Source organism: Manacus vitellinus, unplaced genomic scaffold (genome assembly GCF_001715985.3).
Source record: "Manacus vitellinus isolate BGI_N305 unplaced genomic scaffold, ASM171598v3 scaffold_6_pilon, whole genome shotgun sequence".
Lineage (NCBI taxonomy): Eukaryota > Metazoa > Chordata > Aves > Passeriformes > Pipridae > Manacus > Manacus vitellinus.
In genome coordinates, this window is record NW_021940750.1 from 30,639,595 (window position 1) to 30,763,224 (window position 123,630).

At 41.2% G+C, this 123,630-nt stretch overlaps 1 protein-coding gene across 1 annotated transcript; it reads right to left on the reverse strand.

Moving 5' to 3' along the window:
- Positions 1–32,852: 32,852 nt before the first annotated feature.
- On the reverse strand, positions 32,853–120,681 carry BCL11B (BAF chromatin remodeling complex subunit BCL11B). Its single transcript, XM_029964143.1, has 5 exons — positions 120,575–120,681; positions 120,246–120,379; positions 111,665–112,033; positions 83,328–83,543; positions 32,853–36,628 (listed from the first exon to the last, which is right to left on the reverse strand). The coding sequence occupies exons 1-5, from the start codon at positions 120,679–120,681 to the stop codon at positions 34,617–34,619; spliced, it is 2,838 nt and encodes a 945-aa protein (XP_029820003.1). The 3' UTR covers positions 32,853–34,616.
- Between the last annotated feature and the right edge of the window lie 2,949 nt (positions 120,682–123,630).

The following is a 123,630-nucleotide window of genomic DNA, read 5'->3' on the forward strand; positions in this document are numbered from 1 at the left end:
TTTCAGGCTTTTGTCAGAGAACCTCTCTGCCTCCCTTCTATTGCTGTCTGAAGCCCTACAGATAGCGCCACAGACTGTAAACTTGGGCAGCTCTGGGGGAGAGAAAAACAAGTTAAACAAGCTCAGACTCTCCTTCCCTGAACCCTCATCTTTAAACGTTTAACTCTTTCTATAAAACTAAAACATGAGAGCAGCACTCTGTACCCAACAAAGGGGTTTGCTCCACTCACTTCCCAACTGGGATTTGCCACCATGGCAGGGGCCAAGAAAGTTCCAAGCCTGCCAGAGACAGTGGTACCCACTTTGCTTTGAGCACACCAGTGTTCTCAGAAAAGACACCTGGTAAATGCTCCTTGGGATTAGAGTCAGGACAAGATCAGAGCTGCCAAATTTGGCAGCAACTTGGAGTGCCATTTTTTTCCCTTTAATTTAAAAAGGGCTGCCAAGAAAAGTTAATGAGTGTTTACCTGGGCATGATGTCCGTATTTTCCTGCAATTGAATTAAGGAGCTGTCACTCAGGGATAATGCAAGTCATCAGTAAAAATATTACAGTACCAACAGTTTCTGTTTTCCTTCTTTCTTTAAAAAAAAAGGAAATTAACAGTCAAAAAAAAAAAATCCAGTCATAGGGGTTTTTCAAAAACATATACGCATGGTCTCTTTTAAAACACTTTTCAAATGTAATTGTATATTTTAGACTCAATTCCTGTCTCAGACTTTTCTGTGTGATGTTACAGCTTTAAGTACCTCGTAGCTATCCCTTCAGGGCCATGTGCATGGCTGACTTGCAGCAGTCTGATGTCTTTAAGAGACTGCAGGCATGCTCTTTCTACTGTACAACTCTGCACTGAACTCCCATGACCTGGTACAGAAGATACACTCTCTTGGTGATCTACTGCTGAAGCTGCAGGTAGGCCTTTTCTGGAAAAACAAGGGATTATTTCCACAACTTCAACTGCCATTTGCCCTAAGGAATGGGCAAACTAAAAGGATGAGACAGGTTTTTTCTTCCTTTTTTTTTTCCCCCCAACAGCAGGTCTGATTCATCTCTTCTCCAAAGCACATTAAACACAATCTAATTTATGAAGGGTGGGCCAAATGTATTCAGGGCATAATACTTCTGAATGTTACACTAGGAGTTAATCTGACCCATAATTTTCCAGCTTGGTAAATTTTCCCATCTTGCAACAGTGATGCCAGTTAAATGACTCACTGTGATGAGATAATGTAGTGACTTAATTACCATTGTGAACAATGAAGTTACCGTGCCGTTTGTGCACCTTAAAATGGCTCTCAAGCCAGTAAAGGTAATTCCTGGCTTTACTATGTACCAAGCAGCTTATTAGAGGGAATAATAGACTGATACCTCTCTTTCTTTGTGAGTAGGGTTCAGAGCTTCTGCAATATTTTTTCATGGCACCATATATTTTCAAACCTTGCCTCTGAACTCATTAGCTTTTTCCCATGCAAGCAGCTCCCTGTGAAAAGGGAGCTAAGGCATGTTTGCAAACTTCAGGCAGAAACACAGATCTGTAATGCAGTCTGCACAATCATTGTGGCATGCAAAGAAAATCACTCGTGCAAAGGAAGCTTTGACGTCTCTGAGATGTGTTTTGTCTCGTAGACAACATTAGCTTGAGTAGAAATCACTCTGTTTCTATGTGCTGACAGTGCAGTTGACATATACAGGTGATCCCAGTATAGGTTTCGTTTATCTATTCCAAGTATAAACAGCAATGAGTATCCAGCACCCCAGGCTTTTAGCCCAGGCAAGGTAAAGCCTCTCCTCAAGTTGCCCTGTTCAAGATGATACCCAAAGGCAGACTACCTCTAAGCACAGAAGAGACAAAGCAAGCTCTTCTAATCCTTGTAGAAAGATACAACGTGCTGTTGTTGTCCCTTCCTCACAAAAAATTGCCATCAGTTGGGCAACAGCCATTCCTGGCCTCATGTGACTATTGATATAAAAAAACTGAGCTCTTGGTCACATCGCTGTATTTACCCTATTTGCCATCTGTTTTTGTTGGCGTTGTCACTTTCAACCCCATGGAGCACAGTCAGCAGACCTTCCAGCTCTTCACCTTCACCCTGGCCTCACCAAGTCTAGAGACCAACACCTGACCTCAGTACAAAGCACACCTGGTGCCTCTCACAGGACTGAAAGCGCTTCCTCTGCAGACTCCAGCCAGCCTGGGATCAGAAGGATGACTTAAATACATAACTTCAAATATAGTCAAAGTTTCAGTAGGCTACTTGGTTGGTTTCCACACCCCACATGCCAAATACATCCTCTAAATTACTTCCTTATTTGTCATTTATGTACTTTTGAATTTTAATGAATAGTTCTCTCGTTCTTTGCCAAACTCCTATATTCATAGAAAGCTGGCATTTCACAAATATCAAAGAGTGCTGCTAAGTGAACCAACCTCAGAGAAACTCAGGAATCATAATTCAAATTCTTGTTAAAACAAGAAAACAGTTAAATGACATTTATCTGTTAAAATACAAATAATATTTCTGCTTATTCCTTCAACGTTCCTGCACAGCCTTAGAATGCCTCCTGAAGTGTCTGGGCTGCAATTTTGTTATGATGCTTTGAGCTCAGGCTTCAAAATCTGCAGCAGTATGAATCAGATTGGGGTTTCAGTTTTCTGCTGTTCTTTTTAATAGGAAGGCTCATAAAGAAATTGACCCCTCTTTTTTTTGGCAGGCATTTGACAGTAGATCATCTTTCTTTTAGTAACCCACATCACTGTCTCCGCAGTAATACTGCAGTATTTCCACAGTAACACTGCAGAGTAAGGACATTAGCATATTGATAACTACAACAATGTGAAATATTTGTTTCATATTCATCTAGTTTTATTCTATTTATTTATTTATTTAGAAGGAAGGGGCTTTTTTTTTCTGATAAGCAATCTCCAACTTAAGGAACAGCTATACTTTTGTTTAGGGAAGATGAAAGACCTCCTCAGAGATCAAGGAAAAGAAAGAGGGAAAGAAACAAAGCTGAAATCAACGCAGGTGATTTTTTTCACAGAGCCTTCCAAAGAAAAGAAAAGATAGGTATGAGACACAGATCACTATATTCTCCTGCAGCACAGAGAAAAATATTTTAGAATCAAAGAGCATTCGTCTATCTTCTGTGATAAGAGATGTCTGCTTTGTTTAGATGGTCTCCACTGAAACAGAGAGAGCGACAACTTCTCAGGTACAAAATTGTCTTATTATGTGGGCTTTAAAATAATATGAATGAAGAAGCTTTTACTTAATGCAAAGAATCAAGTGTGTGCTTTTAACACACAAAGACAGAAGTTGAGGATCTAAAATCGAAGATGAATAGTAAGAGTACTAAAGTCATAAAGTGGCTTTATGTGAATGGAAATTCTGTATGGGAAACAAGCAAGAAGAACTAGAAGTATCACTAAATAATGGAAAATATGAGTGCAAGTGAAACCTTGTAAAATGATTCTCATAACCAGAATATCAGTACGGACAGGTTCAATTTATATAGAAGAGATGCAACGGGAAGAGACAGACGAGGGGTGGTTTTGTATGTGAAAAACATCTCCAATGCCAGCAGATGACAATATGAAAATGGAGAATAGGGTAGTGAAGTTCTTGGACAAAGACAAAAGGAATGAAAATCAAAGGGGAATCTACAGGAGGTAAACGCTATAGATCACCGAGACTGGAGAAAAGGAAGAATAATAATTCTTGGACCAACTCTCAAGATACTTGTAACCACAGGATACCCTCCCCACTGGAGAGTATAATTTCCCAGATATTTACTGTGCAGCTAGAGTGAGATACAGGTTACATCAAAGAGATTTTTAAATTGTGTGGGAGACAGCTTCATAATCCTGACAGGAGAGATTCCAACCAGTGGAAAAGTCAACCTGGAAGTAATTCTTCCTCAGAGGCTTGAAATAATCATGTAGAAGCGACCAGTAAAGAAAGTTAGAATGAGTTAACTACCATTTTCTTGCCCTGAGAGGAAGAGATTCATGGCAAAGTATATATTTTAAGAAGCCATATTCTGGGTAGAAATGTTAGTTTAAATCCAATTCTTCTGCCTTCAAATCAGTGACAAAGCAACCATTGATTTTGTTCTTTGATGCTGGCTTCATCTTCATCTTGAAGTCAATTCACATTGAGATGAGAATTTGCAGCACACCAGCAATTCTGCACAAAGGGGAAGGATTATGAGAAGTTACAGAGACACTGTCTGAGACACCAAACCCAGGTGCTGAATGCTACTGCCTAGTCAAGAGAGAGACATCTCCCCGGGGTGTTCCAACCCACCTAAGATCTGATTGCCCTCTGGATACGAGTAGGCTTCTATGTGAAACACCCTAGGCACCTAGAGTTAGGAAGAATTAATCCCCTGTTCAATCCTCATACGGATGCTGTTATGCTCCCACTAAGAATATTTTTATGTGAAGCAGCTTACTCTGACGGTATCCATATGGAGAGTGGATAGGAAATAGTTTCAGTGTTGCATACTGTATCCTACTTTTCCTATCTAAAGAAGACTGACGGATATATTAAAATTCATCTGTGAGAAAGAAAGCTGTGAAATCTCAAAGTACATAGGAAGCAATTGTTTTTAGGGTCTACATGTAATTCTCAACCATTCTCATAGAATGGTGGTCTGGGATATGTTTTTTCCATTTTTGCTTATGAAGATAGAAATAAAGCTCTCAGGTAGGAGGGCTGAGGCAGGACATTAGCTTCTCTTATTGAGATCTTTCCACCTCTTTTTCTGAGACAGATTGGTTCCCTGTCTTCTTCCCAGTAGATCCAGGTATACATTTTCCCCCCATTTGAATTAATCTTGACTCAATAAGCTTGAACAATTGCACTGTACACCCTATTCCAGAGATTATTTTTATACCATATGTAGTATTATTCATATTTTGCTGTTTCTACTAGGTCTATCTTACCTGGGATTCCATCTGCCCTTTTTACAGCCACATCATTGCCAATGGCTTAGGCACATCTCTATGTATTAGTTTGCAATGGCTGAGATGCAGGCATTTATCTTCTGTCTGAACATGTCGCCTTTCCTCTAGCAGAAGTTCTTGTTAGTGTTTCCTAAGTACTTTGCACTTTGTACTGCTAAATTTAAACCAATTTCCAGTACTAATATTCTCCAGATCATTTGTATTTCTCCTTCTCCCAGCTTTTGGAAGGATAGAGCCAGTTACACAGTGATGATGGAAACTCTCATGGTTTCTTGTAGCATGAAATCTGGGGCTAGCAGCAAAGCCCAGAACACAGAGAAAAATCTTCAGACTGTGTAAATCAGCAAAGCTCCTTCGATTCAGTTTTCACAAGGATGTGGCTCTAATCTCTAGCATGTGTTCAAAAAATGTAGTCCAGTTAATGTGGAAGAAAATCCAAGTGCTATTGTTCTTTTGAAGACTGAAGATTATTATTCATGAAATGCACTGGGACAAGAGAAATCTCATAAAGAAAAAGCAAACTGAGAAAAAACAAATATGTTACATTTAAAATTAACTTGAAGATTTTTATCTCAGTATGGAAAATAATTTTTCTACCATAGATTTGAGATGTTAATAAGTTTTCCCATATGCAGACCAACTTGAAAAGAATACAAATGTCATAATCTGGATTAAAATCATTCCTAGTCTATTTGAGATATACATCTCGTAATCAAGAATATCCAGGTCCCCCTTTCACAGGCACTGCTATATTCCCCAGGGGTTTTCCATGCTGAAGTTAACTTATGCAGGTAGAAAATTTAGACAGAGTGAGACTTGGAGCAGTGCGGGAATTTATATACCTGAAAAAAATGGATGAACTCATTTAAAAACTGATTTTGCTAGATGCACACTGTCTCTTAAGGGTTGTCTGTTGCCTCTCCTGGGTTCTCAGAGCTCCCTGTGAGTTCAGAGTTGCAGCTCTTTACTGGATAATCACCAAGGCAGCTTGTGATAAGTATCACGCACAGTGATGGAAGCAGTTCAGAGTTTGTGAAGGTAAGGTAAATAGGCTTCCATTAATTGGGAAGAGCACTCTTTAATTACTTTTCTAGCCTGGACTAGCCTATTCTAATATATATCATAATTCAGAATACAGTATACTAACTAATGTCTACAGAATTTTCATTACAAAGGGTGAAGAGATAACTTTTTTGAAACCAAAGGTAGTTATGCCATTGATTTTAACAAGGTCAAGAACTCAGCAGATAGATAATGTTCCTGACTAGCACTCTGTGCTCGTGTGAGCAAGAGTAAGTCAATTCTTCAGACTCCTGTGGTCAGGCAGCAATCTGCCCAGCCTGTCCCCCATGATGGATGTTTGAGGAAGTAGCAGAAGTGGAGCTCCAGGCTGAGCCTAGTCTCCAGTTTACCTGCCAAGCTTCCCTTAATCAGTTCTAAAGATCCATGAAGCAGAGTTTATTTCTGAAACATATGATTTAATAACAACCACTGGACTTCAATGAATATGTTTAATTCTTTTTGTAACTCATTTTTGCTTTTCATTTCCACTATGTCCTATTCTCCATTTTGATTATGTACTGCACAAGAAGAAGGAAGACTTTGTTGTATTAAACCTAATAATTTCCCTGAATTGTGAAAAACAGAGATTAATCTTTCCCTAATGACATTCTCTGTCATATTAATTATATACCCTCAGAAGTTCCTTTCCAAGCTAAAAGTCCAACTCTTTCCAGTCCACAGTGCATGGAAGGCATCTGGTAAAACACATCACATTTCTCCGTAATGCTTTCAGGTTATCTTTGCCTCTTTTGAGATAGGATAACCATAATTGCATTCAGTATTTAAGATACAGATATGTCATGAACATGCATAAGAACATAATGATGTTTTTTATTTTTCCCATTGTTCTTTACCTCATCACACCTAATCTTCCTTTTGCCTTTCTTGAGATGAACCTTCTGAACAACTCTGAAATGATTTAAACTTCTCTGGGCTGCTCTACCATCCTGTCCATAGATATATACAGATATGCACAGACAAGGATTTTAGGGAAGATTCCTCCCTCTGTATAACTATTTTGCAGTTACCGTCACTGAATTTCATTTGCTATTTAAAAACACAGCCTTTCTGGATCATGAGATACTTCAATCAAAACTAAATGAATGCTAGTCAAAAGTCAATTGTGGTAGATAACACTCTTAATAATTTTTTTAATAATTGATCCTATTGTATCCAACTCAATGCCAAATTATTCAGGATTCTGACGAGGCTGGGCAGTCTCACTGGAGCTCCCATTGTAAATGGGAAGCAATATTGATGGCACAATAGATCACACTAATGCAATCTTATAGGAGCAGACAGCATACAAGAAGACACAGTTGATGCTCCATGTGGCAATTACAGAATTTAGCTGTAGCACTTCGGTTGAATACTTGTAGCATCTCCTAATTAAATTATTCCACTTCACAGGACTGCCATATAGTCCTCTGATTGAGTAAATAAAGGACTATACAAACTTCCACTATGTTAGCAAAGTTTTTTTTCCTTTTCTTCTTTTCCTTTTGGTCTTAGATGATCCCTTTGCTTTCATACCTATCATAAGGTAGGATATATAAGAATGGAAAACAATTCCAAAGAATAAATAAAATAAGATGTTATGGAACTCAGCATCCCTGGGACACAAATATTTTCAAAAAGACAACCCCAGAGATCCTTAGTTTATTATATGCTAAATTTCTCCTTATTTTCCTTAAAGAAAGCTTCCATTCTTTTCCAAAAATTAAGTTATTCTATATAAATAATATCTAGGATAACTGCAGAGAGTATTCTCCCATTGCTGAGCCAAGGGGGGAATCATTTAGTAAGAAACGGCAGGAGCCTGATGCCATCCCTTTACTGCACAGGCTATCAGCCAAAGAGCACCACACAGCTGCAGTTTTACAGAAGGACTTTTGGAGTTCTGTGACATTACTAAAAAACCCCCTTGTTTTCCACTTGTATTCTCATGACAGCAAAAGCTTTTCAGGCCATTTATTATATTTATAAATAAATATTCTAAATTAACATCGTTTTTTTACAAATACAGATATAATAATATACATATGAATTATATGCTTGTGCTTTTGTAGATAAGAATAAGGATATAGGTATTCTATAGGGCCTATATAAACTGTAGGGAAATTATCTATTGTAATGTCAGAGATTAAAGGAGTTGTGCCCGTGATCTCCTGTTACTTAATATTTCATATGGAACACATCAGATATACAGCTAGTGAAAAAGTATGAAGGGATCATAGTTCTTAACTTATTTGGAAACTATCAACATATTTGACATCCCATCACTCTTAGGTTGTTACTTTATCCTGAAAAAAGGGTGAGCCAAATTCACCTCTTCTAGAACATCCCTGAATTGGATAATGAGTTAATTGCCACAGCTTTTCGTATGCTTACACATCACACAAGGCTCATAGCTTACTGGCAATTTTATTTTAAAACAAGCCTCAAGTTGAATTTAGGATGCATCAATAATTGCAACTTTTAGTACATAGCCTGGAACTGGCTTTTACAAATTTTCAAATTTACCTCGTAAATCTGGAGAAGCCCAAAATTAGGTTCTCATCCTCTGTTTAGAGATGAGAAATGACACGTAGTTTACAAAATGTTTCCCCAGAAGGAGAGCACTAAACATCTGAGTAATGCATGAGATTTACAAACTAGAGCCTACGAAAGTTATTTTCCAGGAGTAGCAATGATTAACACGACCCATCAGAGCTTTATTTATTAGCTGGGTTCTCTGTGCCAGCTCCAACCACAGGGCTGGAGGCATGAGCATGTGTGCACTCACACACACATGTGCACACGCACACACAATGCACTTGTTGTTGCAACATGCTATTAAGATATTTCCTTCCTTTCATTTAGAAAGCATTACAAAGGATTAAGCAGCTCTCCCTTTCTTCCCAGCACACTGTGATTCTCCAAACTCGGAATTCGTATAATTCTGAAATTCAAACTGGAGGAGGTTTTCCTCATTCTGCGCAGATCAAAGGCAAACAGGAAAAAAACAAAATTATGCCTCATATACAATGCAAGGGCCTCTTTATTTCTAAGTTATGCAGATGACCCCTCCGCAAAAATAACAATCTCTAGGAACTTGGAAGAAGAAACTGTAGTCCCAGTTGCTTTGACCTAAATAAAGTGTCTGTGTAATTATCTTCAACAGGGCTTGCCAAAACATCATTTTATACTGTTCAAATGCATATTCTAAGAGGGGATGGAAATTTGAGGGACAGGATGGCAAGCAAAGTACATTTTATTTCTCTGAACAATTAGAAAGATTATAATAATACAGCAAATACTGTGCATCCTGCCACTATGTGCCATCTTCCATCCCAAAGGATCTCAAAGGGACTTGTCACTAATTCCATTTTTCTCGTTCCAAAAAATAACATGTCAACCTTTAACTATTTTGTTCCATGCAGTACAATACATACTTAAATTTCCTATTACCTTTTTCATTCTTGTGAGACTGCCAATGTGCACTTGTTCTGGGTTTTTTCCAGTGTCTTAGGATTCCATACAGTCTTGATAAACAGGCACCTTCGCTCAAATACAAGCCAAATTTTGCTCATAAATCATACCCTACTTCTTCATTGCAGGCATTTTGCAAACCTTTTACTCAAATATTGGGAATGATTGGGCAATCCTAGTTATGCAATAAGAAAACTGATAAAATCTTATTTTGAAAGGATTTGCATGGAAACAAAATCTCAGTTCAGTCAGTGAAAACTGAAGAAATGAGAAGTGAGAATTTTCTTTGTTTGATGAATAATTCTAAAAAAAAATGAACTTTTGAACAAAATGTCCTTAAACAAACAATCCAGCAAAACTATTTAAAATTGATAATTCATTATACTGGAAAACATTATTTACAGGATGATGTAAGAGTTCAATAGCATAACATCTTTTTCATGATAGAAGTACGGATTGATTTGTGAGATACACACCCCAACAGCTGCCTGAAACAGAGGATATGTCAAAAAATAGGAGAAATTTATTCACCATTTGAAAATGTTCTGCAGATTTTTAATAAAAACTGAAGTTCAATTTCCTCAAAATTTAGAAAAATGGGGAAAAGGAATAAACAACTCAGGCTTTTTCCTCATTATTTTAAGCTGACATTTCCTTAACCTGACAAGTTAAATTCAAGAGTCTTTAAGACTTGACTGTTTGTAGCTTTGAGAGGGATTTTTATAGACAGAAAATTATTCCCTGAGTTGGAGTCTGGCCAGGGCACTGCAGAGAGCAGCATCTTGAGAAAAAGCTATCTGGTCAAAACAAGGGATATGCTCATGCTAAACTGTTTATAGAAAACCCTCCTCCTGGCACCAAGACAAACTGTCAGACACTACCACAGTGACCATCCCAAACAAAGTAATAAAGCATTTCATCACGAATGTTATCCCACACTGTGCAATTTCAGATAATAGACACTAGTTTGTTAGCAATGAGTTTGAGCAATTTACCAGGAAATGTGAAAGCTGGTCAAGTAGAGAAAGGAAAATTTTACAGCCTATTACAGAAAAGTTCAACAAGAAACAAAACAGAGGATCTCTCATACACATGATCTTGCTAGGTTGATATCTAGATGTTTGCCAATAGTCCTTGTGTTGTTAGAGCTTTATTAGAGCCAACAGTGAAAGGATAGGTAAGAAAAAAATTGAGACTTCCAGAGTCCAAAACATACAACAGGTGATGAACTAGCAACATTTCAAAACTACCATCAGGAGACCCTGTTGGGATCAAATGCAACCTCATGAGATACAATATATTTGTGAGGAAGATATGTGTGTTGAACAGATAAAGCTTCAATCACATAACACAGCAGTGGCTGGATATATTATTCACAAATATCACAGATACACACTTATTACAAACTCAGGACATTAACTTGAAGGTGGCACTGAGACTCAATCAGCAGGATGTGGAAAGGAACATTGCAGAAAAACACCCAGTAAACATCAGAACAGACTTTCAAAACACCCTGCTAACAGAAGAACCAAGTACAAGCCAGTCTCTTATCATCACAAGAATAGATTGCGTTGGCACCAACATCAAGATGCCTGCAAGGTAAATACAAGTCTTTGTACAATACTGGCATGAAAAAGTAACTCTCTTAAACCCAGAAGAAAACACGTTAATTCTCCAAGCGAATTGGAAGCTCACAAAAACTATCAAACAGAGAACTTGGTGTGAAACGGTATTAAGTTATATAATTGAGAAGAATTATAAGTTCTACTAACCACATTTAATGTTGTTATTTTAAGCACAACAAAAATCACATTAGGAAAGGTAGCTTCCCAAGAAGGGATACTGTGTTTTGATAGGCTGCTTATGTGATACATTTATGTCAAATATCTTTAAAAACTCTTCTGTCAAGAAGTGCCTTATGGGAGAGGACACTATATGTATAGGAAGGACTAAAACCTGAACTATGAACCACTTTGCCTCTCTCTCTTTTTGTGCTTGAACATCCAACACCAAGGACATCACTTCATGTAGTTCACCTTTTTAGCTTACTGGATAACCCTTAACACATCCTTTCAGGGAAGTATAGCTTCTCAATGCTGTCTCTTCTCCTTTCTTCCCATGAGTGCAGTAAAGATGAAGCTACTAATGTCCTTCAAATGAAGTGACAACAACTGTAAAGAGAAGACATTGTCTAGGGTTCTGAAGAGACATGTTACTTGTCACCTTCTCTGTTACCTGTTAGTGCTGTGCTGACTTACTGCTTTTTTTTCTCTTTAAAGTGGATTTCACATTTGTCTCTAGCAGCTCCTTTGGCTTCTGTTGGCCTTTGTTTTGTTGTTTATTGGGTTTTTATTTGCAGGAACAATGCATGCTGGTTTTCCCAGTGATTTGTATACTGTGACCCAAAATTTAACACTTCATTTCTTATTTTCTACAACAGAAATTTCCAATATTTTGAATAACTTTTCCATTGAGATCAACCTCTGCTGAGCATAGGAACAGTCACATAGCAGTCTTTACGCTATACTGTGGGTAGAAATGAATGATCTACCAGTGTCCTAAGCCAACCACACTCCACTAAACCACAGTTAAGAAAGTATTAAACATCACATAAGTCCAGCCGATAATGAACTCAAATATGCTGATGTCAAGAAGGCAGATGACTATCCCACTGTTTATGATGTTCCATTTTTTGCAGCTCAGCAGGGTTATGTCCTCCTACTTGTCAAATGAGTGTTCAGCTTACACTCTTATCAAGGCACCCACCTACGAGAGGAAGTCAAGCCAATGGATCCATTTCGTATATCTAAAGGCACTAAATATTTGCAGTATGTGAAAACACATTCAGATTACAGCTTTCCCCTACTAAGGCTCATGTTTAAATAATTTTCATCCTCCTTTTTAACTATGTGCTTTAGAGTCTGCTTTCCAGATTGAATCTGTACTCTAGACAGACTGGATCCGTACTAGAAGACCATGTCCTGTTCCAGTAAGTATCTGGTAAGAGATGTCACCCAGAAAGCTGACTGTCTTCTGCAGGGCAGGATGAAATGCAAGAGAACAAATGTGAGGGGCTGAGGACTCCAGTACAAGCAAACACAGTGAGCAGATTAGGATATGCATGGCGTGCCTGCAGAGCAGCAGGTTGCCACAGGTGAGAAGAGTCTCTGATTCTCAGCCCCAGTCATCAAGGACAGCTTGAAATGGGAGGGCAACTAGAGACAGTTCAGCCTTTTGAGGCCAGAATTTGCCCCATCTCAGCTCAAATTCAGAAAGACAAATATGGAAGCTGCTGCAAATGTCCTGAATTGTTGGCCTGTCTTTTTAGGAAAATATAAGTCATGTGAGAGGGATCCAGCTGAGGAAGTGAAGGAGGCAGACTGACAGACAGACCCTGTGCTAGCCAGTAACCTCATCAGGCCTTCCCATTACACATCTCCCCACCAAGACAACATTCAGAGGGACAAAGAAATGCATTAACTGTTTTCCTGACTAAGTCACACACATCTCTTATCCAGTGAACCACTCTCCTGTACACCCTGAAAAATCACTTTTTATCATTCTACGATTCTATGATCAGAACTTGTAAAAAGCATCACATTCAACAATCTCTACAATACAACAATAGCTGAAGATTGAATACAATATGTCTGATGGTTATGGGCAGCAAATTCCAAAACCCCTTTATCATTTCAGTTCTCCCTGTGTGATTTGCATGAGACTCTTTTTAAAAGGTGACTGTTGGTTGTCCAAGGGTTAATTTCCAGAAGGATTGTCTTCAAAGCTCCACTTCCAAAAACCAAGATTTTTTTTCCCCACTGTAAAGTCCTCCTGATTTTTGGAGGTATTGGAATTGTTTATTATTAAACCTTCTGTGTGAAAATTATCTCCCACAGGCAAGCAGTCACAGCAGGTACCAACAATATGCACCTACAGACTTCCAGTTACTCAATGTGGGAGCAGAACTGAAGAATTTCTTCCTGTGGTCACAATTATTTTTTTCCTCTGCCTATCTATAGCTTTCTCTGTAAAAAAAGTGTTATTTGCTGTCATAGCTTCAGTCTCACTATGTAAGTTAAAAACATGTCCTGTCTCCATTACATGATTACAGGCAGACTTTCAACTCTGATAGTCTATGAGCTAAAGTTGAGGAACGTGAGCCAGCCTGTTACAAAACAGTTTTCCTGGAAAATAGCCACCGGACCAGCAGTCAAACTAGGACATTCTACATACAAGGAAGAATAAAATATTAAAAAAAAAAAAAGCACAGCAGTGGAACACATGATTTTAATAAAGTCAGGAATGCCATGAAATGTCCAGAAGAAAACATGTCTATGCTAACTACTAAATTTGATGATCCATGAACATTCACTGCAAGAGTAACATGGCACTGAAACACTCACCCCAGCATCTACACTTTCCATTAAAGTCTTCTGCAGAAATTCAGGTGTCTTTCTGTCCTATTGAAACTTGGATACTTGCTCATCTGAGTATGTGAAGACATCACAATATGTGATGTGTCTCACATCCATCACATGTTCTTTGTTCTCTCATCATCTCCCCATGGAGGAAGAGTGTGTGGTGCCAGGCCTCTTGTTTTCCTAGGGTTTGTTGGGTTTTTTTCTGTTTTTGTCTGCACATGTTTTTGCATACTGGATAAAGCAAGGTCACAAAGCATGTCTCACACTTGGAGTGGAAGACTGTAAGGCTTGTGATACTCCTTAGCTTCTTAGACTTTTGTTTTAATTAATGGAGAGCTTCACTAGGGTTGTGTTTCCCTCACAGACAAGATTTATCCAAATGGAAGAGTGTTCTCTTGAGCCAGAAAAGCAAAATTATCAGTGTCCACCACTAGAATGCCATTTATGTAGCTTTCTAGAAACTTCAGTGAATAAGTCCCATGTGTCCCCTAGAGAATTCAAGTGAGGGGTTGTGGCTTGGGCCCACTTCTGATCAGAAATGGTTAAGCCTAATGATTCTCACACTACAAACCCCAACAATAAGAGAAAATATAGGTACTGTGGCTTTATTTAACACCCAAAACAACCTCTGCAACAACCTTTCACTCTATTTAACTTCAGGAGAGAGCTTTGGTGATGAAAACTGAACTCCTTTGTGTTCGTAGGCTGGGGATTCAGAGCTAAGAGCCTACTCGTCCCCCAGATGTCCAGGCTCTTGTGCCAGTTTCCTCATGCCAACACAAGCACAGATCACACCGACACTAATCACAGACCTACACACAAATAAGAATGAACTTAAAGACTTACAGACCATAATATTATGTAAAATTCAGGAGAAGCACTCGCAAGATGTGACAACACCACATAGCCATGATTGCTGGCATATATCATAAGAGGAAGGAGGATGTTTAGTCAGCTTGTCTAGGATGTAGTGAGAGCTGTTGGCAGCCAGAAAGGACAGTTTTGGGCAGCCAGGGAAACCACAGGTGGATTAAACATTCTGGAGGGTCTGGGTGTCTCAGTTGCAGGAGACTGAGCAGCTGAGAGGACAAGGGGTCTGTGAACACTCTCATCATGGTTGGGAAGTGCTTCTCTGAGACTGTCTCCAGGTGACCCTGCGAATTCTGATGGCAAAGCAAAGCCATTCCGACATGCAGAACTGACAGTGCAGAAACCAAGGCACACAGGAGGGCATTGCTGCTTGTTTGGGTTTGGCATTTTAGTGATTCTGTTGCAAATTGCCCAGAGGAACTGCTGTACCCAGTGGCTGAAGTTCACAGTGTGCAACCGAAAACCCAAGTCAAAGAAAAGGGAGAGTGTATGTGTGTGTAAATACATGTGTTAGCTATCCTGAAGATTCAAAACAAAATTAATTTTTCTAGAAGCAAGAAAGGTTACATTTAAGACAATAAATACAATGTCATGCCACCAAGAAAAAAAAGAGAATTGCAGGTTTAGCATATGCATAACAAGGTTTTTAATGTTGTCAAAGGGGAAGTTCTTTCAAGAAATGTAAAGTATCCTGATTTAGCTTTAGTATAAGCATCCCCTTAGAAATGCTAATTAGTTAGGAAAAAAATCTACAGAAGAATATTTTGTACAGATCTTTTGTTCTAGATATGAGCAAAACAGGAATAATTTCACTAAGATATGACTACTATGTTCCCCAAATAGGGCTCAGTGTAGCATCAGCTCTAAGTCAACCTTCATCCATGAAAGCATCCCTTTCATAATTTTGTTTCATTAATACAGGAGTGAGCATTTTACTGTGCATTGAAAGAATCACTTCAAGGCATAATATTCCTGTTGTGCTTCTAAACATCCACAGATGTGTTTGGACAGGGCGATAAGGGTTAATTGTAACTTTACCAGTTATATATTGCAAACAAAGCACTGACAATAAAACATGAGACAAAAAATCAATATGGTTACAGACAAATTAATTATCAATGGTATATGGAGTTAAAAATAATGGAATGAGATCATCCACTTAGTTATTTTCAATGGTCTGCCTCTCTGTGATCCTCTTTCGAGTTTAGAAAATTCACCATAGGTCTGCAAAACCAGAATAATTGCCTATTCAATCAAGCTTTCTTCTGCTGCTTCTGCAGTGTAAACTCAAATACACTTCGCCAGCCCCACTTGCAGCCCTTTGCCTCAGATCATACCAGTTCCTGCCTGGCTTGGACCTCTTGGTGTTCTCATGCCTTATTATCCCAAATGAAATGAGTACTTCCAATTTCCAGATCTTTCCCCCTTTTCCCACTTTCTGCTCAGGTGCCCAGCAGTGAAACCTCCCTAATCTTCTGCTGACTCTCACCTCCCACAAGGCCCTGCTCTTTCTCACTGCCTTCCTATTGCTTCCCTGGCTTGGATTTCACTCCCATGCATTCCTTGTTCTCTCCTCACTTCTTTTGGTCCATTTCCAGTTTTGCATCTTCCACATCACCCAGGCTTCCTGAACCTTTTCTTCAAACCTGTTTGAAGGGCTTCCATAGCTCTATCCCACCTGCAGCTCCCATAATCTCTTCTGCTTCATGCCTTTAGGTCAGGTTTCCAACTTGAATGATACAGTTACAGACTATGCCTTTCCCAAGACGAAAGCAAATGTCTTTGGGCCAAATCCGGATCTGATATGCATCAGCTTGGCTCCCCTGATTGCAGGGGAAGGCTGCAGGCTCCCAGCAGCTGAGCAGCTCACAGGCAGCTTTGCCCAAGGGGATGACTACAGCAGATCACACTGAGAGCTGAGTTCTCATTACCCCAGTAATGGCTACAGCTAGTTCTGCCTAAAGGCCAAAGACAGGAGCTAGTATATTGTGTTTTTACAGTTGTGGGTCATTCACAGTTCTGTCAGATACATAATAATCACAACAGACTTTGTTTGGCTGTTTTCAAAAACTTGGAATTGCTTGAGGGAAAGGGGTGAAAAGCAACAAAAGGACTTAATTAAAGTGTATTCACTGAGGTCACCAAGTTATGACACATACATTTGGTTAAAAAATTACATTTTTGTTCATTGTCACAAAAACTGGCAATTCCGATTTACAAGGCCAGTTTCCGTCTGCTGACTCCACTGTTCAGTCTGGAGTCTCTCTTAGTGCCAGCATGTGACAGCAGTGGCCTCCCATAACCAACATTTACGTAGGACAAAATGTGATTTTCCAGGTCCTCCTCCCTCCTGGATTACCAAACTTTAATTAACAGGACTCAGAGGTCAGTAACTCAGACTTTCCGCAGTAAGAGATCCTTTCATCAACAAATTATGGCTCTGATCGTGCCTCAGGCACAGCCTTGGGACAGCAGTGGGTGATGATGGCAAGTCAGCCCAGGAGCAGCCCTGGGAGGCTGAGCTGCTCAGAGACGGCCGGCAGCATAGTCCCCACTCCTGCCCCTTCCTGGGGCAGAAAGCTCTATCTACCACGAGCACCTTCCAGCAGCTGCCTCCAGCCCTCCCCGTGACAGCCCAGCCGTCCCTCTGAGCCACGGCCCAGCAGCCGTGGGAGCGGGAATAGCTGAGGAGCTCCACCCGCACACCTGGGCACAACATCCGCACTCCTCTGCACGGACACACAGATCTGCCCCAACAGGTTTCTCTCCCCACCTGCAAAATGACTGAAATGTTCTACAGATGATAGGTCTCTGAGCAAGATGAATTAATCAAGAGCCAGGGCCAAGCCCTCAGCTGTGGAGATTTAGAGCCACGCTGATTTTATGCAATATGGAGATTTGCTCGTTTCCCCCTTGCGCTACCCCCTTATATTTCCCTGTAAACAAAAACTGTTGTCTAGAAGCAGTAAACTTTGACTAGAGATTATTCTGTCGCTTTGGCCACCCTTCTTTCTTACTCTCCTTTTTACACATTTTAACCTGATAGCTTTTAAATAAAAAAATCAGTGCTTACATAACTTCCAATGTGCCATCCTGACTAATGAAAGCCAGCAAATCTCAAAGTAAAATCCGCCTGAACAATGGTGCTACAAATAAAGAAAGAAGACACTTAGCAGAAAGTTGCCAAGAGAGGCTGTGAGATGCCAGATAAAAGCCAGGGTTGTATCTGAGGAAACAAGGCAACTGCAAGAGATAAGAAGGCAGATATAGAGATTTAAGCTCAAGAAATAAAGGAGTTTTTTGTAAATCAGAACAATGATATAAAGACAAAGATGAGAGAGAAAACCAGGAAGAACAATATGGAATTTATCAAGACAACACTGAACAAACAAAACAAAACTTGAAAGTATGGTAGTAGAAAGAAAGCACAAGAGAGGGAAGTAACATTTTATTGCAGTGCTGGGAAAAAAGACAGAACTCTGTAAGTGACAGGGCACAAATCATTAAAAGAACTGAAGTATTCTACAGAGACTTGGAGTCTGCGTTTAGAGCAACTAGTCAAGAAAAGAGTTTTTGCCTTCAAAAAGCACCTCTGAATTCACAAATGAATGAAATGCGTGGCCTGACCAAAGCATACAGTAGGTCAAGGCACTGGCAGACAGTTGCCTTTGATAATCCATGCAACAGCCTGTCAGACAGCAGTGTGCCCTTTCTGATGTCTTTTTGGTGTCCTGTATAAGAAAGAGCTGCTGGTTCCCCTTGCAGGAGATATTTGTCTCTTTCACAAAGAATACCAGGGCAGTTGGCACAACTGATCGTCTGAGCAGAGCTGCTGAGATCTGACTGGACATAGAGAATTTTTTTTAAATAATAATATGGACCACAGACATAGAGATATTCTGAATGAACAAATACAGCATCATGGTTACAAACATACAGCATGGCCCTGACTAGGAAGGCCACTGAAGATCGTTTCAGAAAATTTTAGCAAGCTGCCATGAAGTGCATACACCAGCCTATAACACCAGCTTTTACAGATCTGACTATCAGCCCCCAAGTATAGCCTTGGCAGCAGTGTGTGGGATCAGAACAAAGGTCTGCAATTTTCTCCAGCAATGCCCAAATACAGGAGCATATGAAGCACCTAAGATCAAGGCAATGCATAAAACATTTCTCTAAATAGTCTTCCAGTCTCCAGCCTTTTGTGACTCAGCAACTTCCTAGGCCAAAGATGGTTTCTGTGTATTCAGGAATCTTCAGAAGGTTTCCTTTCTGCAAGCTTGCAAAACCTTCCTTTTATGGCATGTAAACCCTCATAAAGATGTATCAAGGAGTGCTCCAGCTTACCTGCATACAGAGTGAAAAATTGCTTCTGACCTTCCCCAGCCAGCAGCATTCCTATCAAACAACATGATTTTACAAACCTCAGATATCTCTTTCATGGTCTCAAGCAATCCTTTCCTAATTGTTCTCTTTCCACATGTTGGATCTTCCCTGTGGACCTTCTCTGAACAAGAACCATGGTGAACCTCTTGAAAAAGCAAGCACCCTCAATGGTCTTTGTACCTGCTCTATGTACCCCTGGAAGGCAGTTTCCTATCAGCATTAGTGTGTGTGTTGGGGGGGTGTTAATGAAGAAGGAATCAGAATAGAAAACATAATTTCTTTCAGAAAAAGAAGACAGGGGAAATTTGAGAGTACATTGAAATTAACTTACTTGGGCCTGACATATATGTAGGCATGCATTGCAGGTGCAACAGAGCATTTCTGTAATAGAAGTGTCCTGTACAAACAGAAGAGCTTTCCTTGACTCTTTTGAAGCTAGATGACCCTGAAGCAACCCAGCAGAAGGTGCCAGATCTTCAACCAACCCATCTTGCCTACTGTCTTATCACACTGGTTCAGGTTGCCACTGCACCAAAAGTCAAAACCCCTTAGCAGATAGCAGGAAGATATGCCTTCCTCTGAGCTACCTGGGCAGCTTCATTCCCCCTTGCTCTATCTCGGAGGAGGTGATTTCTCACTGCCCTTATCTTAACCTCCATTAAACAATCTTTAACTCCACAGTGCCCCTTAATTTTAGTAAGATTAATCACAGATTGAGACACTCTTCAGTGCAGGAGTGACCCTACCCTCCAATTTTGCCTTTAAGAATCAAAGCTGGGGAAGTATTTCACAGCTGATATCTGTTACCTTCCCCTCCCAGATATTTAAGGGACCAATCTATTTGTTTATAGTATTCATTTATCTTAGCTTAAGCAGTCAAGTGCTGTCCTTCCTAGGGAGAACCCCAACAGTGGCAAAGTGCTAATGGACAAACAGGAAGAAAAACAAGAGAAAACCAAGACAAAACACTTGCAAATCCTTAAATCTTCTTCCTACAACCCTCTGCCACCAACTCCACAGTAATGGATAACATTGGGGCTCCAATTAGGCAAGCTGCAGAGGGTAAACTCCTGAGCTAGATCTTGGAGCTTCTGCAATTTTTTACCACCTACAGATCTGGCCTGGGATCTGCTGTTTTCCTGCGACAAAGGCGAGAAAGAGTATGTCTTATGCATCCTGTTAGCATTCGAGCAGACATCGTGTTTAATATTAGAAGCCGGTATGCATGTGGTTGCTTAGGAATGAGAAACATCCCTTTGCTATGCCCTCCGATATGCACAGGGTTGCTGTGGGATGTTTTTGTGCATTCTACTTGAGCAGTTACCAGGGTCTAGAGTCCACGGGAACATGACATTGTAATCTTGGTCATGTTTTATTTATGGAGAGTAGCGCAGCAGATAGGGTGTGTTAACAAACAAAGATGATTGCTTCAGGGGCACTCTCTCGTCCTGAGGTAATTAAGACAAAGTAGTTTCACTGGTTGGGGGATTCATGCTGCAGACAACCTTTCCCTTGCTAAAATGATCTGCAGCAACCAGGCCAAAAAGGCTAAATCAGAAGCAACGTGGGTAGTGTTTTATCTTTGGTTAAAGGTGCGTCATTAAACAGCACTGACATAAATTATACTTCTTAAAAATCCATATAACATTAAAAGCTACTAAGAAGAAAATGTCAGACTCGGAGATGTGCAGATTTTCAGCTGGAGAAATATTCAAAGAATTACTGCTGCAGCCCAGTGCCTCTTTCACATCTTGAACTGAAAACAGTGACTGTCACCAAGGCCACCCTAACCACAAACCCTGAGAGATGCTGGACTGACAAAACATGTAAACTCAGAGTCAGGCTCAGCTGTCAAAGAATCTCAGCATCACAAGGGAAATCTATTCCACCATCAAAGGTCACAACTCAGAGACTTATGGCTGCTCACATTTGTTGGTTATTTGCAAACTGTACAGCTGTGATCACAGCCCTGCAGTACTTGCTTCACAGGAACTGACAGAAACACACACAAAGCACAGCACAGGTTTCACCAGGAATGTACAAAAAGATCCTCCTCTTTGTCCATCGCTTCTTCTCCCTTACTTTGTCTCTAGTTGCATCCTTTCCACTGCAACATGTCCAGTAAGAAAACTCTTCCCATCTCCTTCTCACTCTCCATAGCAGGTCAGTTTCTCCGGGTTATGGGCGGGTGTGTTGTCTGGTTGAGGTCAGGCTCATCCCATGAGGTCTAACGCAGTCATGCTGTGCTCACACCAAAGGTGGAGGATAGCCCTGCCCCTTGAAGCTTTTAGCTGGCCTTTTCAAACCAATGGGATATTTTTCACTGATTTAAACAAGCTGTGGTGAAGCTACTATGGGAAAACCTAATTTCTTACACCTTCAGATGACACTTGCCATAACATGTCTACCAAAGGATGCATGTTCATTTAGGACTAAGGAATAAGATCAAAACACACCAGAGCTGGACTCAGGAGATCTCCACAAAACTTCTGGTTATTTCACAGCATTTTTTGTATGACTTTCAACAAATAAGTTAATCTTCCTGTACTTCAGATCCCAATTCATAGAGCTATTATAATAACATTTTTTTCTTTTACTCTTTGTAGGTGCTGCCCAAAGATACTGAGTCTTTCACAAAGGCAGGGGTATCAAGCCCCAGTGCTGCTTTTCTGAGACAGTTATAGGCATATGGGACATTTCAGAGGCATCAACAAGAAAGTATTTCATTTTCAGGATTCCCCATCTTTCACTAATAGGCTACATTTCCTGTGTAGAATGCTTAGAGCAGTGCTTCTGTCTTCTGTCACCATTAACCCAGAAGAGTGGTCTGCTCAAAGCAGAGACAATTTGAAAGGAAAGAATAAATACCATTAATGAAACCTGACAGGTACCTTTCACACCTTCCCAGGGAAAGACATTAATTGCCCCCTTTGCTTTTAACTGTCCTACGTTGATATTTTAAAATAGATCAATATAGTACAAAACCAGTATCTTGATTGCTTGAACTGTATGTTTAATTAGGCTAATTTGCATTTTTCTCTGAGTTAAATTAAGGGCTAAATTCTGGTCTGGTGGAAGAAGGAGGAACTCTTTCAAAGGTTATGTTGTACTAGCTTACACCAGATCTGAATTTTGTCCACAAGTCTCTACTGCAACTTGATGAAGACTAGGTGAAGGCAAGGTTGCCATTGAACTGTCTTGTTTAGTAACATTAAAAAAAACCCCTATCTTTCCTCTTTTAAAGTGCCATTCAAGGGAGCCATGTCCACTGATTTGTAAGGAAAGGAAAGGTTTGCCAATGAAAGGATCTGAGAGTTGCATAAGGTGAAATTCCTTGTGAAGGTGTTGTGTATTTGTTTCTTCTTCCAGATACCATCATATGAATCATGTGAATCATATGAAACCACAGAGTGGGAGAGCATCTTTATAACATTAATTTCCCTACTTGAGAAGAGTTATCTTCCTCCTTCACTTTGATTCCTTCTTCTCATATTTGGATAAACAATCCAAATAATTTCACTATTTTCCCATCAAACCTACACAGTAGTCTTCTGATCATTTCCTTTGCTCCCTTTAGGACAACCCTCAAACTGGCCTAAATTCTTCTTGATTTGTAAGAACTCAACCCACAGATGAATGTCCGAAGTCCTCACCAATGCTAGCCAGAGTGGACGGAGTACATCATGCCATATACAGGATATTCTCATTGATATATCCTATGGTGGTATCTGCCTTTTTTTGCAACACCATATTACTGTCTCCCTGTCACTTATGATTCTTCATACTCCTTTTTTTCCTGGCCAGCAGCTGTTTAGTAAATTGGTCAGATATTAAGATCAATTTGAAAACCACCATTAACCTTCAACACAGTGTTGATCTTTCACAGCCTGGTTTGGTGAGCAAATATAATAAACATTGTCTTTAGTCCATCACCTTAGATTTTAATGAAGAATTGAACAGAACTTCTCCCAGTACTGACCCCTCAAAACCTGCTTTGTTTGGAGTGACTCGTCCAAGATGGCTCTCTTCCCCTCAAGCTGTATATCTCTTTCTCTTCCTGAGCAGAAAAGGTTCCCTGAAGGGAAAATTGGGAGCATCTAGTAATACAAATAAACTGAGATATGATGTTTGGCTGGTAGAAACAGAGGCAAACCAAACAACACTTTACTTGTAGGCATGCAGGTTGTTCCTTGTCCTTTGTGCTCAGAGGATCTGAATTCATTTTTGTTTAAACTGCTATTTCGCTTAAGCAACTGTCATGTGGGAGAACTGCAGAAGGAGATCACCAGACCTCTGGGCCAGGCGTGCTCCACAGAAACCAAGACACTCCCCTTGAGGCACAATTACCTGTACAAATTACTTCACATTAACAGTTTAGGGAGAAGTCAATGTCCAGTCTTGCTGGAACAGAGGAAGAATGACTGAAACCTCATCTGTGAGAAAACAGGATGGTGAAGATAAATGTACTGGTTTTACATTGAGGAATCATTCATCACCAGGGTTAAAGTGGTAATATGAAATCACTTTTGAATAACAGCTAACAAAGAAGCAGTCTCTGAGTATGGAAAATATTGTGAACTCTGTGACCAGAGTTTTTGCATATCAAGACAAGTACATACTTCTGGGAAAAACTGCTTGAAAAATTACATCAGATTGCAATGACAAAGAAGTTACTTAATTCTGCTGGCTAGTCATTCACATACATCACAGAAGTGCCTATCGACATGCACAGTACACTTACCTTACCAAGAGTTACTGCTTTCTGCTACTCTTTGTAAGGATTGACTTATTGGGAAGTCACACTCAGTATCACAAAGCAATCAAGTAATTTGGTTCAAAACATCTCTTGCTTTAAAAAGTCTGAGGAACATCTTAGTCTTCATGAAAAATATATCAGATATTAAAACCATTTACCTAGCTGGGGTGAATAGCACAGATTGGAAAATAACTCTCAATTGATGTTACTTTCACACAATGGAACAATGCTGATTTACATCAGGATATATCCCACTTTAGTTTGCTCCCCACAACGTAGAATTAGATAATTCATTTCTCTAACTAGCTACTTTAAAATAAAGAAAAAAAAATCTGCTTTCAGATCCACATCTGGGAAGATTGTTGAAGTATTTTCCTTTTCTTCAATTAGCGTGATCTGTCAGCAAAGAACTGATTAATCTACCCAACTTTACATTAAAGTGGACAAAGAGCACCTATGAGAGCTGCCCTGCAACTCTTATAGAAAGGATAAACTATAGCAGAGCAGTAAACTGCAAATATTTCACTTACCGAACTTCAAAAGTAGCACATACATACTAATATTTTCTTCAGTGAACATTTTTCATGCAGAGACATGATTTTTTGACTAAAAATATGTTTTCCTCAACAACAAAGTTCACGTTATTGGTTGTTTGCAGTTTAGTAATTTTAAATAGCCATGATTTCATACTACTGCTTCAAGAGTCTTTGCAATAAGCGAAATTGCAGATCTAAATTTGAACCTCCTGCAAGTAGAGAGAGTTATCCAGCAGGTTGTCATTCCAAGAGTTTCATAGGACTCCTGGAACACTTATGAGCCATATTGATCTGAAGATGTTTCTGGAGCCTTTCATATCTAGTGAAATGGCTAAAACACTGTCTGGCCATGTGCTGCTTACCCTGAAATTATGTTATCTGTTAGGTACAATGATGGGTTTCTTCACCTGACATACAGGGAGTCAGGAGTTATGTTTCCCTTTAGTAAACATGAGATTAAGTCACAAACTGAAACAGAATGAGTCTGGCTTTACAAGTTTTCTATGTTCAAAAATGTTCAGACATTAAAAGCAATAATTTAAGCCATTGGAATATGAGCACAATAATATCTATGACAAGAATTTTTCTTCTAAAATAACTGGACCACTGACTTATTTTCAATAGTCATTTGGAAAGGCAAAGCTTGTTAAAAATCAGTGGGTCTTAGAACTCAAGTTATCTCTAAAATGCAATTTAAACTCCGATTTCACTTAGGTATTTTGAAATGTCTAACAGTCTTGATGCATCAGTGATCCTCCAACACATTCCTTCCATCTGAACATTATTACCATGTGAAACATGATTTTCTCCCTTGTTTTTGTCTCTTAACATCTCTTTACCTCTCCTCTTCTAATTCTGTAATTGTGTCATTTTATTCTGTCAGTCATTTTGTGGGTATTTTGCTAGAATAGAGCTTTGCTCAGTGAAGCTGCATTATGTTACATCATTGCTAAGAATTCAAAGTATTCTGTGATAAGTGCCTGGTTTCTGACTAGATTGCTGCAGCCCACATCCCGCATAGAAACTACTATTGCTATCAATCTCTATTTTCCTTGGGTTTGCTGCTGATTCACATTGGAAATATATCATATGAAGACTCAACTCTTTTGGCCTTCTTCCTCATTCCAGAAATTCTTCTCATCATCACATCATAGAGAGTTAAAGGAGGAGTGCTTGTCCTGTGTTCTTTGTTCTGTGTTTCCATGTCTACCTGGCTTTTCTAAGTTATCTTAGTGTCACTTCTCTTTCTACATCTCACACCACTGGGAAGACCCATGCACCATGATGAGTGAAGCCCCCACATGCCCCAAATACGCAGGTAGTGATATCCATGTCTACATACAAACTAATAAATCTAGTGAGGAAAAGAATTATCAGCGTACCTGCTAGTTGTACTTTGGTACTCCGGAAATTTCACATGTACCAGATTAGCCTGGCTAGTCACTGAACTTTGCTTTATGATCTATTAGTTTCTACTGAAAAACAGCATTTTAGAGATTTTAGTAGTGTCTGGTAGAATGTTATATAGACATTGCCCACATGCAATGGGTACTTCAATTGTTATTTTCAGAGGTGAAGTAAGGAGTCTTCATTTATCATGGTAATACCCATTTTAAATCAGCTTTGCTAAAGTAACTGGCAATCTTAAGGATATAGTGCTGTGGACTAAAATGAGCTCAATTACACTCGTCTGTTAATTAGGAGAAATTCAAAGTTCTAGCTTTGTACAGGTACACTTATATCCAAGTTACGCACACAGAGATGTATACACAGTTTTTGCACACACACATATATCTAACTTGTTAGTCATTGGGCATCTATTATTTATGCTTCAAACATTATTGAAAAGTGATGTGTATTTTTTTGCATTATTGCAATTCCTAGTCAGTTTATAGGAATCATTGAAACATCATTTTCCTTCACGTTCTTGTTAGCTTTTATGTTCTCTGATGATACCTGTGACTTCCGCCATAATCAGCACTGCCACTTGCCAACTCTATACGAAAACATGTAACAGTACTTCCATTGCACAGGAACTTTATTACAGGTATCCTGACAGAATAAGAAATAATTTAAAAGATACACGTAAAAGGAAACCTACAACTATTTTTGTGTGCAGAAAAAGTTATCTGTAAATCAATACCTTGTCTGCATAATGCAATGGTCTCCTAATTAGTACCAGAAATAGACAAATCTGAACAACTTTTGGAACTAGCCTCACCCTCAAACTGTGGTCCAAATAAGCCCTAAGTGTATGTCTGCTCTCAATAAATTTAGAACAATATTGTCATATGCTGTGATCAAAGCCATGGGAAAACGGACAGTGACAAACCTGGGTGAAGAATCTCTCCTTACCAACCAATTTTTTTTCAATGTGTAGGTGTAAAATTATATTTGATCCTGTTCTATATAATATCCTGTTTAGGAAACGTACTGAAAGAAATAGTCCTGCATTGGTGGTGTATTGGAGTGAATAGGTCTTTTCCATCTCTAACACATGTGATCCCAGAGAACGGTCTGTCATTTGTCAGACAGTGAAATCCATGTTGTCATTGAGTAGCTAAAGGTCAGTGTTTAGCTGAGCTAGGAGAATAATTCAGAGCAAATCAACTATTAGGCAAATGTTGCTTCTTTTTTGCTTACAAGTTGTCTGCAAATAGATCACAATTTTCTCAAATATATTCATTATTCAGAATTATTTCCTGAATGATTTTGGTGTATAATTATTGGTCTGTTCACAAGCCTTTCATTTTGAATGCTCAGTTTTCAAGCCATTTTAATTGGATGTATAGATCACATGGTATCTTTCTGTCCTTTGGTAGGGTAAATGCAACTCTTGATCTCCACATTTTGGTGGAAAAATCTCAATTGTGGTCTTACAGTTCAATGGCCAATGCTATTCCGTTATACGTTCTTACAATTTATGTAAGTTTTATGTATGTAAAGCCACTAAGCCAGATTCAAGTCCATGGAATGCTTATGTAAATCAGTAGTAAATGTATTGAATCCAAAGAAGCAATGTAGTGTACAATCAGTGTGAAGAATAAGGACCTTGAGAAATCAAATCACCTTTAAAGTAGTTTTTCATTATAATAATTATAATGCTGAGTTAAAGTGTCTCTTCTTTCATACCAAAGTTTGAATTCCACTGGTTTCACTTGGATTTCACAAAGATTTTTCTAAGTCCTTTTCCTTTACTAATTATAATGGAGTTCTTGGATTACATAGGCATGTGTGAAACAGGAATATCCAACCCAAGGATGTTGCAAAGAGACTCATTTGGATTTAGTTGTTTGCAGCTTTATTTGTGTGATTTCTCACATTTTCTCTGTAAAAAGGGCCTAATTCTACTTTTTCCGTCATGCCAACATGTGTGAGTAATCAGAGCTCTGACAGACAAGCTCTAACAGATCCAATAGTGATGAGTGAAGGCATTACAACTTCCAGGAGGTCCATGCTTCTCCTTGCTGGGCAGATACCACCTCCCCTAGCACAGGCAACAGACAGAGAGTCTGTCCCCTTGTATCTCCAAGCCTTTCCAGCCACAAGCCACAATGCACAGTAGAGGCTGCTGCTGCTAAACCTTCGAACACCACATCAACATCTGCAAGGCCTGCAGCGCCTTTACAGCTGACAAAACGACACAGTGGTGTAAAGCTCAGCTAGAGTGAAGTCATGTTTATGGGGTGTCAAAAACACCCCATTCAAATGCAAACTGTACAAAATTTAGAAGTAAAATGTAACAGCCTTTACAGCTCACTGCAGAAGGCATCCAAAACGAACATGGCATTTGGGAAATTATAGCGTGAACTATTGCCCAATATAATTGTCAGCGTCGGGTTCTGATTTCATTTTCACTGGTTTTTCATGAGTGCAACTTTTCAAAGCCTGTAACTTTTATATCACTCTGAAGCCTTGATCCAGCAAAGCACTTACACACATACCTAAATTTAGATTGTAGATTCAGGGAGCCTGAGATCAGGAAGAGACCATCTGTAGGAGCTCTTCTGTAGCACAAAACACTTAGCTTCCCCTCCTGACTTCTGAGTTGAGCCAAATACTTTTAAGTCCAGGAGCAGTTCCTTTGAAATGAATTTCAATTACCCGCCTGCTTTGAATCACAAGCCTGTTACATGGTTTGTTGGACCAGGGCCTCCAGGAAATCAGAATCTGGTCTCTGACACTACAAATCTTTCCTATGCTGTCCAATAATCGTTTGAATAACAATTCTCTTATTTAAAATTTCCATGCATTAGCTAACAGGTTGGCTTGATAAAGAACATCAGGATAGTGAACTGTCTGTAGCTGTCAGCTGTTATCCTCAAACTGTGCAAAATTATCCTCAAATTGTGCAAAATTCTGCCTTTCACTGTGCACGCCTTTGTGCCTAGCTGAGGAGGACGAGGAGCACGTTTAGCTGCAGTTATATTTTGGCGCTTCCCGCATAATACAGTTTGTGGCCCAAATTGAGGTCCTGATTGAATTGGTAAGTGTTCTCCCTCTTTGCATTGGCATCCAAGAAGCAGAACACATTAACAAACTTAAGTGCACAGACCATAGAGTTAAGTTTGTGTGGAGGGATGGAAAGAAACACAAGAGCAAAGCAGGTCTCACCTGCTTTTAGAAAATTGAGGTAATGGCCCCAAATATAACACAATTTCATATGAGAAATGTGACTGCTTCAAGCATTATTCTACCATTTTGTCTCAAGACCCCTACTCAGGAAATACCTTATATCATATTTAAGTCGAAGGGATGTAATCAGGACTTGAGCATCTACTTAGCATCATGCAGGTTCTCACATGTCCTCCCCAAACAAGAATTCTCTCCTGGCTGACTCCCATGAGAAGTGACAGAAAATACAGCATAAGCTCTATCATCTGTACTGAAGCTTCAACTCCTCACTCCTTTCTTTTTTTCCCTTCCCATCCCTCAATTTCAAAGAACCAGGAAAGACAAGATTTGGAGATCAAGTCAAATGTCCAATTTATTTTTATAACTTGAAACTGGAACAAACGTTGTTTTGAACGAGCGTACAAATGAAATGGTAGACACATGCTGAACTCAACATTGTGACAATAAGGGGAAAAAAAAGAGGCCAAAAATCTTGTACAGAGAATAAAAGGAACAATAAATATTTCACTAAGCCATATTGAAATGACCTCCAGCCATCTCAACATTTTATCCATAATAAAAAAAAAAGTGCTCTCGTTTTTTAAACAGAGCACAAATACCAAGCAATAATAAATAGTTCCAAACTTGTAGTAAAAGACAAAACCTCCAAGTAAACAACAAAAGCTCATACAATAAGTAATAGAAAAAGGTAATAAAAATATTTTGCCTTGCCGGTACAAATGCAAACAACTTAAATCAACGTTACTTTGCTTTGCAGTTCTAAAATACAAAGAGCACCATAAAAATGAGTTTGCCTGTGATAAACAAAACCTTGGACTGTCTTTTACATAGGACTGGGATGAAATGCTGATTTTTTGACCCTTTCCTTAAAAATTGGTATTTTTCTTTCTAAAACCAGGTTCCCGGACCTGTCCTGCTGCCAAGGGAGTTGACCGGAGTTTTGCTCTGGACTGCAAAGGCAGCAGGACTAGAAACAATGAAAGTAATAAATTCAACCTCAAAAAAGTAATGAAAAACTACCTTAAGTGTGAAAAGAACTGTGGCAGCATTCTAGCTATGTCCATGTTATATTGTGCTTATGGCCTAGTAAACTACAGCTCTTCTAAGCTAGAAGATAAGGAGGGCCATTTCAGTATCACTACAGTCTGCAGAAACACAACCCTTGTGCTTTTGGGTGACTTACTGTTAGTTTCAGTGATCTAAGTCACAAAATTAGACAACTGCTGGTGTTTGCTATTCTGGATCATTAAAAACAACAGGGAGACTGGAGCTCCTAAGCAACTTACACTAAAATGAAAGGTGAAATTATTTCTTAAATTAATGAAATGTGGACTGAAAATGTGCAGTTAACTTCTGATCTTCATTGCATTGATACAAGTCCGAGATTCTTCTGAGTTCGGTGACATGACTCTGGATTTATGCGAAACTCCAGAGATCTGAATTTTCACCAAAAAGTGAAAATGTGCCTTTAAGGGACCACATTCCAACCTCTGTTATGTTGGAGTAATTCAGGACTAAGAGTTATGAATAATTCCTGATTTATATCAGTTTAATTGAGATCCAGAATTTCTCCAGAAGTCTTAAGGGTACATCATTCAAGTCTGGAAGGCATACATCTATCTGTTAGGTAGCTGGACCAAATTCTCCCTGTCACACCCATGCCTCTCCAATTGTTCCAGTGTTTCTGCACTAATGAAAGCAGCAGAAGAATTTGGCATGGCAAATTTTTTTTTTCTTTTTGTTTTAAGTTTTACCACCGTTTCATGTGAGAGCACTGAGTATTTTCCCCTTCTCCCCTTCGCTGAAGCACTAGTGCCTCTTCTTCCACCTCTCTTTCCCCTCGACCCAAAAGGGAAAGAGTGTGAGAGAGAGAGAGAAAAAGGACGGCAAAGAAGAGAGAAATCAAAAGGTACAGGATTTCATCCCAATCCCTCAAACATTCAGAAATTTATGGAATGTACAATTAGAAGTGAACAGCAGCAAAGCAGCTAATAACATGGACTGGCAAGACCTGTACACGGAGTCGGTCCTGTTCTGACAGGGAAGAGGAGGGCTGTGCCTGGACTAATTTTTCTTCAACCCGATTACAGCTGTACCAACAGCAGACCATTTTATGTCAAAGTGGATGCAACAGCTCTCACTTTTTGCTATAAAAAGACTTTCTTCCAGAGGGTGGTGGCAGGGTGTGAGGAGCAGTGAGTGGGGGTTGGCCACGAGAGGGAAGATGGATTGGACATCTTCTTGTTTGGAAGGAGGGGAAGAAATCTCCTCTCTCTCTCTCTCTCATATCTGCAGGGAAGCTGTGGGATGTCACCCCAGACACCTTTCCGGGAACAGAATTTCATTTCACACAAACAGGAAATAACCATCCAGCCTGGTTCAACCATACCTGGTAAAACCTTGATGCAAGGGGTCCAGGCAGCTTTGAAGTTATTTAGAGCCCTGTAGGAACAGCACTTTTTTGTAGGCCATTTCTGACAAAAAAAATATATATACAACTAAAATTATTCGTGAACAACAACAACAAAAAAATTTAAAATAAAAAAGCAATTATTTTGTTTTGTTTCTTTTACTGAAAGGTCGTCTAACAACCCCCTTTTTTCCTGTACAATAAGGACTTCACATACAAATTTTTTTTTATTTTTGCAATATTTTATCCTGCCAAATTAAAAAAATATATTATGGCAGCCTGTTTGTTTGTTTTTATTTTTATTTCCAAATTCACTAACAAAAAGGTACATTAAATCCCTTTAAAAGGACAAGCGTACAGTTAAAAAATTACAAGCTTCAGTAAAAATACAGCAAGTGCCTACATCATATGAATCAACCAATATCAATATCCATTCCAGAAGGGGAAGGAAGGGGGGCAAAGGGGAGAAAAAAAGAGAAAAATAGGTACAGGTCAGAAACGTGATTTTTTTTTTTTTTTCTGCAAAGCAATAACAATATTAAGCACTTTTTTCTACATACTTTTTCTACGTGGTGTAGCAATCACCTTTTAATCCCCGAATACAAGATTCTATACATTTTTTGAAATAAAAATTCAACACCCAAGGCAGAAAAAAATTTACTAAAACTCAAGACTTTACAGTTACAGTGACAAGAACAAATTTATAGACCCACCATTTAAATTTTACTGCAACATTTTCAAGGAAAAAAGAAAATTTTTTTTTTCTTTCTGGTTTTGTAAAATGCCCAGGCATTCTCCATTATTACAAATACTGGTCCACTTTTACAGTAATCAAGAAATTTTAATATATATAATATATACTAAAACCCCGTCACCAAAAGAAAACAATATACACATGGCCATTATGGCATTTTTTTTTAATAACCTATTAAGCAAACTTTGAAAAAAAAAAAAGATTGCTCAAACACACATACACACAATTTCTTTTTTACCCTTGTATGTATTCAATACTGTAAACGTATTTTAAGACAGAGTGCACTAAATTTAACTTTTAAAAAAAAATTAGCCGTTGTTCCTGAATTGTTTTTTTTCATTCAATGATAGCAACTTGTAATTTGTGTCATTTGAGTTTTAATTCAGCAGTAAATCATTTCCATTCCATTTCCTAAGCAGCGTTGTCCTGAAAAAAAAAAAAAGCTGAGAATAATTCAGCTAATGTATGTCCGAAGTTGTGCTGGGTATACATCTTCATTTGATTGGGTCTTATGGCATTTTCATGTCCACTATCTTCAACCAGTAATTTTTTTAAGTAAATGTGGCTCTTTTTTTTTTTTCTAAAGAATGTACTTTTCTTGTTTTACTTTTTTTTTAAAAGTCTTTCCATTTCACAAAAACATTTTGCATTTGTCTCAAGAGACTCAAATAGGAAGATCAGTTTTCAAGGCACTCACGTCAAATTGAATGGCAGTAGAAAAACTGTCCAATAAATTATTTTATTTATTTTTCTTTATAGTGCCAGTATTGTGAATGCCATGCTTAGCAACACTGACACTTAATCTCAGCTGTTCCCTTACAGTTTAACCCACCTTTGGGCCAAGTAGGATATGATGTAATTTCTTGTTGAGAAGCCATTTTTCTCTTAACCACAAACAAAAGCTTTAAAGTGCGGGTCAACATAATTAAAATCTCTAACCATAATTGTCTACTGTTTGCTAATATTAGTTCTAAAAGGCTTTAAAATATTTGGAATTTAAAAGTAGAACAGGTGCGTTTTCCTTTGCTTTACTTTTTGTCTGTTGTAATGCTTTTTTCTGAATACAATTCCATTCTGTTCCTAATTAAGTCAAGGGAAAAACTCTTACCGACTTCAGTAGGAGCAGAATCTTGCCAAGACAGGTAAATCAACCAGGATTTATTTTTCTCTTCCTTACAATAACATCACTGTACATCATATAATATTCCTACTCATAAACCAAATGCCTATGAGTTGAGGCTTTTCATTGAGAAAATCACACTTTTCCATCTTCTAACATTAAACCACAGCAAATACAGACTGAAGTAGATGTCCTGAATTCAAATTTTATGATTTTGTGGTTTAAAAAGAAAAAAAAATTAAGAAAAAAGATGGCATTTGGCTCCTCTGAGGTTTGAAAATAATATTACAATGCTCTAAATGTTCATTTATTGTCTCTAGGAAGAGTCACAGGAGGGGAAGAGGGAGGGAAAAACACTGCAAAAAGTGACAAACTGGCACCCTTATGTTGCCATAGCTTTTAACAAGAAGAAACTATCAGATTGTAATGTACAATTAAGAATGTTTCTGGGTTTTGAATGTAGCTGCCTTCTGCACCTTTGTCTTTTTTGCTGTCATAGCTTTAGTGCTACAATCCATCTACAAAAGGCCTCTATCATCAGTGACATTGTCAGTGCTATGTATTTGATCCAATTTTGAAAGAAAGTGCTAATTTTAAAGATTGTTATCCGCTGTACAGTTTTGTTTTCCCTAATCCTCAAGGTTATTTAAAGAAGGGGAAAGAAAAATTTAAAAAAAGAAAGAAAGAAAGAAAGAAAAAAGAAAGAAAAAAAGATTTCGTTTCTCATGCTGGCTTCTTCACAAGAAATTACACACACTTAGCTTAAATTTCAACAAAGCAGCGGCCCAAAAATTATAATTTTAAAAGATATGTTTCTCCCCTACAATGCAAGTAATCTCAGGCTACGACTGGGTAAAATTAAAAAGGGATACCCAACAAAATTTTAAAAGAAATTTAAACAGAAAGAATAAAAAAAAGTACCTGCACATGCCAAAAAATTACAAAAACCCAATAAATACAGAAATTATTGCACAGTTAAAAGGCTCCACAATTTTTACTGCCTTAATCAACCCTCGGGTTTAATAGAACTTTGTAGACACAGGTTATATTTAAGTGCCAAAGTCTGGCACCTACCATAGTTATGCTAAGTTATGTTTACGGAGGCAAGTTAGGTCATCTTTTCTCAGTTGGCAATAGTTAAACTGTACAAATAAAATGTTACCTAGACCCCTGAAATTTAACCTAGTGGAGGTGGGGGCGGGGAGGGGCAGGAGGGAGGGGGGGGCCTTAGCTTCTTTCTGCCTGCTCAATTTTGACGTCATTTGTCAGCAAATGTTCTCCATGCCACTTTTTCATGTGTTTCTCCAGGGTGCTGTAAACACTGAAGGGCATCTGGCAAATGTCGCAGCGGTAGACCTCCTTCCCTATCTGGCCATGCGTTTTCATATGGCGCGTCAGCTTACTGCTCTGGGCACATGCATAGTTGCAGAGCTCGCATTTGTAAGGCCGCTCTCCAGTGTGGCTCCGACGGTGTACCGTCAAATTGCTGCAGTTCTTAAAGACCTTGCCACAGTACTCACATGTATCGCTCCTGCGCCCTTCCTTCGAGCTGGGTCGCCCGGGGCCGGGTCCGCTGATGTGGGGGGTGCTGCCTCCGCTCGCCGTTCCGCTGCGCCCTGAGAGCCCCCCGTCCAGCATGTCCCCCGGCGGAGTGGAGAAACGCAGGCTCCCATTCTCCGACGAGTGCTCGGAAGAGGTCGCGAAGGGGGATTGTCGGGAGTCTGTGAATCCGAGGAACGGATCCTTCATGAAGTGCCGCGATGCTGCATACCCTACCAGCCACTGGGAGTAAACGTTTTCGGAAGGTATTATCGTTGCTGGTGGCAAGTCCAAATCTTTCTCTACCTTTATTCTTTTAGAAGAATTGTTTAAACTGGGGCTCGTGATAGGTGTTGGCTTACGGGGGAACAAGTTTGGGAAGGGTTCACCCGGGCCAAAGTTTCTTCCATTGACCGCACCTTCCTCAGTGCGGTCCAGCTCTCCTACCACTGAGTCTTCATCGCCCGGATCTCTCTGACAGAGATCTCGAGGACACAAGTCTCGCTGATCAGAGGACCTTTTCATGAAGCTACTCCTCTTCTGTTTTTCAGCTAACATGTCGTTATATTGCTGAATGGCACCTAGACTTACATTCTCGATGACTTTTCCCAGGACGAGGGATTTCTCGTCTGGCAGCGACTTGGAGCCGTTTTCTCGGTTACGACTCAGCTCTGAGTCCATACTGAAGCTTGACTCTGGCCGGCTCTCATTTTCAAGTTCCTCTTCCTCCTCCTCCTCCTCTTCCTCTTCTTCATTGTCATGGCCCAGAGAAGGATCGCTCTCGTTCCTGAAATCTGCCTCACTGGATTTCAGTCCCTCTCCAGTGAGCTCACTTGTGCCTGGCTCAGGGGAACTAGTGGTGGACAGTCCATCATCTGACCTGCCTGTCATGGAGCCAGCTTTATGCATATGTGTTTTCATGTGGCGTTTTAGCTTGCTGGCCTGGGAGCAAGCATGGTCACAGAGCTGACACTTGTAGGGCTTTTCTCCTGTGTGACTGCGCCGGTGCACAATAAGGTTACTCTGGAATTTGAATGTTTTCCCACAAAATTCACAGGACTTGCTCTTGGCCTGAGGCTGGGGAGGCGTAGTGCTGCTGGGGGGCATGGGGGGCAGTGGCGGGGTGCTCAAAAAAGGTGATTTAGGACTTGGCTGGAAAGGATTCAGCAGGCGATGCATAGGGTTGGTGCGACTGGGTGAGACTGGCGGAGGGGTGGAACTGTTTCCTGCCAGCTCTCGAAGCCTTCTGGAGAAATCCATCGCTGGGGACTCAATTGCCATGGGGTTTAAACGCATAACTCTGTCAAAGGCACTGGGATGCTGGGCAACTAACCCCATTTCTTCGGCACTAAGGCGATGTGGATCCAGATGATGACGAGGTGGTGGGCTGAACAGCGGAGGTGTGTTTGGGAGCCGACCCTCACCAAAGCCAGGGTGTTCACGCAAGATGGGTCCTGTCATCCGCAAAAGATTAAAAGGGTTGCTGTCTCCAAGAAAATTCATCAGCGGGGACTGTGCAACAGTCTCCGGTCCCAGAGGAGGAGGGATGGTGATGCGTGGAGTAAGGGAACTGTTTGAAGGGCTTGTTTCCAGGTAGATGCGGAATCCATGTGTGTTCTGGGCATGCTGAAGCAAGAACCAAGCGCTATTAAAAGGCTGCTTGCATGTTGTGCAAATATAGCTTGAAGGCTCATCTTTACCTATAAAAGAAAAAGCAGAAAGAACACTTAAAAAATAATACAGAGGAGAACATTTAAATACAGTTGGCATGCACTTTATTTTGCTAACACATTTCCTTCTTGGCATTTCTGAAAGAAGGATTTAATTGCGACGTATTGACTGATATAAATTGTTGAACAGCACATTTACTCACCACACTTATTCACTTAACATGTATGACAAATATCACACGTACTCATTTCTGCTATATACATTTACATCCTCTAACTCGCAAATAAAACCTTCCTTCATGACGTGTAAGGATCCTAATCCTTTCATGTGTTTATTCCACAAAAAGAAATTTGTTTCAAGGGATTTATGACTACGTACGAAAACCAAGGAAAATGCAGCGTGGTAGGTTTTACAAGGCACCTGCAAGGAGCTTCAGTGTCATTTTCATTCTTTCATTTTATATACTTCATGCAGCAGTCCCCTGAGATCTTGCTGAATTTAATTTATACATGCTTCAGTCATGCCAGCACTTCCATTTTTAAAATACTATGTAGGTATTTAGCCACACAAGTCCTATTCAAGTCAACAGGAGCTTGGAAAACATACCCTTGCATAAACCACTTTGACATTCTTTTTGCCAAAACACCAAGCCACTCAAATGAAACATCCGGTAATCAAAGCTGACAGCACAGTTGCAATTAACAGTAACAAATGTCGGGCCGTGCTTGAACTGGGTCCCAAAAATTTCTGAGCCTGAGCCTGCCCTCCAATGCAGAAATGCTCACCAGAGCCAAAAACATTGTTCTGTTTGCTTTTCTAGCCTCTTTGAACGGCTGCATAAAGGTGGAAAGCATTCCTTTAACCTTGATTCAGCTTTACATAAAGGACAGGTGTGGACAAGTCTGCACCACAGTCATAATTTTGCTAGCTAGAAAATTCCAGTCCTGGGCACAATATAAACTGTGTCCTATCTTCAAAAAGCACTTTTCTCCCACTCCCCTCCTTTCTTCAATGTCTCTGCAAGACTCTGATAAATTCATAAATATGTGTCAACTTGAAATTCACGGTCCAGGATTTGTTTTGTTATTTGTTATTAAATGAGGGGAAGCTTTCCTGAAAAAACAACTGCACATTTTGGAAAACCTAAAATTAATTTCTTGCCTGTTTGTTTGTTTATGAAAGCACATATTTTGGCTAGCGATGGCCCCACTGCACCTAAAGGTACTAAACTTCCTGATAGTTCAGTACCTGAACCAAGCTTCCTGCCTGACCCATGACGGTGCAAGGACCTAAGCAATGCCTGATCCAGACGCTCCACAGGTGCTCAGATCCAAAGCTGAACCATACAGACCCTTTTCTAGACAGGGTGGTTGCCATTCACAAAAGCCTGATGCATGAGCTTGAAAATGAAAGAGTTTATAAGGTGAGCAGAACCGCATTATCGAAACTACCTTGTAAAGGGGAATGACTCATAGCAGACAAAGAAAAAAAACTCGGGCACATCAGGAGAAGTGGGATTGCTGCTGACTGAATTCCCCTCTTCTGGCTGTTGCAGGAACGGCTGCTGCTAACAAAACCTACAAAACCTTAGACAAGGAGGCTAGAAGATTATCTACCTACCTATCAGCCTGTCAGTTTATCTAATCTTATCACCCGACATACATCCATAACAGCATAAAGGAAAAAGTATGTATCAGATTGAGACTTATTTACAAAGGTAGGTGATAAACGTGATGCAACTCCTCACGCTTCTGTTGATTTAGTAAGGCTATTGCTGTGGACAGCAGCTTCAAATCTCGATTTCAGGGAAGCCACCTCTTCACAGCCAAGAAAAAATGTATACAATACGACGGGCATTTGTGCCTGGCTGACATGGCCCCTGTGCCCCAGCCCCGCATGCTGTGTCTGTACGAGACAGATGCAGTTGCTTTGATTAATCTCTAACAATCGCTGTTCGAAAAAAACACAAGTTTGAGAACTGCACTCGGCTTGGAAAAAGTGCCCATAACTGCTATTGACATTAATGAAAGCCACATACAAACATGGAAAGGAACTGATACATTATCCCTTAAAAATCTACTCAGCACTGAGGCAGTTAGGAAGTTTTATGTCAGCTTTGCAGCCAAAGGAACAGTAAATGCCCCCATTATTACTTCAAATATTTAAATTTCTGTTTCTTACAGAAATATGATGAAAATGTCTAGACCTTTAACTTTTCTTGCACAGCAACATGTGTAGTATAAAAAGTGACAGAAATCACTGAAGCAGACTAAAGTATATAACATACTCTGTCAAAAGCTTTTTTAAACAATATGTTTTACCTCAGCTCACCCTGGAATAGATTTTAATAAAGCCCCTTCCAAAGTGTGATCTAATAGCAAATGAAGTGCAGCATCTTACAAGGTCATATATCTTCAAATTAAAGAGTGCTCTGCACCCTTCACCTTCACTTTATCCACTCTAATTAATCGATTTATTACCCACAGCTGTTCGATTATTTAATTTTTAAAGTCACAGCATGCATTCTTTTTTGTTGTGGAGCTTTTTTTCTTTAAAAAATTAAAGTGTGTGAGTGTCTGTGTGTGTGCATGCATTCTCTTTGCTTAGCTCAAGAACTGACAGGAGGAAGAAAGCAGCTGTGTATTAGACGACAACAACAGCAACACATTTACTTGAGCAAAGGCACATACGTAAGAAGAAAAATTCCTGAGCAGGCTGAGGATCAAGGCCAATCTAAAACTGAAATGGCTGATTAAAAAAATTACCCTCAAAATGGCAGCTGGCTGGATGCTTGCTATTACATGTTACATGGAATTAAGATGTTTTAGTTTGTTTTGTTCTCCAAAATTTCACCTCCATGAAATTCAAGAGAGGAAAGTAAATCCCTTCCTTTTTAGTTTTCTTTCAAACAGCAAATTAGTGCTATTAGTGATCTAAGATTTACAAGCTAGCAATCATAAGTCTTCTCTTCCTTTCTGTTGTTTAGCTTTTATGCTCCTTAAGACTCCTCTTCAGGAGACCCCAACACAACAAAATTGACTGCAGGCTATCTGGCTATCAGTCTCTGACTGCTTCATGAGTGTTTGTGTGTACATGCCTGCATATATAGATACATTTTATTTTTTTAAAACTTTCACAACCCTCAAAGACTGTCCCCAGACTCCTTGTTTAAAAATAAATAAATAAATAAATAAATAAATGAAATGTTAATTTCCTTACTATCACTTCATGGTTTTCTTGCCTAAAAGTTGCCCTGAGCAGTATAGATGCTCACTTTTAAGAACAGAACAATGTCAGAAATCTTTGAAGATCCACTCCAAACATTTTTATATTCAAAAACTTGTTAAATATTTTAAACATGCCCAGAAAGAGCCACATATTGCTCAAGAATGATCCTTATATTTAATAATGCAGTGCACCTATACTATAAAACTCTTTGTTATAAGGCTACTTTTGATATATGACTATCTTAATCCCTTGCCACCTGCACTGAAGTCTGTCTAAATACCTTCTTTATGACAACTAGCTATATAGTCTTTGCCATATGCAGTCTTTATCACTTTAGCATGTGCTTGACTTTGAGCATGTGAGTAATCAACATCAGTGAAACTTAAGCATAGGCTGAAGTGCTCTGTTGGATAGTGATGAAATTATTCATGTGCTTAGAGTTAAACACAAGCCAAGACTTCATTATTACTGTTCGATGAATTGCACGTGGTTTCAATGCTACAGTCTGTAACAAGGCACAAATTTCAGGGCTGATAGTTCAAGTATAATTCTTTATCTTTACAGTAGTTGGTAGATATGGTGTATCTACCACACAGACATGAGACATCCAGGTCACAACTCCTGAGCAACCAATTGTAGTTTCACAGTTGCAGTAAAGCCAAACAAACACTACCACACTACCACATTCAGACAATGATAGAGAGGTTTGTAGGTCTGAATCCTACTGAGACACAGGTGTATAGATTTAGAAAAACTGTTTCAAAGGTTAGGAAGGATTGTGAAATTAAAGAATGAGAGGACTAGGATAAACCTTAAGGTTTGGCTTGTCCAGTTCCTGACCCAAGGGATCATAGAATCATAGAATGGTATGGCTTGGAAGAAACCTTAAAGATCATCTTGTTCCAACTCCCCTGCCATAGGCAGGGACACCTTCTACTAGACCAGGTTGCTCAAAGCCCCATCCAGCCTTATCTAGAACACTTCCAGGGATAGGGCATTCACAACTCCTCTGGGTAACTTGTTTCAATGCCTCATTACCCTCACAGTAAAGAATTTTTTCCTAATATCTAACCTATACTTACTCTCAGTTTGAACCCATTTCCTCCTAACCTGTCACTAAGCTCCGTTTCTATGCATCTGTTCATATCTATGGAAGATGCTCCACTATCCCACTTCAGAGGTCATCAAATGGAGATTCTACAGTCTTTCCAAAGTCTACCTCATTCCTTCTCTCCTTTATAATCATGAAGGTTCCCCAAGTGCCTAATCTTTCTTCCTGCAATTTAAGATCATAATATATTGTCCTGCCTAGATGCACATGCAAAACATAGGAAACAATTTAGTCGGCTCCTCACATACAGACATCATCCAACCCAGGGATTTGCAGTTGAACTACTTCGTGTCTTTTAGCATCTCCTTCTCCCATTTTGATTTGGAAATGTTGAGTGAGAGAGAATTCACTTTGTTTTGGAGTAGTCGGTGGCCATGGTTGGCTATTTTCAGTATTAAAAAACCCCTTCTCTTATTTCCAGTTGAAATTGCCGAGTTCAACTCTCAACCATTAGATCATATAATATTTTTATCTGGGAAATTAAAAATCTCTCTAGTATCTTCTCCTAAAGCAGGTAATTATAAACTATGAACTTATTGAACACTCTTGCCTTTTCTGCATATTATGACAAAAGATGGTCTTTTCCAGAAATATTAAAATGTGTTCCCTCCATTACTGCATGACAGATTATGTTCCATTCAAAATGTCAAAGCAATAATGAGCTTTTTTTCTCTTTCATGAATAGCACAAAACAAAGCTAAATTCAGACACTGCCTCTCAGATTCTGCCCTTAGAGGGGGTAGTGAGAAAAGACAGGTCAGTTTGCCCTCCCCAGAACAAGAGTAGCCTGCGTCTGCGGGCATCCACCCTACTGCACCAGGCAGCCTGAATCCCCGACTTATCTGTCCTCTGCAGTCTGACTTGTATCATTTAGTGATACACAGATCTTCCTCGCCCAGTTGGTACATGACTTTCTATATACCCTGAATGCTGAGAGTCTTTGCCCTGGAGATAAAAATTTCCCTCAAAATATCCTCAGTTATTCTGGATACCATCAAACAATAATCAGTGTGAGATAAGAACTGTTGAGAATTCATTATTTTCTGCTGAGCTACAGTGACATCCAGTGCCTTATGAATCCTCCCCTCAGCATGCCTGAATAATTCCATTAGCTGTAACAGAGAATGAACTCCCCCTCTTTTTAATCACCCACCCATAACCCCTGCCAGGACTGTGGTGAGGACCTGCAGTCAGGTCCATATAACCACGGCCGTTCCTTACCTCTAGCAAGACTTTCCAGATAATATTTCTTGTTCCCTTTTACAAAGTTACAACAGTAGCAATAAAAACGTTAAGGAATTTTAATGCTGGTTTACTGCACCTTTAGAAGTTCAGAAAAAGTAGAAACTTGCAAGCTTTAAAGAAAGGACACCTTTTATTGTAGCACTCAGGAACAGACATGTATCAGGTTCCTACAATCTTTCAGCCAATATTATTCTCTTCTCCACCACTTGATTTTTAATGAATATTTAAATAATTGCTCCTTGTTATTATGATGGTTACTCTAATAATACCAATAAAGGTAGCATGGATGCTCCATAAAAAACACACCTTTAATTGAATTATTATTAAATTAAAATGCCATAATTGAGAACACGAGTTTACAAGTCTTCTTATAAGACCAGCTGACATTAAAGAGAAGGGCATTAAATACTGGAAAGATTTAGTGTTGCATAGTGGAAAAAAAAGTGTATCGTTATATGTAGTTTGACAGATCACCCAGACAAGGGCCAAATGTTTCACAGGTGTCTGCAGTGTGGATCTGCCGTGTGAACTATATCGGTTCATACTCGGTGCAAAAATATCTCAAATACAGGTATTTCTGCTGAAGAGGTTTTATAAGCCACATTATCACTTTAAATTATCCAAGTTAGCAAGAACATTTACTTGCATATGTTTATAATATAACAAACATGTGCTGAACACACACGATATTGAGAGTTTTACCCTTCCTGAACTCCCTGGGCTGTTTGGAAGTGCTGCTACCTCCATTTCAGAAGGACTGACAGTCTCAATAAAAAAGACAGAAATGTGAAGCAGGGTCCAAGTCTGGATGTGGATCACCACTGCCAGTCCAATGACAGTCACTAGTTTTAAACACCAAACCCAAAGGAACCATATCTCTTTACACCTCTCTTCACCTTAATTTTGTTTTGATGGCAGCAAGCACTGAAGATAAAAAACAAGCACAACTCCTCTATCCATCCCCAGAGCTAATGCAGTGCATCCATCCCCACACTGCCTCATCTAAAGAAAGGGCTCAAGAGAGTCTTGCAGCACATCCTGCTAAGGGTGATGGGGACTATCACCAACAGTTCATAAAGTTAGCATCAACTGGTAGCTAAAGTTGGTGTTTTACGACTTAACAAGTCGCCTGCAGTCTCACAACCTATGCACCTCCAATTCTACACTCAGATAAACAGCTGTTGTCTCTTGTAAAGCTCAGCCAACCTGAAGTGCATCTCAGTCAAGAAGAGATGGAGATTTAGATGAAAGAATCCAACATGAGGGGTCACACAGCCTGTCATCATCTGGAAATGAGGAATCTCAGGATGAGGTCAGTGAATGAAAGAATGTGACAGGGAAACAAAAATTAAATATTTTTAAGAGGTAGATGGAAAAATAAGGGTGTCTGAAGGAAGAACTGAGAGATGTTACTTCTCAGTAACAGAATCCTGTTTCCTCCCATACAAGACCCTGTTCTCCTTTTCTACCTTGCCTCTTGATAGCCTATCTCTTCTAGTGCCATCATCAAATCACGACTTCATGCAATATTCTTCTCCCACACACTGCCTGTATGTTTTACAGTTTTTCCCATCCTTTTTCTACCTTGACTAGTGAGACTGCAAGCTCTCTACAGAGATTATACAAGAAGCTTTAGGCCAAGAGAACCTACACACCCAAGACCCTCTCATTCCCAGAACCGATTTTGATTAGCAATGCAAACATTTTTGAGAGCATTTTCTACCTGTTGGAAAATATCTACAGTAACACTCATTGGCACCGATATTAAAATATATTAATATTACACTACTATTAGCAATATACTACTAATTCTTTCTGTGCTAAAGCCAACTGTCAAACTCCAGTTTTGGTGGATTAAGTGCTGCCCCATTTTTTGGGAGACTATTTTATTTTCTGAAAGCATTTCAGCAGTGTTCCTTTTCTACTAGGCAGAACTGCAAATCATCTGTTTATCATTCTTGTAATAATAAATACCTGTTTTGTTGAATGAACTATTTTATTAAATGAGTGGAAAACCAAACAGATTAATTACCGATCACATGGCTGAGAAGTTAGACTGCCATGTTGTCTGTCTATAGCCAATCCTTTCAGAATTCCAAGAACAAAGAGCATAAATCCTTCAAAGTCTTAGAGATATCAACCTGATAAACCTCGTCAAACTCTGATTTGAATTACTCTGCTATGAATTCAAAGTAGCTGTGGCAGTCACCAGTGCAGAATTTTTCCAGATAAACTATACCAGGTTGTCACTAACAAGGACCTTAACTAGACTTACATGAATATAGCAAGTTGTGACTTGTTCTTTTTTCATTAAACTTTCCCCAGAAGCATATTATATGTCCTCTCTGGCATTTACAGTTACAAAAAAGAAGGAGGCTGCAGGCAGACTACAGCCATGCATAACACAAACAGATGCTTCCTACTTCTTAATGGACACGGGCGACCTTTGGCTGAAGACGCAGTTCGTGTTCAATGGTCCCATTTTCTGTGAGACTTAATCATACCTCAGATCTGTACTGCCAGATTCACATAAATGGCCAAATGCACAGCTCAGTTTAATTTCTAGTGCATTATAAAATGGCAATATTATATTTTTAGGTATAAAATGTCAATAGGTATTTTGGGCAACTTCGTTCTGGATGTCCAATTTCTTGTTCCTTAAAAGAGCTTCTGGCTTCCTGGAAGTTCAGACTACAGAAGTATAAGAAATGCTTTTACTTAGTGCAAAAAAGGAAAGAAAATACATAGGAAAAGTTGGAACTCATGACACAGGGATTTTGACCTAGAAGCACTATTTCAATGGAAGATAAAAAACGTGTTTGTCATCTCTGAACACCTTCTCCTAATTGGTGTTAAATCTAAAATACAAAGGCAATTTATAAAGCAGGGAAAGGGAGAAGTGTGAAAAGTGAGGAGCAAACAGGAAAATCAATATTAAAAGATCAATAGTGAATGAGTTAACTTTTAAATCAGCCCTTTGTGATACAACAGTTTCAACTGACTCCACCTTTAGCATCTAAACAGCTTTGTGTCTTTTAGACAGTTTCTCTGAACCTAAGGCATCAGCTAGCAGACTGAAATGATGCTTTACAAACCTGGTGTATAAAATAGTGAAAACTATCAGAGAAAATGGGGAATGCAATACAGGGGTGAGATTAAAAGACCACAGGACTACCCATGGCTGGTGGCTTAATGTATAGGATCACATTTACAGCACTCATGAAAAACCGTTGTACTGCTAAAGGACATTTCTAGGCCTTTTCTTAGCATTAGGTATTCAAATGCATTTGAAATAATGTCAATCTTTTCTACAACATATGAAATATGCCAGCAGCTTCCCTTTAAATCGGTTTCCTGTAACCAGCTTTGTTTGAAAACTGGCAAGTGCTGGGATATTTTTTTTCCCACAGACTTTTCTAAGGTGCCATTTTTTCATCTTACAATCAAGAATTCTCAGTAATCTGAATAGGAACTAAAAGAAGGATACATAAAGAAAATTGTCCATGTCATATAATGGAAAAATAAAGAGTAAATTAGGAAACAATAAAAGAAGCCAAAGGGTGAAACAAATTTTCCTGTCTTTTTTTCCTCAGGAGTACTTCAGTTTGTTTTACTGCAACTATTTCTTAGGATATTAGGTGCCTATTCATATTTAGTAAATGAAATAGCATTTTTGTTTTAATTCATTGCTTCTTTAACAAATGCTAACTCCCATCTCTGCTTCTTTAAATCCACAAAATCTCCATGTTCAACCCTAAGAAGTATTGTAAAGGCTGTAAATCTTGTTTTAATGGAATGTACATTTAGCTATGAGGAGATAATTGACGTTATGGAGGGCCTAGATGCTGAATTATATAGGTTATCTAATACAAAGGGGACTCATTACCGAAGCACTACAAACAAGTAGTAATATATGTATATTGTTCTGAGTGGCGTTATAGCAAAAGTGTTCAGGTCTGCGGGGATTTATAAAACACAAGAAAACAGCAGACATGCACTTGTAAATTTGTCTCATTTGTCTCTGAAGTTAAAGGTTATTCCCTTGATCTGAATTTGTAATAAAAACATGCTAGACTAAGGTTTGTAGAGAATGTTTGAATATGTAAATTGTGTATAATGATAGGCAATTATAGGGTAAAAACTGGACCTTATGAATGTTACAGAATTGCATGGAGCATCAAAGTATTTTCCTTCAGATGAAATATTTATCTTTTATGCATGTTATAAGCACTTTTTCAAAGGTATTCAGCAACCTATTTGAGAGGAGAGTTGACAAAAATCAAACCATTACAACTGACTAAGACCGTGGGCTTAGGCACAGGAGAAGCCACAGCTTTTTACAGAATATACATAATAAATCTCTTGAACTAATGGTTCCGGAGATGGATCCTCAAGGACAAGTTCCACTGATTTTCACTCCCTTAGATGAAAGCTGGTCAGATGTTTCTGGATTTTTTTTAAGACGATATGGGGGTGGAAGTGTGGGGAGGGAGACTGGGGAGAATAAGTAGGTAAGAATGTGAATTTTCTTGGACTGATTAAATGAAGCCCCATTTTCCCTCCAGTTCATTGGCTGCTGTTTTCAGGGAATAATAAAAAACAATAAAAAAAAAAATGCTGCATCGAGATAGAAAGTAGCAAAGCCTGGAGATGATACTATAGTTTATGCTACTGAAGATAAGGTTTTCTCCTTCTCTGAGCACGACAGTCTGTTCAGGTTAACCAACTGCAGTGTTAGAATAACTCCAGCCGACTTGTCACAGAGTACAAAAGTCATCAGCAACTGAATGTTCTTTTCTGCACCGCAATTAAGACGAATCAATACGACGTGCCACAAATGGTATTTTACTCTCAATAAGAACTCGGGCTGAGTTTATTCAGAATATTTTAGCGCTTCCCCAGGGGATTTTGGTCCGACGCAGATGGCAAATAAAGTACTCAGCCTAGGGCTAGAGCACATTATGCTAATTCTAATGTCAGATGTACTTTAATATACAGCTCTATTTAATCACCCCATTATTTCACATTTCCATATGAAAAACCTGCGGCACTTCTGCAGAGCTTTCACTCTGCGACAATGCCAGCTTCCTTCAACTAGCTCACTGCGAAAGAGAAAAGAAGACTGGTCATTCTCGCCAGTCAAAATGTTACAGTTTCAAAGTTTCAGTATTCCTGAATTTAAAGTGGGTCTTCCAGTGCAATTAGCAAATCGCTCGGCTAGAATGCTGATATGTACAAAATGCTAAGGAGGTGTGATTGAAAAAAATAAAAATAACAGCCCTCCCTCTCTGGCTCATCCATTCACGCATGCAGACATAGGCAGGCACGTATCTCAAATCCGCTTGCAGAACAGTAATAATAAAAATAATGAAAATATTTTCATAGTGCAATTCAACCAATATTCTCAACACTTGTCACCAAACCGTTGCTATTCCCGGCTTTGTGGCTTCCGTTACTTAGAGGAACAGAGATGGCTGGCACAGCTGCCAACCTACAGATGTCTCTGAATAAAACCTTCCTTGTGTATCAATAATTTTTGCCTGCAACAAACTACACCTCTAATTAGGTTTATAAGCCACACACCTTCAGTATGGCCCACTACCCAAATTATCTGCAGTTTATCTTGATGACCCATCTCTGGTGACCACAGAATTTGAACCTACAGACTTGAAGGTAAAATGATTCAAAACTGGATTTACGTTGAAAGGAATGAAGGAAAAGACTTCGCTTTGGAGTTGTTTTTCAAGCCATGTAGGCTCTTGAAGTGCAGACATGGAAAGCAGAAGCAGTCCTTGGAGGACCTCTTCAGCATCCAAGCTTTCGCTTCAGAGTAATTCTGTGAAGGATCTTTAATTCACCATTTATGTACAATCACCAGTGAAATGAGTTTCATGGTCTCAACAAAATCTTCCCCAGTTTGGCATAACTGGGGCTCCATGACAACTAAGACTGCTCATCAGGGGGAGGCAGGTCAGGCCTAGATTATACAGAGCTGTTATTAGAGGAATATATGAAGCTTAAGTCAATAATTTTTTTTAATCATTTCATTAAACCTAAAATATATTTCACCAAGAAAAAAAAAAGGATCTCCTTAGAAAAAAGACATCCTTTTTCCTCTTCCAACTACCCAATCTGCATCCTTTAAAAATTGTTCAACAATGCATGCAACAGCCGGCACCTGGGGCCATATCTCACCTGGTTTCACTGTTATGCATCAACATTTAAAGATACAGAACTGCACTGCTGTGCCCTGACACAACATATGCAACAACTTCCATGTCCTAATTTGAACAGAGGATGACATCCCTTACAGTCAAGGCAGAAATTTTCAAGCTTTCCTTTATTTTTATATATATACATATATACAAATGTGCATGTGCAGATACACCTACACACACATATATAAGTAGTATATATGTATGTTTATATATGTATAAATACATGATTTGATCTCTGTTAGAATGGCTATGAATACAGTTTTGCCTGAATGGCAAATACAGTACAAGTCAATTTAGTAAATTAGGGAAACTTTAGGATTTGTTCTCACTCTGAAAATGAGTAGCTAAATTTAAAAAATAAATAAATAAAAAAGAAGATTAAATGAGTGTTTAATATCCCAATGCAAAGCCCACCAAAGTCAATATGAATCTTTCCACTGGCTTCAATGGGCTCTGGATGCGGGTCTTCTTCCACATTGGGATTTGTTAGTCTCAAGACACTATCTTCAATGTAGGGATAAATCTGGTTTGTGGTGGTGTAGTTAAAAGAAGATAACTGAGTTCACAGCAGCTAGAAGCCTAAAGAACTCAGCTGTAAATATTTTAGAGGAATAAATGGAGACACAGCTAGTAAAGTATCTTTTGTATCTTTAGTTAAAAAGAAAAACTGTTGAAATAGAAGAAATACACACACTGAAATCAATCTTTAACAATTCTGTTGCTTTTTCTTCTGCTGATATTATGTTGGTTTTTGGAAATTAAAAAAAAGCATAATAGCAATTCTCCCTAGATCTATCCAGCTTCTTTAGCTCATTTTAGATAAGCTCACTGCATTCTTAAACTCCATTACTAAGAATTCTTTGGAAAAAAAATCGAAGCTGAGACTAGCAAAACAATTTTTAATAACATATTTATTCTTCACAATATGCAAATTTGTGGAATCCCATTCAATTTCCATCATTATGGAAATTTTTTGAATGCCAGAATGTCGGCAGATACATCTATACTAAAAGGATTCCTACAGGACTCAAAAGTCCTCTAAAAAAAAATCCAAGACTGGGTGAACAAAGAAGCAAAATGAGCAGAAGCTTTAAAAGCCTAAATAGGAGGTGGGGGGGTTGGGAGGCTGGGGGGCTGCAAGGTGGAGACAAGGGAAGGAGGAAGGTATAAAATACCTCAGGTGAAAAATAAAAGTGATCAGTTACAGAGGTAGGGATCTAGATTAAGCAGTTGCTCTAGATTAAGCAGTTAAATTTCAGTCTGTGCCTATGAAGTTGCAAAGGATGAATCTCTAATCGTATTTCCTGAAGTGCAAAGATAAAATCACTGGTTTTGCTCCTTAAGTAGGTGGTGTTTTATGCCACTATAACGCTGCCGAAAAATAATGCCGATGTTAGCTAAAAAAAAGATCCTAAAAACTTCCTATTTTATTTCTATACAATCCAGATTGATCACCTCAGAGAAGCATAATTAAACAATGCTAAGCATCCCAACCCCTTGGAGAATGTGCTGCTGAAAAATATTTTTAGAACAATCACTGTAGTAATTCTTCTTAGTTGTAGAAACACTCCAAATCAGAAAGTCAATTTTTCCTCTATTTGCAGAAGTGTGCTGGTTTTCACTGGAAAGGCGCCTGTGTTTTGTTTGGCTGCTGTTCATATACTGCCTTGGCAGGATTTCCTTGGATTGCTTACAGTGAACATTGCTCTTGCATACAGTAGCACTCCCATTTTAACCGTCCCAGCCACACGTTTTCTAATAACACACGGAGAGCTGCAAAATCCCTATAAGCACAGCTCTTTAAAGCAGCAACAGAAGGAGGTGGGGGCGGAGGACCGGAGAGGGGGAGGCTCTGCCCGTTCAAAATCCAGCACTGCAAACAGAGGATAGTCCTTTTAAAAACAACCAATGTGAATTGTGTTTAAGGAGCAGCTTTCCAGGGAAAGAAAAAACATCTCCGAGAAGGGGGCCTGATTTAGCTGATTCACCGAATCTGATCTACACAGGCTGGGCTCTGAGCTGGGTCCTAAGTACTGCTTACATGCTTCCTTTTTTTTATTTTTCCTTTTCTTTTTTTTTTTTAATTTTTCTTGCCCTTCTGAGAGGTTTGCAGAAAACTTAGTTATCTGGTATTACCTTGCATGTTTGAGACCCTGCACCTGAGCCTGTGTTCCTCATGTATCCCAATTTTTTGCCCTGTCACGGGGAGGCTGGGGTGCATGGGGAACACAGGGCTCCACTGTGAAAATCAAATGGGCAAGAGAGATAAAAAAGGAGGACATCTATCTCGCTGAAATAGTAGCAGGAAACAAATGCAGCATTTCTACCTACGGCTGAGAAAGAGAGAAAGCCAATAACAAAACCGTTATTCAGCTCCGTGCCCTTTACAAATAGGACTGACTTGTTAGTGGACAGCTGCGGCTCAGCCCCCCTCCACGCCATTCCAACTTGCTGCCTTTGCCACCCTGCTTTTGGAGATCAACAGCAATTTGCATCTCCATGCATCTCATTTCTCGTTAAGTAAGTTGATTAATTTGGGCGAGGGAAGTTGTCATTCAAAAAAACCCAGAAATTTCCACTTGCATAATTTCTGCCTTTCAAAACTGGTCGACCTCCCCCCCACCGATCCAGCCCCCACTTCACACATCTCTTTCTCCCTGTCCCTTTCTCCCCAGTTCCTGCTCCCTCCCTCCCTCTTTCCCCCTTTTTCTCCCTGTTGTTTACAAAGGTTTCATTATGTTTTCAACTAATCAGAAAGGCCCACTAATACACAATTAACATGTGACTATAAAAAAATAGCTTCCAGAAGAAGGAAAAGTAATTAAGTAGAGAATGCTTTTCAGTAAGTGCTCGCTTTAACCCATCGTCAGAGAACAGAGTCTAGGTTAGTCCACAATGGATGGAACAGATGCCAAGGGCGAAATGTTAAAAGCAAATAAAAAAGGACATTATTTTCTTTGGGAATAATAACTATCAACGCCACAAAAACGTACATCACATTGCAGTTGTTTATATCTGACCTCCTCCTCTTTCCTCCACTTTTCTGAAGTGCCTTTTCTGTCTGTTTCATTAAAATACATACAAAAATAAAGGTATCATTTATTGTGTCTTTGCTTCCAAAGTGACAGGAAACCAAGTTTCCTGATTTCAGCTTGGATGGAGTTAATTTTCTTCCTAGTGGCTGGTACAGAGCTGTGTTTTGGATTTAGAATGAGAATGATGTGGATAACATCCTGATGTTTTAGTTGCTGCTGAGCAGTGCTTACCTGAAGTTGGGGACTTTTCATCTTCTCTTGCTACTCCACCAGCCAGTGGGCTGGCTGTGCACAAAAAGCTGGGAAAGGAAACAGCCAGGACAGCTGACCCCAAATGACCAAAGGGATATTCCGTACCATATGGCCTCATGCTCATTTTATAAACTAGAGGGAAAGCTGGCTGGGGGGCTGCTGCTCAGGGAACAGTCCAGGCATCATTCAGCTTATGGTAAACAATGGTTTTTCATTTGCATCACTTGTTTTCCTTCAGTTTTACTTCTGATTTTGTTATTTTCCTTTTCATTATAATTTTTCATTGTTATTTTATTTAATTTAAATTATTAGACTATTCTTATCTCAATCCACAAGTTTTCTTACTTTTACCCTTCTGATTCTCTCTCCCCTCCCATTGGAGAGGAGTGAGCAAGCGGCTGTGTGGTGTTTAGCTGCCAACTGGGATTAAACTGCAACACCCAGTGATCAGCATCAGCATCAAAACAGCACAACTCTATAGTTTATTAAAAAGATTTTACTCCAAAATATTGTAGGCCAGAATGTACACATAAACTAAGCACCCAGAAAAAACTGTAGGAATTCTGACCAAGCAATGACAAGGGGTGCTGGACCCTTCACAAGATGTGCTGTGTTATCACAACGAATAGGAACTACAGGAAACAGTTTTAGAGGTTTTAGTGTTTGCAACACTTCAGTTATTAACTTTAGATTTATCTGTTGACACTGTCCTCAGCCTGAGAGCTGTCACACAGGTTGGAAGTCAGAGGACACTAGCATATATATATATATATATGTGTGTGTGTGTATACTGGGGAGAGGGATTAAATGGAAGTGTTATCTAGGTTTAGCCTTTTTTTTTTTTAATCCAGGAATTTTCAAAATATGCCCAAATATTTCCTGTGTCCTTGATGCATTCAGCTAAGCTCCACAGCAAAAAATGTCTCCCTTCAGAAAAATATATATTCCTCTCAATGTCCATCCTTGAAGTGGAGAGTTTGGGGTATATTTTGTTCACTTCCCTTATATGAGTTCTAAACCAAACACTTAGCTGTGTAATTTCAAAACAAAAATCCGCAAGGAGCTCAGTGTTTTCAGCAAGATGCTAAACACCACTTTGGTCCCACTGAAATCAAGTGGGAGCTGAGAGGTGTCAGGATGAACAGGTCCTCCAAAGTCACAAAGGACCACATGCAATAACAGCTCCTTTTCCTTACATTCCTCCCCCCCCATGAATTTATATTCCAAACTATGTATCACATACAGAGTATTTTTTACTATCCAAAATCCCATTAGTTTCATTGGCACTTTAGGTAATAAGATTTGCATGGTAAAAATTCCATTTCTATTAGATTGGGTCCATAGGACTCACCAGCCTGATATGATTGTCAGAGGAAAGGGAGGATGTGTGGGTTTGTTACAATATGAGGATTTGTCCACACAGAATTTGGCACCAGTTTAATCAAAAGGACTCAGTTTAACCAGTGCAAACCCCAGTGTAGCCTCTATTTCTGTCAGCTTAAAACTGGCTGTATCAGGAAATTTCTCACTGCAGATTTATATAGGTATGCTAAAACAGGTCAGATAAACTGGGATGGCAATCAGTTTAAACAATCTACATCTTGAAGTATTCTCGATTATTCTGTCTGGAAGACCCCTTTAGTTAAACTAGTGGAAAGGGAGTGTTCAGGCAAGACCCAAATGCTGCATTGGCTTTACACAGGAGACAGAAATTGTGGCATCCTGGGCTGAACCTCGAGGTCTCTTTCTGGACAGAGTGAAATCAGTGAGATTTCATCAGCCAGACACTGCTGCTCTTGTTCATATAAGAAGCATAAGCCCTGTGGGTCATACCCACAGGCAGGACCCCTTTTTCAATCATGGCCACCATCTGTAGCTTCGGGAAAGAGTTTGTGAATCAAGGTAGAAAAAAATTCACAGCTAGACCCTATCGAGGCCTCCCAGCTCCTAACAACCAATGATTTGGAGTCTTTCAGTTCCAGGGCTTGATCCAGACCAGATTAGCCTTTTTATTAACCACCCACCAAATCTTCCTAGTCCTTTTCTGGATCTGTTTGTTACTTTTAGCCCCTGAGACATCCTGCAGCAATGAGTTCTGCACCTCCACTCAGTATGAACAAAAAACTGCATCGTCTTTAGGTCTGCTGCCTGACTCACGGGTTATTTAACAGGGACACTTGCACTGTCAAGTGCAACCTGAGTGGGTCGTGGCAGCAGATCATTGCACAGTACTCCCTAGAGATATGGACAGCAAAATCACAAACTCTGCTTTTACACAATTCTTACTATAACCAAATCCTTACTGATTCCACAGGAGACTGAATTCTAACTAATAGTATACAGAAAACTTCAGGATTGGGCACAGGGCAGCTCCTTTCCAAACCATCCTTCCCTTAGATAGTTTGCTCTTGATTCCTGATCAACTGAATAGTTTCTTGTTCTATTCCTAGTCTAGATTTAACACCTAATCCAGGCTCAAATGCCTCAAACAAAGGAGACATATTCACAAAATGCTAGGGGATGGGTTTATAAGTACTCTGCTGAAACTTGGCAGTTTTTCACCTCTTAAGAACACTCTACAACCTGAAAATCAGTCAAGGTCTGGAAGTTTTTCCTAATGCTCACTTCACACGTAGTTCAGTTTACATGTTATTAATGGCTGTAGCTCTCATTCTGAAAATGCACCTGATGTGTAGCATCAAGAGAATACTGAAGCCCCTTTGGCTTCACAGGCTTCAAAACCTCATTCCAAACCTTCTGAAAATGGGGCCTGGAGAGAGCGCCACACTACTGAATCACCCTCAATGTTCCTTGACACTTGAATCATATTTCCTCTACCTGTTCGTTATTTAACTTGCTCATATATTTTCCGTTCTTTTCATCTTTCCATATGAAAAAATCCAGTCAACATTTTAATCACTTTTGTTGTTCTCTGAATTACCTCCAATTTGACAAGATCCTCCAATTAGCAAGGTGCACAAAATCATAGAGTCTTAGGTCTTTGTTATGTGGAAAAATAGTTTCCCATTTAGTCTTGCTGTGGATCACATTCTGACTTCAAGAACACCCTGGGATGGTGAAACTAAGGACTGAATTTGGCCCATGTGCATAACTGTGGATGGAGTAAGAGTCTTTTCCACAGTTCAGTGTCAATGTCCCTGGATCAAGCAGTGATCAAGAGCTTCCCTCCTCTACAACCACTGAGACCAGAAGGCAGAGCTGGGTGACAGAGGGGTAGATGGACAACCTTCAGTCTGGACTGCTTCGCCTTTATCAATCTCTGGCAGATGCTTAACTCCACAGAGAAGTTATTTTCTAACCAAAACGTCACAGCAGGACAGATTTACAAAAAAATGCAGCTGAAGGATATGGGATGCAAAGCAGGAAGGGCCTTGGACACTCACAAAGCAGGCAGCCATCAGGCTGCCTTATAGCTGGAGTTTGATGGGAGACTCCAGATAATCATCCAGGAGTGTCTTACAGGGGACAGATAGCGAGGATGCCAAGCAATTGTTTGGGGGATCCCACTGGGGTACAAGATATAGTAATGTGATTTAACTGGGCTAGTAACAGTGTAGGCTGATTATCAGGAAAACACTTCCTAACTCTGAGGCCAACAAATCCTTAAAGAAGCTCCAAGATGGCAACACCACAGATGAGCAGGAGCACTTCAGAGTACATAACAATAATGTCCCATTGCCAGAGTCAGGCAGCATTATAAAACAGGCATTTTCTGCCTTCTAAATTTACAGTCATGATTCACAAAAAGGAATCGGGTTGATCCAAGTACCCCATTTAGAAACACTGGACTCAGCATGAGGTGTACACAGCCCCTCCAACCTCAGCAGAGGCTGTGCTGTATGGGAGCCTCAGTGCACTCTAGAAATGAGTGTTATCAATATCAGTCACCAAGAGATCAGGTCAAAACTGTTAATATCTCATCAGTCACGCGAACTGCATCTCCTTTCCAACACACACCTACAGATTTATTATTAGGGTACTTCAACTCTTTTGTATTTTTAAATCAAGCTGATTCACATACTGTAACATTCATTATGCAATTAAAAATATATCATGGTAAAAGGTTTTTTCCTAACTCATTAGGAAACACATATGATATATATTTATAAATTACATATTATCATCTTTTTAGACCTAATGATGTGCACTGTCTCAGGCAAGATGACCTGTTACTCAGACTAATTGATGCCATTTCATATCTACAAGCACAAGGTAGTTTTATCTAAGCTTGGTCAATTGGCTCTATCCATAAAACATGTACTTTGTGTTTTGCTGGGAGGGGGGATGGAAGGGAAACAAGATTGAACACTTGAGTCAATATTTTCCCTTTGTCAAGATGGATGAGGAATAGATAAATCTGGTGTATATGCTTTGTCTACTGAACTTGGCAACATGGACTCTGATCAGCAGACCTATCAAAGTCAACAAATGCTCTCCCAATTAACTACAGGGAATTCTAGGTATCAGGCAAACAGAGAAGTCTTGACTGCTTCAGTGAATAACATGAACTTTCATGAAGACAAAATCCACTTCCCTAAAAGGTGAGATAAACACTCAAGGTAATTTAAGTGTTGGGAGAAATGATAAAATAATTTTTGGGTTGTAAATTCAAAAATGCCTGTTTCTGAAGCCACTTTTTCCACCTAAGAAGTTCCCGTAATTTAGTAGCCTTTAATTCTTCCAAGCCCCAATGCACACACAGTTGTTCTAAACTGCAAATTGCGTTTGAAAAAACGAAATTGGAGTAATGCATAACCCTTTCTTTCCTGAAGACTAAAATGGGACAGAGGCATGAAAGCACCCCTAAATCTCTAGCCCTCAAAGCATGAAAAGGGACTTGCATCTTTTTATTCTTCAAATCAAAGAGGACCTAAATCAAAGTGGTCACTCCTGCTTCAGTCTATAGGTCTGACCTTCCTCAGAGATAAGGAGCGATTTGCCACATCTCCTGCACAGTGTGGGGTGCTCTGAGAACACAAAGCAAGGACCTGTTAAGGCTGGAGCCGTATTCCACACAGCTTTACGCTGCCAGTTCTCCCTCCCTTGGGTACACCGGTGTGTTTGTGCTAGGTTTTGGAGCTGGAGACTGACAAAACAGAGACCAAGCTTCTCTGCACACCCTGGCCATAGGCTGCCCGCTGCACAGACATCACCAGCTCTGCAAGAAGAAAAGGCTGTGGCCATGGCCACGCAGTTCCAGCAGGACAGGGTAGGGCTGGATAGCAGCATGAGAACCACAAAAGGTAACTGGCACAGAGGTAATGCCTGTGGCAAAGCCGCCAGGCTCTGATGAGAGGGCAAGTGGCAGTGAGGGTGACATCTGAAAGCTGCCCACGGAAAAACACTGTGAAGTTCCACTGAAGATAAAGGGAATATTTTACCTCTTATCATCAAGCTCTCTTCTGGGAGCTTCTGTTTATTTTTCCTCTGCTGGGTACCAGTCAGAAACTAAGCAGACAAAATTTTTACCCTATTGTAAATCTACCAGAGACTTTTACCAGAGACAAATGTAGCTCAGCAGACACAATAGGATGCAGCGTTGTGGCATATGGAGAGATCTGATTTTCATTACTATAAGGATACAGACAGTGTAGTTATGTGGTGATTATTATATAACCCACACCTCTATAATGGACAAACGAGAGTCAAACTTGTGTACTTCAGTAATAAAGGGTTTACAAATGGGCCTCTTCTATTAATGTAAATAGTCTTCCCTATTCTATTAAGATCCATCGACTGTACGGTGCACTGAGCTAACAAGCAATCTTCAGTTGCCACCTCGCGTGTCTGCATTGCATAGTACAATTCCTCCTAGATAAATATCTCAAGAGAAGCAGGGAAACAATTAAAACTAGAAGGTAATAAATGATGAAGAAGCTTATGAACAGCACGCTGGCCCTCTTCCCAGTCTTCATTCATGCATCAAAAAATCCCATAGCTCTGAGTCTTTGAGAGGGCAGCTGGGCAGTAGGGATGTCCACAGTAATATAAATGGGAATTAGATATGATCGAATGTGCTCATTGCATTTTCAACAGCACATGTAATCTTCTCCCCCCTTCCCTCCAGTTCCCCCACCTCTCACCCTGCTACCAGAATAGATGACTAATGATCCTGTAACCAAGCAACGGGGCAATTGAAGAGTTTCAAAGTTCCAGTACATGATAATTTAGCTATGATCGTTTGGGTGATCGGGCTCTGACTGGAGATACCATCCCTGAGCTCTCTCCAAATAGTTTTACTCTGGCAAGGGTTTGCAAGGATTGGCGGAGGTAGAATTTTGTCCTCAGAGCTTGACAGCTCTGCCATTACTTTTGCTTCTCCCTGACACATGCAAGAGGATGACGACCACAGAGGAAATGAAGATGCATCTACTTGACAGTCTGTAGGTGACTACCTGCAATAGAGGCAATAGAGGCAGCCCAGTTAATACAGCCTTGGTAGTACTCCATCAGTGATACCCCAAGGAGATTCCATCCCCAGCTAGTGAGTGCTTGTATGGAGTCCATCAGTAGGTACACTAAGCACAGTTTAATCTACCACTGTTGTTCTATTTTTTGCATAATGTAATAACATTATTAATAAGAATTAAGTCACTGAAAACATTTTAAAATACCTAAATCTTTTTCATAGGTCTATTCTAACTGCAGTAGCCCTTTCCACTGGGGAATGTATTGTGAGATAATTGATTTTGATGCCACTACGTGTGCCCTTGCTTTAGACTCAGGACACATAACTCACGTGGGTCAATTATCTCATAGTACAGTCCCCAGTGGCAAAGTCTATGGCTTAAAAAGATCCTATGCTAGAGAAAGTATACCATTATTACTGGCTGGCATTTGTTTCCGAAGCAAAATGCAGTGGTAAAATTGTTTATTTCCAACCCACACACACATGCAGATACATGTGTGTGTATAAAATATAAATTGAATATAAAAGGAATATGTTGAATGTATATCTATTGGTATAGGTATGTCTGTAACTCTCACCACTACAGCATCTTTGATGTAGAAAAATGCACAGTAAGGATTTTTAACTCTTGTCTTCCAAAGAAACATCTCTAGTAAGGACATTCAGTTCTACCCATTTGAATAAACAAGGCAAATCTTTAAAAGAAATGCAGCCCAGAATCTGCTAATTGTTTTTAAACTCTGGGCTGTATTTAGCCTTCTCAAATCCTAGGCTATCCTGACAATACCGAGTCAGGATTCACGTATCATCTGTAATTGCTAACTAGCTACCACAGATGAAAACTATTAGTAATAAAACTTAACTCTATTAGATTGACCCAAGATTAAGTTTTCTGGCTGATCACTGAATGGGGGTGGTCAGACATGCTTCTGTACATCTCCATTTAGCCACAGGGGCCCAAAAGAATGTGTCAGTTTTCTAAAGAAAACTAGTCATAGGTAACTAAACCCCCCACAAAAGACTTGGCAAGCCACCCTAAGATCACACTGCCAAATTCCAAAGGGGTGAGTGCTTTCAAATCCTCAGCAAGTATTCAGGTTAGACACTTCAGTGAGGTAGAGTTTAAATTAGTATCAGGTAGAGAAAATTGGTGCAAACAGTGGCATATTTATCAGTTTGGGATTCTAGGCTGAGCAGTAGGATGTAGCTTGCAGGTAAGGGGATATGGTAGGAAAATCAGTCAACTGGAAATCATAACATTCCCTTTCTTCCACCCAGCTCCTTGGTGCCTCTCCATAAGCACACTCAGGTTTCAGTCTCAGGTTTTAAGTTACATTGAATTTCTGATGCCAGGTGAATGTTGAAAGTATTCACACCTTACCACTTCCAACTCCATTTATTTTTTCCCATCTTAAAACTGCACAATATAGCCTCAGCCATTTGAATACCAAGCCTCAAGTCGATGTCAGTCCCAGTGAGAGATTTGCCAGAGGGACTGAGACTTGCCTTAAAGTGAAGACAGTAAAAGAAATTAGGAAAACTATCTTGAGAATGTGCATCACTGGGACACTTTAAAGCTAAAGGAGATCTATGTTCCTTTTCAAAGTCAGGCTGAAAATCAAAGAGTTTCAAGTAAGGAAACACACACTTTGGGAAATTAAGAGGTTATTGTGGCTGGAGTTTTTCATTATTGCTGCTTAGTATAGGTTTATTGGCCACTTTTACGTCAGGAGAAGAATGCTTAGCAGAGATCATCTCCAAGATGCTTGGAGCATCAAAACTGGAACTATTAGAAACCTCTTCAGAGTGAAAAATTGCAATCAATAAATTCACCCTTTTTGTACATGTTAGAATTACTGTGGCCATGAATAGTGCACGGATCTGGGGAGTAACCCTCCTCACTACACTGCTCTCTCTGAACTTACATCTCATTGTATTGAGCAGTAATTTACAAAATTAAGAGTATAAAAAATTATTTAAAAAAGAAACACACAAATAAACAAACAGAAACAAACAAAAACCAAACAAACCAACCAAACAAAAAAAAATTTAAAAAAAGCCACCTTCAGATCTTGTGAACTACAGGAGTGCAGGAGGCAAGCCACCTGTAGAGTCTGACTGGTTTAATAACACTAGTAAGAAAACAAGAGTGGTGAAAAGAACAATCAGAGTGTTCAAGAGCAGAGAACAGAATATCAATCACAGCTCAACTGCCAAAATTCTGCCTGTTCTCCTCCTTGCTGAGGCACTAACTCCGAACAATTTGCTGCAGCAAAGGAGGAGACTCAATGAAACAACACAGCCAGAACGGTTATGCTGGCAGGAGCCTGGCAGGTCGTGTGACATGGCACGCAGGCACTGGTGTGGGGCAGTGTGTGGGCTCCCTCCCACAGGGACTTCCTCACAGGATGCTGATCCGCTCCCCTGCTCCCCAGCGAGATGGCAGTCCTAGAGCAGCCATAGCAGAACCACAGATCCACCCACTCCTTCTCTCCCTCCACCCTTTCTCCTCTGAGGCAAACCCTGGGGAGGCAGCTTGGGTGCTCCAATGCTAGGCTGGCATTGGAAATGCTGGTGTGAGCTGAAGCAGGAGAGGAAAGGAGGATGCTCTCCTGCTCACACTGTAGTGTTGGCCTCACCCCTGCCTCACAAAAAGCTTTCAGAAGCCTCCACAGATGCTGACTGTGCTCCCCAAAACAGCTTGCTGATGGTCAGAAAGACCTATCCCCAGAGGAACTGGCCCTTAGCATGAGCCAGGGTGAAAGAACTCAAACCCGGAGAGCTCAGCACAAGTCACTGGGAAGTTTTAATACCTCAGCTTTTGACCCAAAATGTGCCCCCCTAACTATTAACATGGGTGACCAGCATGTTCTATGTTTATAATATGATTCCTGCTTGATTTACAAACTGCTCAGTCTCCACTCATGCTGCATGTGGAACACCACAGGCCTATCAATTCAGCATGACATGAATTCTCACACTGGAGTGATGCTTTGCACTGGGCTATTGTCCACAAACCGTTATTTGTCGGAAAACAAACAAAAGGAGAACATTGGAGATACTTTTACATGATACTTTTCTGATTCCTGAAAATGTGAGATAATGAATAAAAATGTTCATTACAGAATTATTCACTTTTCTCTGTGATTCACGTACCAGTAATTACCGTGACCAGCCTAATAAAAACTGCTACAAAACGAAGGTCAACTAGCAGTTAGAAGTGTTCATTTTCATTTCAATGTATTCATCTCTGGCTCCTAATGGCCTCATTTTCTCCTATGCTCTTTAATAAATACCACTGAATTACAGGTTAAATAGCTAAATTAAATTATTGCAATTACAGCGTGCGGAGCACTGAAACTGGTTTACCTTTCCCAGTTCAATTAGAGGGGAAGTTTCAACAGCCTGAGACTCCTGATTGCTGTCAATATTCTGAATCACTAGGAATCCTCACTAAAGGCCAGGTTATTTGGTTACAGACTGGGTAATTTCTACACCCCTCTTCCCTCCTGTATAAAGAGGAATGGCTTGAGTGCTCTCAGCTAAAACAAAATGAGGCAATCAAAGTATTTTGGGGGAAAGCAACTGCAACACATAATTGATTCTTTTTGACTGAAGAGAAGGAAGTCTTGAAGTGGCTCAGGCTGAAGGAGAGTATATGAAAAGACAACCTTCTTCCTCTAAAGCAGAGGCAAGTACATTTTAATAAATATGAATGCCTAACCTGCCATCGGCTCACAATTATTTTACATGTACAAATTAAAGATGTTCTTCATTATTTAAATATATTCCAGCATTTGTTGATGTTGCCCCTTCCACAGGCTTAATTATTTAACATCCCTTTATAAGAATGAATATCTTAATAATAAGGACTGTTGGAAGACAAATTTAAAAAAATAAAAAAAGGTTTTTTTCCAAAAGATCCTAGAGCATGCAGTGATATTTGTTGTGGAAGAGCTCCCCCTTACTTCTTCACTCTCATCTTTGCAATAAGCACCAAAAAAAGCTATCAAGGATGGGGGATTCTTTCCTGCAATGATAACAGAACATGAAACACAGGCACACTCAAATACAGTTAGAATGAGAGACTGAAATATTTTGACTGTTCAGTGCTATTGCTATTTCTAGTATCAAGGGGAGAGGGAATCTGTTTGTTTTTCAGCAAAATCCACATGTTCAAAGCCACATGTTCTGTACTGTACTTAAATGGAGAAATGACACTGTCACTGTGAGAAAAGTGAGGTGGACCGTGCAAGTAAAACACCCTACAGGCTTGGATTATTCCTTCTTAGGATACCTACGGGAAGTAGCAAGAAAGGGCCTTACTTTGTGCCAAGTTGAGGAGCCACATTAAAACAACTCTACAGCCAAAGTAAAAATATATAAACTCATTAAGGTAATTGGACGTATACACAAAATCCTGTTATTTTATTATCTCATCTTTCATATGTTTTGCCACTACAAGAATTTAATTCCTGGTAATCAACTGGATGTAACCAAGAACAGAATATGGCTAACACACTGAAATGGAGTTGGGAATTAATATGAAAAGAAAGGGGCACTGATAGGGACAAAACTGTGAATTAAAAATGCTACATGAAGGCTATGGAACATTAATATGGGTTTGCCTACTGGATTTTGGGGTTTGTGGGGTTTTTTTGGTTGTTTTTTTTTTTTTTTTGCATGTGAATCCTGCAGCAAATAACTTTAACAAGCCACAATATTACACTGGTGTGTGTTCTCAATAGCTTGAGCAGAACTGTATCTCTATTGTATTTGCTACAAAATATAAACCACACTTTCATAAATTTGGGTAGAGAGACAAATTCCATATGTGAATTACCAAGAGAAGATCAAATCACCAGTGAGCCGACCTCCAGCATGGGGCAGATCCTGAATGCATTTTATAACAATGCAAGAGCTGATTAGTGGCAGCACCCAGGGCCCCTGAGGAGAGGAAAGCACTATACAGTGCTTTAGGTGACTCAGCAAAGAAAGCCAGAAATGCAAGTAGAGGGAAAGAATTACCAGGATCACTACAAAGTCCTAAGTAAAGAGTACAAAAGGGCTCAGTGCACATGTGAGTAGAGGAAGACGATGAGGAGTTCTGAAGGTGTGAATTTCTCAGATTCATCCCTCTAAGCAAACTTGAAAGGTTTGATTCTCCACCCACCCTTCCTCAACCTGAGAGCAGGGTTCAGCTCACATACAACCTTGTGAACTGAACCCTGCAGGGTTTGAACAGTTCTAGACAAAACTGTAGCAATGGAAATGAAATGAGTGTTTTGTGATAGCTGACAAATTAGGTTACATCTCTCCAACTGTGAAGTGCATCCACTCTACAAGGTATGTTTCCACCACTTTCCTCACAGATCTAAGAGGGCATCCGTAACACCCCAGGGCTGAGTGACCCATGTCTGGACTTTCATATTCTATTTGTAATCTAGCTGGGAAACTCAGGACATGGAAGAGACAATGGAAAGGCTTTTCTTATGTCTATCACATTAAAAAAGCTCTTTGAGGATAACTGTACCAGCCAAGCAACGTAGTCAACATGTAAAGCCCAATTCTTTTCACAGACTTATGCAGACCCTTTCTTACAGATCTGACATGGCTGAAGTTAAAACAAGTTTGAAGACCATGAACTAGAGCGGCTCAGACCACTTTTACCAAATATTTTTGATGGCTAATAGGACCTGTGTCAAGAGCTGAGTTTCAACGAAGTTTCATAGAAAGACTGTGCAAGTGAGAAGAAAGAGAGTTGCCAAGCAGTCAGGAACCTTCCTTAGTAGTCCCGAGATCCATATTCAACTCTTTTTGTCAGACTGCAAATGATCTGGGAGAAAAATGTTGAAACAGCATTGATACTGACCCAGAAGTCACCAGATATAAAATATCATGGTTTTGTCTAACAAAATGAAAACCAAGTTTAATTTCTCAGAAATTTTAAGTTTCAGTTCCAGTAGGAAAAAAACCACAATTTGAGACTTTAAAAATTTATGCAAAGTGAACATTTGCTATTCTCAATTCTTAGGATGCAAATCCTTATGAGAAACCTGACAAAAGTCAACATGAAGTTTCTGATGAGTTTAACAGACTACATTTTCACACCTAGATCATGTGGGGTTTTTTCAGAACACTAGTGCTAGCACCTGAAAAAAGTGAGAGAAGAATTTTTCTGGGCAATTTCAAGCTTTTATATCACTATGAAGTTCAAGTTTCCTCAGCAAGGAGCCAAATAGGAAGGAATACTAGTGAATTAGTAACAGATAATATAATGTATTTTTACAATTCCTTGAATTACAGAGACCAATTTTGATTGGTCCCGGACAACTCAGAAACACGAGCCAACACCAACTTTTTCCTTTTTTTTTTTTTTTTTTTTTTACTCAGTAAACCATAGTTTGTACCCTCTGGGGTGAAACATATAATATACTCCATGGGGAAGAAGCACCAGCTTGCTGAAGTCACTTGTTCGCTTCTGGCTAAATCGCCACTCCCCTCTTCAAGGTGAAGAGAAAGAGCAATATCTCACCATAAAGCACTATCAAGATCTCAGCAACTTCAAGAGACTCCAAACCAGCCTCTCAGGGCTGGTGGCAAACTGCATTGCCTGAGGGAGGGTGGCAATAAAGTCTAGAGACTTCTTCAGGGCTGACAACTGTATCACTGCAGTCAGACGCAATTACAGAGCTGGAGCAGCTAGCAGGAAAGGGGGTTGACAGTGACCACGAGAGTGGAAAGGCCTGGGAGAAAGCAGACCAAACATTAGTAATGCAAAGTCAATGCCTAGATTGCTAAATCTATGCGTTACACAAAGGACCTCCTTTGGCAACCACTACTCAAGGTGACTAACATTCGCTCATGCTGACTTCAACGAAAATTAAGTGCCTGAGAAACTGCTGCCTAGGGTGAGGAAGGGTATGTCTACATGGTATCTGGCAGGCTGACAAAGGCTCACCCCGCCTGCACTCTAGCCTGGCCAGGCACAAGCCAGCACCAAGGCAGAAGACAGGTAGCTGTGGTTAGTAGAACCCCAAACCCAAGCTAACAAGCCCTGCAGAGGAACGGGGCTGGGGCTCGACATCCTCGCTCGCGCAGCTGTACGGCTTCCGCTGGAGGTTGGCTTGGGTCCAGTTGGCTTGAAGCATGGGCAGAACGAGCTCATGTCTGCTCGCAAAATACTGCGCACAGCTCAGACTTTTGCCCAAGAGGTTGAAGAAATGAAGAAAACGCACATAAAGCAGCCATTATGGATTCCTGGCTTCTTCAAAACCCGGAGACTCACACTGTGCACCCAACCCTGGTTTGTTTTCCCGGCGTGCTCCAGGTATTAAATACTTAATCTCAACAAAACAAAATTAATTACATTTAAATATTTCAGGTCCCCTCTTTTTAAAAAAAAAAAAAAATATTATTTTGCGTGTTCTCAATTACAGTAAAAATTAAAACCTGTGATTTGATCAGAAATGCTCCAGTATCTCCATACCCAAGTTTTAGCACTCCTAAGCAGGAATTGTAGATTTTGTCATGCATTTCAATTCTGACTACCTTGGGCCAAAATACTCTTACCTTCTGCAAGATAATTTGATAACTGCTGACCTGGATTATGGGCCTAATCCAAACCGAAAGCAAATCACTTTCAACCGTACATTCATTTTATGCCTGTTATTCATGTAGCAACGTGACCAGACCAGATTTCTAGAGGCTGGGAACTTATTAACCAAATTTGTGCCCAAGCCCTTTGTTTTTTTCCTGCCTGTAAAATGGTCATACACACCTGTGAAGGCTGATTAGGAGAAACCACAAAGATGAACTATGCTACACAATCTCAGGCAAGTTGCAGCATTTTTAAGGATTATCACTCCACTTCTAAACCACCACAACTGTGTACTTCAGAGAGTGAAGGAGTCAAGAAGCACTACACTTTCTGACCCATACACAGCCTAAATTCTTAGAAATTTACATGTCAACATGATCGCCGTCATAGGTAACAAAACTGGACAATATAGGCTGCTGCTTTCTAATCAAACCAGATTGCTACACCCCTTGCCAAAATAGTGACTAATGAAATGACTAAGAGGGATGGGTAACTGAAAAGAAGAGGCTGCAGGAATGACACAATACTGTAAAGTATTAATTCTGTCAGACAACCTGGCACTGTTTGAGTATTTTATATCCTTTCCTCTTTGAGAACATAATGCTAACTCAGTCTGGTCATTTTATGACATGGGAGAGGGGAATTCCTCCTTGCAACAGGAACCTCATCACCGCAAAGGAAAAAGTAAAGTAACACAGTGGAGGAACAAAATGTTAAAGTAAGCCAGTGTATTAGAGCTTAAAATAGGACTCAGAAAGGCAGCAAAAGACAACTGCACTAGAATCTTCTCTTGCTACTTACGGTACAGAAGATGTAAGAAGTGAGAGAAGTGAGACAGGACCATGGCAATAGCAAAAATGAGTGGACCGTGCCAAGCTTTCTTACACTCCTTGCCAAAATGTCCTCTTGTCTCCTGAAATACAACTTAATGGCAGTCAGGGAGCAAGAAACCTGACCTAACGTTCACTGAATCAATAGCAACTGATTTTCCTCATAACTTCCATGGACTTCTTCTATGTCCTGCCCTGAAAGAGTTCATTTGTTCTCTTGCTGTGTGATCATATATCTTCCTAGAGTGTCTCTCCACAGGTTCAATTTCTCTGAACATACAAGTTTATTCACAATAATCCTGTTTAGGTTCTTGCACTGCTTGCTTTATCCACATAACTGTTTGCCTGAGACTAAGCCTCACATGTCCCCACTACAGACACACACTGGGGGGAAAGGGAGTTAGCCACCTTCACAGAGGGACTGTGTGGTGACAGCAGCAGCAAGAAACCCCAATTTCCACTGTCTTCCCAGTTCACCACTTGAACTACAAAACTACCCTTGCTGTAATGACTTGGATTTCATTATTTATTGTTTGCTCACTCTTCAAATTAGAAGTGCTCTGGGCTCCTTAGGATAAAAGGTTCTAGCTAAGTACTTATTGTTGTTTGTTGTTATTATCATTGAGATTATTTACAAATAGAAGTGTCAAGGTAGATTCAGAACAAGTTCTGCTGAGGCTCATATATCTTCCAGGCATCCATCCATGCTGTGATATAGTATTAAGGTGTGAACAGGGAAAACCATGTATCCAGTCAGTGCTGTGTTTAAGTGGCCTGCCAATTCCAGCTAATCACCAAGTTATTTACTTCCAGTTTATTAGGCTGAAACTGCCACTAGCTGTTGGCAGCCTCTGATATTTACACCTTACTTTCCTGGGGTCTCTTCAAGCACTGCTGTAATAAAAAAGCCGTTTCTTCCAGGTTCAGATGCAAGAATTAACACAGAGAGCACCGCACAAGGTCAAGCCAAATTCTGATCTCAGTTACAAATGTGCAACCCCATTGATTTCCAGTAGTTTAATCTGCAATGGTCTTGAGCTGCTGTACCTGAGAGCACAATTTGATCCACTGTTTTCACAGAGAGGAGTAACAGTGCTACCGCTTATACACTTGTGAGAATTTTAAACACAGTAAGAGTTGGATAAACATCAATCATTATCAATGGCCCTCAGTCTCATTTAGATCACATGCAATAAAGCCCTGGATGAGCATTTCATCAGAAATTAGCCTAAATTATTCACAATTATTTTATATACTTCTGTAACTTTTTATTATTTTAGTATTTGAGCACTTCAGAAACTTCCACATCTTTATCCTTATAATGCTCCCATCAGAGAGTGAAGAGCTGGAATTCCTTACTGAGTTTGTGGGAGAGTTTTCATGGAGAAAATTCACAGGGAAAATTCAACAGAGGCTTGGATTTAGATTTCCCAAACTGTAGGGAATGGGACCTGAAATGCAAGGATCTCCCTTTGTTATTAATGCTTTTCACTGGATAACAATAAAAGCATACAGCAAACTCTCAAATCCTCTCATAATATTTTTCAACCTGGATTTTCCTATTTTAGCCAGACACAGGGTCCTTTCCTTGGTATCTCAGGGAACCTCTAGACAGGAATGATTTGTTTTCTCCTACCTGTAAAGAGAGCCTGTTGTTGGTCTCCTAAAGCTGCTTTTTCCAAGGAACACTCCCTGTGCGGTGTTTTCCTTTGATTTTAGATGCATGATTAAACCTCACAGCCATGCCTGCAGTTGTGTAAGGGTAAAAGAGTATTTGTCCGTGCAGAGCAAACATGAGATTCCTGATGCTGAGCCTCAGATCTGCACCGAGCTATGAGCTGCACATGAAGTTCCCAACCCCTTCACACCTTCCTGCTGCCAACACGAGGGAGTTCCACAATTTGCCCAGGGCCAGGCACACCTTTGTTCATAGGAAAACCTACGAAGCAGCCAGAGCAAACCAATACTTACTCATAGCTCATGTGTACTTGCTCAAATGACCACTTCCAGAAACAATAAAATCCTGTGGACAAGCCCTGTCCTGCTAAAATTACACGCTCACAGCTCATTCCGCAGGTTGTGTTCATTGCAATGAGGAAAGCCACTATATTAAAAAAGAAATCTCCCTTTAAATAGTTTCTCAAAGATATTCCCTTCTACCCCACGTAAAGAGACTAGATCAAAAGAAATTGCAACCTATATTTTCAACTACATGGTCAGTTGTGCCCCATCTCTTGACTTCAGTCCTGGCTTTCTCCACAGAAATGAAGTTTGTCATGCACTACAGCCTGCCCAGTAATGATATCAGCCACATGAGTATCTCACAAGCCTAATTTAGGACAGTCATATTTGCACCAATTCCATTTCTTGCCTATGAGAAAAAAGAAAAAAACTAAGAAGAGGGTGGAGAAAGAAAGAGAAGTAAAGGAAGACAAAAATCAGGTTTTATTTTTTAATAACTTGAAAGTACCTCCTGATAGGGAGAAAGTTACCATTTACTTTATTTTGGTCCACTTTATGATTTCCAGTCACTTTGTGAGGTCTATCAGCTGGGAACTATTGACATTATAGCACAGCCAGGTAGACATAGGTCAGGAAAAATCATCAGAAACAATCTAAAAGGCCAGGCTTTATCCAGCAAAATATAGTTACTTTAACTGAAAAAGTCTCACTGCTCAGTTCAGTACCATCTATGAAACAAAACACATGGATTTTAAGAAATAGTTATATTTGGAATTAATACTGTTATAGTTAAATGCCAAATGGAAAAATCATCTTGAAAAAGCAGTCTCTCCTCTGTTCTCACATGGCTGCTGTATCTCGAGTCTCCTATTCAGGTTCCAGGGGAACAGTGTGTCACACTGGAAGTACTCTGTTGTAATTTTGACATGATTACAGCACAGAAGCTGTCATAGAGAGAGCTCTGGGATGCCAGTACCTATCCTTCTCCATGACTCCAAGTCCTTTCTCTGTCCCTTTTATCCTCCATCTCCCCTGCTCTCTCTCTTTCCCTTTCCTGCCACACACACATCCCAAGTCAGCCTGATTTATTGACAGCAAGGAAGATTTGTGTTGGTCTTTACATCTCCGTCTGTCCACCTGTGAAATAGTTTTCTAGTTATAGACATTACCTGAACAGTGATTTAACAAACAGTAAAAATGCAAAGGCTATTTCACACACACACAAAAAAATCAAAGTGACTAAATCTGTTAACCTGTTTTTTCTCTTTTGCTCACAGTAATACTGGTGAAGATTTTAAAACTATCAGAAATATTTTTAAAAGGTGCTTTAAAAAGCAAGTGGTCTCTGTTTTTTTTTTTGGGGGGGGAAATGCTGCCAATCCTACTGTCATTATCAGATATGTTCACCCTTGTCCAAAATTTCTCCTCCATGCACTGGCTGCTAACTTGCTGTTACACACTGGCTGGGATGGTGAAGCCCAGTAGCCCAGAGAGCACTGGAGAGCACTGCTTGTGAAAGGACTGTAAAGCATCATCACTAAATTGGAGAGTCCCTGGGGAAAGATCCCATTGTACCAACTTTTATCTAAAAAGTTATTGTGCTTATTGTGTGCAGGTGTATGCCAAAGTTGCCTGGATGACACAAAAACTGATGTTGTGGCCAAGCAATTCAGTCTTTTGCTTCTTTTGCTCTTTTTACTGTCTGCTCTCCACAGATCTGCTTGAACTCAAGCTAGCGAACTCTGAAAAGAATTTGGTCTGGCTTGCCAGAAATGCTTGAGCAACTAGCCAGTCCACAAACGGCAAAGAGAACAGTATCAGCTTTGGTTTGGTTTTGTCAGGGGCTTTTTCATGGGTTGAATTAACTCCAGAATCAGCACTGTGCATGCAATAGCACTGGAAACTGAAATTACCTGCCTTTGGACAAAATACCAACACTACGCCTCGAGTGAAAACTCAAAGTCCTGGTTGTCATCAATTCACAGTGCATTCCCCCGAACTAGAGTTCATCAAGTACTTCTGACAATTTGAGGATAATGTGTCTTGTGTACAGATATTTCACAAGCAGAGAAAAAAACCTACCTGGGATACATTATTTGTTAACTGTTCACTCCACTCATGATTGGTGTGTGACTCTGAACTGTATTTGGCATCTAACATCTCTCTTTTGATAGATAGCAATATCTCAGCAGCCTGCTCTCTGTGCCAGTGCAGACAAGGAATGGGCAGCACACGTTCATCAAACTAACATCTGCTTTCAGTTCTCATTTATAGATATGGAATCCTTTCAACTGGACATTAATCATTCTCAACAGCAGCAATTAGATACTTGAGACAGATCAGAACAAATCAAATTAGCCTTATTTATTAAACAAAAAATTCCTAAGGAGTAAATAAAAAGGATGGCAGACCATCCTGTGTGCAGCAACATAAAAAGAAAATTAAGATACTGACACACAGGAGTCTAAAAGCTTTCAGGTGCTATTTTCAAAGCCTCAACTGTAACCAAATAGCAGAGGGCTGTACTGCTGAATGCCTCATGGATTATTTTAGCAATAAGGTATAATTGAAAGGATTATCATGAATGTAATGTTTCCCTTCCAAAAATTCCAGGAATGCAAAAATTACTCTCATCTGCACTGCATGACTCATGTTTTTAATGCTGGAGCTTCATTTTCACTCATGAGGAATTCAAGTGCAGGGAAATGTTACCACAGAAATCCTCATTCAATCGACAAAGGAAAATCTCTCTTTTGCTGCAGTTAAACAAAGTCTAAGAATTGTATCTTTAGAGAGTCTGGCTTGGTTCAGCTTCAGGCAATGGACATCCTGCACATCAAGAAAAGACACTGCCCTCCCCGAGGGATCAAACGGATCTCCCTGAGTAGCTCAAATTCTCCAGACTGGCTCAAACCGAGCAGATCAGCTTCCTTTTCCTGGATTTCCCCAGCTTAACATGGCAGACAGCTTTCAACAAGCAAGGTGGGGGACCCTGCCACATTTGCGTGGAAATTAGTAGTAAAACATTTGTAGATCACAAGACAAAGGGGAAGGTGCACAGCTATCCACCAAGCACCTCATACTCTCTCTCTCTTTCCTCAATTTTCTTTTTCCAAAAGTCACTTTTACTTTTTAATAAGGAAAAAATTCAACATGTTAGTTACAGAAAACTAGCACTGTGTAAGTGAAGAAGAGCTCTCCCCATTTAGATTACACGTATCAGAAGCATTTCAGGGTTGTTTTTTACAATGGGAGCTAAATGTTAAGCAGATGAGAAGTCTCCTGAACGAATACATCGGAGAACAGGAAACAGGGTTTTGCCATCCAGAAACAAAATGATCCTCATCTGCCTGTGCCATAGATCATAAAGCTGATCATCTGCTCCCATCCAGAAAGCCCCATCCCACGCTGGGCTGTCTTTGCTGCTGGAAAGAACCAGAGTGGGGCAAGCAGGTCTAGAGGAAATGTGATTCTGCTGCATGCCCTGAAAAGCTGTGCTGCTTTATCGCCTTTCTTCTCAGCACCTATTCAAGGTGACAGTGGGTGGGGTGGAGGCTTGCATGGGAAGGAGGAAGACACTTTTTCCAGTGAACTCATCACACCTCTCCCCCTTCAATATCCAGAGCCTTTCAGGCTGATCCTTTCCTCTCCTTTCCTCAACTTTACATGCACCTGACTAATAACAGTAGAGATAGCATCTGGGGTTAGCTCATTACATGTTTATTACTCCTTTGTTTATTTCTTCATAAATATAAACTCTTGTTGCCTATGCAAGCCTGTGCATCTAGCCCAGGTCTAGTGAGCCCCAAATTGAAAATGGCCTAAAGATGTGAGAAATCATGGCCAGTACTGTAGCGAGTTAGTCAGGGTATGGAGAGAGAACCATTGCAACACGCAATATATAGGGATAGGTTTATATTCAAGATTCCCTGGCTTGGAGGTACCGTGTTAGCTAGTTAGATGTGGTTATAAATGGAAGCACCAGCTGACATTAATCACAATACTTTGCTGGTGTGGCTACCAATATGAAATTACAAAAGGGACAGGTACCTTGAAAACTTAAGTCCAGTTTATCGCTGGCCAGATCATTTATCAGCCAGAGAAAGTAACCGTTCCTCTGTGTTCTGTGGTCTCGTGAAAAAGGGAATCTGAGGCAGAGACGGAGGAAGGGGCCTTGGTTTTTTATTTGATTTGATTTTTCATTTGGTTCAATGGAACTTTAAGAAATATTAATCTGCTCCTTCGTTTAATTTCATCTGTACCACTGGCCAAGAGAAATGCACTAATTTATAAGTTGAAGCAAGCCTTGAGATAATGTCACCCACCATTCATCCAAATTTGTCACTAGCATCCCATTAAAGCCATAATTATTTTTTAATTAAAACTAAGGAAGCTGGCATGCGTGTGCCTACTTTATACATCTGTTATGGGTTAAAATAGCTTTTAAAAAATGTTTTTTTAGACCACAGTCTTTTGTGGCCATGGCCTATGCCAAAGAAAACGCAAACTTGCTTATTTTCTCCATGGGGCGCAACACTGCCTATGTGTGCCTGAACAGATTCGACTGGCCGTGAAAAGAATTCTAAATAAAACACAAACATGGAATTTGGCAACGCCACAGAAGCGAGCTTAAGACTAATTCCAGCATGCGGACGGCTCTCACACAGCAAGTCTGGCTCCACTATAAATGAAACCAGGCCCTGTAAAATCGCCAGTAAAGTTTGAGTTAGGATTTAAAGAGACAGCACTCTTATTCCAAGGTTTAAAGGGGGAAAACACACGCGCACGCACATACACATACCCCAGCTTATTAAGGAAATTTGTGCTGGCCCAATAAGTCTGTACATTGCAAGCTGTGTTTACTTTCAGCAGTCATTTCCATTTAAAAAAATGTTAATCTTAAAGAAGAAAAAAAAAAAAAAGACCCCAAAACCACTAAAACCAGCAAATTGACTTTGGAGTTGAGTTTTAGAAAAAAAATGCTGCAATTGTTACTGCAGGGACCACTGGCAGTGACAGCATGAATAAAGGACCTACCTTATAGCAAAGTTGAAATGATATATTAAAAAAAGAGAAAGAGATATGAATGTCTAGGGCAGAGCAGGGGAAAGGAAAGGTACAGATGGGCAGAAGCTCCATGTCCAGGGTGGCCAGGGACAGAGCATCCTGTTCCCATCAGACAGCCCAGCAAGCAACATGGTGACTCACTGGGACTTGTGGGAGGGAGCTATATGCAATACAGCTCCATGCTGCCATGTACATGGGGAAATCTAATCCTGGGGCAATGAAATCCCCTGGGTAATACCTCCCCAGCAGTGCCAGCTGGCCCCAGAGAGCAAAGACATCTGTGAAGAAAGAGTGAGGAGAAAGTGAGAAACAGCATTCACTCATCTTTACCTATTAAGGAGAAAACAAATTTAAGAAATCTGAGTTTATAATCACAAGACACAGCCTGGCAAACTTAGCAAAAAAGGGCAGGGAGCAAATTATTTAAGCAGTGGTGGTACTGTCTCTCACAATTTTGCTCTCCCTTACAGCTCTGGATGATACCAGGCCACTGAATTAAAATTATATCTCAAGTGGTCACCTCAAACCCTGACCATTGGGTTTTTTCTGGAAAAGGGAAGAGCAGAAGGGAAGATTTGCTGGCTAGAGAGCTCTAAATATGGGAAGAGTTCAGACGGTTATGAGTGTGCTCAACTGCACTAATGAACGGGGACAGTGGTGACGGAGGCAGGGGCAGCATCGATGCAGATTTCACAACGCTCCGTGTGGAAAATGGGCAGGGAAGGTACGAAGGAAATTGGGAAGGAGTTTACAGCAATTTCATAGGATCATTTTACAACTATTCTATGTCTCTCTTGAAAATGACAGTGAAGTGTTTGGTTTCAATAGACTACAGAGCTTTTAAGATTCTACCTCAAATTTACAATCAGGTCAGTTTGAGGAGAAAGCAGAAAAAATAGAAAAATAATTGCCTTTTTTTTTTTATAAGGTTTTACAGGAAAGTAAAGTTACTTGCTAATCTTGTTCTCACTGTAGGACCAAAATGATCCTGTTTCCAGTTTACTCAACAGTTCACACATTTTTATAGAGGATTTGGATTAATCAATCTGTAAACACTCAGATCTAATTTTTGGACATACTTTGCATTATAAGTCTGTCTGTGCCATAACGAATGAACTTACTGTCTCCCTGTTCAACCAGAAGAGTGGAGAAAATAACGCAAAACTCTGTTAGAAGATGCAAAATGAAAAAACTAGTTCTCCAGCAGGCAAAAGGCACTGGTGCCTTGCTGAGGTCTTACAAGGTTCCATGAATTTTTGGGTTTTGCCCTGATCACTGTGGACAGTTTTAAATGCTACGTATTTACCAACAATACTATGATTATTATTTAAATCTCTGTACATCCTGGAATTCCATAGACCATGTTCACAGCTAGAAGAAGAGCATAACACCACTCAAGTCAGAAAACACCTCATAGAAAGATGCTCAGCCAAGCGTCCCTAGGCAGCCCCTAACCCATCTCTCAGTGGACTGCTGGCATGGCACAGCACACCCTGGAAGCACTACATTTGTCACGCAGCCATGGAAGAGACATAAAGATCAAGTTTAGATCTGTGTCTCACGTGAAGTAATCTAGGTCAATACAGGACATAAAAGGAGACAGACTGATACACAGAAAGGATGGGATGCTCCCCTCACATTGCCAGGGGATGTACTGAAAGTAATACATTTACAGTTGGCTTCAAATAGCCAAGTGATGTTTAAACAAGCATAAAAGCTTCAGGTATGTTGTGCAAACCAGCCCCTCTCTAACCAGAGATTCTTTATGTTAATAGCAAAGACACTAATTTACAAAGCACCGTTTCATGGCACAATTCCAGCGGCTATGTCTCCCCATCTCCTTGCTTAGTGCCTGCATTAACCTCATTCCAGAAGTCCCAGGACCTCTGACTCATACAGCTGAATTCATAAAAAATGTAAGCCTTTGCTACATGGGATTTTTGCCTGCTTCCTTCCAAGTGCATGTTTTAGTGTCTCGTTGAACCTGACTTCCCCTGTGCTATGGCAGGTTACATTAGCTGGAACAGGGACCCATAGAAATGGTTTGATTTAGACAAAAACAAGATGAAAATAAAGATACCAAAGGCATGTACTGTACACTAGCCTACCAGATTTCTGTGCATACTGCAAAAATGCTTGGAAAAAGACTGTTCAAAAGAAAGCAAACAGCATAAAAACATATGTTGCTAACAGTTGCTCAGATGTTTACTGCTCAGCAGATAGAAGGACCAACACGCAGAACACAGAAGTCCAGTGGGGCACATGCGAGGTGCATCAGCATGGCTTCTTTGACTCAAATCCCTTTCTAAACATAAAGCATCCCATCTGATCACAGAACTCTTCCTTTCATCCATTTTTATGAAGCACTCAGAAAAATAAAAAAGAGTCCAGGTCCTCTGAATTAGACAGTTCTGGAGGGATACGGGATAATTTTTTTTCAGTTCTCTGGTCTAAACCTGAGTCACTCCAGGAATAAATGATCCAATTCCTCTAAAATAAATAAAATAAAACAAAGCAATTTCACTACAAAATGTACAACGCCTCTCTGTTGCCTCCACCTTTCCCGCTCTGGCTTGTGAACTCAAGAGCAGTTCTCATCACAACTACCTACGCCATACACCATAGCCTGCCCTACTTCCTTTGACATTGAGCATTATATTTGTGCACGAGAGATTTATCTCTTTTCTCACAAACTGAACAGGCCAATTCACTTCCTGGCTCAGACACACAAACACGTCCGCACAAATCTGACAGAAAGCGAGAAGAAAAGTGATGACAAAAAGCTACTGCTGAAGGGGCAGGAGGAAACTCCATCCTGAATATGCCAGGTGAGGCTGTACAAGTGAACTGTTTAGCATATGTTATGTACAAAGGAACAGCAATTTACTGAGAGAAAGAAAGAATAATTGCAAACATTTATGCCTCATGCATGTGTATAAAAAAAAAAATCAGCTCTTACAAAACTGGTGCATTGCCCAACCAAAAAGCAAGGCACCTGACAAGCACTACCCCTAATTTTGTTGCTTTTTAGGTGATTGCTTCCTTCCTTCTCTTCCTGCAGTTGATTTCTTCTCTGTTTAGGAATTATTCACCAAGAGGCATTCAACTCCCTGAAAACGGCTGGGAAAGCAGTGGTAGCAGGGGAGATGCTGGTCCCACACTGCAAACCATCCCCAATGATTACTCTGCATCAGAAACATGAAAGCCATTCCTGTCCCTTTGCTGAATACAAACATGCACCATGCTACAACTTCAAGAGGAGGTCTGCTCCTCCTTCAGACAATCCAGGTGTTTCTGGACACAATGGTGCCGAAAGATAGATGGTGCCCAAACCTTGCCTACTGCACCCCATTAAAGCAGTCTTCATTTATGCTGCTATCTTATGGAAAGTAGCGCACAAACACGAAGAAAAAAAGAAGACTCTAATTTGCTTGGGTCTTCTGTTAGATCAGCAGGTACCTTACCATCAGTGGTGCCTCTTTGCAACTAAGCTACACTCTCCCTTCCAAACTATCAATACTTCCAAATGTTTAATGAATCAAGGGGGAAAAAAATGGGGGTTATTACTAATGGGAACAAGAAAGTACGAAAAAAGAACCCTTAAAGAAAAAACAAAACTGTTCAATGAGATAGAACAGAAATGGCCTTCCACTGCTTTCTCATAAGCTCCCTTTTTGCCTCATCTCCCACCTGATATCACCAAAGCCTGTTTGTGCTTTAACAAAGATGGATCAGTTGCTGTGTGCTGCCCTGGTGCTTACATATACTCTGAAGTCACCTACTCCTAATCCAGCCATCGCTCAGCAAACTCAAAAAGGAAATAAAATCATTCATTCCAATAAGCAAATTATAAAATCACCTTCATCCATCTTGTTCCTATATTTTTAAATTTGACTGTGGCCAGAAAACTGCTGGCTGGGAATTACCCTTCCCCCACTCACACATACACCCTTTAAAAATGCAAAATCTAGCCCTCTATTTCAATATTTCTGATGTCAGTGACCGGTGTCAGCTCTCCCCATACAGTAACTGCTTTAAAGCGCTGCATACAGCACTGCATTAAAAATTAATTACACATGCTATTTTATTGATAGTGCATAATGTAATGAGCACCAGCTGTGCTAAACATCCAAACTCCTTTTTAAGACAGCTATAAAAAAAGAAAGAAACTGCACTTCCAAATGCTTCTCCTGTCAGAGGAGAAAAACAGCAACATCTTGGATGGATTTGAAACAGGATTCTTTGATTTAGCTCTCCATTTGGAGCGTTTGAAGAGTTCAGACTCTTGGGCTCAGTGTAGTGGTATGCGATCGAGTTAACTCTCTCAATGTTGGAGCCATTGTCCTTATTGCAGGCAATGTTGCCTTGAACCATTTTGTCCCAAGACTGCCAGACTCAGTTCCACCCATTACTATTGCAATTAAGGGTTTTTCTTTTTTTCCTGGGATGTCTGGAAATGGCAAGCATCCACTTTAAAGCACCTTTAAATATCACTGTTGCTCCTTCTGGTTCTTAACTTGACATAATTAGGACTTCCAAAGTTATAGTGATCGGCCATCTGCCTAGAACAAATCTGCAGTCATGCTCACATTGCCAGTGACCCTGGCCCATGCAGCACCCTCATTTTAGTCACCTCTTTGTGATCTTAAGGTCCCTTCGCTGCTTCTTGACAAACACATCATTCAGTCAAAAAATCAGTCTCTGTTAGACCCACCTATGTTGAGTTTGGATCTGATTTTAATATCTGGTGAGACGGAGAGCTGCATAGACAGCAGGTCACATATGATTTTAATACTTGGGTAAATGGATGAACACACAGATTGACAGACAGGTGTAAAGATGGATGAATACACTCAGATGATGCATTACTGGTTTTAGTATATACATCTCTCACATACCCTTGCACTCTGTAAGTACCATCCACTAAGTCAGTTCTAGCAAAGCGTGCATTAAATATTTCACTAAAGTAAATAAATACATGTAACTATGACTAATAGGGAGATCTTTCCCTAGCCAGTACTTTATGCAAATATCTTCTTTATGCAGCAAAATGAAAAGATACATTTACAAAGGGTCTCGGGGAAACTATAGGTCTTTGTCTGCCTTCAGACACTTACACCCAGTTTCCTTTCTCCTCTCAAAAAGTACTAAACAGAAATCAAGTCTTTATGCACTCTTTTTTTCTCCTTTTTTTATTCTTTTTTTTTTTTTTTGAGATTCCACTGAACAAAAAATGAGGAGTAGAGTATGAGCCATTGTCCTGGGACATGATGAGTTAGGAGGTTTTTGCTGGATGAGTTTGCATTCTCTGGTCTGATTACTGTTTTGTTTTCCATTGATCCTCCTGTGTTAATAAAACCCAGTCTGGAGTGAACAAAAGCTTGCTTCTTGTTCAAGTAAGAAATGTGCCGAGTGCATACCATATCATTAACATAAAAGTTTTTGAAATAATACTGCTTTCTAGACAGACTGTATTAATTGCATCAAGCTTTTTACAGCAGGGTGGTCTAATCTAGCTCCTCTTATTGGCTGACTCCAGTTATAAAACCAACATAAAATTAATATGGTGATATAATAGAAGGAGGGAAAAGTATTCTTTTAAAAACCTATGATTTACTTACAGGGACTGCTTTTATCTTTACTGTCACGTTAACCTTTGCCAAGAAAACACCAGACTAGTTAAATGAAGCAGTAAGTAGAATTTCAGTAGCCAAGTAAATTGATATTAACTTTACAAGATGACTGTGATTTTCAGAATGTCCTAATGACTAATACAGCTGATTCCTTGAATTAGCAGGAGCTTGTTCCTCTCTTCTGAGCTATGGACCCATGCTTTCCTCTGTTTTAGACTTTAAACTACACAGCCCTGTCCATTAATCATTGCTGTCCATGCCCACTTGCTGTTTTCACATATACAACTAAGTATCTAATTGCTTTCCACCTCCTTCCACCAGCCTACATGTGGGAAGGAAGCAGATTCACTGGTTAGATGAATATATGTGTATTAGACAGATTTAATTATCTTTACAGGGGTATATAAAACCCTCACTCATGGGCCCAGGTCCAAAGATTTTGGATCAGGTGTATATCTGAATGCAGGCACAGGGGACAAATTATTCTCTGTGTGATTACAATCCCTTTTGTCTTATGCCGATTACAATCCCGTTTCTGGGGCTTTTGCACCACAGTATCTTCAGGGCAGGGACTTTTTTCTTTGGAGAGCACACTGTAAAGTGCCATGCACTTCTGCACTGAGATTTTCAATGCTCATTTCTCGTTAACTTTAATGGCAAATGGGCATCCAAATCTCTTAGGCAGCTTTGACAATTTAAGCCTTAATGTACAATATTAATAAATCAGCATCATAAAAAGAGTCTTATGAAGATGTATTGTGAAAAAATAGCCCCACAAAAAGCATCGCAGTGTATGTGTGCACGCATACAGGCATATACTTTTCTTTACATAATTACGTCTCACAACAATCATTTGCATGTCTCTGTTATGCAAAAAAACCTGTGTGTGTTTTACAGTTACTCTGAGCAGTTGCAATTCATTGAAATTAAATAAAAAGCAGGCTCAAAAAAGCACCCTAATCTGGCAAGGGGTAAAGCAAAATGAATGCTTTGCCCATTTATATTTTAGATCCAAGCTACACAACCCTGTGAATTTCATTACTCTATTCCAACTTCTAATTAAATAGGCACTAAAAACATTTAAACAGGAGAACCCAATTCAACAGACAAAAGCCTCTGAGGCAAAAAATAAATAAATAAATAGATTGAGAGAGAGCTTGAACCAGTGGTAGATTTTTTTTTTTTTAATCGCATGGAAAAATATAGACCTTTAATTGCAAATTCCTCATCCTGTGGTGCCCTGAATACAAAGAACTGAACAAATACTGAGGAGACCACGATCAGCACCAGCCGAGAAGCACAGTGGACATCCAAGCAGATGTCCCAGCACTATTTACTGTGATTGAAACCACTATCAGCAGCACATTTTCTAAAGATCACTAACAGCTCTGGATGAGGCAGCATGAGTTCCTCTGTGCATGACTGAATGCTACTCAGCATCCTGGACGATCGCTCTTATCTAGGTCGGAGATTTCCAAATGCAGTTTTTCACACATGTGTACCCCAAATCCCACTGGCTTCCAGAAGTTTAGATTCTCAAGTACAAACTGCTGTGAGGGACTCTTGAGGGCCTTATTTGTGAGTGCCCAGCAGAGATTTGGGAGTACCTGCAACTTCAAGCCTTCAGAGTCGCAACCTGCTTGAGAACTGCACAGAAAAACTCCAGGTCCTGAATTAAATGAATGCTGAAAAACAGGAAAGGTAAGAAACAATGAAGGATGAGGAGAGGGGAGAACTGTTGATGGTTTTTGTTCAAAGAAGGAAACAATTCCTCAGAAGGAAGAACAGGGCTGACAGAATAAAAGGCTAATCAAGTCAGAGAGACAAGCTGATCTCTAAAGCTGGAGCAGGAGACTATTGTAAACGTCTATATTAAAAAAGAGGGCACAATACAGGGATTGTCACTAGATTATTAGTCCACACAAAGAACTCATTTTTCTTTCATTTCCACAAAATATTTTGGGGGACAGAAAGATCCCATAACCCTTGCCATGGGGTTTAAACCATGGCCAGGCTCACGTACAGTGATTTCTATGTGAGCTAAGAAAGGGTTAAGCAGACATAATCTCCTTTTTCATGTGAAGAAAATGTTTCTTTCAAGCAGACCTTGACCAACTACTGTCATAAACATGTAGCATGCACTTTGATATAACCTATTCTCTAAGTGCCGCAGACTGCAGCAGTAATTACAGGAAGCCATGATAACAGGTCTCTCTCTCCACAGAGCTGGCATCACTCTCCCAGCAAACAGGCAATTCTGAAAACTCACAGCACAGAACTCCAAAGTGAGAACTCAAAGTACGCAAAGTACAAAAGCCTCACCTTCCCACATTCTTCAATAAGTTATTCCTTCCTTCCTTTTCTATTTTTAGTTGTACTAGCTTCCCTTACCACTAGCTACTGGCATCAGAAGCAATAGGGAACCAGGGAATTCAGTTCACTGTTACAACTACCTGAGTACCAAAAGCACATGTGTGCAGTCTACACCAGTGAAGACAGAGAACAGCAAAACAGGAGATAAGTTCCAGTTTGGTTTACTGGTTACTGGGAGGAGGGAAGGCAGGAGGTGGGGGAGCTATCTGACTTTCTGATCCAATGCTCACCATTTGCAAGAACCTGTCTCAACATCCATCCCAGGCCAGTTGGCCAATCTACCAAGGCTGCGAAGCAGTTTGATTAAAACAGCATCCCCCACCACGGCAGAAAATCTAACCAAACCCGCAGATGCACTGACAGCACCTCACCACATAGCACACTGCTGCAAGCCCAATGCCTGCACTCCAGTGCAAGCACATGGGTGCAAGCTGAGCATCCTCCAGGCAGCATAGGAGCCTTCTCTGCATGCCCTGAGCTTCACCCAAGGTCGAAATGGCACCCTGAAGAGAGCCTCCTCCTGAGAATATTTTATCTTTCAAGAACAAGGGTTTCCAAGATACAAATTTAAATTTCTTGCAAATCTTTTTGTCTTGTTTTATTACCTCAATGAGAGATGTACAGGGATATTCTCATTAGATACAGCATACTGTAGCCAGGTGGTACCACTACTTGTGGAAGGAATAAGCTGAGCACAGCAAAGTTTTGCCAGCTTCAGGGGGGAAATGAGGAGCTATTTCCCAAAGGCTTTACTGCTGACAGTCATTGCTGTCTCTCTAAATCCTCTGGTCCTCACACTTTACTTATCCAGAATCATTTGGGGAACTCCCTATTAAAACTACATGCATGTTATCATGAATGAGAGCTGTGGGGTTTGGCCCACCACAGTGAGACTCCATAAACATTTGTGGATTTTGCCACATCTGTATTTTTTTTAAACCCCCACTGCTTTTCACCTTTCCAGCCTGCAGTTCACCATAAACCCAGTCTTGCAACTGAGCCATACTCAGAAACACCCACTGATTTCAAAGAGATCACTGGGTCTGAAATGATGGGGTCTGGCAACAATATGTCCGCGTTCTCTTTGGCTAGCTTGGTGTGCCTTCATTTTCACATTACTTTCCCCTCCTTGTGGTGACAAAAGTCAGGCATCCAAAAGGAATAAAGGAAAAGAAAAGCTGATGGGGTAGAGGCCAGGGATGCATGGTGAGTTACCAAGGAGCATTTTCTCAAGGCAAGGGAGAAAACAGCATGGAGCACATACACCCTGTGTGCACATGGATACGGAGGAGAGCCTTTAATATGAATGATTGAGGAGGGAGGGCAAAAAAAAAGAGTGAAATAAAAATACCTCAGATGTTAAATGTTATCCAATTAAGCTTAAGATAAGCATCCCAGAGAGATGAAATCTTGATACTGGGATATATACTGGGGTATCACGTTCTGTGAGGAGTCTCAGACATTTGTTAACAACATGGCACAAACGGCCTGGCAGTGGCTGTGGGTGACAACCGAGGGTGGGCAGGCAGGAAGGGAGGGATGGGCAAACGGAGGGAATCACATGCCCTTTCCCACTCCCAATCCTCTTCCAGAGTAAAGAGGGATGGAGGAAAGGGGTTTAAGGCATTTTCTCTGCCTTCTCCATGCGACCCAGCAAAGGCAGCTCTCCCACAACAAAGACGACATCACTTGGCAGCACTACTGACCTTCAGATAGCAACAAAAAAAAAAAGTATTTCTATTACCTGACAACTGACAATGACATCCAAATGTGCCTGACGTCTCAGTCTGAATCTCAGTCTGAGTCCCGCCAACTGAGACTGCACGTGCACCACAGCAGGGCAGGCTAAGGCAGGGCGGGAGGGAGGCCAATGCGCGGAGAGGTGACGTGATCACGGATGTGTGAGGGTGGGAGGAGGCAGCTATGGGAGCCCCCGGCAGGTTTGCAGGCCTGGACGGCCCTGGAGAAAAAACAATAGAAAAAACTGTCAGTCGGATCTAAGTTTGAAGGGACAGAGGAGGCATTATCAGCGGAAACAAGTGAGGCGGGGGCTGGCTGCCTAACGCATGACACACTTGGTCTGAACCCCTCTCTGTGTCTGGCTGAGGCTGCCGGGCTCACACTGGACAGGGGAAGAATAAGAAGAGACCTGGGGGACCCATGAACCCAGGCTGGGGGCCTGTGGTATGCATGGAGTGGGGTGAAGGTGGGGGATGGCCAGCCCTGGCACGGAGCAGAGTCAGAGGCAGCGGACGTCACCACCAGTCGCCACCAGAACTTGCTCAGGGACCAAATCAAAAGGGGGATTATTGTTTTATGGCTGTGTTAATGCACTGAGATGACACAAAACTGGGCAGGCTTTCTGCCGAGCCGCTGCTGAAGCAGGCTCCACACACCAGCCCGGACAAAGTGAGGTGACTTAGAGCTCAAATGGCTCCAGCGAGGTGCCAGGAGTCAAGCTCCCAGAAGGAAGCCTTGGCGGCCGCGTTCTGCCTTCCCGCTTGAGCTGCGGCCAGTTGTGCATTTTGCATGCCCCGATTATGCAGGCTGCTTCCCTACTGAGCCTGTGAGGAAGGGAACAACCTTTTTCCTCGCAGCTAAAAGATGATATTGTAACCTCCAACCGTATTATTTATTTTTAACCCCTCTAGGAATAACCTGCCATTTAAAAGCTGTATTTAAAAGTTTTCCCCTGCTCCACTGGAAGCGCTTGTTCCTCCTGGCACTAGTCCAAACTGAACTCTGTGGCTTTGAAAAACTAAGATACAAGTCTTAAATATCGACATACACCTGCACAAATACAGACACATAGACACACACACGCAATCATGTAGAAGTCATGTTTTTGGCTGGCATGAATTAGCAGAGTTTAAAAGGAAGCTTAGTGAATGGCACTACTTTCCATCTACTGGGAATCCTAACCCCTCCATTTAAAACTATGCCTACCACTTAGTTATTAACTAAAGGGTAGCTACTAATCAAGGGCAGTCTCTAAATGAAGATATGTGGTGGAGTAGTCGCCATTAAAAAGCTGGCATTTGCCAATAGTTACCGCACAGTGGTAGATCAGAAACCACAGTTTCCCCCTGTATTTATATCAGGAAATATGTGTGCTAATTGTGGGGTACCTTCTGGCAAATGGTCTCTTTCTAAATGGTGGCATCTCTGGCTGTGCGTGAGTGTGCGCCTTGCAGATACATGCAAACACCGTGGCAGCAAGGAGAAATATTTATGTGTGTTCCCTCCAACCCTAGAAAAAAACAACATTTTCTATAGGAACTGACACTGTAGCAGCAAGGAGAAATATTTATCCATGCTCCCTCTGACCCTAAACATGCAACAATTTCCAAGGGAGCCTCTCCACCCTGAGAGTCCCTATTTGGAAACCAGGCCTGTATGTTGATCTGACAGCTACACATGTGAGGCAAACGGGGATACTTCATCCTTGGCACAGCATCCAGTGCTCCAGTCTGCAAGGACTGCATTTGATTTTGGCATTTATCTAAAATGGCTAAGAGACCACCAGTGCAAAACATTTGTGTGAAGCTTTTGCCAAAACCACAAGTGAAGAGTCTAAATTCCCTGTGTAAATACTTGAGCTTCAAGCATCAAGGATAAAATTTATGCTCTTTTGTGAGGACTGGTTTTAAATAGAAGCCATCTCTGTGGTTTGTGGGACAAGGAAGGACTTTTTTTATTTTGGGGGCTCTGTTGTTTGACTTCTGTAACTCTTTCATCTCTCTGAAAGTACTACACAAACAGGTAATGATAACTGCTATCCAGATCATATCTACATTGTATTTTGAGCAGGATGGTGCACTATGCATGTAGAAACTGATGTCGGACATGGATTTCAATGTGTATATGAACCACTCTACTGCCACTGTAAGAGATATGAGTAGCAAGTTTGGTTTTTTCATGGAACATGCAAAAAGTAACACAGATTCCCTCCAATGACTTAACAATTGTATCTTATATTCTTAATATAATAAAAATAGCTAGACTGGGTTGAGCTGCCTGGGCACTTGTCCTTGCTGGGAAAGTCATGAGCTTAAAATGGGGATTTAAAATAGAACCACAGGGCAGCTGCTTCTCAGGTTACACAAGATGTGTCTTCAGCTCCACCATGACTAAGGGTCCTGCAATCACGTGGCCCTCTATACATTGTGGTGCCATATTACGGGTTCTGAAGGAGATCATCGCAGAGATGATATAGAGAAACTATATGAAGCCCACCAAGTACACCATCAGCCTCAACTGCATGGGACTTTAGCGTGGAGGTCCACGGGCCCTGGCACACAGCACTATCCTGAGAGTAACAGCCTCCTCTCTAGTCCTTCTGTGTCCCACACTGGTGATGAAATTGATGTGGTCTGCACAGCCCTGAGGTGTACAAGATGGGAGGCCCTCCCTGCTCTTACCCAATAATCTCCTCTAGTGTGGAAACAGATTTAAGATTGCAAATACCAGGTTTCTCACCATCTGGTCAAAGGGATCCTGTAAGAGCCTCCCAACAGAGGTACTGGGGGCAAGAGAGCAATCTGTTTTAACAAGGTACCTAACCAACTTACAGAAGGACTGTGTGAACCAGATGCCAATGAATGGATGGAACTGAACCTGTCATTCAGGTGGTCTTTTTCTTGTTCTAAACCTGGAGAAGACAGGCTCTGGGGAAACCTTATAGCAGCCTTTCAATACCTGAATGGGGTTGACAAGACAGCCAGTCAGGGACTTTTTACAAGGACATGTAATGATAGGACAAGGAACAATGGCTTTAAACTGACCTAAGGTAGGTTTAGATTAGATCTTAGAAAGAAATTCTTTACTGTGAGGGTGGTGAGAGACTGGAACAGATTGTCCAGAGAAGCTGTAGATGCCCCATCCCTGGAAGTGCTCAAGGCCAGGTTGGATGGGATTTTGACCAGCCTGGTCTAGTGGAAGGTGTCCCTGCTCATGGCAGGGGGGGTTGCACCTAGATGATCTTCAAGGTCCATTCCAACCCAAACCATTCTATGATTCTATGTTTTAGTGTGTATATGAGGAAATCTAAAAATTGCTAACCTAGTGTTAGAAAAGAAAGAATTGGTACGGGAGAAGAAGAATTGACCAAGAGAGACTCTGGCAGATGATCAGGGATTACTCCCAAGTCCAGCACTAAGAGACAAAGATCATGGGGCTGCCAGACCAGATTTGTCTGTCCCTATAGACAAAGTCAAATCAGGTGATTCCTCCTCCTCTTTGCTACGACTTCAGTGTTCGCTTCTTTGTCACAAATCCAGACAGTCCTACAGAATCAGATCAGATGGCAAATCATGAGGATGGAAATCATACCCAGTGGCCTTCGGGAAAAGCAGGGAAAGGAGTGTTCCACCATTAGGTACACGATGCCTTAGGTGCAAGCTATAGAAAGAATAACAGTTGCGCTCAGAAATGCTCAGCTTGTGTTTGCTAGGAACATATTCCTGTTTTATCTCTTTAGCACCTCTCTGCGGGATCCTATGTGGGATTTTTCCCCATAAAGGGTCTATTTAAAGCTGAAAATGAAGATGGAGGCTCTACTATTCTTCAACTTAACTGTTACAGATGACAAACACAAAATGAACAAAGAGATAAAAAGATAAATAGATATGGGTAGATAGATAGTATCCTAAGGTGGTACTGAGAGTTTTCTGCTCAGCCCACGCAGCAACAGGCGAGGGAGTGGAGCTGATCTCTGGAATTCTACATCCAGTCGACCACATCACATTGCACAGAGGTTTCAAAAAGAAAACACACCTGCAAGCCCCTGACTGCCACAAAGGGCACAGCCACAATCAGCACTAAGGGAAAGTAAACCACAAGAACTGCAGTCCAATCTTAGAGGCAAATATCCCATCTGGATGGAGAGAGCAGGCACACACATGCAGCATTGTGTCATTCCGACATCAATGACATGATGTGTGAAGCTCGATTTTCCTCTGGGGTCAGCACTGGGAAATGACTCACCTGCACTGCAGATCTCAATTACATATTCTGCATTCATTCTGCATGGTTGCAAAGGGGAGTTTTGCACATAGTATGAGGGTGAAACATGCACAGGGACTGTCACTATGTAAATAAAATATCTGCATTGCTGATGATAGAGGAAGATTTTGTTCTCATGCCTTAAATTGGCTCATCATATCCTTAGAGGCTGTACATGGCAGTAGCTCACAAGTGATGTTGATTCCCATGCACTGTAATTTTTTTTTACTCTCTGCTGTTTTTAAACTTTCAAAGAAGAAAATAAGGTAAATTGGACATGACCCCAGACAATGGAAATGAACATAAGAGCCTAGATAAACCTGACAAAGGCCACAATCAAGGCATAAATTGTATCCTTTTGTTGTCCCTCTCCCTAAGCCTAGGCATGACTGGCCGTATAATATGGTATATGTGAAACACCATGCTCCTCAGGCACATCCACAGCAAAGTCCCTGAGCAAAGCACAAAGATGGAGCCAAAGCAGCATCCACAACGTCCCACCTCAGCATGGCTGAGACCAGGGGAACCAATCTTAAATTTTAAGAGATGTGCCTTTATGTCTCATGTCATATATAATTGCAGCCACACGTAGCTGTGTAGCTGGTGTGTCCCAGGGGGTGTTGTGTGTTTGGCTGGGAGGGTGCCTGGGTGTGTATCTGTGTACAGGCAAACAGGCAGGTGCACAGGCAGACATGTGAGCCACTTAACAGGGCATGAACCAAGTTTTTCTGTGTGTCTCTCTGTGCCTGTCTGGTGACAGAAAATCCAATCAATAGCTGGTTAGAGAATAAAGCTCAGCTCCATTATTAAAAAACTCTCAATAAAAAGAAAAACATCTGTTCAAACAGTGTACGGCTACAAATTTGGAGTGCAGGCTGAAGCCTCATCCCTGCCCTGTGCCCATCATGTTCAGGAAGAATACTGCAGATGTTTTGAGATGGGTTTTACATGCACCATTGCAGCAGCTTTGAGCAGACACATCCAAAAATGAAAGACAAATCTATTCGCTAATCTTTCCAACAGATTTTTTTCCAAGCTTTTTCTAAAACAAGTTGTCTCATCTGTATCACACCCTCTCATACGGACTGTTCCCACCTAATAGCACTATCTTTCTGCCATGTCTCCTTATACAGCTACCAACAGGGTTGAGGGAGCAAATACACACAAGCACACACGTGCATACACACAGAGCATACAGAGACACACATGCACAGACGTTTCCAACAGCAATGAGCAGAGCAATAAATTCATACCCTGGAAGGGACAGATGCTTACAGCACCCCTCAGGAAAGACTCCATGGTATGGGCAGACACACCACTATACACACACACACAGAGCCCGGCGCTCAGACAGACAGACCTGCACACCAGCCTTTACCTCTCCCCCCAGCTCACACACAAACAGTGGTTTTGGAGCAGTTTCCCCACACCGACTGTGATGTTAAGACTAAAACTTTGCTCAAGCTGAAAATGAAAAGTTGCACTGGGGAGAGAAGAATGAGGGCAGGGAAGGGATTTGTTATATTTTGCTCAGAGATTTTTTTTTAATTTTGGCAGGCAAGGATTCCCTTTGAATTGATACATTTCTTTCTCCCAAGAATTTCGAATGATAATGCATAGATGAGTCATAGATCAAGAACAGCGACATGGTGAGCAAGGAGGAGAAAGAGTGTGAGTGAGGGGCACTGGCATAGAAATTTGACAGTACCCCAACTCCCTCCCTTCCTCCCCCCATGCCAAGACATTAATTCTCACAAGTCGGAGAAAATTACTATGCATGAATGCAAAAAGCATGATCAGGAGTAATTAACATGGCTTCATATGCAAATTTTATTAATGCAGAAGTACAAAGTCATTATGCAAATGAAACTTACGTCAACTCTCTTGACAAATATTCATCTCTAAAGCTCAAGTTTCTCCCTTCTAATTTTTTTTAATTTTTGGTGTAAAACCAAAAAAAAAAAAAGTGATGAGGACTGTTTGACAAGTTTGCAAAGTTGTTTTTCAACCGGAGAAATTTATTCTTGCATTGTTGATATATTTTTTTTTCCTGTTGTTGTTGTTGGCAGGTACACGACAGCTCATGGAGGAGAGCGGGAGGATGGGGGACGCGGGCTACCAGCAGCAGGCAGCCAATCAAAACGCCAGCGGCTGTAATGAGCGCGATTGATGACTGTTTGGCTTTACTGCAGGGTAATGAACTAGAATCCAGTCTGAGGAGGAAAAAAATATGAATATTCATGAAGCTGTGCTCCTGCCTTTGATGATTAAAGAAATTTTTAATATTCAAATAAGCGCTTGCCAAGTGATTAACAAAGAACAAGCACGCAGGAATATGGAAATGGAGCTGTGGAAGATTTGGGAGTCACAGTCTGTGCAAAAAAGACAGCACAAAATTTCATAAACAAGATAGGCAGATAACCTAATTCAAATCTGAGCAAATAAAGGGGGGAAAAAAAGAATCACCTTCTTTTTCATCAGTTTTGATATTGCATGAGTCACTTTGTTTTAGAGTGCAAAGGAGAATAAAATCACCGGATGCAATGAGATGGGGGGAAAAATCCAAACCCTGAGAAACCCAGCCCAGCAATTACAAAGTAAGAATCCTGGGTGAGAAATTGCTAGGAAAATGATGACTAAGTCCACAGTCTGCTGTGGGCTATTGCTTTTCAAAAGCAGAAACCTGCCTGATGCTGAGAGCCTACTGGCTGAGAACGGCCAACTTGTTGTATACAACAGGCAGGAGTCGTAAGTATCCTGAAATAACCAAGACCAGTCCCTGCTGTTAAATCCCATTCCTTGGGTAAAGGGCACACTGCAGGGCTTGACCGCTGTCTGGGAGAGGAGGGAATGCAACAGAAAGAAGAAATATTATTGCCAGGGAAAAGAAAGCAAGAAAAAAAGTGAAAAGGAGGGTGCAAGGAGGTCTCAGCTGCCCGCCCTGGTAATCAGTTGGTAAAAAATGTGTTTTCCATGTCTGAGCCAGAAAGGTCCTCCACTCCCCACAGATTTCTGAGCAAGGATACAAAAATCCAGTCACATTATAAAATGTCTGATAAGTTCAGGCTCTCATAGTTTAATAGCTTCACTAAGGATTCACACTGAAGCACATAGTAACAATATTAGCTGCTAAAATGACTTTGCAGTTAAAATACATCTAATTAGCAGCCAGTGACATCTTTTTTTTTCTTTTTTTTTTTTTTTTGAAAGACAGTTAACTTCAGGGCTACATTATACCTGAATGAAATGTGGTTGAGCTCTGTCTGTTACTCAAAAGACAGAGTAAGGATATCTTCAAACTCTTAGGGCACTGGAAAACCAACTCACCTTTTTGTTATTAGATCCTGGGGTTTCACAGGCCTGTTTGCCTTTTCTGCAGACCTTTAAAAACTCTGGTTAATTATTTCTTATTTAAAAATCTAAAGAAAGCATAAGCTAGGTACCATTTATTAATTAGCTGGTGTCTTCAGAATGTAAAATTTCAACTTTACTTAACATAAAAATAATAATAACAGCATGAGGACAATGCTACAAATTGCAAAAAGGGCCATGACCAGAACCTTCACAGTTGCCGTGAAAACACATCATGTAGCTAATGGAATCTTTCCCCCTATATCTGATTCATTTTTGGAGATACAAAAATACCCACTATTGATGTACCACAGGAAAGAAAAGGGGGGTCGGGGGGGAGAAGGGAAAGAAAGGAGATGGGGAAAAAAAAAAGAGAAATGCCTAAATGTGAGTAAAGATAAGGTTAAACACCATGCCAGGGTATTGCTGTGAGTCTTTCCTCTGAATAATGCCAAGACCTTTCGAATATGCCTGTTGTCTCTAGGTGCGTGTGGGCGGGTGAAGTGTGATATTACATAACACACACGCGGCAGTGGCTGTGCACAACCGTACTGATTAAAACACTTGACTGTGAAACTCAGATCTCCATTTCCTGAGCTGTTCACAGCTCGTGTCAGACCCTTGAACACTGTAAATGTTATCCTTTGTCCACGAGATTCTTTGGCTTTATTTTAATCGGTGCATTTTCTTTTTTAATGACAGAGAAGCAACTACGGGCTCCTACAGTTGGTCGCTTTGAAGCCCTTCTTAAATGGCAGTTGAGTTCTGCCATATAAATGTGAATGCTTAGTATTTATGCCACATTTTCATTCTTTCTTTAAAGCACCCCATTTACATATTTCTGGAGAATAATGATACTTCTGCAGACCAGGTGAACACACATTTCTGCATATGGAGTCAATAGGGAAAAGCATTAAGAGTCAATATTGTAAAAATCAGCCCCTAAATTTAAATGGCTTGAAATGAGCATGCAGCTGTGGTTGCCTGTCAGTAGTTAGATGCTGTAATAATAATAACAACAACAATAATAACAATAATAATAATAATATTTTCATTTCTCTAGTGCCTTCCACGCAAAGCTCTGGAAGTATTTTACAAAGATAAATAAACTGAGTTTGGAACACCCTGTTTGGTTAATAAATATACTAATATATCTAAAGAGCATGCAATTCCTCTCACTGTGTAAAAAAAATCCACATTTTAGTCATCCACATATTTGTGCATGGCATTTTGGAGTCTTGGACATTGAGGGCAAGCTGTGGAGAATTTTACTTACCTAAGAGACCATGCGAATTCACAGAAGGAGCCCACGCTATGCCTGCAACACTTCTTTTGCAGTCCAAAACCCCTCTGTTAGAAAATGGGGGTGTGGGTTGTCACTGGCCCCACTCAGGGACCAGGGTGGGTGGTCTGCAGGGGTATCCAGGTGCCACATGACAGCACTGGCAGCATGCTTATGTACCGGCTCTCCACGGGGGCTCCTGCAGGACCACCCATCCCTCCTTCCCACCTGATGGTCATCTAAACCTGCTCCTGGCCCCTTGTCTGTGCTATGAACATAAAACTAAAGAAAAAACTGAAACATCTGGGCTCATCCCAATTAAATACACAGGGAAAAGGACTCCTGCCTACCCCGAGGCTGCATTCATTTCTTCCCCCTGCTGTGCCCTCTGCCCACCCCACTGACACAAGGCTTTGCCCCAGGAGGACCATATCCCTTTGCTATGAGAGCAACTGGGAGCAAGAGCAGCAGAAAACACGGCAAGATTTGGCCTAAAAACATCATAAGGGATAATTAAATGCAGCATATCAACAGATGTGATAAAAATATAGCACAGAAAACCAGGGGCTTTTCTCATCTCAGAAGGGCAGTCTTGCAGACAGAGCTCTGGGCTGGGAAGAGGGCTGGGGTGCAAACCCCAGGGCATGAGCCACCCAGTCTATGGCACGTCCTTCTCCTGGAGCTCAGCCTTCCCCTTCCCACTGACTGCCTGTCTGGTCTGTTCAGCCCCAACACACTTCCAAACAGAGCCCAGATCTCACTCTGGGGATGCAGAGTGTCTAATACAATGGTGCCCTGATCTGAGCTGCAATGTCCAGAAGCTACCACAATAAACTAACAAATAACAATAATCACCCTGATTTGTGGAGGGTTTTTTTAACAAAAGGCATAAAGGGTTGACAATAAACAGTTCATCAGTTTTCCCAAGTTTGTTCCCCAACTCTTGTAATTAAGTCCTGGGGAGTTCCAATGGTTGTAAAAATCCTTGTGGGGTCTAAAAATTTTAGTCCTGATTATATAATGAATATTTCTATATACCAACAGATATTCCTGATGTAATTGAAACATATAACTCCCCCAACAGACCACCATAGCAATTTAACAAGTCTTGGAATTAATAAAGGAACTCAGTGGATGCAAAGAGTTGTTTCCAAAGGGCAAAATAATATAATCAGGCAGCTAGAGAGAGAAATGCCACTACAAATAATCAGCAGGCTTGACCACAAGAGGATGGTCAAGAGGCTAAAATGAATAGAGTGAAGTGGCCAGGGAAGAGCCACAGATAAGCAGGAGTCACTAACACCAGTGGACTTCTCTGCCTTGGCCATTCAGAGCCAAGCCCCACTTACACCGTCAGATGCTGCTCTGCAAACATATCCTCAGGCTGAATACGGCCTCTGGAAAAGAGAACAGCAGAATTTGCTGCTCGGGTAAGTATCTCTGCCCTGCTCTAAAGTTTGCTTTCTACTTGTAGTTTTGAATTTTATCCATATCTCATGAAAAAAAAAAAAATCACTGGTGAAATTAGGCGAGATGAGACTTTAGCAGCTCTTCAGCTGTTTGGTAGCGAAAACAATTCCTGGAACGGTAGGGAACTTGGGAAAAAGAAGCAGACGAAGTCACTCTGCCCCTCTGTGCCTCAGTCTCCCCATCTGTGAAAATCAGCTAATGACATCCACCTGATTTAGTTAAATGTCCTGGAAACTAAAAAGACTCTGTAACAGCAATATATTAAGCAGCAGCACTGTTAACTGTTTCACTGCTGGAAATACTAAGGAGAACCATCAGGTGATGGCAATATCCCTGCACAGCACAGATGGACAAACTTAATATACAGACACAATTAGCTTTGGGAGAGAATCACAGCTTCTGTTTTTTTGGCTCACCCCTTGCCAAAAGCAATGTAAGTGTAGGCACTTTGTAAGTGCTGAATTTCAATGTGAAAAATAGTCTACCTGCCTAGTGTGAGTGCATACCTCAGACTTAAAGTAATATAACTTTATTGGGGGGGGGAGGAGAGGGGGTATTAATGTGCACATTTATAATTTTAAAAATTTTCCTTGTGCATGGAGCACGTTCACACTCAGCAGAGCAATTCACTAACACATGCAAACTTGAAAAAGCAAAGCAGAGCAAGTGATTGAGGAGGGAGGGAGGGAGGGAGCAACAGTGATTTTTAAAATGAGGGTTCCCTTTGAATTTTGGATCTCCGAGGGAAAAAACAATCCAGCTGTGTGTGTATGAGTGGACCCAAGTCTGATAACTGAATCTGTCAAATTAAATGAGCAGAGTAATCAACTGGAGATGGTAAAACAATCCACCAAATCTACTGAAGATCTGAAGCTTCGGTCTTCAATTCACTAGACACAAGCACAACTGAGTAAATAATGCTGTCTGAATGGAACAGAGGCTAGGAAATTAACTAGCTTTTGAATAACAAAAGAAAGCAGACAAATAAACCAGCAACCAGGAATGTAGTTCAGATTATAATGTAAGTTTAAAAAATGAAATAATGAACCAGTGTTTCATTTGCACAAGGAAGCATGCTGCGAACCTGTGCCCAATCCTCCTGCTTAACAGAACAATGAAGTTGTACCCAAACACTTGGATCCAAACAGAATTTGGCCAATCACAAATGGTATTTAGACAGGATAACCAAACTCTGCACCAGGAGAGGTAAAACACACGTACAGTATAAAAATAACCCTTTACTCCTTTCAGTCTTACACAAAACTAAGAGCAAAGTCAAATATAAGAAACCAAGAACCATTCTACGTACAGAATTTTTTTTCTGAGACATATATTTGCTGTACCAGACTTCCCCATAACTCCCAATTTACCCATTTATTTGTACAGAATAGCATCTTTCTCGGTAAGATAAAAGTATAAGACACAAAAAGGCTTTTTATTATCAATTGAAAATGGATGCTGAATACACTTAGCTGGGAAAGTACAATAAAAAAAACCCAAAAAGATCACAAAACAGAGATACTGTACAAACAAGGTGAGGCAAAATGTTCCTTCAAACAGCCATGTTCAGGATGAGGAAGCAATATTAAATTCATACCTATCACCCTAGTAAAATAAAGGTGAGTAGACTTTTGTTTTGTTTCTGATGAAAATGTCAATATACTCAAACAGCAGCTTATTGCTCTATATCACAGTCTATCCAAATCTTTCTATAACCTCTTGCATTACGAGCAAAATCTCTAAAATGCCACCAAATAAAAAACTGAACTAGCCTGTAATTAGTTTCAACAAAGTCATCCTTTTAACCCTAATTTTCTAGATGTAGATGGTATTTCCAAAGTAAGCATTATGAACCTTCCTTAAGGACAAGTAGAATCAAATTGTAAAATCATAAGCAGCAATCTAGTAGCTCTTCCTCGAAGCAAGCCCTTTATTTCCCTGTAATAAATTCAAATCTAGTCTTCAGTCTCTTAATAGGTGATCAGAGAAAATATGCATGCATGCACACCTAAACTGCTACAACAAACCTTATTTTTTAAATAACACTTCAGTCACTAATATAATAAAGACCGTTGTAACACGTTAGCACTGGTATCATTATTCCTTATGATTCAATATTCTAATGACTGGCTGGAACAGAGGTTTATGTTCTGCAGAGGTTTATACCACTATTTAATGTAATTAAGCAAACTGGCAGCCAGTGCCTCTATGGAAATATCATTTCTATCATAGACTATTCCCACCAGAAATTCAGAGGGATCATAACATACAAACTTTGATTCTGTTTATTTTTTTCCCCTGTTCTGAAACTGATCTGGCATTTCTTCGACTTAGTACTAAGTGGAAGAAGGAATTAATTTGGCTTCTGTAGACATGTTATTATTGACAATACTAATAATCTATGACAAATGGGCCATCCCCGCTCCTCTCTTTCAGCAGGCATAGCAGCCTGCAACACCACTTCGCAAAACCCCAGAGCTGGACTCTTCTCCTGCCAGGAGCCCTGTGAGTGTACCAGCATTGGGGTTTTAAGTAAGCCATTAAAATGCTAATATTCAGCACAGGGCCGGATCCCTGTTACCACTGAAAGCAGAACTAAAGCTCCTCTGGAGACAGGATAAGGCCCTTCCAATGTGATCAAAGAGTAAATACATGCAAAGCTCTGATGGGAGAAAGGATCTTTTTTCTAATTTTAAAACTAAACAGGGAGAGTCCACCAGGCTCATAATCCATGTTACAGTCACATCTGGGATCACTGACATCTGGGATAACAGCAACAAGGAAGATGGGTTCAGGCTAAAAAGTTGCCACCTGGGGTCAAAGAGAAGCAGTTAATACCCAAGATTGTGTCAAAATGGAGTTATTCCACTTGACACAGCTCTGCTGATGACAGCAGATGTGCCCCTCTCTCTATAGATACACTTCATATACATACATGCACTGTGCATGGCTTTGTCATATCTGCATTTACCCCACCTTGCAAGGGAAGCTCAGCCCCTCACTCAAGCAGGAGGTTTATGGGGCCACCCAAGAGCAAAGGGTCAGGAGCAGAATTCAGACCCAAAACCAGAGTTCACACTCCGCCTACAACAGCTCACAAGCCAGCTTGGTTAAATAAAGGCTCAGTTACCTCTCTCTCCCAGCTGTAAAGCTCTCTGTAGAGGGAAGGAAAAAAACTGAAACAAAACCCACTCCCATTTCTGGGGGAGAATGGGACAAGAAATGATAACAAGAAAGGGAAAATATCTGGTTCCTATTATTGCTATCTCCAGTGCCTTTACCTCCACAAACAGCTTAAAGGAGGGCTTCTGGAACAGAAGTTCAACTTTCCTTAATCTAGGCTCTTCAACTGCCAGGAATCTGGTTACATTTTCTCCTTCTCCAGATTTTAATATTTTTATTTTATATTCTAATCGGGACTAGGGGGAGGAAGAGTGGGAATCTCAGTGTCATTGTAAGAAAGAAGTCACCGGGTTTTGCGATCCAGCAGCTTCCTTGGCAGAGGGAACTGCTGGTTGGCATAATCCACTCGTTTGACAAAACTACTATTTCTGGGCACAGGCTCAAAAACAGGTAGGAAGCAAATGCTGAGAAATAAGGAAGTAAAAACAGCCAACAGATTTTTCACTACCAAGAACGCCAAGAGTAAACATGATTTATTTAGCTGTGTTTAACGTGTCTCTTCTGCACTAGACTGCAGAAATCTGCTTGCATTTAGAGCAGGAGGAGGAGGAGGAGGCAGGGGGGAGGGGATGAAAAGGGAATCCATTACGGCACTCCGCTGGTACTTTCTGAATTGTTCAGTCACACAGTTTTATGGAGTACAAGTATTTTCTAGCCCAAAATATATTCATGTGTCAGAAGAAAGCAGCACTAATCTGCTGTTAATTAACAAGCTGCTGCTAACAAAAGATGAAGGACCCAATTCATACAAACAATATTTACGTGGGTGTCGCATGATTTTGTCACAGATCTTTTCTCTTTTTCTCTTTCCCCCCCTGCCTCCTCCTCTTCCTCAGCACCCAGTTGCGGAGATGCAACACCAAGAAGTCCCGGCTCCTCTTGGAACCAACACCCACAGTGGAGGAGAGGGCACTCAGCCTCGTCCCGACCCAGTCAAACTCAGACAGCATCTCACCTGAGGCACTCAGCTCCAGGGCTCCACGCTCCCCACAGGAAGGGAGCCTATCATATGCTTACAAGTGAAATTTCCTTAGATCCTTATTCACTTACAAGGGAGAAGCCATCTTCTGGCACTGTGCCCACAGTGGCAACGCTGCCGAGGCTCCAGGAAGCGGCATGAAGCCTCCCATCCTCCATCCATCCTCACCAGCCAGTGCATGCTGAGAGAGGGGATGGGAGACATCACTGTCTTCCCCAGTGCCTTGTTCGTGATTTCACTTTTGTTTAAACCAACCTTTTTGCCAATGAATTTGAGGGTGGGGGGAACATGCTAACAGCATAGAGACTCAAAGGGATTAGGGCTTGCTCAAAAATATCGCTGCACACACAAAAGGGTAAGGCTGTGAGAAGTGAATTGGAGGGCAGCTCTCCTGGCCACAGCCCCACTGCCTTCACCTGTTCCTTGCTGGTATTTTGGACAGTAGTGCTTGTGGCCTCATCCAGAGGAGTACTGAGCATAGCAGCCTGCCCCAAGCCCCCAGCAGATGCAGCCAGGCACTTCGGAAAATAAACCCATTCACATCTTTTCTGCCTCATCTGAGAAATGAGACTGCATATCTCCTGTGGGCGTCTTAAAGCTGGTGCTGGCAAAGAGATGGGAGAGTTAAAACCAATAGCAACTAGCATTAAAAATTCCTGGACTTACTCCATTTCTGGGTACAAAGGTGGGGCTGCAGGGTGGGAGAAAGAAAGGGCTGATGAACTCTCCTGCTCTACACCCATCAAACCACGCCGACCTGTTCTACAGAAGGGTTACAGGGAACAGGGTTTAGGCTCTGCTCTGCACAGCCATCACACAGCCAGCGCTGGGCAAAGTGTAGGGACAGGAAGGTGGGAAATGGAAGTATTCAAGCGTGACTTTAGAAGTGCCAGGGTTCTCCTGTGGTGGCACACTGGAGTGGTATTTCTGCTAGCACAGTTCTCTGCACATCCCAGTTACTGTCTCGCCCTGAAGGCCGCAGCTTTCCTCAGTGAGAAACAAACTCCACTGAAGCATACACACATCTGCCCTTCCAGGTTTTCTCTCTGTACCCTTACCCTATTCCCCAAATCATGGATTTTGCACTGCAAAAGTCACAACCACCCTCTCAGCACATCCCCCTGGCACCCTGGCCAGCATCCAGCCCCACCACTGGCTCCCTCCCACAGGACCTGCTCTAGCCTCTGCCCTGGCAGGAGCCTCTGAGAGGGACCAGCCCTGAATGCAGACTAGCACTGACTCTTACCCATGTTGTCCTCTTTGTGCTTGTCCAGTGTCACCTTTGCCACTTCAAGACCAGCATTTTACAAAGTCCTGGCCTGGGCATTTTCAAAGATCTATTTATTAAATAGCAGTGATATTTGAAACACTGACATTTACCACTTGAAAAGCAAACACATTTAAACAAGAATCTTAAAAGACCTAATGAAAGAGAAACAGATCCATCTGTAATGTATTCTCCACTCACTATCGCTCAAAAGAAATCAAAGAAACCTTTCCAGAAATCAGGGAAGTCTCCCAACAGTGAAGACAATAGGAGTTCCCGAGCTTCCTGCGGAGGGAGTGAAGACAACCAGTGAATTGCCCCACCCAAGAAATGCCTGGAAGCAAGCTGCCGGTCGTGCAGAAAAAACCATAGCCCAAGCAGCCTCAAGGCCCCAGCCCACAGACTTCATCAATCCAGCTCATCACTCCTTCCAAAACAAGCAGGTGCATTTGCTAGGGGTCTCTGACAGACACCACTGCATCCATAACATCCCCTTGATGAAATGTTTCTAATGAGCGTTAATTGTCAGATAGAGAGCATTGAGGATTGAGGGTGTTTTCCTCACCCACAGGGCAGACATGGTAAGGATGAGGCCACTCCAAGACAACGCACTGTCAAAAGCCCCCTGAAGGGATGGGTACTTCTGGTGGCCAGTAAAGAAGTCTTCTGCTCCTGTGTACTAGCCCTGCTAACAGAAACCCACCTTGTGTACCCCTTTGGAGAAACAACTCCAATCAGATATCCTCAATCAGCTTCAAAATCAAAGTGCATCATCTCAAATGATGAACTTTGCACAATGAGGATAGCATCCTCCAGGGAAGTCTGAGGGAGCCGGCATGGGGGCTAAGGGGTTTTTTAAGGGGGTTTTGGGGTTCACTGTTTTAACTCCTTTCTTGCAAAAAGGCCCTGTACCATAAACATTAATCAAACATTGTATTCTGCCTTTTAGTCTTGAACAATTATGAGTACAGTTTTGTGATCTTTAGCCATATTTACTGATACTCAAAGGCAGATTCTATCTTGTTAGATTGTTATAAATGGGACCCCAGGGAATCGGCACACAGGCAGAGGCAGATGTGAGAGAGCCTTCTCAGAGCTCGGGTGTGCTTCAGTTTTCTACTGCTGAAATTACGAATGTTTTGGAGATTAAAAAAAAAAAAAACAAAACAAAACCAACTTTAGATTCCTCTGCCAGATCATTACAAAGAGCTGTCTGTAGATTCCAAAATAAAAATGCCATTTTGCTGAACTTAATATTTTTTAAGGTTAACTGTTAAATTTCAAAGCATGGTTTACATGTGCTGGCCACTTGTATGCACATAAGTTTCAGAGACAGACACAGAAAAGGTTTCTGGCTATAAACCATTAAAGAAAGAAACCCACAAATTCTATCTCATTCTCTCTTACTTAAACATGTTGTTTCTGCTCAAGACCTGTTTCATAATACCATAAAATAGAAGCATGCTTCCGACTAGATTTGAGAAGCTGTCACATTAAAGGTAAACTTTTAATCTGCTAGAGACAAACAGCACACATTTTTATTTCACAAGAAACAGCTCTCAAGAAATGTTTAAACAAGAATTTAAGAGCTGTGTGGTAACACCACATACAGGGGTCTCAGATAGCTACTGGGTTTAAGCTTCTTTTCCTTGTTGTTGTTTTTTTAATTCTTTAAGTAACCCACTCAAAAGTAGGCTTCTAGGAACAGAGTAACCAAGATGCATGGTAAAGTAAACCTCCAGGCTCGCTTTTATTTCTAGTTAATAGAAAAGAAATGTTTTAACTGAAACACAGGCCTGAATTTCTAGCTATTCATCCACATCTTTTTATTTTCTTGGGACTCACAATCAGATACTTTTAAGAAGTTAATTGTGTCACAATTAGTAACACATTAGTCCTCCGATATTTTTAATAGCAACCCAGGTTTTTCCCCAAGGCGCTTATAAATGGCAAGCTTGGCTATATTCTCCCTTTTTTAAAACTCCCATGCACTTTCTTCTTTAAAAAACTCCCACATGCATTTCACTTGGTCTGAAAATACCAGCACAGATCTTAATCCTGCCAACGCTTACAGACATGCTTAACTTTCTGCACATCAGTAATCCCGCTGCCTGCAGAGGACCGTTGGCGTTACCTACAGCTCAGTGCAGGCTAAGGACGAAATCCAGCCTGTGCTGAAGCCAATGGCAAAACCCCCATTGACGTCAATAAGGTTGTGCTTTGACATCTAATTTGTTGCAGGATTGGGACCATCCTCATTTCAAGGTACTTTCCCAAACTCTTTTTTTTGTTTTGGTTTAGTTTTTTTTTTCTCCTTTTCTCTTCCTGCTCTTTCTCCCCCTCACCTCCCACATTCACTCTTGTGGGGCCCCATATTGAGACCACTTGAAAACTTCTGCCTTTCAAATCCCTCCCGAGGAAAACCCCCTCGCTGAGACAGGAAACATCCTTTGCAGGTAAAGCTGAAAGAAACTCTTTTGCTCCAGTGCATGTGTTTGAGTAAACTAATTAAAACCTGGGAACTTGGGTTCCAACTGATGCCAAGAAGCAATCGTTAATATGAGCTGAAGTGAAATGGGAAGCTCCAGACGTTTAAAATTAGCTGGAGGGGGTGGGGGAGGGAGGAGGAAAAAAAAGGAAAAGGAAAAAAAAAAGTAAAAAAGGAGGGAAAAAAAAGTGGAGGGAAAGAGGGAAAGGATGTTTTGTAATTTTCACTGTAAAGTCAACTCAGTGCAGCTTGAACTGCACGGAGTTAAAATGAATTTTTGGGGAATGCTGTACAAGGAGGGGAGAAAGCACTGCTGAAAAGCAGGGGAGGGGGAAGCAGCGGCAGCCGGCTCGGAAGCGCCGTGGTGCTATGAAGAGCGGGCAGAAGTGAGCAAACCAGCTGAACCGCTTGCAGAATTAATCAGTAACAAAGAGGCTGGAGCTGTTGGCGGGCTTCAGCCCTTGAACCTGGACTCTGCTCTATAAATTTCAACTTGGAATGGCTCTCTACTTGTTGAAAGACAGGTTGGCTCTGGGCCAAGACGTAGGGGGAAGGAAAAAAAAAAAGGAAAAAAAAATTCCTTCTTGCTCAGGAAACTTCCCTTCAGTTTCTAACTCTTTTTATGAGATAGTAATAGGGCAGTCTAGAAAACGGGAAACAAAAAGTGGGTCTCGAAAGGAAAAAATGAACCAGGAGTTGGTTTAATATAGAAAATAAAACAAGTAGGTGCTAAATTCAAATCTAGATTTTGCCTGCACACAAGTACATCAGCTCTAATAGAAGACTTCAGAGCACCTCGGCAATAATTCAAAGGAGACCTTTACAATTACATTAGCTGACTACAGGTTTGACTCTGAAAATAATAAATGTCTTAAAAGAGGAAGCAGGCTGTTTAATCCCTGTCTGCAGTCTCATCTTGTTCTGTCCTCCCTCACCACTCCACCTTGTTTAAATGACCATTACAAAAGGAGTATAGTATGAAAACATGCAGAACCATCATTTATGCAGCAGCATCTCTTCCCTTTCTTATCTTTTCCCACTTCAAACAGGGGTGTGCAGGAGAACCGACGCACTCCTCAACCTCTGCTCACTGCCAAGGCAGTTTCAGCCACAAATACTCTGCCACTGCCGTGCTTTCCCAGAGTGAGCAGACAAGGAGTGGCCTGGAGCAGAGTGAGGGGCTGGAGTGCAGAGGGGGGGAGCTGTCAAAGTGGGAAGAAAGAAGGCAAACATCTATTCAGAGGCCAGATGCACTGAGCAAGGTCAGCTGCAGAGACACAGCCCTTTGCAGCAGCTATGCAATTACATCCAAAGTCTGCACAGCACCGAGAGTCCCACAACCTGCGTGCAAGGACCAGAGGACCTAGGACAGCTGGAAGAAGGTCTATAATAATTTTAATTGCTCTTCCAAGATGCTAAAGAGTAGATGAGATGCTCTTTAGCTAGAACAGAGGGGATGATGCTCTGTACCGTTTGCAAGAATACATGCAGATAAAATACCCTAATGAGAGAGTGGAGAGAGAATATAGTAAGTGCCAGCAGTGATCAAAAGGTGAAATAAAATACCAAAATAAGATACAGCCTAATCAGAGCATGGAGGACAGGGACACAAAATCTCTTCACTAAAAGTGGCTGTTAAGGTAAATTAGATTAATCACTCCCAGCTCCCTTCCTCCCCAGACTCCCTTCATTGTAAACAAGGGGCTTACTCCTGTAAGGCTGAACACCATCCAAGGCTGCTGAACATTTAAAACTATATACGTAACATGCCGACTACAGACATACATCCTGTACATCCACTTTCCAAGAAAACTGGAATCTGCTACTTGGTAGGTCTTTTCCATCTGCAGCTTTTACGACCTTGCCGAGGGACCAGTGAGCAGTGTCCCCCTTTTCTCACTCAAGAAATACGCTACCAAATGCCAGAAGAAGGAGCAAGTTTTAGAGCTGTTGGGCTTAACAGTGGTTCGTGCTGACCATGCTTGAATCTTTCTGCAAAGGCATACATGCAAAGGGAGGAAAAAACAACAACCACTAAGTAACCACTTCACAACTGCCATTAACATTATTAAACTCCTTACAAGTGGTATCTACCCCACCTTCCCCACTACACACAAACATACACACACCCCCAAGCTCTGCAACACGGCAAGCAGGAGCCAAGAGGACTCTCCTCTCCCCGCTGCAGCAACCACATTCATTCCAGTTAAGGGGTTAACGATTCGTTTCCACTACTTCTCTCGAGAAAACCTACAATGAAAACATTGGCTCACGAAAGCGTTCTCACTGCCAGAATGCCACAGCGCGAGTGAAAAGTCCGTTTTGTTTTCATTACATCTCTGGGATTTCCGGCTTAACTCCTGAGCTTAGACACCAAATCCCTAGATACCCCACCCACCCAGTTTTTCTTCTTTTTTTTTTTTTTTAATAACATTTCTACTGCACAGCCCACCAATTACCATTTGGAGGGTGGGAGGGAATGGGGAAAAGGAACCATGCTGAAAAGGATGCTCTGATTGGAGTGAGCACACGCATCTCCCAAGACGAGAGCCACCCAGCTACCCAGTTTCTCCTGGCTTCCAGGGTTTTCTGCTGAGAAACGTGGTTTTATTTCTATACCTGGCCTCTCTCTTCTATTTCTTACCCTCCAGGCTCCCATCTTCCCACTCGGCCACCGAAGCCAGTGCTGAAAGTCAGCCCCAAAATCTATGCCCTTTGAAGTTATGTGACATGACATAGAAATTCAAGCCTTTCTTGTACAAAAAGTATGATTACTTCACAGGGTTTTTTTTTTCTCCAGTTATGATAGAAAAATGTTCCAATCTCCAAAAAAACCTAGAAAGGTTCAACCTTTATGTCACAGCCGATTTGGTCACTGTGTGTAGGCAGCACAGTTCAAACACTGACTGAGAAAGAAAAACAATCTATGGAAAAGACATGAAGGGAGGTAACCTCATGCCATGCTATAGCAACATTCCTGTCTTGCTGAAGCAAAGGAACCATTTCTGTGCCTTTCTGTATTTACCCACCTTCGGAGAGGAACAGCAACTTTTTCTATCTCTATAGGAGCTTTTCTCTTTTATAGTGCTTCCATGCACCTGGCTTTCCTTCAGCAACATGCCAATGCAAAATTCCCCTGCAAATACCTACAGACTCCTTTCTTGCAGTCAATACTCCACTGAGCACAAGCACATTGCTATTAGTGTTGCCTATAAAAATCTACCAATCTTTCCATAACAATAATAACCAGATATACATAGGATTTTTGGTCTTTCACACATGGCCCAAGTAATTTCACAAAAGGAACTGAATAAAGGCAAAAAGCCACTTTGTTGGGTGACATTTTGAGTGGGTTCTAACTCTGAGTAAGTCCAGAGTTCTTCCATTTAATTAAAAGAGGGTAACAGCAGTGCCAAGCCAGTACAAACAAGCAAGTTTTGCTCTTAAAGAGTGACTCCTCACATGCATTCACCCCAGAGCAAGAATACTCTGGCCAAGTGTACTGACTGACCTTCTTAAATCCCCTCTCATCAGCCTGCAAAATGGCACTTCTGTCAAAAAGGTTTTACCCAGAACTGTCCCTCATAAAACCAAAGATGACTATAACTAAGACATTAGAGAGAGAGAAAATAACAGCAGCAAGCCCGTTTCTCACTTCGGCACACCACACATTCAGGGGCAGGTCCCCTCTTGTGTCACCTGATAAATCTGGCATGGTCCTGCCAGTTTCAGGGGAGTTACCCCAGGTGAAACCAGGGCAGAGTGGGGTGAACTGGACCCCCAGCACTCCTCCAGCACCAGCACCTACCGTTTCACCCTCGTGGGAATCCTGCTAACCACATACGGGGTGCGGAAAATAACTTTGAAAAACAGGATGGTGACAGGAACAAAACAAAAAGCTAAAACCAGCAAGGAGAATCGAGAGCATAATATTTCTTGGTCTTTGGTTTTAATCTCCTTTTAAAAACTGTGATTAATTTCACACTGATGCCGGTAAAGCCTTGGTGCCTGGCGGTGCCGGACCCCGGGCAGGACACCTGGGGGCGAGCTGAGGTTGCAGAGGCGAGAGGGCGGTCGGTGGCCTCGGGTTGGGGCTGAGCAGAGGGCGCTGGAGTGGGGCCACAGGGTGTGGTGGAGTTCAAGCAAGGGGAAGGAAGGGTTTTGTAACTGGCAGGTTTCTCACCTTTAACTCTTGCCGGGATTAGCAGGATCTGTGCTGCCACCTTGGTGAGAAGCACCGTGACCACAGCCCTGCAGCTGCAGCCCTGCACACACGCTGATGGGCACCCTCTCTTAGGATCCCCCACGGAGGCAATCACGTTTGTTGGAGATCTCCATGTTGGCTTCCACCGGCAGCCTTTAAACTTTAACCCATCAGCATATCAGCAGCCCTTGGTCATGCTTCAAGCCTCAGCAAACCAGGGAAGGGCCACTCCTGTCCCCAGAGGAGAGCCAAGCTCCCCCGGCATGCCTCCCCACCCCCAGCTCTGGGCACAAGCAGGGCTCTGGGTGAGATCACCTAGCCTGTTTTTCTCTCCACACCCAAGCCAGGACCTCAGCAAGGTCCCAGGGGCAGAAGGCTTGCTCATTAACCCTCTCTCAGGGCACCACCAGTTGACACCTTCCTTGTGTCATGTGTCCTCCCCTTACTGCTCAGCAACACCAATTAGAAAAATGTGTTGCTAAATACCTGGCAAAATGTGTTGCTAAATACAGCAAAGGAGGAGGAGGTGGCCAGGTAACTCCTCTGCGCTCAGGAAAACCCAGCAGATGCGAGGGAAGAAACAAGTCTGGAAAAGCCTCACAAGAAGGATTGCAACTACAAGCTGAGTTTCTCAGGCACTGTTACCACACACTTCTGGAAGCCTCTTCTTCTTCACATAGTGTTTTTCCTGGCCAGGCTTTGACAAGTCACTCCTGCAAGACCCAGTACCCCAGGGATATGCTGGTAGCAGCACGCAGTGCCATGGCAGCCTTGGGAAGGGGATGGCCCCTAAGCTCAGTGCTGTTCAGGACAGCTCTTCCCAACCTGCCCGACATCACCGTCACAGTGCTCCGGTTATTTCAGCTTGCATTTTCCTCCCCTCACATGTGAAGGCATCACGATGGCTGTCTGAGTCCTGCAGTTAATATGGGTGCACGAGTCCATAATGGTACATTGTAAGTGAATGTCTCAGGGTAGACAGCAATAATAATTAGCTGTCATGATTTGAAAAAAGGATAATCCATGCCATTGAGTTAACAATCACTCACACAACACACATGGATTTAACTAATCTTAATTTGGAGAAAAATAACAATTCTAAATATATCAAATAGCCTATTTCATGGCAACCTACGGCGGTGTTTATCTCTGGCTTCCAGCACATGCGAGTTATTTAGTTTCTCTCACTGGCAGTTTTACCATTCAAAAGCCTGAAATGAACATTCATGGAGCAGGGGTTGCAGTTAAATCCTGCCTCTGACAGGGAGCCTTTTTTCACGATGCACATCTAGTTCAACTACAATGTGTGGAGCCCAGCACTGGTGGCCAGGACAGGATGAATGAGGAATTCCAATCAACCCCCTCCCCTTTCCTAGCACTATCCTTGCAGAAATTAACTTGCTGTCTTAATGAACTTCTGCTGCTGGTGTCATTATGTGTCTGTGAGGGTACTCTGGCCCAAAGGTGCAGTCCCATCAGTGAATCTGGAGGAGGTCTGTCCCAACTGGTGCCTGCCCCACAGAGGTTCCTTCCTCTCTGCCAGGGCTCTATGAAACCATCCATCATTAAAAGCAAGCTGACTGCCTGGTACTTTTTATTTAACCTGGATCATTTCAGAGAGTCCTGCTAACAACAGACCGGTAACCCACGAGCCCAGCAGGGCCATGGAGAGGAGAGGAGATACTATCAGTCAAAGGACAGTGGAAGCATATTTCCCAGGTCATTCTTCAGCCAGGACAGGTCACCCATTTATGCTCAAGATCTGATAAGTATGAGAGATAAAAAGAGATATAAAATACAACAGTGGTCTAATTTTTTTCCAAAATACCTGCCAGCGGTGAAGTAAAAGGAGCAGTGCCTGATAACTCCTAGCCAACTCATTGGCCAGGCTATGTTTTGCTGTGCAACAATCTGGTACATCTGTTTGATACTATCACACCCTCTGTGCGAGAGGCAGAACTGATTTTCAAACAGGTCAGCCAATTTAAAAATAACAAAAACAAAACCAAAAACTTTGCAGGGCAGACTGCTCCTAAGCAAGTCACATCCTCCTAATGCCAGCTAACATGCTACCACATATCGCATGGACAGTGGTAACTAAATGAAAACACCTTGAAAAGCTTGGATTTGCAAGTTACCAGGCAGGGGAAGATGACAGATTTTATTAGCATAAGATCTTTAAAAGCTGATTGCAGAGACAAAGTTGCCTTTGTCTCTAGCGAAATATAGAAACGTCAGCCGGAGATTTGTGTTACAAATTGTGCATACAATTTGTTGCAGACTCCTGAGCTCTACATGCCTGCCTCAAAGCAGCTCAGGGTCTGTTGTGTGGTCAAGAGGCATTCAGTGATGGGTGCAAGAAGAGCTACCAAGAAAGAAAAAAAAAAAAAAAAAAAAAAAAAAAAAGAAAAAAGAAACAGAGGAGGAAAGACCTCAGGAGTACCCTGTGCCAGGATGAATGCTCAGCACTGCATCCCAATATCCTCACGCCCACAGGGAAGAGAGGCACAACGGCAGAGCCAAGCTCAGCTCCCAATGTACCCTCACAGCATCCAGCCATGGGAAGATGTAAGGTTTGGTGGCTTAATCACACCACAGAAGGTCACACAAATTATTTTTACCAAATAAGAGGGCCTACAAATATTACACAAGATCAAGGAGAGGAGCTGAAACCTCTTTGAGGACAGCAGTGGTGGCAGCATATTTCAGGGAGCCGAAGTGGCGAGTGGGTGATTTCTGGTTTCCCTCTTCAAATATAAAGACTCAATTATCTTTGAACAGCTTGCTTTACACATGAATTGACACATTTATTTTACAATAAATAACTGAAAGTTATCTATGTTTCCTTTACTGTTAATCTACACAAAGAAATAATAAACAGAGCTTGTCTACAAAAATGCAACTACTGCAGTCCTCAGAATTCAATTAAGCTAAAATAATTAATGCTTCTACCATATTAAATTACTTTATACATTTGAGCCACTGAAGTTTTTTTTTATTATTCTTTAATCTTTTTCGCCTTTTTATTTAATAAAAAAAAAAGTTAGTTTCAAAGGGGGGGGCTGGCTAGGAGGGGGGAAAAGAGCATGATTTGCTGTTAAAATGTAATGGTCTCCTTTAGCTGACACAGCATGTAGAGTGTTTTGTGCCTTTGATTAAAATAACATTTTAAATGCTTTGAACAAACATATCTCCCCATACTTCTAAGGGATTATTTTACATATTTCTTGGTGGAATAAAGAAATTCATTCTTCCTGTCGCAGTACAGAAAGGCTAAGAATATCTTTCGTCACATATAAAGTAAAAATACTGTAGGCTGTTGCATTATTACAAAAAAAAAAATAAAAAAATAAAGAGAGGGGGTGGCAGGGTAGGAGAAAGCTGCCTTAGAGATTAAGTTTCCCTTTTATGAAATCGTATTTAGTCTCTTTTTTTAACAAATCTAACAACAATGCTCTACAGCCGCTCACTGGGAAATACCTTTAATGTTAAATGCAGATTCTGATTTTCTTGGCTAATGCAGAAAGCCTTTCTATTGAAATATAAATAAGGGGTTTGGTATATCCCACTAAAGCCTTTCCAGTGAATGACTTCTGTGGGTTTTTCATGGCTACCCTCCATGGCTGTAATGTGAGGCTTTTATCCTACTATTGAAAACTATCCGCTGCTATTAAAAAAAATATGGAAGGACACTGCACCTTTTTATCTCAGAGCTGGGCTCCTAATTGAGAAAGCATTATTACTCCACTATTTAGTGGATGTCCCTATCTCCATGCACTGCTGAGAAAATGCCAATCAAATGATAAACCCTTTTATTTTTCTCAATTCAAAATCTTTTCTACATATTTTCATTTGATATTCAGTTTAGTCTGAAAGAGATTAGGTGCTCCAGATTGGCTTTTAAATTTTTTTTTTTTATGCCTTTCTCACATGTGAACATCCCCTTCACCCCCTCCTCCCCTGGCAGCTTTTCTGTGTGGCACAAGTGTTGGTTATGTTGATGCTGACTCCTAGAAGCTGTGATGGGACAGCACCCTGTGCACTGGGCCGCTGAGGTACTTCACTATGGACTGAACTCGGGCAGAGGTTAGTCAGAGATGAGCTCTGGACTGCAACTGCAGCATAGGTCTCCTGAACCAACCTTACCCTGGGTGTCCCTTACCCTGGGCACCTCTGCAAGAGGCTGAGCACCATCAGTTTACAGGGAGATCAACAGTTATTGAGAGTGCTCAGCATCACTCAGACCTTCAGCAGACTGGAGGAGAATGTGCTGAATACTTCTCTTCTGCTTCTCCCAAATGGGAAGGAAATCTAGCCTTCAAATCTGTTACACCACAATGTAGTCGTCTCTACCAAGAAATGCATTCACAATTGAAAAAGAATGAGGAAAGCTGAAAATGGAGAGGGAAAGCTGAAAAAGGATGAGGAAAAGACAGGGTCAAGTCTTACAGTAGAGTTGCTTACAACCCTACCACACAGGCTGCCACACATAATGCCCCCAAAGCTACCAGCCAAGACGATAGCTGCACCCAAAAAAGATTCTTAGAAGAAAACAATGTAGTTAATGGGTGGCATATAACCTCTCCTAAAAGACAGGATGTCTGAAGACTGCAGCATTTCTAAGCCAGCATCCTCACTTATATGATGCCCAAGCTTGTCGGAGATGCTGGGAGCTGATTCAGAGACCTCCAACATTAAAAGTGGGAATCTCTTCAGCTTCAACTGTAAAGATAGGAGCCTCTCACCAGTCTTCTGGGGATCCCCTCGTGGGAACATATCTACTACAGACAGGATCCTGGACTGTCAGATCTAATCCCACAGGACAATTCCTAGAGAAATCAGGACAGTGGCAGAAAGACAAATTGCCACTGATCTTCAGTATGGGATAAAGTTGGTTTGAACAAAAAAGGCCCGTTACAGGGGAGATCCTGCTGTGTAACATAAAACTCCCATTCACTAGCAGGAAGAAGAGCCTTCCTTTCACCACTGTGGAGGGGACAAACGCCCTGCACAACAGAAGCAGCCCCACGCCAGGCACTCTGCAGGAACCACTGCATGTCAGCAATCCCAGGTGGATACCATCATCCTCCTGCCCACCTCTGAGCAAGGGAGGTCCACTGAATGAATGTTAACTGCACTATGTACGAGAGCTTTAGAAAAAGAAATGCCTGCAATTTTCTCACCTAGGCCAGCCTGCGCTCTTGTATCCTCATTCAGAAAATCCATTTGGGGTGTGCATGTGAATGCAGGTGTTGCCTACCCAACCTGAGCCATCTACAGAGACCCAGGACAAGCAGCGCTGGCAGACAGGCAGACCAGGAAGCTGATATCTACCCCAGGAAAAGAAAAAGCAAGGATTTAATGAACCCCTGCTTCAGCCCTCACAACCAAATCTGCTTCCCACTAACAGTCAGTGGGAAGACGATTTTTCCACTGACTTCACTAGGGTCAGAATTTAATCCTTCCCAGTGAGTCTGCATGTGACAAAAGGTGTTTGGAAGAGGACTGAACTGAGCACCTCACCAAAGTCCCCTATCCCTCCGCCACTTCTACCTGCTTAAGGATGCTCATGAAATATTTTCTGACTCCAGTTTTCTGCTTTTTCCCATGTGTACAGGGTGCTCCTTGGCTCTCCCAGGGAACTGAGAAGCCCCTTTCTCCAGCAGCTGGACACACACAGACAGCTACACTGAATTAAACATGGGATGGACAGCCCTGCATAGCCATGAGGATTCTCCAGAATGGATGGTTCCTATAAAGACCTGTTGTTGAAGTCTGTGTTTCATGGCACTTTCTAGAGGACTCTAGTTAAAAGATTACCTAGGCAGTTGATTGAGTGTAAAACGTGCTGTACCTGCAATGTTCTCCTGCTTGGGGCAAATTCCTTTTGTAGGCGTGAGAAGACGGTCTTCTTCATCGGGTGTGACTTGGATCCCGATTTCCACTGGCTCTGACACTTTCCTGAGCTCGGCGCGAGAGGAGGGGGGAGGGCTGCTCTTATCCATGCTCTTTTCATAGCAGACACCACCAGTGCCATTGCACTGTTTTCTCTTGTGCTCTATAAAAACCAAGATGTCTCCCAGCGGGAAGTTCATCTGACACTGTCCACAGGTTAACAAGTCGGGGTCTGTCCCGCCTGCAGCGATGCTGATGCTGCTTGGGTCTGCTATTGCCAGGCTCTCATCCTCGTCGGCCAGTGCCGGTTCCACATGGTCAGCCTCTGCTTTGCATGGACAAGGGGAAAGAGGGAGGAAAGGGATGAGGGGAGAAGAGAAAGAGATTGCTTTGAGTGTTCACAGACTCTGGAGGATGCATCACCAGAGGCCCAGCCTTCCCCCACCCCCTGAAGAAGTCAAGCCTGATTAGATCTTTCTTTTATTTTTCAACTTTTCCGCTCTCCCAGAATGATTTCAATATATTTTGCAACCAAGCCTGCCTGAAACAAAATGGAAAGGCTGACCTGGCATAGCTTTCCTGACAGCTCCTTCCCACTGCTGCCAGCACTGCAAGGATATCAGCAAAGAGCCATTTTGCAAGCGTTCGAGCCCCGAGTCGTATTCTGAAATAGTTACTCTCTTTTTATCCCACCTTCTCATTCCCACCGCGTCTCCCAGCCATCTGGCCAAGGCCCCATCCAGCAAAGCTTATGCACCCAAACCTCTCCCTTTTTCAGAGAGAGGGGGAAAGCTTGTATGCTCCGAACTGGCATAACTAGGATCCCCGTGACATACAAAATTAGTACCACCTTTCCTGTTACAAAGTTACCGGCAAGATTAAATGACCACCCATTAGCACAAATTACAGCAAACTATTTGTAAGAGTAAGGTAAGCGGGATATGGGCACAGGAGCAGTTAAGGGATTTCAAAAGTCTGTACAGTGGGAAAGGGAATGAGGTGCTTATTTAACATACTGGAATATTGGCTGAGCCTGAAATCTTCCACTTTATTTTTCTGATGTCAAATAACCCTGCCATTGCTATATATGTTAATAAAAGCTTTTCTTGTTTAAATTTTGCCCAGAGACCTGGTGAATTTCATACCTTTACCCCCAAAGACTGGGAAAGAATTTTTGAGTGACCTGCATCAGTTTCTAGGAAATATGCAACTTCTCATTTCACAACTATTAAAAACCACCATGTTTTTAATGGGTATTTATAAGATAATTCTTACATTATAAAATAATTGTGGATCACAATCCATTTCTGAGGCAAAACATGTTTTTTTCTCTTGTTCTACTATGTAACTGCCAAATCATACAAACCTTGGACTTCGCTCAGGCAAAATTTCCACTGACTTTTGCCTAAGGCTGGTTTGACTCTGCAAGGACTATAGGATTTGGGCTGAACAAAACAGAGGAACTAACAGTATGTAAATCAGTGACTGAGCCCTCTAATTGAATCAGAGTTAAAGGAATAGGAGGAAAAATGTTCTCTATTAGTCCAAGCGGTTTCCTTATGGATTTCCTGGGGAAAGTAAGTCACACAAATATCTCAAAGAAGTAAGACTGTGATAAACAGATGTTATAATCCAGATCTGGACTCTTCTCCAGTCCTAAAACAAAAGGATTTCTGTCTCACTCTTAAGCAATTGCAAAAAAAAAAGAAACACATAGGAAAGAGACAAATGGTAGAAGGTGGAACTCATTCCCTGGCAACACAAATGGTTGCGCCTTGAAGAAAGGTAGTTAGAAAAAGAATCACTCCATTTTTGCCTTCCAGAATAAATAACTGATCAGCATATCTACCAATGGTATTACAAGTTGCATCAGAGCTCCCTAACAGCAAAGGGGAGAGCAGAAGCAGCAGCACCAGCGACGGCAGAAAGGGACAGGGACTCAGAGAAGTGTCCATCCTGCTGGAAAAGACGATGGGCACGGGAAGGCTTCTGTTTCCAAACACATTCATTCTGAAAAGCATTAATTACCTTTTTACCCTTAATCTAAGTTTAAAAGGAGTTTGAAGACAATCCTACGCAATTAATTCACCAATTTATATCATGAAAAGATGCCTCCTTGCCTTAGTGAAAATGTAACCATAACCCTGTGCTGAAAAGGGACCGCTGGGAAGGGAGCGGGTGCCTGCAAACAGCGTGTCACGATGCAAAAGGTAATTATTTAGTGCTGTGGTTCCCTTTAATGATCTAACATTGAGCAATATTGTTTATATTGAAGAGAGCTTGCACCTTTAATTACCAATTACATATACATCATTTTAGACCCAAAAGAAAAGGACTGTGAAAAGGTTCCTTTAGAAACGTGCACACTATTTGTAACCAGAATTCCTATTAAGGGGAAGCAGTGTGTCAAAATATTAAAAAAAAAACCATACAGAGAGGCACACACAGGCACACAGATACACACACGGGAGATGGGACAAAGAGCTGAAAAAGACAACACGAAAACAGGAACTGAACCAAGGGTCGTAAGAAAAAAAGTGGCAGAGGAGAAAAATGTTTATTACTAGTTTCACTAACATTCCTGTAAAGGCTTCAGATTAAAGTCTGTGTCTTAAATTACAAAGACTGAATTTTGGTATTTATATATTTTATATATGTAACAAATAAAAAGAAAAGCACAGACCCCAACTTTATTATCTTTTTGATGTGAGGATTTTTTTTTTTTTTTGCCTGCAATTTAAATTGTGCTCTTCAGAAAACGTAGCAAAATTGCTGAATTTGATAAGGGTCCTGACCAGGCGTCTGTGGAAACATGAAGGAGGTTCGAACAGCTAAACTGTTACAAATTCTTTCTTTTCAGTTATACATTTCATTTGAATATTAGTTAAATCCACATATGCCTATTCACTTACACTCGCTCACTCTCTTTCCAAGGACTCTGCAATGGCACTTTTTTAAATAACATCTGGTATTCCTTCATATTTTGGCAGTCGTCACATCACCGAAAATCAGCTTTTCGTTTTCTTGGTACGCTGAGCCCTCATGATCAGTAGTAATTGGGTTTCAAACTATCAAAAGATTTTTTTTTACTCAACTCTATTTCTGATTTGAGCTTAATAAATCATCAAGCATGAGACCAGCTATTCACCCAACAATGCAGAGGCTATATTACATCCCCTTATTCAGGACATGGAAAACAGACATAAAAGAATGAAAAACAAAATACTGAATAGATCTTCAAATGCATTTTATCCATGTCAATTTGCATTTATTTTTTTTACTTGGAATAAAAAAAAAAAAAAAGACTTCCTATTGACAACTCAATTAAGCCATTAAAAACCTACATTCAAGTAACATTACAGGAGAGATTTAAAACCCACAAAGGAAAAGAGAAAAAAGCCTGCAAGTCCAGCCCATAACGCATCGGGTCATGCCTGGTTAATACAACAGCCAAGATCTTAGGCTGTTTAAGGAGTCCTTTAATACCAAAGGGGCAATTTAGGCCAGTCTCAATCTAAAGTTCTGACTCTACTTGTGTCTGTGGGTTTCAAATGAGTCGCTTCACATTATTTGAATTTAACTCTGTGGTTTTATTGCTGTTGTTGTTGGTAGCTGGGTTTAGAGGGAGGAGGGTGTTTCTTCACAAGTATTTATTTAAAATTAATTTATATTTTTTTAAGAAGAAGAAATCAAGCCACACACAAGAAAAAAAAAAAGAAAATGAAAAACACCTCATCTCCCTTACGTGGGAAAAGAGAAAAAAAATGCAAACGAGATATTTCTAGACAGGACTCGTGCCCTGGTTCTTCCAGATGTGTTAAGGTGTGCCCAGCATTTTCCCTGAATCCAGAGATTCCTCCGAAGGGGATTGCCTTGGCATTGCCTGCCTATGGAGCACAGTGAGTCGGCAACGGGCAATCTACGGGGACATGAGTGACAATGTTGTTATATGATGGCTTCATGAAATTAATGCAATTGGACAATCTAAATCATTTGCTTTACTTAAAAAATCATTAGACTTGCTGACTGGACTCCAAGCTCTCTGGCTGCCTACCACACCAAAATGCAGAGGACAAACCCCTTAATTCCATAAAGGCACTGTCACAAAGCCACCAGCACTCCTACTCCAGTGTGGTGACATCATTAGAGCATATGTGCCCCATGCAAACAATGTTCTCATGCCCAGTATTAAAGTGAATGCACATGCTAACTACTTTCTGCCTGTCAGTTGTCTCAAAATCATACCCATTAATAGTGGAAAAGACTGTGTTCCTAAAAATCATTTCCAAGGTCTCGAAGGACAGAACTGTGAATGCATGTTCACAGGGTTTGGGTCCAGGCAGCAATCATTTATTTTCTTGCCTTTTTATTGCACTACAGAGCCTGGGTAAGAAGGGCTCTAAAGTTGCCAACCTGCTCTCCTTATTTTTCCTGTCCTGCAGTATCAAAAGGAGGCAGAGCAAAGGGGAAGAGGGAACATTCTGGTGTGGGGCCAAAGCGTTGCATGTGAAAAACCTGCCCTCCGTGGCTGGTTTCTGCACAAATCAATAACACGGTGGTGAAGGTGAGCGCTGCCAGTGCCTTCACCACAGAGGTGCTGCTGTATGCCCTTCCTGCCCTACCACAGCCACTGCCCAACCTTATACCCACCTGGGGGACAAAGCACAGGCTACCCCAGGGGCCACCCTTCTCTGGGACAAGCTGAGGTTGCCCAGGGTCCACCATGGGGACACAGCTCCTTGTGCCCAGACACAGGAAGCTGCCCACCAGTGTGCTGCAGTGCATCAAGTGCACTGTTCTCCTCACACAGTCACTGCTGCCTTGGAGGCACAGCCAGGGAGAGCTCAGCCTAGCTGGGGAGCGAGCACAAAGAACTGACTTGCTCTTCAGGGTGTTGGCCCAAAGCAGGCCTGAAAATGATGTCCCTTCAATCAACACCCACATGTCACATTTACTGTAGCATCAACATGCTTAACGGAAATAGCTCGAATCACACGCTCTCTGGCTGGGTTATCACCGAGATCGGTGTCAGGATCCTTGCTGCACAAAGACTAACACTGCTCAAAGTGGACGACATGGCTCCTTGCCGTCGAAGTTTATCAATAACCTGCTTCCAGAGCCTTCCAGCAGCTCCTGCAGCTGCAAGGTGCAGAGGCAGAGTTGAGACTATGCCTACATATTGCCTCAGCATCACACTCAGTGACACTAGGCACAGCTTATCTGCCACCAATTTTTAATTTTTCAGAGGACCGCAAAATAATTGTTAGTAGTATCTTATTTTATTTTATTTTTTTTCCTAAATAAAAATCTGAGGCTGAGTTGGTCAAAAGAGGCAACTTGATGGAGAAGCCCCAGAAACACAGGGGACCGCACTCTTCCTCACTTTCCCAGCGACTCTCCGGCGTGTGCAAAGTGCACAAAGGCAGAGCTGGAGCAGCGGCGAGCGAGTCTCTGCCACACCGTGCGTGCGTGGCCCCGGTGCAGCCGCTGAGCCGCCGCCGTCCGGTCCCCCACGGCCGCCCGGTCATCCCCCGCCACGTGCTGGGCGGGCGGCAGCACAGCGTGGCAGGGTCCGTGGCCCCGCAGCAGGCAGGATGGAGCCTGCCGCCCCCGCTGGGCACCCACAGCAAGGGGACAAGGACACGGCGGTGCAGGGAGGGTGGGGGGGAAATGACCGGTTCACTCCAATGCTTCAGCACCTGCACAGCGCGGAGAGCTGGAGGACTATTCCTGCGACACTGGTACCTCGGACACCTTTAGCAGAAGTACACTGAATCTTTCAGAAAGCAATTTAACCCTCTGTACACACCTGAGACAGAACAAGTCAAGTACTGCCACAAAGAGCCATCAGGATTTAGGGAAAAGAAGGAGGAAAATGACACAATAACCACGCCGTACTCAAACAGGACAAAAGACAAGAATATCCAAGAATCTGCACGAATATCCAACACTTGTCAGATGTTATTTCTTCAGAAACTACGCAGTGTTACAGAAGGGAGTGCTGTGTCTCCTCTTAAGTAAACTATATGTTCATAAAAAAATATTTACGGCTTTTGAGAGCAGAAAAATGTATAGACTATAGACTGCAGAAGCTGTAAATCTCTGAAGATAAAATGGGATGTGATGATGTGATATAAAAGCATTCTTTGTTCCCCAGTGAATACATTTGTTTTATTTAAAACTAAACGACAAGCAAGGAGAAAAAGGAGCTCTTGGTGCCACAAAAGGAGAAGGAGCGGTATTTGGGTACAAGCTTTCAACTGGCATAGAAAAAGATATTAGAAGCAGAGATTCTTACCCAAGGATTTAAAAGGCACGATCAAAATTAAGTAATTAGTTCTGAACATGTATTAAACATACAAAAGCTCTGTTCTCTTCTTAAATATCAGGCTCAGAAGAAACTGCGTTTTACAATTGTGTACGGCACACTGTTGCTCATACACAATTTTCTTAAGTCTTTTTTTTTTTTTTACTTTCATTGAAGCATATTCATTATAACATTCAGCTAATTTATGGCTTCTTCCAGTGGCTTAGTAAAAGGGGTCATAAAAAAGTTAAGTAAACCAGTGTGTTTTTTTCCTCCCCCTTAACTTTGGATTCCTTTTTTGTACTGTGCTGTCTAGTGCTTAGTCTTTGGAAAGTACCTTGGGCATATCCAGCACACACACAAATTATCAGCAGCTCCAGGAAAAAAACAAAACAGAATTTCTTGCACTGAGGCAACTACACAAAAGACTTGCATATGTCAAAAATACAGAACTAAGTCCCTGTGAATGCTGCACCATTAATCAAATCCCCGATCTGGTGTCACTTTTGCCAGTAAAATGATTATATTCTTCTAACCCCCTTCTACTGGCGCGTGGCTGCAACACATGAAGTGTGTCCCTCTACTTTAATTTGTTTTCAAATAGCCTGCTTTAGGCATTTTTTATATATCCTTTGGAAAAAAAAAGAAAAAAAGAAAAAAAAAGGGAAAAAAAAAGAAAAAAAAAAGAAGAAAACTGCTATGTAAAGCTCCAGCAAGGGTCTACAGTACCAAGCAAGTAACACCTCTTTGGGAAGGAGGGCAGACAACGAACAAATTTAACTGATGTTCAGGAGCCGAACACACAACTGCTTCTGAGGCTGTAACTGTGGATGCCGAGGAATGGTGTGCAGTTTGCCCATGTACATTTTAAGAAAGTAAATAACCACCACAGAGGAAGGTGTTGTAGTAAAAGCAGCTGAATGAATCATGCATTTATCAATGCATGCAGTTATTGATGCCTTTTCCCTCCCTCATTAAGAGGACACATATATATAAAGCCATCTACAGCCAATGCTCGTGCCTCATCAAGTAGTTTTTTGTAGTAACACTAACTTTAAAGCTTGTGGGTAATCCTTGGCCCCCCTTTATTTTTGCACATGCTTTCTCTGGATGTTACCGAGGGGAGATCAAATTCAATCTACAACTGTACCTCAACCCTGGAGAAACCAAACGGCACATGAGGAGTAGGAAATGCTCTAGCAAGGAGGTGAAGAGCCATTTTGGGGTAGCAGGTCTCTGCAGGGAGAATTTTCCACCAGGCTTTGACCTGGGGGAGTGGGAAGGGTGGGAGGCAGAGGAGGGAACAAGAGGAAGGGGAGCGTGTGTGCGTGTGCACTTCGCGGGCAGAGGTGACCGGGAGGAGGAAAGGGGGAATAGCTGTTTCTCTTGATAAAAGTTAACAGTCATGGAATGAAAGGAAAGCTACAGTGAGTGAAGTCTGAGGTTTTGGGAGTGGAAAAGGGAAGGTTTTCCCCATGGCTGTGCAATGCTAGCATCAGCAGTGGCCCAGGCACTGTACGCTTCAGTTTACCGGTCTGTCAAATGAGCTGGCTGCTGTCTATATGCTTCCAACTAGCTCAATTCAAACATTAAATGAAGTAGAGAAATCATCAGATAAATTGCTGGTCTTCTCTACCCGAGAGTGAAAGGTTCTTGTACAGCTGATGACAGCCCTGATCCTTTGTCTGACCTAATTTACTTCTCTTGAAGGTTAGAATAAAGCACACTTTCCTGTCACAGGATAACCTAACCTGCATCCGCATATTGCACCCAAAAAACAAGACGCTTCTGCTACGTTAACAGTGCCATAACTTGATGGACTTCTCAGAATGGGTGAAATAGACATCCACTGACCAAAGCTTCCCGTGTGTACGCCACTAAATTATACATTTGGGCAAGAAAGAGTCCCGCTAAAGTCCGTCCACAACGCACAAGCCGACTGCAGCAGAGAACAGCACAAGCCTGTTGGAGAAGCACACAGCACAAGCCCTGTGAGCTGTTCAGCAGCAACTTCTACATGACAGATGTGATTTTGTGTTTATTTCTCTAGAAAAAAAAAGAAAGCTTATTTTCATTTGCAGGAACTGCAGATTTTTTGCTCTAAGGACCTGAGGATCAAAGTATGGTTAAACTCTCTCATATCAAATCCTCTCGGCAGGGGTACATGTGGCTTTCTGACATGTAATCGACGCCGATTTCTGTTCGTGTGTGTCTGCTCTATTGCTGCACATACCTTCTTCTAGAGCTCCAGCTTCCTCACTCTGTGTTTTCACATCCACTGGAGCAAACATATGGATCTCTGTGGGTTCCCCCCCGCTCCCCGCCACCCAGAGGCTCACTCGTATACAGGTACCATTAACCCGATCACTATCTGACAACAACAAATGGAGAATTTAAACATTGTCTGTTGACAATAAAAAGCACCGTTAAAAACTAATTTTAATTAAAAACTCCTGTCCACCCGGGTCAATTAATCAGCCGCGATTTAGCTAAAACTAGATTCGTCTCGCTGTCAGCCCTTCTCGGCTAGCTCTGTATAGATCTTCGCATGGAAATCAATACTACAACTTTACGCTGAGCACATTTTGCAGCACAGTGAGCGCCGGGCGCGGCGGTGCGGGCTCCGACGGCGCATCCCGCGCGTCCCGCGGCGGGGCCGGCGCGGCCATCGCACGGGCTGGGAGCTCCCCCTAGTCGCCAACCCCCGCCACTGGCGGACGAGCACACGGCAGGCTCCCACCAGCCAGCGAAGTTTATTTTGGAAAGTATTTTGCATCAACAAACAGCACAGAGCGCAAAGAGATCCAGGTAGAAATTGTGGAAGAGGAGCTAATATCGTGTGCGAGGCATTTTTGAAGCGGAGAGGTCTGCTCGCAGCAAGCTCAGCCCTAGGAAGAGCCGCTGAAGTCAACCAGAGTCCTTAACCGATATCAATAATTTGTACTACTTCTACAAGCGCACACTCCACTAAGTCATAACAACTGACACATATGCCACAAGACAACCCTTTGTTCTGCAGAAAAACATACACTTTGCACAAGACAAGGGCTCCCACCATTCCTATTAAAGGCAGCCAGGTAGTAAAATTTTGTAGAGTTTTATTTCTCAATATTTAAATAAGCCTGACAAAATATGCTCTGCATCTGCCGGCCAGCAAAAAATGCAAAATGGTTTCTCACCCACTGTACGTCTATTTAAGCCACTGAACACATCAACTAAAAAGGACAGAACCACTTAGATCCACAATCTAGTTACTCTGCACCAGTTCTAAGAAATATTTTAAAATATGAGAAACTATGAAAATGTACCAGTAGTGTTTTTATTTATCTTGTAAGTCCAATACAAATATATTCAAATGAAAGGTAACCTGGAAGTCGACAGTACACAACCTTTATTTTTTTTTCCTGTCCTATTTAAAGCAAACACATGTAATGTCTTTTAAAAGCACAATAAGTTTTTCTGTGCACGACTATGCACATACTATGAAAAAGTCAGCCATCCTTAAAATAATAGTAATTTCCTCCTTAATTCTTCACTCACAGCATACATTCCTTGTATTAGAGTTGATTACATTGGTGTGGGTTTTCTTCTGCAGGGAATGTGCGTTAATTGCACTAAATCTAAATGCATTTTAAGAGAAGCTCCTTGAAGCAATTTGCAAAACTTTGACATGCAAAAAATCGTAGGGGTTTTTGTTATTATTTTTAATGACTACGTACACATAAAAAGTGATACAGGAAATTATTGCTCTTCCTAGGAAACCTGTTGACCAGGTACTGAAGAGCTGCCTTGGGAAACCTGGTTCTCGACCTGGAATTGTATGATTTTACTGTATCTTTCCCTCACAATCTTTGCTGCTGTTCTGCAGAAATGTTCTTGCTTTGCCGCCTCCTGCAAAACTGCTACCAGTAAGCTTTTCACATGCTCTTGCCTTTCATATTTCCTTCAAATGAAAAATGCAGGACTAGTTTGAAAACAGATTTCTTGAGTTTAAAAGGGAAGATCTTAAGCTGGAAAATAACCAGTTTGAATCAAAGCAAAATAACATTTCTTTGCACAGAGCAGCTCAACACCTCAACCTCCTCTTCTCTACATAATCAGTTCTTTTGTATTGTCATTCTTTTGCATTAAAGTGAGCTTGGCTACCAAGTTTCCTCTGTCCACTACCAGTGAAGAAAGGTTCAGAGCTGCACTTTTCTCTCCATGTGTTTCCCCTCCTTTTTCGTCCTGCACATACATCCACTACAACGCTGCCTGGGTGAGCCTGGCAAGGACAGGCAGGCCACTCCGTTTCACAGTCTTAAAGACCACTGTTCTAATGAGATGCTGCAACTCTGGAGCACAACTATACTGCAGTTTCTCTGCTTTTTGAGTTTGTTTGTCTTACACTAAGAATCTAAACGTTTCTTCAAACACAAAGTGCATGAAACCAAATAAACTCCAGCTGAGCAATGTCAGAAAACCCTTCTCTCTCTCTCTCTCTCCACTCATCTCTCTCCCCATCACTCTTTCCTTGCCTGGCACAGACCTCCAGTCCATCCTGAAATGCAACTCTCCTGAAAGACGCCAAAAAGGGAGAGAGGGAGAAAAAAGCCCAAGCTAAACACAACAGAAATTAAAGATTTCTGAAACCAGTATCAGTTCATCCCAGCTTTGGGGGCTTGACTTGGCATTGACTTTACTTTGGTTTAAGTGTTTTGGTTTCCCATTCTGTTGCCTGCTACTTTCCAAACTCCCCTTTAGAGAGGACACTGCCTGGCTGCTTTTCCCCCATGAATGACACTTCCCGAGGAGTGCAGAGCCTGCAACCCCCTCTCCTTCAAGCCTGCAGCTGAGGCTCAGACCTATGCGCTGAAATGCCTGCGCTCCTGCTCCCCCAGCCCCAACTCCAGCCCGTCGCAGCCTCCCCCCACCCCCCGCCTCCCACCACCTCCTCCCCTGGATACCTTCATTTTTTTCTGCCACTGTTCAGTATGCAGCCTGATTTCTCCGCCAGCTTCCTCAGGATGGAGATATAGATAAATACAAGAGGGGAGGGAGGGAAGCTCGTACCGCTCTGCTCTCCATTCCTCCCCCAGCCTTCCCGCTAAACCCATTGTACACGCAGCTCCTCGGCACCTTCGAATGCTGTCCTGCCTCATTATTTACCTTCAAGTAAAGCGATCAGAAAAGGCGATCAAATTGAAATAACAAACCTACCTGGCTCTCTTCTCCACCCCACCTCCCCCCCCACACACACACCCAGCAGCAACAGCAGGGAGAAAAGAAATGTTTCATCCCTTGAAACAAATTCAGACGTGTGCAACAAAACAGATTTTCCGCACACCCCCTTTCAACACCCCACATCTCCTCACAAGTGAGGCAGAAAACAAGTGAGAGAAACTGCACAGGGCGATTTAGGGGGCTGTTGATGCTATCTCTTTTAGAAAGAAAATTAAAAAAACAAAAAGGGAAAAAAAATAAGCCACCAACAAAAAGGGTAACACATTTTCCAGACTGGATGGTTAAAATCAAAAATGCAATTAACGAAGGGGAGGGCGTTGAGGAAGGGGGAAATCCACCTTCTATGGTGATGCAAATCTGGCTCCAAAATAACAATGAATAAAGAAAAAGAAAAA

What these genes read in the sequence shown, in the direction of transcription:
- BCL11B (XM_029964143.1), bottom strand. Translation starts at nt 120,681, where the DNA reads ATGGCCGCGCCGGCCCCGCCGCGGGACGCGCGGGATGCGCCGTCGGAG. An exon ending in AGCTGGAGCTCTAGAAGAAG is followed by an intron (nt 112,034 to 120,245) that starts GTATGTGCAGCA and finishes GTCCATGCAAAG; the next exon opens with CAGAGGCTGACCATGTGGAA. An exon ending in CAAGCAGGAGAACATTGCAG is followed by an intron (nt 83,544 to 111,664) that starts GTACAGCACGTT and finishes TTTTTTCTCCAG; the next exon opens with GGCCGTCCAGGCCTGCAAAC.